This window comes from Pseudochaenichthys georgianus, chromosome 21, assembly GCF_902827115.2.
Source record: "Pseudochaenichthys georgianus chromosome 21, fPseGeo1.2, whole genome shotgun sequence".
Lineage (NCBI taxonomy): Eukaryota > Metazoa > Chordata > Actinopteri > Perciformes > Channichthyidae > Pseudochaenichthys > Pseudochaenichthys georgianus.
In genome coordinates, this window is record NC_047523.1 from 9,425,363 (window position 1) to 9,538,132 (window position 112,770).

General features: G+C 40.7%; 4 protein-coding genes and 1 non-coding gene across 6 annotated transcripts; all 5 read right to left on the reverse strand.

Annotated features, from left to right (window-relative positions):
- Positions 1–1,265: 1,265 nt before the first annotated feature.
- spegb (striated muscle enriched protein kinase b) lies at positions 1,266–46,923 on the reverse strand. The gene is given in 43 exon segments (XM_034109392.1): positions 1,266–4,184; positions 5,409–5,558; positions 5,892–5,967; positions 6,944–7,167; positions 7,241–7,480; positions 9,610–10,411; positions 10,984–11,148; positions 11,392–11,514; positions 11,673–11,840; positions 12,461–12,577; positions 14,423–14,572; positions 14,689–17,368; positions 17,488–17,556; positions 17,691–17,733; positions 22,423–22,594; positions 22,722–22,738; positions 22,812–22,837; positions 22,839–22,935; positions 22,937–22,983; positions 23,087–23,164; positions 23,285–23,342; positions 23,454–23,654; positions 23,967–24,063; positions 24,211–24,379; positions 24,470–24,582; positions 25,642–25,814; positions 26,910–27,033; positions 27,528–27,734; positions 28,305–28,409; positions 28,513–28,632; positions 29,051–29,280; positions 29,388–29,577; positions 29,715–29,873; positions 30,793–31,053; positions 31,174–31,349; positions 32,865–32,953; positions 33,164–33,330; positions 34,077–34,259; positions 34,374–34,517; positions 34,686–36,175; positions 36,343–36,409; positions 36,898–36,981; positions 45,817–46,923. Coding segments are annotated over 43 exon segments (10,725 nt in total). The 5' UTR covers positions 46,235–46,923; the 3' UTR covers positions 1,266–3,928.
- A 15,053-nt stretch (positions 46,924–61,976) lies between these two features.
- Positions 61,977–65,362, reverse strand: LOC117466803 (C-X-C chemokine receptor type 2-like). 2 transcript variants are annotated; one of them, XM_034110262.2, is made up of 2 exons: positions 65,329–65,361; positions 61,977–64,056 (listed from the first exon to the last, which is right to left on the reverse strand). In XM_034110262.2, the coding sequence occupies exons 1-2, from the start codon at positions 65,333–65,335 to the stop codon at positions 62,981–62,983; spliced, it is 1,083 nt and encodes a 360-aa protein (XP_033966153.1). In that variant the 5' UTR covers positions 65,336–65,361; the 3' UTR covers positions 61,977–62,980. The 2 variants fall into 2 exon arrangements, with proteins under 2 accessions (XP_033966153.1, XP_033966154.1); XM_034110263.1 differs by having other exon boundaries at positions 61,978–64,029; positions 65,329–65,362.
- A 5,043-nt stretch (positions 65,363–70,405) lies between these two features.
- On the reverse strand, positions 70,406–75,466 carry nabp1a (nucleic acid binding protein 1a). The gene is made up of 6 exons (XM_034110088.1): positions 74,445–75,466; positions 74,131–74,269; positions 73,875–73,946; positions 73,361–73,445; positions 71,932–71,983; positions 70,406–71,295 (listed from the first exon to the last, which is right to left on the reverse strand). The coding sequence occupies exons 1-6, from the start codon at positions 74,536–74,538 to the stop codon at positions 71,099–71,101; spliced, it is 639 nt and encodes a 212-aa protein (XP_033965979.1). The 5' UTR covers positions 74,539–75,466; the 3' UTR covers positions 70,406–71,098.
- Positions 75,467–76,037: 571 nt separating this feature from the next.
- On the reverse strand, positions 76,038–76,119 carry trnas-cga (transfer RNA serine (anticodon CGA)). Its single transcript has one exon. It is a non-coding gene; the product is annotated as a tRNA-Ser (tRNA).
- Positions 76,120–77,947: 1,828 nt separating this feature from the next.
- Positions 77,948–98,510, reverse strand: cavin2a (caveolae associated protein 2a). Its single transcript, XM_034110139.2, has 2 exons — positions 97,849–98,510; positions 77,948–81,078 (listed from the first exon to the last, which is right to left on the reverse strand). Exons 1-2 carry the CDS (start codon positions 98,389–98,391, stop codon positions 80,224–80,226), a joined length of 1,398 nt encoding a protein of 465 aa, XP_033966030.1. The 5' UTR covers positions 98,392–98,510; the 3' UTR covers positions 77,948–80,223.
- Between the last annotated feature and the right edge of the window lie 14,260 nt (positions 98,511–112,770).

Sequence of the window (112,770 nt, forward strand, 5' to 3'; positions counted from 1 at the left end):
TTTGAAAATATACATTTATTCTACGAAATATAATAAGATAATAATAATGTATTGCATGTATAAAGCAGTTTACTAAAAGACAGTGAGTACATTGACATATTTAAATTATAAAAAGAAAACATTTCTGCAATACAAATTATTTTTATTTGATCCAAAAATGCTCCATATTTTTATTGTTTTTATGTTGGATAGTTGTTGTTTTTAAAAATAAATGTCATAAGTTAACACTTGCTTATAGTTGGACTGCTGCTTACAACCCATTAATATACCCATTCCTTTATAATAAAGGATAATGTAGAGGCAAACTGATCCACTTTGTGATACCTATGTGACTATATCAACTAAAGCTGAAATCTAACCCCTTGATGCAACTTTCTGTCTATATTTACTCTTTCTTAAATTATTTAACAATCAGCACACACACAGCTGAGTCGAAATTGTTTCATACATGTTACAAGTTGTAATTCCTGTGACCACAGCGAGATGGTGCTGTCTGCAAAACATCTCAGGACTATACATAATCAATTCCATTCAGGTTCACACTTTTCTATCAAAATACAAAGTATATCTTTTTTTTATTACATTTTTTTTTTTTTTTTAAATATACAGAAGATAATGTGAATGAACACTTGTTGCCATTGACTATCGGCATGCAATTAATAGAATTTGGTGCAGATAACTTATCATCCAGATAGGTAAAATGTAGTAACCAATCTAGTTTAAACTATCTAGAAAACGTAATAGATGTGAAATGTTTCAGTGGACTTCAATGATCGTTAAAGTCGCATTCTACATGTATTATTATTACATTTCTTACCTTGGAAACCCTCGAAGTTGCACTCCTTCAGATCCACTTTAGTCAGCACCCCAAAACACTTCAAGCTTAATGTGAAAAGGTCCTCAAGGATCAGTTAGAACATGTCATCAAACAGACGTTCTTGTCCCTTCTTTGGATATCAGGAAATACTCAGCTTGATGAAATGTATTCAAGACGTGCACCACGTTTTGGAGATCATTTCCTGTCCCTATAAAGCTTTCATGTCAAATACTCCTGAGCATTTCAAGCGAGTTTGTTTGCTGTTGAACGGTCCTCCCTGGGGAGAATATACACATAATTTGACGTCAGGGTCATCCGAACTAAAAACATTGCATGACAATAACCTAAAATCATTTTATTATTTGGAATGGTTCATATTAAATTCATAGCTCTGCTCCACTTCATCCTTCCATCCACTGTACGAACAAAATGGACCGTTGTATCCATATGTTTTTGTCACATTTCCTTTATTGTTCATAGCCATAAGAGCTGTCATGCCTTTTTTCCATGCCAGATTCAGAAGGATCATAAAATAAAAAGCAGCAGCTTTAACAAACACAGTCACTCAATAAATGAACAAATTGCGAAACACACACGAAGCAGTCACATTCATATAATCCAAATAAAGAACTTGTCATTCATGTAACAAATCGATTTTCTCTGTGGGTCTAATATCCATAAGCAGGCACTGCAACACATTCCACAAAATACGGCATTGTATTACAAAATGTGGAGCATTAAAAAAAAAAATCGAAACCCTGTTGTCTGCTTACAAATAGTTGCAATTTCTATATGATTAAATAACGTTAATACATTGCACATTTGTTATATTGACGTTGAGAATTGAATGCAAAATTGCACTCTCATGCTGATCGTGCATGTTTTCATTTAGCTTTAAAACATTACTTTGCATATAGGAAAATGAAAAAAGAGTTGCAGAGAAGGGCAGTATTTATCTTGCAATAGCATACAGAAGAGGATGTGGCATGTCACATGTGGCACTAATCATCTTCCGTACATTAGAATATATAGAACTAGCTAAATCATTTCATAGAATTACAAACATTCTGTTAGTCAATGCACAGAGTCAAACATATCTTGATTAAGCTGGATGTATGAAGCAGTTTTATGCAGTGTGAAAGTCCTTTTGACCTTCTTTTGTATAATCATATGTCACGGAAATTAAGTCATGTTTAGTGTGCAAATCTGTACCTTATATAAACACAAAGTGATCAGAAATCTGACATTTGTGCAAAAGTTTCACATGCTGGTTTTAAAACAAGGCAAAGCAACATGAAAGAAACAACACAATTTAGCCGTTTAATGACCAGAGAAAATATCACTGATTCATGAAAAAAAAAAAAGTTATAGCAGATGTGCTGGTACCGACGCCAGAGGATAGAACTCCAGAACAAAAGTGGATATTAGGCATTCACACAATTGTTTTTGGAACAGACATTAAACACCAATATGCCGCAGAGTCATATTCTACTTTCAATCCAACCAAAGAGCCAATATCAGTATGTGTTTGATTATAATCTTCAAACTTAGAGGTCAAGTTTTATGCTATAAGGGGCAAAGAGATATATATATATAATATTTAACAATTCTGCAACTGTTAAAAAGTAAACCTCTCATTTCTATCCTCTTGAAGATGACACGTTTTTTTAACAATATTTATTTTAAGGTAAATTCCTCAAAATATCCCATATAAAGAGTGTGGGATAAGAGTAGGTGTCTCTTACAAATAATAATGATATTTCCTAGAGCTGCATGTGTTGATATTTATGTGTGGACCACTGTGTTTGGTCAATTGGATGGCCTCGTAAACAAGACGCTTCATTTAGGGAATAACAATTACATTATATTTTTTAATTGGATTATCACCATTTTCAATCTTACCTAACTTTATTTATACAAGATTTGGTTATTTATAAAATCCAATTAAATCAAACCTTTTTTTAAAAGCGGTAGCTGTTAGCAATTGAATATTACTAGCTAGAAAAATAACTAAACCACTTGCTTATGTCTTTATAAACTGTCTTTCTCAATGAATTGGAGAGGCTATGTTGTATGCTAACTGGTTAAGGGCACTTGGAGGAACCCCAGTATCACCAGTGGGCTTCTAAAGTGATTCACTTTACAACTAACCTTGGATAGCAGGCAAAGTGCTGTATGCACAGTCTACAAATACACTAGCTGACTGACTCAGCAAACTTGTAAACTTCATATTAGTAAACTCAGAGATGGGATAAATATAGCTTATCACTGCATATTCTTTCAACTGGGATAAGTGGAAGAACTTATAGCTAAACTGGAAGCTAATTTGCCAAAATGAAGGTCTCATTACGAATTGCAAAACAAAAATCAGATTTTCAATGATCGAATAAATAACATAAGGGGAAGTGTTTTGTGCTGATAGTAAGAGTCATTTTCTAATAGCCCTTGTAAAAAACTTCTCAAATGTCCTCTGAATTTAAAAAGTAACCGGACATGCTACAATCTTCAAGATGCTACAGCAGTATAAAAACGTAGGTACTGTAACACAGATAACACTGCTTTAGTGATTCATCGTGGGCGTAGAATTAGCCATCATAGAATGAACCCCTCGTCGGGAAACATTTGAATATGAGACTAAGAGATAAAGGGAAACAAGGCATCAATTGTTTTAGCACTCCAGGCTTTGAAATTGTGCTTCATTATTTTTGGAAAGTGGTGAAAAACTTAACTTAAGTAAAACCTCAAACTTCTATAACCACTCTTTCAGGCCTTCCATGGTGGGTCACTATGTACCAATATGCATTCCCTCTAGCAGAGTTGACGGTAAGAAAGGGTTTATCCAAAATGTTACAAACCTTGAGGTACTAACTTGAAGACAACATCCTGCCTTGTGTTAACAAGGTCCACCATATAAAAATACAGTCAGGCTCATGTGACTTTATAAGAGTTCCCTTAAGTGCGTCTCTGCTGCCACTGCTGGTTTCTTGAGTTTTATTTTCAAGTTCAACGACTCCATCCTGAAGGGACCATCCCATCCCACGGCCCAAGGTCTTGTGTCGCTCTGAGGATGCCCCCCACCCCCTCCTGACAATCCGTGTTGGAAGCCTGTGTTCACTGCGTGACAGTTGTGGTGGGTGTGGTTGGCACATTTGGCATGGCAGGGCTGGTGGGGGTCTGTGGCGAGCTTTGGTAGGACCGCAGGAGGACTTTGTGCTTGGTGGCGACCTGCTCTCGCCTGCGCTGCTGGTCGGCCAAGAATTCCTTGAGGCGGGTGGTGGTGAAGGTGAGGGTCTGCCTGCGGAGCCGCATCAGATACGCGTCTTGGAGCCAGGAGTTATTGAAGCAGTCCTTAATGGAGGGACGGGCCCTGTGGAAGAGGAACATATTTAGAGACTTATTACACAGCTTTTCTTTTGTCATTGTCCATGTGTCGTGTCCCCGTCTTTGTTGTTATGTTTGTCTGCCAAAAATGTGCAATAAAATATTACAATAAAAAAGTACTTAAATATATTTATAACACAGATTAGTAGAATATTTTATTCTGATTGGTCAATTTGGTCATTCATTGCTCTGCTCTTTTTCAATAGCACACTGTTGCTAACTGTCTTATTGTTTTATGTCCTATATACTATATACTATGTTGCATTGCCATAACTACACTGTAGCAACTCTGAATATGACAATAAAGACTTTGAATCTTGAATCTGTTGCTATGGATAGCAGACCATTGCTAAGGATAGCAGATAGTTGCTAAAGTTAGCAGACGTTGCTAAGGATAGCAGATTGTTGCTACAGATAACAGGCCGTTGCTATGGATAACAGCCCGTTGCTAAAGGTAGCAGAACGTTGCTAAGGATAGCAGACATTTGCTGAGGATAGCAGATCGTTGCTACAGATAACAGGCCATTGCTATGGATAACAGCCTGTTGCTAAAGATGGCAGAACGTTGCTAAGGATAGCAGACATTTGCTATGGATAGCAGACCGTTGCTAAGGATAGCAGATAGTTGCTAAAGTTAGCAGACGTTGCTAAGGATAGCAGATCGTTGCTACAGATAACAGGCCGTTGCTATGGATAACAGCCCGTTGCTAAAGATAGCAGAACGTTGCTAAGGATAGCAGACATTTGCTGAGGATAGCAGATTGTTGCTACAGATAACAAAATAATACATTTTACAATCAATATAATCATGTTTAAATGAATATGCTGCTTCATATTATTGATGCATTTAGTAACTTGCCATGTATTAAGCAGGATAATGTACAGTAAGCTGGGTATATTGAAAGAACCCTTTAAACCTGTCCACTTTGTGTCGGGGTCATATCACCCTGTTGAAGTTCCTTAAAGAGGACATACTGTGCTCATTTTCAGGTTCATATCTGAATGTTGTGCCTCTACTGTGACATCTTTCCATGCTTTAATGTTCAAAAAGCATAATGGGGCCTCTTTAATCTAATGAGCGACTTGCAGCATATTATCCCTAACATATATGTTTTGTGTAAAAAGGTGATGTATAGCTATGATATAGCAATAGGAGTTGATGGATATTCTTTACAGTATCTGAATAACAAAGCATTCACGTTCAGCTTACCAGGGGTAGCTACAGAGGATCTTTTTAAGAAACAGAGAGGCACTTTGGGACACATTCTGGTAGAGTTTAGACAGGTCAAACTTCGCCGCCTGGATCCTGGCTTCAGTCTCCTGAGGCTCAATTTCAATGAAAGGCGACTTGCCGCTCAACCTGGAAAATCACAGAGGGGGATTTTAGACATTTACAAAACCCCTCAAAACATGTCAACAATGTAAAACAAAATACAGTTCATTAGGCTAGTTGTTAAGGAAATGAATATCACAAGAGTCTGTTAACATGATGTGTAATTAGAGTATCCTGAAAAGATCAAAAAGGCTCATTTCAATCGCATAGGCCTTATATTTAATTATGCTCTGTAAGGTGTCCTTGAGAGTTTTGAAAGGCGCCCATAAATAAAATGCATTATTATTATTATATCACATAAAGAACACATTTCTATGTAAAGACGTATTGCTGGGTGGAAGCTGTGGAAGCAGGGCTCACATGATGAAGGTCAGCACGCCCACGCTCCAGATGTCAGCTGGAGGACCCACCACGTCCCCCTTCAACATCTCCGGAGCTGCACACAGGAGAGAGGAACAACGCACAGCCTTCATTATTTTACACAGAACTATAATTCAATATTCACACAAACACTGCAGTTGGTGACATTTTCCCTATGATTCTGTGTTTATGATTAAAGTGTGTGATTGCAGTTTAAGTTGGTTCAAATACTCTGTGCTTTCATAGCTGCTGCACCTCCAATGACAAAACCATACACATTTACATTAATTATGTATCAATACTCTCAAGAGAATGAACGAAAAGTGAGATCTTTCTATTGTTCTATATTTCACCTGAGATATTTCTGTGTAATAGAATATATTATGAGTGTTTTCTTCCTAATAAATTAGCACAGAAAGATATTTAAAAATGCACTCAAGGTGTAAAAAGTTCCATTTCTTTCTATCACAATGCTACAAATGATGTCTAATATATCTTCAATAAAATGTGTTCTGATGCAAATTCTATTATTTGTTTTATATACATGTTCTTATAGGTCAATTCATGGTTTTAATTGTCATTTGATTTATATATTCTAAATAGTCTTCATTAGATTATTTGACATTCCAAGTAATCGTTTACCGATTTAAATGATTTATGAAGTTATTTCCACATCTGACCGACTCACATGTCTTTTTCTATACGTCTGTTTCTGCATGTTGTGTTTAGCTGAAAGTGCTGAGCCTGCTCACGCTTTCCGCAGCGCATTGTGCTTCCACCTTAATTTAAATATGTTTTAAAAGTTTTTCATACGTTGACATCGTCAGTCATCCATTGAATACATTTGATTCAATCGTTGTGTTTTTAGGATGCCCCTTACTACTGAAATGTAGTGCAGAATAACTTACAATAAACATCACATTCTCAGTTTTCTTGAACCACAAGTGAATAATTGTTCCATTTATCATGTAATCTATTGCTAACATAAAGAAGTATGACTTATATCAGGTGTATCTACACTCTGATAGGTCTGTGTAACCAAGAGCTCTTACACATATACTCCAGTGTTCCAATAGGAGGGCTGAACTGCTTGAGGAAGAGCGGGTTGTAGTTCTGAGAGCTGCCGAAGTCGATGATCTTGATGACATTCATGTAGGTGATGATGATGTTCTCCGGCTTGATGTCCAGGTGGAGGATGCGTCGTGTGTGGAGGTAATCCAGACCCTGGAGGATCTGTACGATGTAGGTGACCACGTCATCCTCCGAGTAACGGAACCTGAAACACACAGCTTGTTAGAGGGAGAATATTTGAAGGCGCATGAATGCATCTGAGCATCCGGTGTCTTCACCTGTCTATGAGGCTGAAGAGCAGCTCCTTCCCGCTGCAGTACTCGGAGATGAGCACCAGGTAGCGCGGTGTGACGTAAGCTTCGTGCAGAGCCATGATCCTGTCGTGGTGAAGGGATTTGAGGATGTCGTATTCCTGCAGCACCGTCTGCTTGTTGTCCGCCTCATATGGAACGATCTTAGCCATGAAGAGGTTTCCTGTGGCGTTCTCCCGGCACTCCCGGATCACACCAAACCGACCCCTGCGTGAAAAAACCCATTATATTACATTTTGAAATGTACTGTACGAGCACACAGAGATATTTGAACAGATATTAATGGCATGTCCGACAAAGACGACAGACTGAATTTGTGTTCCAATCTTTCAAATAAAAGAAGAAAAACACACTTTTGAAAAGTTGTCCTTTTTGCTCCGCTGCATACTAGTTACGCGTGTTATCCAGATGACATGTTTCATTTTAGATCATTTTTGACTCCTTTTTGACTTGTGTTAATTGTATTGCATTTTTTCTGTTTGTGTTTTTCCATTTTTGTGTGACTGAATACAGCAACTATGTGTGGTGATCATTGTATATCATATGACTGTTAACAGCTGTATTTTGCATTGTTAAACATTTACATTTTTTAAAACATCCTCTTTTATTAAAATTAAGTAAAAAATTACGAATTTCAACATGTCATATTAAAGGCTACATTTTTGTATTAGTAAAGCCTGTCTTTGTTTTCTTTACTTCCCAACAGTTGAAGTTTAAGAATGCATATATTTTACTTAAGTATAATTACCTAAAAAACACGATGAATGTACTCCGTAGCCAGGGGCGGCGGATGCTGTAGGCTAGGGAAGGCTAAGCCTTCCCAAATATTTGTGTCACTGCATCCTGGTAAAATAAAAATATAATGTATAATGTTTGTGTCTTTGACATTAGCACTGATATGCAGCCACCTGTGCCCTGTACTACGAAGCCAGTTCAAACCCTGGATACGTTTGAGTTATCTTCACTAACCCTAACAAACGAGATCTCGACGCTGGTTAATATCAACTCGGTAAATCAAGCCAGGGCTTCTCTCACCAGCTGAGAGCGCGTTCACGTGAAAGGGGTGGGGTTAGCAACATTTGACCAATCACAAACAGGGACAAGTGTACTGACAGCGCAGCGTCATACTTCATTAATGAAAAGTAAACTAATATTAGACAAATATGAACTTTAAAGTTCATATTTGTCTAATATTAGTCATCCATGACTTAAACATAATAATCCAGGATACAAGCCACCTGCAAGGTGAATACAGAACAACTGGTTACAAAATAAATAAACTACCGAGTGTTTGAAAGCGTACAACAGTTTTATGATATCACTGCCCCATCTAAGACACGAGTGGATCTGACTTTAATTACATTTGACTCGAGTGTTTCGTCAACCTAATGTGTTGCTTAAAATAATATTTCTGCATACAGTATGTGACACTGAGTGTTGCACGGCCAGATACGGCTCAGCTGACTCAGAGAAGGAGATAATATAGGCTATATTATGATATTATATGATCGATGATCTGATTGAATGTGATATGAATGATAAGTGCGACACGTCGGCATCTTCTCTGCATACAGCAGTTTAAACTGTATTTCCTTTCTCCTGTAATATGACTTGATAGATTTAAACTCCGCACACTGAGCTCTGATTGGTCAGCAGGCAGTGCTTTCACTGAGTTGATCTCTTTTCTATAGACGCCGGAGGCGAGCAGCGTCAGGTAAAAAAAAGTGATTTAGCCTTCCCAAACCTGAGCCTCACACGCCGCCTATGTCCGTAGCATATGATTATAATTGTTGTGTTTGTTGCATTTTACTGCTGTAGAAGTTGTGCTCATTTTTATTCAATTTACTTTGGTCTACAGCAATGCATCACATTCTTTAGTTGATATGTCTATTGGTTTAGCCTTTGTACAATTGTGCAGCTTTACACCATGATGTATTAGAGAACTGGATACAGCTTTGGGGGCGGGACTCCGCTGATTCCTAAAGTAGCTCAGTGGTGCATGAAGCGGTCTCAGCGCAGTGAAAGGAATGGAGAGGGAAAGTAATGTGGCATTAATGCATTCGTCCTGGGAAGTGAATTGACATAAAAAACTATTATCCTCTAAATTGACATACCACTCTTTCCAAGTCATGGCCCGATGATGTCATGTGACTGACACAGAAGTTGTAGTACCAGTGTTTGGCCACTACACACATTTGCTTCAACTTCCTAACGCTTTACGGTCTAAAAGTTGCTGTCTCTTGTTTCTTAGGTAGAGTTTGTTCAGCTAACATTTCAGTACGTTTATTTTATATTGTTTGTGTATATTAAATTCCGGTCCCTACAGTAGTCGTTACCTTGCTTTCTCATCCATGAAGGTGTAAGGCTTCTGTGGGACTCCCTGGCGCAGGGATCCCTCTCCGGGCCGTCCCAACGGCGTCCTGCGGCCCGAAGGTGTTGCCCGTCCTGATGGTGTGACTCGTCCTGATGGTGTGACTCGTCCTGATGGGGTACCTCGGTTGTCCCCTCCCTGCACTAGTGGTGTCAAGCTCTGCACCACCACTACGGGCGGGGAGATGGTCACGGATGGTGAGACGGTCACATGGGGTGAGACGGTCACATGGGGTGAGACGGTCACAGGGGTAACAGTAAGGGTGATGGTTGCCGGAGTGGAACTAGATTGTGAAGGTGGAGTAACACACGCGGTCACAGCCGGCGCATACATTGGAATGGAAGAAATAGGTTTCCCTATGGCAGGTGCAGGTGGTGGTAGAGGAGAAGGTGTGTTCCTGGTTGAGGGGGGCACAGGACTTTGAGGTTTGGGTGGGACAACAGGGGGAGGAGCCAGTTTGGTCTGGGGCTTGCTCATGCTGATACTCAGGGTGCTCTTGGCTTTGACTGGAGCAGCTGTGGTGGTCGGAGCTGTGCTAACGGGCGGAGTAACAGCAGCAACCTTCCCAGTGGTTACTGTAGAGGCAGATTGAGCCACAGATGGAGCGGGAGCTGAAGTCGAGGGAGGGGCAGGTGTTACCGGGGAGGATTTGTTGGAAGCAGGTTTGATGGGAGGCAATTTCATAGATGACATCATCACCACAGGGGCAGGAGTCGTCGTTGATGGGACAGTCTTCACCACAACAGTAGCACTGGACTTAGCTGGTTCTAAGGAAAGACGAAGAGGACAAAACTCAAAGACTTGATATGTGAACAAGACAAATTATCAAATGTAATGATCTATTACTAGAATGCCATCAGGTTTGAATAATGTCTAATGTGCAACAAACAATACTATCAACATACAAACCCAATGATGTCTTGAGCAAAACAAAAACTACAGTCAAAACGGTCATTTTCGGAGTCAGAACACCATAATTATCCCGGTGGAAATTGTTTTTTGTAAATATTTATATAAATGTAAGAAGTCAAAGTAAAAAAAACCATGTGTACTATGTTCTAAAATATAGATCTGTAACACATGTATTACTATATATACATACAGTGTGTATAAGTATTAACAAGATATGAATGCTGAATTGCACAGTTAAAGAGGGTGTGTCTGCTGATGGTGAAGTCAGTCAAGTCTATTGGGAGGAGTTAAAAAGTGTCATGGCCACAGGCAGAAAGGATTCCTGTGGTGCTTCTCGGAAGAACGAGTACATTTGAAAGGACATACATGAATAAGTACATTGGAAGCCAAAACAAAATACAGAGATGTGTTATACTTGAATACATACCTGAAGCATCCAGGCTTACTATCTCTGAGAGGTTGCTGTAAGGGCCCTGTCCAGCTTTGTTTACACATGCCACCCTGAACCTGAAGGCGCCCCCTGCTGGCAGGTCAGACACATTGAAATAACAGTCTGCCACCCCTGTAGCCACGATCAGCCAGTTGGTCTCACCTGGGCAGGGAACATAAGATCAGTCTCATTCATGACACTAGAGATAGAGTTTATTATACACTTTTGCGTGATTACTCTAAATCAAATCCATGCACATCTGGTGTTGCTATTTATAAGCTAGTCCCATTTCTGTGTTGACGTATAGATTTCTTTCATTAGAATACAAACATCCTCCATTCTGTTAAATGGTTGTCCTTGAAAAAGAAGGAATAAAACATGAAGTAACTGTTAGTAGAAACGTACTCTCTGCTTTTCTCTCCAGAGAATATGTGCAGGGGGCCATTGTGTCTGAGGGCCTCCACAGCACCAGAGCTGTGTTGTTGTACTTCTGAGGTATTTCAGGGGTCCCAGGACGGTTGGGCAGACCTGTATAAACAAATATTGTCATTATAAAGTGTCTACATCATTTACCCATTGTTTTTTATTTTCTAGGATCTCTGTTGTCTACCCTGTAGCCTATAACATCACTTGTTACTATACCTTATTATATATAATCTGATAATAAAAGTGATGTCAGTTCTTACGAGCAAGAGATATTGTGCAAGAGCTGGACACTGCGGCCAGGGGGCTCGTAGCAACACATTCATAGACCCCTGCATCCTTTTTGGTGGTCTGCATGATCATCAGTAGCTGTCGGCCATCAGGGCAGGCGATCAGGTTCATCCTGGCATCAATCTCCAGGGGCTTCTTATCTGAGGAAACATTCATTAAAAAGCATTTTATTATGAGTTTCTAATAATGATGATGCAAGGCAAGGCAAGTTTATTTATTTATTTAATTCAAAGTGCTTTACAAAAAAATGAAAGACATTAAGAAAATCGCATTTAAAATCAGTCATTAAAAAGAAAAGATAATAAAATAAACATTAAAAGAAAAAATACATGGATAAAAGTTACAGTGCAGTTTAAGATGTGAATAGTTCAATTAAAAGCAGCGACAAAAAGAAAAGTCTTCAGCCTGGATTTAAAAGTAGTCAGAGTTGCAGCGGACCTGCAGGTTTGTAGGTTTATTAAAACAATTTAAGGGTTGACTCTTTAATCTCTTAAAGTGCTGCTAGGATTAAAAATAACATGTTAAGAACACATAACTGTTTAAATCCATTTCATAAGTAATAAGAAAGTTCATCTTATCTCCTCTACTATTGCAATATTTGCATATGCACGCCACATGTATGCCTCTGTCTGCTGCACTCATGCAATCATGAATAATGATGTATAGTATTGTAATTAGCAAGTGAAGTGATTCTGAGATTCAGCCATCTGTGAGACCATCACTTCGGTAACACTGCCTTACTTACATCACAGACCCTTACCTTTCATCCAGTGGATGTGTGGGGGGGGGCTGCCAGCTGGCAGACAGCTGAGTGTGACTGGATCTCCTTCCAGCAGGACATGGTCTCTCAGCTTAATGTGGAATACTGGAGGGAAATCTGGGAGGAAAGACATATAATCACTTAAATATTATGTCCGTACTGTTGTCTTTATAAGCACAATTGAAAACTATGATTGACTGTACACAGTGAAGGTTAATACAAAAACAAACACTATAAACACTGTGCAACTTCTGGCATAAGATCAGCTGGTAAACTTTGTTTTATTTCATTTCTACAATTTATCCCTATTCATTTTTGCTACTGCAATGAAGAACTCCACTTGTATGACAGACAAAGGCATCACATGTGTTATGGTTTGGCAGGCCATTTAAGATGCAGTGTTTTAGTAGGGGATTATGTGGCCGGCTATTTGTAGACCAAGAGCAGTCACTTCCTGAAGTGCTGGTTGCCTGGACATCTCACGGTGATGACAAGAGCGACTGGGTTTGTGTTCTTTCTGCTAAGCTCCCTATATTCAACAGACAGATACAAGGATGCTCTTTGTTATCTAGTTCTCAATAAGATAGAGAAAATCGCACCTCCCAGAATATCTAACTATTACTTGCTACCAGGCTTGGCATTTTGTCATTTTAGGGGCAAGGCCATTTGGCCTTTGGTGTCACCATTTTGTTTAGGGCAAAAAGGCCACATGCCAGGGCACAAAGGCCACATGCCAGGGCACAAAGGCCACATGCCAGGGCACAAAGGCCACATGCCAGGGCACAAAGGCCATTGAGGGAAACATTAGGATTTGGAGCTTACAAATAAATAACTTAAATGTTCTGAAGAACACACGAATGACATGGAAAACAAATCACTTTTTTAATATCAATAATGTCAAACAGTATCATCATATAGGCCTATGCCTTCTTAGTATTACCGTATATAAAATGAAATACTGGTATGTTTTCCATCTACTACTTCTCCAAATCAAAAATCAAATCAAAAAATCTAAAATTCTATTAATATGTAACAAATATATTCCATTTCAGATCAGAAGAAACAGCCTTCAAGGGTCAAACTCTGCACATAATCATTCAGTAGTGCACAGCGAAGCTCCAACATTCAACTGTATGCACAAGCAATACTTTGAAATGCAAAAGTGTGTGTGTGTGTGTGTGTGTGTGTGTGTGTGTGTGTGTGTGTGTGTGTGTGTGTGTGTGTGTGTGTGTGTGTGTGTGTGTGTGTGTGTGTGTGTGTGTGTGTGTGTGTGTGTGTGTGTGTGTGTGTGTGTGTGTGTGTGTGTGTGTGTGTGTGTGTGTGTGTGTGTACAAGAGTCTCTTTAATCAATTGTTCAACTCGAGCGTCAAATTTGCGTGACGCGTTCTCGTGGTAGCCAATCAGCAGTGAGGATCTCAGCCACTGACGTTGAATCAGAAAACCAAAACATCAGCTGTTAGCTGTTAGCACACAGAGCTCACAGCTCCTCATATCTGTTCAGAAACTGGACACAAGTTAAAAATGAACAAAACACAGACTGTCTGTGTCATGGCGAATACAGTCGCTGCTTTATTTCTGTCTGTATGATGTTATTGTGTGGACGGAGCAGCTACAGGTTAGTTTAGCCTGATGGATCCGATCTCCATTCAGAAAACACGCATTTTAAAAGGTTTTTCGCCTGCCGTCTTGTCTGCACACTCATTTGCATTAATTCATGGTTTTTACTGATCGTTATCAGTATTTTGTTACTTCGGCATCATTTTGAAATGTGTATTACAATTAAATCACGGTAAAATATGTTAATGTTGTTGTAGTTGATTTCTACCACAGTATTTACATGGATATAAGCCCCACCCCCTCTCCATGGCCGTCATGGCCGCCGTGACATTCCTACCCTGCTTGCTACCCTACCCTTGACAAGTGCAATCACAATCTATTCATACACACTCTTGTGAAACTTACCGGAAGCCAGTTTGGAGTACTGGCGTGAACGTAGGGAACTATTTTCTCTGGAAATTGCTGTTGGTATGTCGGGCTGTGATACCGTCTTGTCACGCCTTCCTCTGGTCAGGCCCCAACGATCCCATCGTGATCTGCGCTCACCCTCTGCAGCTGAACGAAAAAGAACACAACATATAGAAATCGTCATGTATTTAAGAACGTGCAATTGATAATACACGAATAAACGAATACATTTCCGAATAAAGATGTATAACTTTGCTTCATACCCTTTGTTTCTGACTTCAGGCTGGCCATAGAGTCTAGAGACTCTGAAGATGCTCCATTACTGGCCTGAGCTGCCAGCTGGTTCTGAGGAACACTGGTAACTTTCGGAGCTCGGCTTTCTGATGTTGCACGACGAAGCATGGAAAAAATGGGCGTCCTCTTGGGCTCCTTGTCCTCTGATGCTCTCCTTTCTTCTGAGAAGCTTCGAATTCTTGTGGAGATCCCAGCCACCGTCGATTCAATCTTTCTGCGCATCGCCAGGACCGGTGATTCATTAGGTTTCTTGAGCTCCTTATCATCTTTTTCCGACAACACATTACCTTCACTATCTTTGTGCGCCATCTCCACTTCCTTCTTTTCCTGTGACCCCCTTCTGCCGATAGTCCAAGAAAGCCTATGTCTTGAAGAATCTTCTTCTTTGGTCGCTTCCTCCTTGCGTTCAGCTGACGGCGCTCTCTTCAGGCGCATAGAGAGCCTTTTCATAAAGCCCTGATCCTTTTGAGCTTCACGAAGGTCCTGGACTGACTTACACTTCTCCTCAAGTCTCCTCGGTGCTAATTCCAAAGGTGCACCAATCGGCCCAGGTCTATATATCTCTTCGCCTGACTCTGCGGAGTCCGATGACATCGCTTGTGATTTGTCCTCCTTTGACCGTGACAGAAACTTTAGACTTCTTGACAGGGAAGACTCACGTTTTTTGAAGCGGGCCTCAAAGACCTCTTCAGAGGATATGTCCTTAAAGTCAACTCCTGCTGGGGTCTCTTGTTGGGATGAAGGATGTGTGGTAGTCCTTGGTGGAGTGGGTTCTTTTGTCATCATTTCTGGTGACGCTACCCTGGAGAATACAGCAGGGTGCTCAGTGGTTGATATGATGGCTAGCTTTGGTTGACCAGGTAAAGCAGAGGACATGCTGGCTGGTGAATATGTGGGTACACTTGATACTGAGGGTGACATAATGGCTGGATCCACAATAGGTGTAGAGGGGCTTAAAGGTTGGTCATTTAAAGGCTGAACTGCAGGGACCATGATGGTCTGCATAATGCTTGCATATGCTGAAGTCCTTCCACCTGGAAGAGTTACTACAGGAACAGAGGATGTAACAGAAGTAGGAAGAACCATTGCTGATGGATGGGAATATTCCTGTGTTGGTCTCACCATAACTGAGCTTGTGGTTATGATCATATCAGAAGATTGAGCAGGCATATGTTTTTCCTCAACATTTCCTTTGACAGTACCGACAATTATTTCTTCTTCTTTCATCATCTCTTCTTTTTCTTCTTGCACATCTTCTCTCACTACTTCTTCTTCCATTTTCTCTTCTAGTGTAGAGCTTTGAACCACAACAGGTGGTGTAGCAATTATCTGGCCCGTGTACTCTGATTCAATCATTGTTTCTTCTGATATGCTCATGTCCTTCTCTGAGAAACCACTAGTGCTCGATCTCTCATCAAAATTACTATCTGTGGTCATCCCTTCCATCTTTTCATTCATGTTGTCATCAGGCTTTATCTCCTTCTCCATGAAAGATTCTTCGTGCTCCGCTTTGATTGGACTTTCCTGCACAACAGACTCTGGTGTTGGCGGTTTTGGCGAAGGATCCCTGGGAGTCACTGGACGGGAGTCTAGCTTGATTTGCTCAGTGAGAGATGACATAGATATAGCCTCCTTAAGCCTTCTCTCTTCCACCTGTGCCAAGGGAATCTCCAAGGGAGCTCCCAACCGGCGGTGTAGAGCTATGGGTTCTGAATCACCCTGACTGAAAGAAGCAGTTTTGCGCAACATTTTTGGTTTTGGATCATCCTCCATTGCAGAATCGCTGGATGAAGCTCTAATTAGCGGGGGTGGGCCCAAACGTGCAGTACGAGAGTAGCGATCTGAAGATCCTAATGTTTCCAACAGAGGTCCTCTTAGTCCACTCATCTTTTTGTCTACAGAGCCTCCACGAAGCAGCCGCTGTCTCATCATCTCCAGTTTAAGAGCGTAGTCTTCTTGACTCATATTGGCAGTTCCTGGACTGGTGCTCCTCCTTGGTAGCTCCATAGAGACGGCTTTCTTGAGAACTCTCCTTCCATCCTCTTGGATTCCTTCTCCAGTTCCTTCCTCGGGTGTAATCTTTAGCAGCAATGCACTGTCGGCAGAGCCTCCACGTCTTAGCTCTCCTCTTCGTCGTCCACCTTCTGGTTTGTCTGATTTGTCAGAGTCCATACTCGAACCCCTGCGTAGGGGTTTTCTATTCACCTGTGACTTTTGTGGCAATTCAGCGGGTGATTCTTCATCTGAGGAACCTTTATCATTGTCTTTTGGCGACCTTTTACGCAGGCGACCTTTACCTGTTATTTCAACCCCTTCTTTATCCATTTCCTTAGTGTTACACTCCATTGCTTCCTGGCCTTGAACAGGAGACCCAGACAACGTACTCGTACCATCCTGCTTCCCTGTTTGTTGCTCATTGGTTTGGATGTCATTCAGCGACATCCTTGATCCAGAAAATTCCATGTTAAGAGGCATTGGAATAAATGGCAGTTCATCAATGTCTTCATTAGAATCTGAAGATGACGATGGCATAGGTGAACTTTCTTTGAGGTTCCTGGGGACTGCAATGGAGATATGGCTGGAGGAATCATTCAGCAGCTCAGGTATGGACCTCATGACCATTTTTGATTTATAGCTGATGAGTGAACGCTGTATGAGAGGAAGTAAGAAAACATTCAAAGATGTGACCATTGAATGATTACTAGGCATTCAAGGTATAATGCAGTATAGAAATATCCTATAAGCAATAGGACATAGGCATCTCTCACCTGCCATTTTCTCCGAGATACAAACTTCCTCAGGGCCTCTGTACTTATGGCCTTCCCCTTGCTAAGTATCTGTAAAAAAAGACAATTCATGTGATTTAAAAAAGTAGAAATGGGGCCTTTCAGTATCGTCAATAAGTATTTACTGGAGAAAGAGTTAAGTATGGTTAACGCTGAAGAGTGAAGTACCACTGGTCTTGTCTTACCTTGAACCAGGGGTGTCTGAGACATCCTTGAGTATCAGGTCTCCTGAAAGAAAATGATGGTAGATTTTAGTCAACTTCAACTTTATGCAAATTCGTTTTTTGCTATCTTGAATGAATATCACCAGTGGATTAATATGTGAAAGTTGCAGATAATAATGGACTATATGAATGCTAAATGTTCTTAATAAGGATCTCATATAGAGATAAATCATTAATATTAGAAACCATTTATTAGGATTCAATCCATAAGAAACAAGATGTGGTGAAAGCTGTGACATCTTCCAGAGCTGGTAAACTGATTAAAAGAAAGTATTAATTCGAGTGAAGATTCATGTCCGACAGAAAGCAAAGCGTAGGAATAGATCAATAAACACGGACAGTCCTCCAGATTTCAATCTGAGAATTGAATCAAAGTGGTCAAGTCTTTGGTTCAAAGCAAACGTCCCTGAGCAACGGCTACCTACATATCGAAACAGATTGGCCTGTCACCATGTAACAATAATGTTACCTGAGGAACAGGTTACACGCCGTCAGCGCTGAGACGTGATCCACCTTTGCTAAGTTCCGGATGAGAGCCACGTTCAACCTCATCCACCACAGCGGACCCGAGTTCCACTAAAGGCACGCCGGGAAGGGTTTCAGGAGCCACTCCACACTGGGCGAATCACTTCTGGGATCCTACTTTTGCCCGCCGAGTGGATTTAGCACGAGAGGGAGCAACTCTTGCAGAGATAAAGAGTCGGAAGTGTGGTCCCGGCTCTCCTCTCGCCGCCCTTCTCGCCGCTCCTCACACCGCGTATCGCCGCTCCTCACACCGCGTATCGCCGCTCCTCACACCGCGTATCGCCGCTCCTCACACCGCGTATCGCCGCTCCTCTTGCTGCTCCTCTTGCCGCTCCTCTTGCCGCTCCTCTTGCTGCTCCTCTCGCCGCTCCTCACACCGCGTATCGCTGCTCCTCTCCGCGCCTGTGCTACCGGCGGAGATGTAAAGTGGATTAAATAGCCGGTGTAACGCGGTGGGATTACCTTCTCTACTCTGCTGTGCTGCTGTAGCTGAGGCCTGGTTCCACCTTGCTCCGGGAACAGCGTGGATACTGTTGTGCTGGACTGGGAGAATGGCGGGTGTCGTGTTTCTGCTGTGCCTTTTCTTGGCTGTGCTGGACAAGGAGAAGATCGCTAGTCGTCCTGAACAATCTACTGGATTCGGGTATGTTCTGCCGCCCGCAGTGGACATCCCCTGTACAGTTTCGGAGGTGTTGCACAAACAATTGCTGGTTGCACTGTCGCGGACATTCATTTCGGAAAATGTTTGTCTTTCTCACATGCCTGCCACGATGGTCCTTCAGAATTGTTTTTTAAACTCTAATCTCACTTTCGCGAAGTTTACTGGTGACTCTAGATCAGCTGACAATGTATGTGTGTTGATTAAGAGGAAAAGGTGCTTGGTATTTTTATTGTTGTTACTATCAGGAAATGTACAGCCAAATCCAGGTCCACCGAGCAGTATTAGTCAAATAGCTACTCCTGCAGATTTTATATCTAGATCTGGGCTAGGTTTAATTCATTTAAATGTGCGTAGTCTGTTACCTAAATTAGATTTTGTCCGTATTTGGGCGAGTTCGACTGATGCTGATGTCATTGTCTTATCAGAAACGTGGCTAGATAAATCCATTTTGGCCTCTGATATTTACATAAATGGTTACAGTGTATATCGTACTGACCGGCCTAAAAAAGGTGGTGGCGTTGCCATTTATGTGAAAAATAAGTTTTGTGTAACTAATATGGTTTCCAAATCTGTTAGTAAACAGCTAGAATTTTTAGCCGTGAATATTGAGGTAACAAAGGGTCAACAGCTCATGGTGGTGGGCTGCTACAGGGCCCCTTCGGCTGTCAAGGACTCTTTATCGTCTTTGGCAAAACTGTTATCGCAACTTTCCTACAAGGAAATAGTGCTGCTTGGTGATTTTAATTGGGACTGGTTAACTTCTGTGTCAGAGGATTTTAAAAACCTGTGTACCTCATTGAATTTAACCCAGATTATAGACAGTCCTACTCGCCCAAATATTAAGTCCCCAAATAAATCCTCCTTAATTGATCTAATTTTAACAAATGTTCCACATAAATACTCATCTGTGGGAGTATTTGCTAATGATGTGAGTGACCACTGTGTTGTAGCCACAATTAGGGACACTAAGGTCCAAAAGGTTAAACCACGTGTCATCACAAAGAGAGACAAAAAACACTTTGTGGAGCAGGGTTTTTTACATGATCTGTTTGATTTTGATTGGGGTAGAATCAATTTGTGTGCTGATGTAGAAACTGCATGGTCTTATTTTTATCTTGGTTTTATGAAAATTATAGATAGACATGCACCTCTGCGTACATTTAGAGTGAAGGGACGAAACAATCCCTGGTTTTCTGCTGAGCTGTCCAGTCTCCTTCATGAGAGAAATAATGCTTGGGCTAAGGCTAGGAAATCAGGCTCAGAGGTAGAATGGCTACGTTTTAGGCAGCTAAGAAATAGCTTCACATCCCAAATAAAAAGTGCTAAATCAAAGTACTATTTGTCGGTTACCACAGAAAACCTGAATAATCCTAGGACATTTTGGAAAGCCATAAAATCGATTTCCACTGGTGATATCCCAAATGAGCTACCTCCGTGCCTTACTACAGCATCTGGCACTATATCAGACAGGGCTACTATGCTAAATTGCTTTAATGAGCATTTTGTGTCTTGTGGCTCTCTGTTTGGCTGTGTGGCTCCTGTGAACGCTCCAATCCTTGACTCTGAACAATGTGGTCTGGAAAACCCTTTCAGTTTTACTCCTTTAACTGTTGGTATTGTTCATGAAGCATTATCCAAGTTAGATCCTAGGAAACCGGCCGGCCCGGACAACGTAGAACCTTTCTTTTTAAAGATAGCTGCAGATTTTATTGCTCCACCTCTTACTTCTCTTTTTAAACCTCTCCCTCAGCACGAACACAATTCCAAAAGTATGGAAGTCTGCTTATGTCTTGCCTTTACTGAAAGGAGGGGAGGCAACTATTTTAAATAACTATAGGTCCATCTCTAAATTGTCAGTTCTGGCTAAGGTGCTCGAACGCTTAGTGAGTGAACAAGTAAAGGAGTTTTTATGTATAAATGATATCCTGTCTAAACATCAGTCAGGATTCAGAAAGCAACACAGCACCATCACTGCGACAATGAAAGTGGTAAATGACATTACTACTATTTTAGATAATAAGCAGAGTTGTGCAGCTCTGTTTGTTGACCTTTCCAAAGCATTTGACACCGTTGATCATCGCATTTTAAAGCAGAGGCTACTCAGTATTGGCATATCCAGCCTTGCAGTGGGTGGTTTGTGAACTACCTCTCTGAAAGGTCCCAATGTGTGTCATTTGATGGACTGTCTTCGGAATGGTTAAACATTTCTATGGTGTACCACAAGGTTCTGTTTTAGGACCACTTTTTATTCTCCATATATATTAACAAGCGTAGGGTGATAATGTGGATGAAGCTACTGTTACATTTTTATGCGGATGATACTGTGATGTACTGTGCAGGTCCCTCCATTAAAGAAGCTGTTGTTAAATTACAAGCTGTTTTTAACACTATTCAGACTCAGCTCTCTGAATTAAAGCTTCTTTTAAATGTGGATAAAACCAAGGTAATGCTCTTTTCAAAAGCTAAAAAGACACCAGAGCCTGTTTTAGATATTGTAACTACGCAAGGAACAAAACTTGAAGTTGTTGCCTGTTACAAATACCTTGGTATCTGGCTTGATGATTGTCTCTCTTTTAAACTTCATGTCAATAACCTGCTTAAAAAGCTGAGGGTTAGGCTAAGGTTCTTCTACAGGAACAAGTCCTGTTTCTCGCTTGAGGCCAGGAAAAGGCTAGTCACTGTGACCTTTGACCTGTGCTGGACTATGGGGATCTGGTCTATATGAATGCACCTGCCCATTGCCTGGTCAAGTTAGATGCTGCGTATCACAGTGCTCTGAGATTTGTCACAAATTGTAAAGCGCTTACACATCACTGTACACTGTATACCAAGGCAGGTTTACCATCACTCTCTGTACGGAGGCTCAGTCATTGGTACACGTTTATCTATAAAGCTTTGTTGGGTAAACTCCCGTATTATATCTGCTCTCTGATAACACAGAGAGTTGCAAGCAGCTATTGTCTGAGGTCACATGATGTAGTCTTGTTAGATGTGCCAAGAGCAAGGACTGTCTTCGGTAAGACAGCTTTTATGTGCGCAGCTCCACTTGCTGGAACAATCTTCAGCAAGAATTGAAACTGAGCAATCTCATTCCTCTGCATGTTTTTAAAGCTAGGCAAAATGAAATGCTTGCTGATACAATGGGCACTTGTAAATGTCTATAACTATGTATCCTGTAAATATAATGTATAATGTCCTTTATTGTTTTATGTTTCATGTGGAACCTATATGCTGCAGGTCTCCCTTGAAAAAGAGATCTATGATCTCAATGGGACCAATCTGGATAAATAAAGGTTAGAAATTAAATGAAATTATTAAAAAAAAAAAAACGTAATACGAGTAAAAGAAGTAAAAATAACTGTATATTAGATTAAACTTAAAAAATATTGTCATTTAAATGGTTTTCTTTATAATGTCCCGAATGACAATTTTGAATGTATAGATATATTTTACACAATCATTTTACAATAACAGATCTTGACATAGAGACCTAGTGATGTGACTCACAGCCTGTCTGCTACCAGCAGCTTTATGATGAAGCCTTTAGCCTCTCGGCAAAGGTCAGCAAACATGCTCTCCTCGAAAGCCACGTTATAGTTCCTGATGTTCAGCACGGAGCTGCGATCATTCTCTCCAGCAAATGGAGAAACTCCCGTCAGACTGAAAGCAGAAACAAATGCTTGCATTTAATAACAAGGCCACGGGGAGTCCTGAACAGGCCGAAAACTGACATTGATAATCATCATTCTGTAATACATTTAATAATGAATGCATAATAAGAACAATTGTACTCACAACAGGTATGCATATTACTCCAATTGACCTAGGAAAATACAAATAAAATTAGAAAAAAGGCATGTGTTAAGACAAAACAACCAAAAGTAAAGCTATCCTACCAGATGTCTGTTGCTTTTGACACAGGGCGTCTGACTGACAATTTCTGGTGCCCCAAATTCTGGTGTGCCATATTTGCAGTATTGAGCCTCGTCGGGTGTGACCTGCAGTGCGTTGCCAAGTCCAAATTCGGATCTGATCGCTTTGGGAGTCTGCCATGAGGAGTTATCAGGGCTGATGAAAGATAAAAAAAAAGGATTTCATAAAATGTTCTCAAATAATAAGGGCTCCAGTGCACTTAACATATAAAGTCAGTCAGGACGACAAAGGACAGTACCTTAATGTCCAGGTGTATAATGTTCTGATGATGAAGGTAATCCATGCCCTCGAGCATTTGTCTTATACATGAGCGTACCTGGTGGTTACAAAATGAAAACTTAGCCATATAGCAGTATATTAGATAATTCAATGATGTACATTTGGTCATGACATTGATATTGAAATATTTAGTATAGGATTGCTATGCAGGACTTACATCAGACTCCATTACAATAGATTTCCTTGTGAATCTGTCAAGAATCTCCTCATGGCATCTTCATATATTTATTAAGGTATTTCTTACTGTGACTTTAGAAGAAGCGCTTTATATATTTTTGTATTTACTCTCCAAGGCTAATCGCGCACAAAGCTTGAAATAAGGATACAGTTCAGTGATGATAATGACTGCATTCTTGTTCTCAAAGGCGTCCTGAAAGTAAAGGACTCTCTCGTGGTCCAGCTTGGAAAGCAGGTTCATCTCTCTCCGAGCAGACTCCTTCTTCTTGGCCCGTGTGGAGATAAACTTTGCAGCATACTCCATCTTGCCAACCTTCTGGGTCACGCGTTTCACGTAGGAAAAGGCACCTCTGGAGAAAAGAAAAATAAACTTAAATGTGTTCAAAATAGCTAGATGAAGGAATTGAAAGGGCCCTATCATGCTAATTTCCAGGTTCGTATTTTTATTTTGTGTCTCTGATGTGACGTGTTTCAATGCTTTTATGTGTGTGGGAGAGGGAACTTTGGGATTTTTCGCATTTGCAGACCATTTAAAGAGGCACAGAGACTTATATAACAGGAAGGGAAAACCCTTTCCGGCATTCTATTAAGATGGTTCCAATACAGACAGTGGTTCTCTTGCATTATATTTAATCAAAAAGACGGGATTTAAAATGCCTTACCTTCCAATTTCCTTGTGAATGTCATAGTTATCTGTCAGTCTGCGCATTTTCCTTCGAATCGTCTCCTCGTCATCCTTTGGCTCCTGTTTACGTGTAGCTGCAATAATAAGCACGTTTCATTAAGCAAAGGGACTTCCAAAGAATCACAAGGTAGAATGGTCATGTTTGTTCCATTTCTACGCTTGTTAGCCATGCAGTCAAGATTGTTCGATTTTTGTATGGCTCCGATAGATTGACCTCTCACCTTCATGTATTGTGAGTTCGGCCTTACAGGACACAGATCCCGTCAAGTTCCTGGCGGTGCAGGTGTAAACCCCGGAGTCTTCAGGGCGAGCGTTCAGGACCACCAGGGAACACTCATTATCATCGTACACAAATGTGTAATGACAACTCTCCGACAGCAGGATATCATTCTGGAAGCAAAAACGGTACATATTGATTTGATCTTGAAAGATTGCTGTAAACACTATTAGACTTATTTTAATGCTAAAAAGGATGAAAACCTTGAGCCAGAGGATGTCAGGAACGGGTTTGCCCTCCACAACCACAGCAAAGCGCGGAGTCTCCCCAGCACACACCTCCAAGTCCTCCATGATTGTTTCAAATGTTGGTGGAGCTGTGGATACATTGCAATACCAAGTTAGATTTAGCTCTATTTAGTTATATAAATAGATAGATCTGTGCCCCTGTATTAAAATCAGTTGGATGTTGCATGGATTCATGTCATGTTTTTGTCATTTTGGGAAACAAAGTCTTGGCTTTCAGAAGTTGTATTGATTGTAGAGAACATTAAGCTCCCAGTCTGATCAAATTCGGATATTAAATCACAAAGGTCTCAAAGGTAGTGGGGGTAGATCGCATGGCATTGGAAAAAAAAGAAGGAAAAAGAAAAAAATATCTTTTTATTTAATTTGTTTTAAAGTTGGCCTATCATCCATCCTTACTAGCATTTGCCACTTGATTGACGTACAGTACGCCAGTCTGAGTTGTATTGTGCCATACGGGTTCATGCAGTTATGAGGGAGCCTCACCTCCTCATCTGAAGCGCAAATGCGGCGCACTATTATGCGCTTATGCGGCGCAATTAGTGTAAGCGCAGTTTATCCGCCGTTTAGTCCACTAGCACCCCCTCCTGCGCTCGCGACACAGATTGGGCAGGGTAGATCTTTTGGGCGTGGTCATTTTAAAAGTAGCTCCCAAGCTGAAAAAGTGTGGGCACCCCTGTTGTGAAGGGACTACAAAAAGCAAACGGAGAAACTTAACAGCAGCGGCGCACGTGGTGTGTGCTGTGTTGAATTGAGTTAGCCTAATGATGTTCGGTCGATGGATGCTTACTGTTGAACATTATGAGAGCACTGCCTGCTTACAAGCTTTGTTACAGACTCACAAAGATTTCAAAATCATAGCTAATCCGGTGGGCAAGGGGTAAAGTCCCCTCATGATATCAAGCCTGGAGCCCTCTTTTAAAATAAAGTTGGCCAAAGAACTGTCAGCAAACAGTCACCATGATACGTGCGATCTTTTTCTCACTATTTGGGAGTCAAAGATATCACTGGAAAGCTTTAAAATCTCATCTTTTCAACAGTGTATGCAACTCAAAATGCTTTTCAGGGTCAGCGTGAGTGATTGTGATTGAGCAGGTCATATGCTGTATATGAATCAGTGTCCCACCCACCTGCCAGCTCCACGTTGAAGGTGCAGCTCTCACTGCCAAAGTCGTTGGAGGCCACGAACATCATCTCTCCGATGTCAGCACTCTTCACTTTAAGCAGCTTCAGCGTTTGCTGGTCATCATCTGGCATGGTCATCTCGTACAGGCCTGGCTTGCTGGAGAGGACCGCTCCCCTCCTGTGGAGAAGGGTTTACAAGTGATATGTAATCATGTCATAGTTAGGAGAGCAGTGAGTGAACAGTGGGCGGGTGGAAGGGGTCTTGATTGAGTGCAAGTCAGGACACAATAATAGACTTCACTGCTCTGGAATCTTTGATATTTAGAATCAAACAGCTGCCTGTATGCACTGTCATACTGTATTTACATTGTCAGTCATACTTTCATACACTCAGCCCACACGTTGGAAGCCTTTCTACCAGATACCACCTGACTTGGTTTAACTCATCATGTGATAACCACATGGATGTAACTATACATACTTTATTTAACAAATGGTTTGAGATTATTACGTTCCCTATTTAATATGTAATAAAAAATACATTTCTTTACTAGTTCTTTAAATTAATTTGTATCTTAATTGCTTTTTTAATAAATGTTTTCAATTGGTAAATAAATAAATAAAAAGTCATGAACACAAAACTGAAATCAGTGCAGCAGGCAGTACTGAACACTGACCATTATTAAAAGTTTAAAATATAACATAATGTTTTATTCTTTAATCTGTTGACTGAAAGGAAATTCTAGGAGTATCAACTTTGTAATCAGTAACGTTTTGTTTACTATTTAAATTACATATTTTTACTCAGTAATGACGATATGTGTTATTTAATATGTGTCCACATTATCAATACTGTCACTTGGATTGTCTATGTTGTAGTTCTATATATTATACTGTCATTCATGTTGATCTGTGAAAACTGTAAAGCTCCCTGAGACAAATGTATTCTTTGTTATATTGGGCTATATAAATAAAGCTTCATCATTTCATTTTGATAGATTACAATAAAATGTATTTCCTAATTGAATGACACAACGCCATAACATGTAACTATGTTAGCCCCAAACTCTGTGGACAACGACAAATACAACAGCACCTGTGGGTATACGGGTTGAAGCCTTTTACAATTTGTATTTGATTTATAATGTTAAAATCAGATTTTAAATATAAATTATTTATGGTGGAAAGAAATATCACAGGAAAATTACATGCATGTAAAATAAATGTAAAATAATATATAATAGTAGAAACTTGACAAAAGAGACACTGATACCTCTTCCAGAGGACGGCAGCGTTGACATGATTGAGGGTCACGGTGATGGCGACCGACTGATTTTCCATCACATACACAATGTCTGGCTTATCAATGATCACTGGAGCCTCCTGGAGGTAGGGGCCTAGAAGAGAACCAAAGTGTACCAACATGTATTTAAAAAACGGTTTGAGCGCACTGATGGATGGATGGGTTCTCATAAAGCAGGGGTGTCAAACTCAATTTCATCGTGGGCCACATTAGCGTTAAGGTTGCACTCAAAGGGCCGGTTGTAACTATATAAATATACATATATAAATATATAAAATAATGTATTATATTACATTATTGCCTCTGAATTGGATTATTATCAGATAGGATAATAACTTAGTAATTAACTACGTCTGAAAGCAGAAGTCTAGGGCAAATAATTGCAAGTCTCTTCAGTGCGCATTTCACAAAAGGAGATGCATTGTGGGACATGTAGTTTATGGGCAACCTGCTTCTGTAAAGTGGCATGTAAACTTATTATATTATTTGCAAGCTCTTGCGGGGCCACATAACATGAAGTCGAGGGCCGGATTTGGCCCCCGGGCCTTGAGTTTGACACCCCTGTCATAAAGAAACGAATGAGTGTACCTCGGTCCAGGAGCTGCACTGAGTCGGTGCTGGGGGAGGGCTTGCTGAAGGCTTTGGAGGTGATGGTCAGGACCCTGAAGGCGTAGCGCACCCCTTTGGAGAGGGTGCTGATGATGTAGGTGGTCTCCTTCAGGCCAGAAGCTATGATGGTCCACTGGATGGAGCCCAGGGCTTGCTGTTGGATGGCATACATCAGGGAGATGGGATCTGCACACAACAACAGGGAGTTAGTCTTCTGAACCTTACCGAATGCTACATCTTTCACAATGTCTATGTTTATATGCTTAACAACAGACTCTGTGACCTTCCAGTGTACTTTCCCTCACATATAGATGTGTGCATGTATGAAGGCTAAGAAAAAGCATCTTATAAAATAACTACACATGTACGGGCTCCAGTGTGGTTTGCAGAGGTCCAAAGTAAACAATGGGATCAATAACACATTAAAACATGTCTTACCTGTGTCTGTTTTTAAAAGAGATGAACTGACCGTCTTCCTAGTGTCTGGGCCCCTATTCTCAAGCTTCAAATAGAATGATCAAGATGTGTCATTTCTTTTAGTTTTGTGAATAAACTGAAACGGAAAAAGAGTTTGCAAAATGCAACAACACAGTGTTCACAACTATCAATCCAACAACAACAAAACAATTGCGTGACCTAAACTCCCAAGGAAGCTTCAAACAAAATCCTTATTTTTTATATTTATCATTTAAAAGAAATTAGAATTGACACATTTGATCTGGTGAACAAATAAATAGGACCATCTTTCTTGCGTACCGATGGAAGGGTCCAGCCTCCTTGGTTTCTTCCAGCTTAAGGTGATGGTTTTCCCGGTGATGGACTCGATCACTGGAGTGCCATCCGGAGGGTCAGGGAGTATATCTGGAGATGATGACAGTGCAATTAGAAGATTAGAAATGTTTCTGATCCGCCTTTGTCCGAAACAAATGTGCTAGTTCAAGTTGTTGGTTTGTATGAGAATCACCTGTGACATAGAGATGAGCGTAGCAGGTGGCCTTGCCGACTTTGTTAGAGATGACACTCTTGTAGACTCCGCCGTGGGCGTGGCACACGGAGCGGATGACCAGGCTGTGGACGTCACGAACTACAGGAGGGAAAGGAATGTATACGAAGTTGGGTATACTGGCCAGTTAGCATCTTTATCATCATTTTTATATATACAGTATTCAAATATATGTCATGCATTATAAATTCAATACAGTACATTTTCTATTTATCCTGATGCCAAGATTATTTGTCTAAATTATGGTTAGTATAAGTCTGAATATTATACAGTTCATACTGACATAAACCTTTACTTTTGTATTTAATTAAATGTATTTGAGCTAAAATTGTTACAGTTAGTGTATTTTCATTCTTGCCGAAAACATTCTTGTAATAATAAGAAAGCTAAATATGAGGCATCTGAAATAAATGACCCTGCAGTGCATTTTCTTTGTGAAGGCTTATGTCCCCATTACAGGCCTGAGCATCGGCTGAATGTTAACCATCAAATCCCTTACACTGTGTCATCTTTCTGTCCTCGGTGCTCTCAATCCGTTTGCCGTTGTGAAACCAGACGATGGTGGGGTACGGCAAACCCGCCACTTTACATTTCAGCACCGCCTCCTTCGCCTCGATCACGTCCAGGTCGTAAAGCGGTTTGATGAAGTCCGGCATGGTGAAACGCTCCACCTCGTTCTCTGGGACCTCGGGCTCCTCCGGGATCGATGGCATCTTCTCCAGTTTAGCCCTAAAGGGAAGAGAGGATGAAATATCCCTGTTTGTCTCTTACGGCATAAAATAACATTTGTGGAATACACAAGAGCTATGGCTCAGTATCCAAAGAATAACTCTTACATCTGTGAGGAGATAGCGGGCCGCGGTTCTTGTATGTAAAGTTCGGCTGAGCTCTCTGCCTCTCCGTGGTTGTTACGGGCTATGACGGTGTAAAAACCCTCATCCTCATTGGTCACATGAGAAATGAACAGAGAGTGGCGACCGCCTTCCCGAATGATTCTAACGTCTTCACTTTCTGTCAGCGGATGGTCTAAGAAGAAGATAAGAGTCTGTATTAATACATCCCTTTAGATAGAAAGTGTTACGAATCACAAAGTCAACAGATCAAAGGCTGGGCTGAGATGATATGTGATACAGCTAGGTGCTAACTGATGAAGTGCACCGTACCAAAGTGGCTCCAGATGACCTGAGGAGGCGGCGTCCCGCTGACTTTGCAGTCAAATCGAGCGTTACGCCCCTCGATCACTTCCAGAACGTCGAGCTTACGGGTGAAGAGAGGCTCAATCGAAGGGATGACTTTGAGTTTGCCACATGAAGTCACTTCCTCTGGAGAGTAGTAATGTCAATTCAGAAGAAGCAAAAGAGACAAACTAAAGTTAGTTAAAGCAGGTGGTAAGAAAGCAAGGCAGTGAGTTACGCAATTACATCATTTTTGTTCATAAAACTTCAATATAATGGAGAAATATCTACACACTTTATAAGTATCATGTATACCTATAACCTTCTTTAATCCTTTTTAATAATGAACCAAAACCATTCAAGTCAGTTTCTATTCTGGAGATACATTGGTTGAATGAGCTAATGGAAGTCAACATAGGTTGGTGCAGGAATGAGTCCTAAAACCTGTAAATCAGTTGACAATTGACACCCTTCGTTTCCCTTAAATAAAGTCAATGGTTTTTTGAACGCAGGTTTGAGATTTGATGTGTAAATAACATCCGTGGTTAACACCAGCTTGAGAGATGTTCACGTTTTGTGCTACGACATAAAATATGTCAATAAACACAAAAGTAAACGTCGTCACGCAGAACATTAGCTTCCGTTAGCTAAGCGGTAGTGATGTGAAGTCAGGCAACCATGATGCGGTTAGTAAATAGCCTAACGTTAGCTTTTTAATGCTGACAATTGCATTAATGCATATAAAACATAAAAGTGGTTTTAATGTGTGGACATTATCCTGCTGAACAAAGCGTGTAAAAATCATAAACGTGTGTTTGCCACAGAGCTAATATTATGCAGCATTCTAAAATCCAATGGAAAAAACCCATTGGCTTTTGCAGAGGGACTCCTTGCGATGCAGAAATCCGGGTCTGCTTACAAAAATGCGTCATTACTGCACTACCTAATTATGAATTTAGTTTGAGTAATCGGTTAGTAAAATCTTACTAAACTTTGATTTGAATTGTTGATGAGAAATCGTCTTTTTCTCATTAGAGATATTGTGACATTTATTCCTGACACCTACCTTTGGCGGTGCTGAGTTTGCACATGTACGTGCCGCAGTCGTCCTCGTGTACAGAGTTGAGCAGCAGCCGGCACTTTCTTCCATCAAAGTGCATCTTACAGTTGAGCAATGCGGGCTGGATCAGTTTCCCGTCGGAGAGCCAGTCCACGTCAGTGTCCTTGGGCCCGATGACATGACACTCGAACAGAACCGTCTCCCCGGCCTTGGCAGTGATGTCTCTGACCGGGCGGATGACAGCCAAGCCTGGCTCAACTGGTGGAGCTGGGAGCAGATACAGGACACTTTCTAAAGGGTGCTGTTTCGTGATACCTGAATTGTGTCACTGGTCATGATTGTTTTGTACGTTCTGAATCATTCCTGGACTTTTGAAAAGAAGCGTACCTTTTACCTCGAGCCTTCCTTCACACTGCTTCGTCCCATACTCATTAATGATCTTACAGGTGTAAATCCCAGAGTCCGATTTCACAGCCGACTTGATGGTCATCTCGAGATTGCCGCCTTCTGTCTCTCGTACAATGTGGCGTGGGCCTGTTTTTACTGTGACTCTGTCCCTCAGCCTACGAAAGAGTAGAAATAGGGGAACAATGGCTGCTTTGTTTTAAAACAAGAGATGAATCACGCATAAACCACTCAGAGCTTTTTTTAAACTTCATTTATATAATGAAAGATGACCAAGCACATGCTTATTTAACAACATGCTCTCTTCTGGCTGGTATGAAGGGGTGGGGGTGGGAAACATTATCCTGCCAACAATATGCTTAGCAGGTTCTTTTTTTGCTATTGTCACTCGTGAGTCATGACTAACTCCAATGACAGAACCTGCCTGTGAGGTCCGGCCTATTCTTGTCTGCTATATTACAGCTTCTTCTCTAGTGATAGAGCAGTGCACTTGTTTGGATCTCACTTCCCAGAAATTGGTGATAGTAATTTGACCTGGGACTGTCGCCACACACACACCTGCTTAGTAATACTGCTAATGCTTTCTTCCTTTGGCCGTAGGCTCTATCAACATTGGGCTTCCTAATCCAGCAACAGACATTTATTCAAATTAACATTGTGTAAGCATCTCCTCATATCACTTGTATGATGTCTGTGAATGACCTCAAATGTGTGAGCCCAGTTTGTCAGCTTGTCTCTCCTACGAATACTGCTACTTTTCATATTTAAATCATTCCATTAGTGAGACCAATTCAATATTAAATACTTATATCATCAATTAAATTCTCAGTGTGGGAAGCACTGTTTGTCAGACCCAGTGTATGCCCTGTTAATGACAAGGCAACAAGGGACAACTTCTCAGCAACATGGAGAAAAGTAGCCAGCTGTGCCCAATAGATAATCAAGACTGATGATCATTTTCATTCAACACTAAAGACTGTCCACTAGTGAATATTTACAGCAGCAGAATGGTGTATGTGGGATTACCTTCAAATCAACAACAACACCTATACGAATGAGAGAGCATGCCACCTGTTTAACAGGGTGGCTTATTGATGTGTTTTGAATTGTTTCTTAACAACTACAGAGCTTTATGGCACAGAGCAATACGATATGTGAGGCTTGGGTCTCTTCATGGGATTTGTTGACAATAATACAGATATAGAAGTAATGCCGGATGCTGCCCTATATAGGGGCAGCATTAAAGTACCACTGGCTGAATGAACACATAAGCAAGCGTCGTACAAACACTAAAGGACAGCCATTGTAAGGAAGTGCAATCCCCCTTGTTTCTGTTTTGGATGCCCGAAGCATTGCATGTGCAGTCTAGATAGTTGTCTAGGAGCGTATTAGTTTAACAAGACATTTGTGTTTCTGTGCACTGTGCAGAATGGAGAAAGTGTGTTGTTATTCTTCCCTTTGTCCTATTAGGACTCTCTCTGTCAGCCTTGAGAGTGTGAGGCAATAAACATGAATCTTCCACTTCCTGTATAACTGATGCATTAAAGCAGCATGCCCGAGAACAAACGATGCACTCCAGCAGGCTCGCTCAGGGTTTATGATACAGAGGAAGTCTGTTCTGTTTCCCGTGCAAGCAATGTGGTGAAGTAGTTGGATGACGGAGGGGCACCTACCAATAGAGCATGGGTTTGGGTTGTCCACTCATTCGGACAGACATGGTGACTTCCTGTCCTTCAATGGCAGCTTGATCACTCATCGTTACCTGTTGGACATGCAATGCAAGTTAGAAGGTGGAAGGTGCTTTCTACCAGAACATTTTATGAAATTTGAGTGCCAAATGTCATCCCTTGATATGTTGCACCATACCATCAAAATGCAGTTGAGTAAATATACTTATATAACATATAAAAGTAATAAGCTAAAAGGTAAGGTCAATTTGAATATTGACTGACTGAGCTCTGTGCAGTCTCACCAGGAATGCAGGGGATTTCCTGAATCGTGTGTCAATAGTTTTCCTGAGCTCCGGCCCTCCAAAATCCATGCCTTCCTCCAGGGGACTGAGGTACTCCTCATCAGATGTGATAGGGCTGCTGATATCCCGAGGCAAGCCCAGGTTGCCCCTTGGCTCCTGTGCAGACTCTGTAAAAGCAACATCATTATTATCATGGTGTAGTGTTTTTCTTATCCATCGGCTTTTTTCAGTTCAACTTTATTGTTGGTGACTGTGAGCACGGCGTGATGGAAAAACAGTTCAATGACTTTATCCATTAAAGAAAACAAAGCGGTCTTTAAAATGTAATTACAGTCTGAGCTGTCAAATGTGATCTCCAAACAATAGTGGATTCACAGTGGGTGGAGCCAGCGAGCTTCAGTGGGCAATTTATAGGTTCAGTTTTGCCTCTGAGTTGCTATGGTAACTATAAGTGAGGTTGTTCAGCTGGAATATATGGCACAGGCATTTTGCTCAGTGAGATAACGACGAGGGAGCAGGAGAGAAATCAGCTGAAACACAATGCATTGTCAGGAAGATACCACCAACATGTTTTGATAAGATCAAGAATTCAAAATGATTATAAGGTTAAGTACACCTTTTTTTAATATGTAGGGTATTTTAAAATGTCCTTATGGGGGGGGGGAAGTGTTTGATTCCATTTTGGCTGTAATACAAATGATCAGTTTATGAACAACTGATTTCATCCAAGTGGCGTGGGCAGACATCAGTGTTGATAATAAAACAATAAAAAACATTATTTTAGTTACATGAAAATGATCATTTTGACAAACCAAGCAAATAATAAACACTTTATTTTATCAAATTAAACCACCTTATAACAGTACTGTGGATAGGGACCTACGTTTCCTCTGATATCGCAGTCGTAACGTACCTGCTTTGATTAGAAGGACGGCGCTGCTGGTCGCTCTGCCCGTCTGATTAACAGCAGTCACACAGTACTTCCCACCATCGCTCATTTGAGCTGATTTGATGAGCAGAGTATGTCTTTCCCCCTCCACTTTCACCATGTAATTTGCAATGCCGGCGATTTCCGTATTCTCTTTCGTCCAGGTAACTTCAGAGAGAACAGAGAACAGAAATAAAGCTATTTGTGTGCTGATTGCCGAAATGAATAAAAAAAAAATCTATGAGGTTATTTTTAATTGTTCAAACAGGAACGCAACAGTACCTTCAGGAATTGGAGTGCCAGCAATGATGCATATTAACAGCACATCTGCACCAGCAGATGCTACAGTGTCCTGCAGGGGAAACTCAAATACGGGGGCCTCCATTGGGTCTTCTTCAGCAGACACGTAAGAATCGTCTGAAGAGTCTGTTAAATAAAGACAAGCCAGGAGTCATTTCATTCCCTGCGATCAAATAAGAGGAAATTCCCCTTTGGTAAGGAATGAGTTATTGGTTGATTAAACATGAAAAGCAAGCACACTGGATCTTCACACTACAACAGACAGCCAAATGAAAGAAGCTCAACAAATCTGACCTAACTCTGGAGACAAGGGTCGAGTGCGACGGTTCTTCCCTTTGGTCTTCGTCTGTCGTCCCTCTTTGCCACCAGCAGTGATCTGCTGAGGCTCACTTGTCTTCACAGGGACATCCACCTCCATCTTTTCATCTTCAACAATAATGGTGGGGATTCGCATCTTTATGGCAGTTTTAGCTGGATCCACTTCCTTTCTGTTCTCCGTTGGAGTAACTGGGGACATCCTTGGGTGTTTCAAAGGAGGTTGAGGAGAGAGCTCTTCCACAATGTCGACTCTTTTTTGCACCAGTGGGCTTTCAGATCTGTTTTCAATTCTTCTCAATGCGACCTCAATTGGCGTCTTTCTCCCTGAAGTCTCATCTTTTTGAGACCCGAGAGATTCTTGGAAGAGCGGGGATTCTTGCAACCGAGATACTCTTTGTACGAGTGGACTAGGTGGCCTTCGTTCAACCTTGCGAAACGGCGACTCTGCCCTTTGTTGATGATATAATGATGGTGACGATGATCTCTGAACTATTTCCGTTAATGGACTGACTCTACTTAATTCTCTGACTGATCGTTGTCCTGGTAAGTCGGATAACTGCATGGACTCTGGGGTGCCTGCAACTTCCCCAAATCTACTGATGGTGACAGAAGTTGAACCTGTTCGTGCTATCTTTTGTTGTTGCTGAATGGGTTGAGAACTGTGTTCCTTCTCTTTCTGTTCCTTTGCCCACTGGGCACGCTCCCTTTCTTGGAGCTTCTGAAGGACTTGTGGTGGAATAGGTTCGATTTTCCTGAACGGCTGGCGCTGTTTGCTCTTTAGGGTGAGCTGTTCAGTTGAAAACGACTTCTTCATATGAGGTCTACCCACTAGTTTCTTAATGCGCTGGAGCTCCTCAGTGAACTTGTTCTCAATGTCTTGAACTTTTTGGGTGATGCGAGGTTTGTCCTCGAGGGAAGCAGCTCTCTGTCTAAACATAGATCTCCGCTCAGCGGCATCCTCTTTCAAAGCCTCCCTCAGATCTTCCCTTGAACTTTCTCTAGAGATACCCAATCGACTTCCCCCATCATCTGAATCTACAGATCCCGCGCGATTGAAGCCTGCCCAGGATCCTCCAGAGATCGAACCCTCTGGAATATCAAGGCTTCTTCTCCGCTCTTCTAAACCACGGACCTTCTCAAAAACCTTTGAGCTCGCCCTCGTAAGCTTTGGGGACGGTCTGAGATTAAACTCTTTCCTGGAGTACTCGCTCAGCGGAGTCTGCGATCGTGACTCATGGGGGTTACTCTGAGACAGAGATCTTGGTTGCTTGACTTTTTCTTCAAACTCCCCGGGAACTGTGTCTTGGTAATCAGTTGGCAAAACAGCTTTCTTCCGCAAGTTGATAGGTGTAGTTGAACCAGAGCGACTTGGCATTGGAGAGGTGGAGGGACGCTTGATGAGTCTTGGCGATGGGGGTGGGAGGGCTTGTGGGGGAGATTCTCTTGAAAAGTTCTCTGATTGGCTCCTGAAATAGAGGATTTGAAGCAAAATCTGTTGGAATCGGTAGTTTGTTACTTGTTCACAATCTATTGTATTTGTATTGTATTTTAGTATGGAATTTTAGTCCAATTATACAATCAGCACATTGACGTCGTTGAGAAAACGCCTATTTTATTTGCATGTCTTTCTTGCCTGGTTGCGTTAGAGTGATCCTCATGTCCATGTGTTCTACTGTCATCTTCTGCACATGTGTCCATCACTGCATTTCATGTAAAGAGGAAACATTAAAGCAATCAGGTTCTTGCATTAAGTACGAAACAAGGCACATTTGTTCAGCCAAAGCACGATTTAACTGACTGTACATTACTAACCCAGCACCAAATGCAGACAGACAAACCTAGTATGGTAACCACATTGGAGTAATTAGCAGCCAAAGAGCCAGTATTTCCATAATAAGGAAAAAAAGGAGAGCGAATTAATGAAATGAAAGAAATACATACGAATACCATTACAGGTAAATGTGAATAATATAACTTCTAACATCTTTATCATAAACACTTAATGGAGTGATAATAGATCACTGTTTGCAGCCCACGGGTGGCCAGGTAACCCTAACCCCCTTACATCTCAGGATTCTCATTAATGTCTATAAATGTTGAACTATTGTAGCATTAATGGTCATCAGTGAAACAGAAAGTAAATCCATAAATCTAAAGTATTAATTGCATCTTAAAACATGGTGGATACCTTTATGCACAGCCTGGTCCTCAACATCCCAACTATCTTCTTTGGTCTCGTATTGGTCACCTTCATCCTCTGTTGTTTCAGAATCTGAAAAATATAGAAAACAATCATAAGACATCTATTCTCCCAAGATTATATTTTGACTGGAGAAAGGTTTGAAGATGACTATTAGTTGGGAATTATAGCACAAGTGCTTGAATACAAGTGTAAAGAGAATCCCTCATTTTATAAAAACATTTACAAAATGAATTCCTTTTTTTTTTTCGTCACTAATGGAAACCCAGGAGTCCATATCTGCAGAAAGGGAGCAAGCATGCTGTTACCATGGGAACTAATGCACTACATTATCCTTCTCACTTTACTCTTTATTAGTGTTTGGAGAAAGGAAATCGAAAAATCCCACAGCATATTAATGTTGAAGGGGATGTTTCAATACAGCAATATCTTTATAACACAATCAGCTATGAAAAAAACCACTTAAGTTTTCTGTTGCATTGGACCTCATCTATACTTGAATATGTTATTGGACTTAAAACGTTGTTTCCCGCAGGGTCTCATTATCACAGCTAAGCTAAATGTACTCAGTGTGTTGCAGCTGAATAGTTGCTGAGTCTTTATTATTCATAATTTTCTCATCAGCATCTGCAAGTTAAATTGAAGGAAGGGAATATAATACTGCACATAGAAGCAACACCATTAAAGAGACAATCCTTATTTACATTTCATCCCCTAAACATTGATACAAATTGAGTGAAAATGCAGTCATTGGTAGAACTTAAAATAGAAAAGCCTTATTGAGTCATTGGCATCCCAGCAGCTCTCCTGAGGTATTTGCTCAGTAGGTGGACTTATTTATAAAACCACCAGCTATGTGTTTTTCCCTTGCAGTAAGAGAACACATACTGTTGGCCATATAAACACGGTATTGTATAACCAAAAACGATACATTCGCAAATAAGTGTTTCCAACACAATTGTTTTCCCAGAATTACCCAAAATATATCCAAGTCTCACATTCGTTTCCAATATCCATTACAGTAACCAGTTCTATATCAGAAAAGTCACAACATGTCTAATGATGAAACAGCGATTCTAATAGCAAGCCATTTGTTAGTTTGATTATAAAAATAGGATGTGAAAACCAAAAATGGTCCTGTCAGTTAGCAAGGAAAAGTGTCTGTCGTCACTCTGCCTTGATTAAATAAGAACGCAGATATTGCTACTTATACTATGTGCACTCATTTTAGCCATGCTGGTGTTGCTTGAGGGATGTCCCACCAATTCAGTCCAAACTGAAAAGAAAAAGAAAATACGTGGAATCATTCGTGATGTGTCTTACTTTGGGGTTCCATGAGGTTTCATTAAAGAGCCAGGTCAATTCTCCACACATCAAATGAGATATCTTAACAACAACAAGGTGGATGGCATTATATTTGATACAGACATTAATTGTTCCCAGACCATGTATTCTAATGACTTAAGTGTAGCAATAAAAGAAACAAAAACATCAATGGACCCGAAACGGCAAAGAAGGTAGCACAAACTGATAATGAACATGTGTCATCGCAAATGATTAAGAAAGAAAATGCATCACACACATAATGTTTTTGTGAGGCACTGAATACAATGCAAAACGTTTCGCAGCGGCAGAAATTCGATTGACTAACAACATGTTTCCTTACACAAACCCTAGTATCTTCCTTTGGGATTCTGGTGTTCACATTGTCTGAGAAGCAGTGCACAATTAACTTCGTTAACATATTAGAGAGACTCTTTTCAATAATAGTGAAATGTGTTTATTAGTTTTTAATTACTGAACAGGAAATGTTTTTGAGTAGTAAGCAAGTTCCAGAAGAAGAGACATCATCACACAGCTCAATTAGTGATCTGCTTGACAGGTGCATGACGGCAGCACGTGGGGTATTAGTGCAGACATCCCACAATGATCCCAGGGAAGTACGGTTCATAAGACGTTCATTGGAATCCCTCCCAAAGCCACATCGCTCACGTGAAATCCCCCAAAAGGAGCGTTATACTTTGTTGAGTACCACGTCAATGTCTTAGTGTTGCTCTTTGTTGTTGTGACATTTTATGAAGAGGAAAAAAATGATGATTCTTGATTCTATTTTCAATTCTGCTTAATTTAAGAAAATGTTTCCAGTTTAGGATAATGGTAATAGTTTTATAACTTGCATTTGTTTGAAGTAAGTTCAAGGCTGTAGCATTGTGCTTAGCTTGGTGATTTCTAATGATATCTTCTTCTGGCCAAGGTGATTATATTCCACTGGAACATTGGTATCTGTTTTGTCTTTTGATTACAGCTGTACAGAGAAGCGTCATCTCCTATTAACATTGTCCTTGTATCTGATATTGTCAGTTGACAAAACATTGAGCGGCCAGTTCAGCAGTAATGCTAATAAAATGGTCCACATTCCACAACATATTTGACTGTATTGTTGTTCTACGTATAGTAAATGGTTGAATCAGTTGATAATAAACAGTAAGACGATCGACAAAGACAACATTAAATAGCACTTGCCTGATATTTTCTTCGGTCTGGATTTTTTTTCATGGTCACTGTTGGTATGTCCTCAAAAGGTATTTTTCGTCTCGGCTTACATTCGGCAGCAGGGTATTCCCCGAAATACGCTGGGGGTTCCGAGCCATTACTACACGCCTAAATCAGGACGTTTTCTATCAAAACGCCAGCTACTAATATCTGACTCGTAGGAAACAGCTCCAACTTGTTATATACTGTAACCTGCAAGTAAAAGCTTCTCAATCAAATGCAAAGGAAAATGGAAAAAGGCACTTTGGTCCATTATATAACAAGTTGCACCTCAGAGTGGCAGCACTTCTTCAAAAAGAATCCGTTTCTGAAAAGCACGGAGCACAGATCTCCATCCGCAGGTGGAAATGTCTGTTGAATGCATATCATCCACTCTGAGGGAGCCCCCCCTGTCCACACAATAGCCAGCGATAGTGTAAGCATCTTCCCCCGCTGTGTTCCACCCCACAGGCAGTGCACACCGATAGGCAGAAAAACCAGTGGGAGTGATCCAGCCCTCTAGAGATCACTGCTCTTCAGCATTGGTTGACATTTTTCATTTCCCCCTTCCTCCCCATGTGTCTGTGTCTTATTCTTCAACCGGTCTAACGAGCCGATGTTGTGTTGTCGGCAAGAGAAAGGGGGGAAATCGCTGCAACAGCTAAAGGGACCTCCTCGCTGCTCTCTGCATCACTCAAACACTGTGAGCTCTCACAGCAAATGTGTGAGCTGGCTGCTGAGACACAAAGCAATCATATGTCCAAAGGACGGGGTGGATTGAATTGCTCTACTCACCGCGCTACACACAAAGATAATAGATACATGACAATCTCAACTGCTGCTTCTGTTTGATACATTTGGTGCAATACATTTTCAATGTTCTAACATGCTACAGTTTGAATGACTCAATATCTAAGGATTCTTTCTCCTGAGAAAAGGAAAAGGCATTACTGCTTACACATATCACCGCACCGAATATAAGCCGGTAAACTATATACATACGCTTGGGAATGGCCTTTCAATTCACTGAGCAGCACACTGTGCTCATGACAACATGTCATGCTGACTGTTTTATCAAACACTGTACCTTGGTACATTCACATGTTTTTAATAAACCTAAAGATCTTTGTCAAACATAATGGTACATTAATAATAACTCACAGTAAATAAGTGAGGGTTACAGCCGCAAAATGTTGTGTTATCACTTTTATAATTCAGGCTTAATTCTATAAGTTCTATCTTATCTTAATGACATGATTTGTGATTATGTTATGAAGGACTATGGAGAGGGCTGTTTCTTTCCTTGGTAGCTGTACTTCACTTATATGTGAATTGACATGATTTGACCCAACTGGAGATGTCATGATCCTCAGTCTTGTTACAAAAATGACATTTGTTTTAGCAGTTTGAGACAGGCTATGTGTTGGAATGTATGCATATCAGTTTGTCTGAGTAATGTGTTATATTTAAGTGATTTTTCACGATATGTGTCAACAAATGGATATAGAGGCTGACAGTCTTATGTCTTATGGTTACTGTTACTTATCCAGTGTTACATACTGATTCTATAATGCTTATAATTGCACCTTTAATGTGAAAATGTGCATAACTGCTGTTTGACTTCAGTGAATCTGTGATAAGAAAAGCCAAGAGGCAGCTGTAGTAGTAAGTGACTTCAATATTCAGAAAAGTAAATATTTTCATTTGTTTTTGTTTTAATGGAGTCTAGTCGGATCAATCACGCCTTTGGTTCCCAGTCAGAAAAGGCTGTCTGACGTCACGGTAACGAAGTGAAAATAAACTAAACTTAGTATACATTTAAATTGATATTGTTTTTTAACGGTGGCAAAATAAGTTTACGTTTCCCCTCTAAACTGGGAGCATGCCGACCGCCATCTACAGTAAGTAATACATTAACTATGGATAAGTACTCCAATAAAGTAAAACTAATTACAGTTGGTTATATTGGTTATTTCATTTTGATAAATGGGCAGTGAATGTATACTACATACAGAAACTGATTATAGGTTCTCAACAAAAAATGATTAGCATTCAAAAAGGTAAAACATATTCCTTAAGCTCTCCTTATATAGCTGATTTGGCAAACCGAACATTCTGCAATTTGCTGCAATGTTTAGCTATTGTTCACCCTTAAATTGTACAATTGTTTTCAAAGTAGTTTCCCTAATCTAGTCATTAATTCAGATTGCTGTGATTATGACAAAAGAGCCTGCTACTAAACTCTAACAGACTCCATAATCACCTTCTTACACAATAAACAACGTTCATTTGTTGATCTTCTATTATCAATTCTAACTTCCTGTTAAAGCAACCAGGGGATTTCCACAGCAGCTCCACCTGCTCAAACACATTAATGGTCCAGGAGGAGGACAACATGGTGAGGTAACTATCAGAACATACTGGAAAGGTGCCATGGTCATGCTTAGTGGTGACATCTCCAGTTCCCGGTATTAGATCTCTCAAAAGAGTATCTTACATACAAGCTTTAAATCTGCATCCCTTCTCGTGAACTCCCATCAAACTGTCAAAATATATATCATAATTACGGTTCAGCAATTACTATTTCTTACGTCCGAAACATATTTTAGTGTACTGTTAAGTTGTTAAATGAGAAATGTTGTGACGCAGTTGCCATGTTCAAAACAGTCGAGCCAAAACAAGCCCCGCCCACTGGGTGGAGCAAATGTATCCAGGTATTTTTTTTTGTTTTAGGGCCTCAAATTTACAGTTTTAGTTCCCTTTCTTTAAAGTGAATTTAAAATGTAGATTGATTATGTTTATTTAATTTTAGCTTTGATTTCATTATTTTCACATTTCCATTATTTATTTTTTTGTCTTCATAATCAACTGAGCGCACATCAAAAGCAGAACTGTAAGCCTATCGAGACATTATTCGGTGAAAACAATACAGATCGTCAAAGATGCACGACCTTCGACATATGGGAGACTTATTTATGCTCCTGCGTTTTTAGTCGATGTTCTGGATTCGGAATCAGCTCTATTGACTGATCAGTGGAGGGAAAAATAGTCATAGAGGGCCGGGGCTAAAATAAGCAGTGATGTCTTCCTGTGTAATAGGAGAGACGTTGGCCTGCTAACATCACAAAAATCTAAGGCCTGGCACATTCCGCTGTATAAATAACTATGGAGAGTTGGTGGACGAGGGGGGGGCGGTACAGAGGGACATTTTCAAAGAGGGAGAGAGAGAGAAAGGGTTCAAGCAGTTTCAGAGAGTGATGGGACAGCTGGAGATACTAACATGGCAAAGCAGCAGAGCTGAATCAAACTGAAGGTTAAAATGGAGAACCAAAGGAAAACTTGTTTTCGAGCCACGTCTAGAGAATATGATATGAAGATTATCACTACTGAATACTAGGAATACTGTGGGGCTACCACTGCTTCTGAATTCCCTATAATATAACCTGTGTGGCTAAAAATTGGTCTAGTTGTAGATAACTTTGCATCTACCACAAGTAGGGCTTCATAGTTAAACAAGTCTTGATCAAAATCACATTATTGACTAGCGCAACATCCAAATCGTAGTGAGCGCAACATTGGGTAAAGGCCAACATTTCAAAAATATTTCAAATAAGCATTGTGTTGCTGCAGAGAAACTGGCCTATGAACGCTATTCTACAGACGAATGAAAAGCCTTGTTTTTGTACGTTCCAAAAAATAATCACAAGATAAGGTGAATGTTTCAAAATGATCAGTCACTCCAATATTGCGAAACATATTGCAATTGCAATATCACTCAAAATAATGTATTACTTACTTTTTCCAAATAATACAGCCCTTACCACAACACAAAAAAGGAGTAAATGGATTGTATAGTATTATTATTATTATATTGTAAGTGCCTGTTAATGCTAACAATGCTATTGTCTAGCAGGAAGTCGTAACACAGAGCCATGGAAATCTCTGTTGCTTCGTTTTTTGGAATGTCTTCTGTGAACTGTGTGAATATGATTACTGCCATCATACAGTATCACACGGTTGTGGTGAAATAGCTCTCTCGTCTTACTTCTCTATTTTATGTATTTCAAAATATAGGGGCTCACCTAATGGGACGCACGCAATAATAGTATATATGAAACAGTGATAGTGTGTAAACAACACATTTCTGCCATCAAATATTTGAAATTGCGGATCAAGGGTGAAAGTAAATGTTGTCAAACTCAAGATTGATACTAACCAATGAATGACTATTCGCTAAAAGAAACTGGTATTATTTCATTATTAAAATGATTGGCTGCTTCATTTTCTAATATGCAATATTCTGAAAAAAAAGTTTTTTAAAAAGTATTTTACAAGAAAATTACTTTCCCAAGACCCACCCTGAAATGGCATCTTTTTTGTGAACTAAGCATGTCGTTCATGTGGCAGTACTGCATTGATGGTGCATTGTTGGTGTGGACTCTATCCAAGCATCCCATTACTGTTAAGAAAATGTAACACACTGTGGTTTCTCGCTGCCCACACTAAAAGGAATCCTTGTCATCACGTTGCCCAGTCTGCAGTCATCACCACTTTTTTATCACCAATTTCTTCTCCTGAGCTTGCACTAAGCAGATATCAATATGTACGCAGCCAGTCCTTTATTCTACGTCAGAGAAAGCAGAAACTTTACTCGTGTGCAACTGCATTCAGCAGTGAAGAGTCTTTACATATCCTCGCTCAGCTGTTTTAAATTGAAGAGTGAGTTTCCTCATTCCGCATTCACACTGCGGAACAATGACAGACTACTTGAGCTGATATATGAGAGGATATTTGTGGAGCTGGTATTGTCATTTATCAAAGCAACCGAGTTGCAAAACGCTCTCAGGTGAGCAGAATTTAGATCAGTGCTGGAGATCACAAGATGCTGTTGATCATAGTGGACGTTTGTTTTAACCGAGCTACATAGGCCTTCGGAGCTCCATTGAGAAATGGGACTGTAATACACTCAAAATCTCCCTTTGGCCGAATTTGCAGTGCGCGTGTTGAAAGAATGATTTATCAGCGTCTCTGCATACATGGTGGAAGTGTAATAAATGTTCTCCTCAAGATGTTATTCGAAACTGAGTTTTATAATTCAAACTTCAAAATATATTCTATATTATCACTTGGATTATCTAATATGTCCCGTATATACTTTGTTTATTATAATGATTTAAATACAAACAATTAATTAGGAATCTTACAGGCCTCCTCTGTGTCACTTGTGTGTTGCAACAACCATCTTTCTATCCTCTGCACGATGGAAATAATAATCATTTACTCATTTTGGATAAATACCTGACCCTATTCAACTATCAATGTGTTCAGTATATGGTTATCCATTCACCAAACGTCACAAGACACCAGTTCTTCAACTATCGTTTCTTGCTGATAGTGATGTCTCTGTATAATACCAGTTTATAACTATGCTTGTAGCTTTTGTCCACATTTTCAGATGTGTAGCCTCTTTATTTGTATATGTGAATTAAATTAAACAGATGTATAAAAGAAAGAAAATAGTAATATACATTTCATATAGAGCAGTTGTATCTAAAAAACAATGTACATTCTTATACTTTGTTTTGAAGCATTCATACAAATACAATTCTGTCTGAATCCAATCAAATGTGTTTTTCCAATTAACTTTGGGTGGAAGGTTTTGCATTAGCTGGCGCAACAATTAAAGAAACAATTTAACAAACTAAATAAAAACTGAAAGTATACTTTTTCATTTGATGTACAAATTGCACCTAGGGGTCTTTTTTTATATGTTTATCAAAATATTGTATCCTATTTGTTTATATTATTATTTGTTTTTGTAAAATTGAGCAACTGTCTGAAACCCAAGAGTAAAAAGTATTCTGATGATTTGTATCCTTAAATATGACTGATAGCATTAACATAGGTCTCAGTAGTAGCTTGTATCCTGGTTGGAATCAGGAGAAAACACGTCATGTCCAGCAAATGGAGCAGGAAGCTACAAATGACTTTGGAATGCTGGGTAATTTTCATGGAAGTTAAAACAAATTATGTTGTAGTTAAAACCTCATTGTTAGCTTAAAATGACATTACTTATATTCTTAAATACATGGAACAATGTAGTAGATCATATCAGTTATATCAAAGGCTATCTACATTATTATGAAGGAGGAACTGTTTTCTAGTCAAATCCATTTACTTGCCACATTTCTGAATACATTAAGTATAATATATTGAATTTCATGATAAAATATAGCAAGTGTCACAAAACCCAATTTTCCCCAGGATAAATAAAGTATTCTGATTAAGCTTCATTAGTTCCTTACACTAATTCATTTAAAACCAAATCACATTTTAAAATAAGTGTGACATGTTGAGTGTGTTCAGCAGTATTACCTTCCCCCAGATCCAGGACAGCCAGCACAGCGCTGCTCCGTGCCTCTCCCACGTGATTACTGGCGATGCAGGTGTAGAGGCCTGCATCACTTGGTTTGCAATCCCTAATCCAGAGGCCTCCGTACTCCTGGTTCTCCATGTTGAGGAGTTCATCATTGTGGTACCAGTACAGGGATGGCTGGGGGTCTCCGGCCACAGTCACCTTCAGACGGATGTCGCAGCCCGTCCCCACAGCGGCGTTCCTCATTTTGCGTGCAAAAACAGGTGGAGTTTGGTTGGGATAGCCGGGTCCTCGAGGGTCCGGGGTAGCTTGCACTGGGCCCGCTTTGGACCGCTTTGGTGGGATGATGGGGCTCGGGGGTGTCACAGCTTTATCTGCCCCCTTTTTCAGGGTCATTTGCACCTCAGCTTTCCTCATGGTTGAACTTATTGGGTAGACCCTACAATGGAATCTTTTACTGTGTATATCGGGCTACTGTCCCTGTTCAGAATTAGTTTTCGAACTCTAAACCAAAATCAATTGAGGACAGTGAGTCTATGAGAAGGCTTCACATATAACTTAGTTAACAAAATGATCACATTTTAAAATGTAAGATAACTTTCTTTTACTTGGAAAACCGAATTACAATATATTGAAACATATCTCTTCAAATCTTTGTTCTCTAACCTCAGTTTTCAAAAGAAGAAAAATAAATAAGTGATTACCAAGTAATTAAGCAGACTGCTGCCACTCTTCTGTCCTGAGGTATTTTTAGGGCAAGACCCACTGGATCATGTTGCATTAACAGCTCCCTTGCCTTGACTCTTCTCTTGGAAGTGACGGCCTTCCTTTCTCCGATGTTCTTTGACTTTTCAGCCTTTTAAAACCATGTCCCATCAGCGTGACATTTCTCCTCAGAACAAGGTGATTCTTCAGCAAGTTTTCTCTTAATTCCCAGCAGCTTTGAACTCTGTTTTTGCTTGTCTTCTGTTTGAATGCAAGCATCAAGTCCCATCCAGCAAGTTGCACAGCACCCCCACCTTGTCCAATGAGCTAAACCACCCCACTCATGATCTCCCCCTACCACTGCCAGTCAGTCCGAAGGGGGAAATGACAGTCACAGCCTAGCAAGCCGTACAATGACAGCTGCATGGTGGTCGGTCTGCCCACTCACTGTGAGGCTCCCGCCCCCTTGTCATTTTTAGCCAACCTGAGGTGAGTAGAACATGTGAGATGGTGCAACACTTGGCACAGAGGAGAGGCTGGTTGGTCTGGGACAGATATTTAATTTGTAGGTCAAATGTAGGGGCTGACCATGGCCTCCCAATTTTGTTGAGGTGATAGCTGGCAGCTATCATAGATATTTAAATGTTCTTCTAAGGTTACCAGCACACATGATGCAGTAGACGTCAGAGTAGTTCTATCCATTGACAATTGGTGCTTAGTAAGTGAAACACCTGAAACACAAGAAACAAATGAAAAAAAGCTTAGCACAAGGTATGCCTTCCCAGTCATTCTAATAAACTGACATATTTCAATCAAATTAAAAACAAATTAGTGAAGATACAGCTCTCGACAATTCAAATCAACACATTTACTGCTAACTCAGTAGTTATGCATATTACTAGAATATTGCTACAAATACAACAACACATTATCAATTACTAGTCAAAAAAAAACTCCTGTGATAGCCGCCATCAGTAAAATGCAACATATCATTGACCGAACTATTTTATCATGTTCCAACTGCAACATCGCCATCTCGACTACGAGTCTGACAAAGGAGGAATTGATTAAAAACTCATCTTTATCTTCAGGCCATATTCCAATTAATCTTGATTTTATAAACTATATTGTCTTTTCATAGCTAGCTGCCTAGCTGAAGTAGCTTGAAATAACTAGCGTACAGTAAGTCCGACGCACAAACCATTGAAAACAAGACTTACCTTGAAAGAAAGGCAGAATATATGAACAATTATATAAATAAAGTCAAAACCCTTTTCATAAATCAAATACAATTTCCAATGCTATGAAACTATGGAAGTGTAGTAATGCTACACGCAATGGTTGCTTGTTACTGACCAAACGTAAAATATGCCTAGCTAAAATAGCTTAAGACAAGTAGCTTAATTCAAACGTGCAAATGTTGTAAAAAAAAACTTACCTTGAAAGAAAAACAGAAATTAAAAAAAAGGATATGAAAAGTCTAAATATTCCTAATAGCTCAAATACAAATGTTACTGGACATTTAGTAGGCCTATTTCTACACACACTGCTTGCATGTTGCCAACACAACTTATTCTAGATGGCTAACTAACGTAGCATAGCACAAACGTCATTAAAAAACAAACACCTTACCTTGAAAGAAAAGCAGAGAACTTGTAATTAGTCCAAGAGATATCAACAATACTGCCACAACAAGTCGATTCAATAAAGTATGGTAAGCAGAAAATAAGTCAGGCATGGCTAGCCCAGTTTAGCTGGACTGATTTTTTTTTATGCTAGACTGAAAATACGTTTTTTCTAGTGATAAATTCATGCAGCAATATGGTTGGTTAAATGGCAAGGTCAACTATGAATATTAAGTAGAATGTATGATGTTAAAAGGCTATGGAACAGGATAAATGTATTCCAAATCACTAATGGTAGTAATAATAAAAGTAGTAATAGTAATAGTTTCATTTTTAATTAAATGTAACATTAATATATAGCACTTATAACTATTACTTCTATATATATATATATCTATAACTATTATTGTATTATGCATATTTGCTTATTTTCAAGGAGGAGTAGAAGGATGAAGCTAGAGAATTTACAATACAACCAGATTATTCAATGAATAAACAATTGATCTCTTTAGCCCTTATTAACCCCAGTGAAATCCAGTGTCCTTCAATTCATTTACCTCACTCAAGTTGAAGAGGAATACACCAAATAAACCAAAATGAAACAAATAAAAAACAATTAGGAGATTTGAAAATAAAACAAAATATTAAGTCAATGTTCTGACATCTACCAGTGTGTTTTTTTGTGTGGGTCTGTAGAGGAGAGGGATTATTGAATGAAGTAGTCCTCTGAAAAAATGATCCTCCTTAGCTCTTTTCCTGTTGAAGTGGATCTCCAAACAAACTTGTATTTTAAAGAGCCTGTGACACCATCCCAACAACTGTTGTGCAATGAAATATTGGGCTACTAGTAATCTCGAACCGTCAGTTTAAAAAAGAAAAAGCGATACCGTTTCGTTAAATATCAATAATTTCGAACATCGCGGGGAAATTCCTTCACTCATTTTGAAGTTTTGGGGGAAGCCGGAAGTGACGTCAATGCGGGAACGCTTCGAGAGCCAAACACGGACAAAGTGTGTTGTCATGCGTAGAAATGGTGAATTACTGAGTTTAGGCACGTTAATAACGTTTTAATGAAGTTGACTACAGTATATTCATATTTGTCAGTGCTTTCATGTCAATTCGGCGACATAAACATAAATGATCGTGGTGAAGATGATGATTACATTAGGATTACAAATCGGGAGTGAGAGCTGCTGAATTTCCTCCCGTCGGATGTGATATAAAAACAAATCGATTATTTTTGTGGTTATAAACTCAAGTGGATGAAACTACATTTATTAGTGCTTTCATGTCAATTCTGCGAACATATGATACATTAAATGATGAGTGAGGATGATGATTAAAAATCGTTTGTTTGAGCCGGTCTGCATTTACTGATGAGAAAACAAACCGATGCTTTTTGTAGTTGTAGTACACCAACGTGGATTAAACGTGTGGTTTTTTACCACAATGTTGGGGAAATTAATGGATAAAATGCACGGATTATTATTATTATTCCCACTCCGATCGGGACACTAGGTCCACCGTTTCCCCGCAGCGAGGCTCCCCCCGTTGACAGTTTACGTGGGCTGGGTGCAGTGGCGGACTGGCCATCGGGACGAATCCCGATGGGCCGGTACCGAAGTGGGCCGGTCGGATAAGTAACTAGCACATCCCCCATAGGCGGCGCGTGAGGCTCAGGTTTGAGAAGGCTACATAACTTATTTTACCTGACGCTGCCCGCCTCCGGCGTCTATAGAAAAGAGATGAACTCAGTGTGCGGAGTTTAAATCTCTCAAGTCATATTACAGGATAAAGAAAATACAGTTTAAACTGCCGTATGCAGAGAAGACGCCGACGTGTCGCACTTATCATTCATATTACATCATCAATCAGATCATCGATCATATAATATCATAATATATCATATATTTCCTTATCTGAGTCAGCTTCTCCAGCCTCATCTGGCCGTGCAACACTCACAGTGTCACAGACTGGATGCAGAAGTATTATTTAACACATTATGTTGACGAAACACTCGAGACAAATGTAATTAAAGTCAGATCCACTCGTGTCTTAGACGTGAACGCGCTCTCAGCTGGAGAGAGAAACCCTGGCTTGATTTACCGAGTTGATAACCAGCGTCGTAGGACCGCTTCGCGAGATCTCGTTTGTTAGTTTGTTGTTAGTTTGTGTGTTACTCAAACATATCCAGGGTCTGTTGAACTGGCTTCGTAGTACAGGGCACAGGTGGCGAGCAGCGCTAAGGTCAAAGACACAGACGTTATACATTATATTTGTATTTTACATCCCCCGCTCCCCCCGTTGACAATTTACTAGCGGTACCGAAGTGGGCCGGTCGAGAGTCCCGGGATGATTTGTAGTCCCATTCCACCACTGGCTACATGACCATATGATCGCCCATATTGACGCACCTCATTCCTAAACTTCTAACAGATACAACATAAACCGATCCTTCAGCCTCATATGAGCTCTCAGACACGTTCAACATTAACCTGTCATCGCTGTCTGAGCTTGCTGCTGTGTGCGCCGTCGTGCGTTTACATCTGACTGTATATATATAAAGGTTTACATGCAGAAGCTGGGATCCTGGACGGTGCAGCTGGAGCGCTATGCCCGCAATGACGTCACCCATCATTTGGCGGGACTTGAAGAATCCGCGAGAAGATCCAGAAAATTGTCAACATTGAAGGCAGATTAATGGTTATCAAATTACAAATATCCAAAATCAGTTCAGTAACGGTTTTCAAGGGGACAATATGTACTCAAATTGATGGGTTTGGATGATGGGGGAAAACCGTGTCACAGGCTCTTTAACTCGTAAAATCAGAGAGACAGCAAGCGCATTTCGTGGCATCTGCAGGCAGTGGCAAGTACTTCCGGCATATGCCACAGATGCCGCTACTCTGTGGTATCTGTGGCAAGTACCTCCGGCATATGCCACAGATGCCACAACTTGCCGAGGCATGTGCCGCTGCTCAACGGGAGTTGCCACAAGATACCAGAGTAGAGAAGGTTTACTGTAGCTGCCAGAGTAGTGGCATCTGTGGCATATGCCGGAGGTACTTGCCACAGAATAGTGGCATCTGTGGCATATACCGGAAGTACTTGCCACAGATGCCACGGAGTAGTGGCCTCTGTGGCAGAAGTATGGGGGTTATTCCCTATCTTTATTCAAGAGCGTGGTATTTAAATTTGAGAGCATACTTTATGTATTTATTTCCCTCAAACCCTGTCCTCGAATAGTGCCTGCTTGCACTTAGATTTGCTCTGTTTCTGCTCAAACTGTATGCTTGCCTTGCACTCAGATATATTTCTGCTCTCAGATTTATTCTGTGCGCGCTCGAAACTTTTGTGCAACAATCCCTGTCAAAATCCCTCAACCAATAGGAGGCCAGGTGTCCTTGCGGGTGCGTTCGCTTTACTTATTACAGCGTCCCGTAAGGGCGGTTACTATTTGGTTTATAAACTCCCGCCCTCCACGGCTTTATAACATAGCATGTACTGCACTTGTTTGATTTACAACTTGTTTTGGGGGGGGGGTTAAGCACAGTTAGTATATGTTTATAAAACGGACAAGTCAAATCAAGCAATCTGATGTTTCTTAGCCGTGATATAATGAGCGTATATCCAGGGAATAGTTGTTGTTACTTTTCACAAATCAGTATCCCTCCGCGTCTGAGAACCGTTACAACTGTTACATTACGTCCGTCACGAAACTAACTAACTAACTAACTAACAAAGCTTAAGATGGAAACATTTAAGGTTAACTTCGACCTCCGGGGTGGCTTTACTATGGAGGAGTGGATTGAGAAGTGCCTATCTCCAGAAGAAAAAAAAAGCACCTAAACGACGACATTCGCTATCTGTTATTGTTGTTGCATAGCAACTATGGGATTAGTTTTGTATCATAAAGATAAAGCAACACTTTCTCAGAATAAAGCAAAACTATGAGTTTAAAAGAAAAAAAAACGAAGTCAAGCAAAATAAAATTCAAAAATAAAACTATAAGTTGCAAACAAATCATTTGTGTAATCATGTAAACTATAAGTATTTTTTCTTTGTTTTAACATAGGTTTTTGTTTGCAGTTCTTGTTTCTTCTTTCTCAATGATCAGACTTTTGCTCTCGCTGCAGCTTTCTCTTTTGCGCTCCCTCGTTTTTTGTTTGAGATTTTGACACAAACATCCCAGGTGGGCGGGACTTTCAGGGGTGTGTCCCCATTGGCTACTCAGTTTTTTAATGACAGCCCACTACACCACAGATCATACAGTGCAACTCATGCAGCAAACTCCGGAGTCCACTCGGCCACGTTAGTGTTGGTGTCTCCTGAGGAGTTTCCATGAACATATCGGACGTATCTTATGGATTGCTGTGCATTATACTTGTGATGTGTAGTTTATACTTTGTTCCAACTTTAAATATTTTAATACCTGAACACACTGCTGATGTTAAATAATTTCCCAATTTGGGATTGACAAAGTGTCCGTCTGTCTATTTATTTATTTTATAGATTAAAAAAACACATCTATGTATGTTCAAGCTAAAGGTGATGCACAATATAAACTGTATACTATTATTTTTCAAAGACATGTTACATTTCAAAAGCATATATTGCTATGTTTAGGACAAACAATTAAAGACTGCTTTAATTTAACAAATTCTACAATATAAAAGTGGCAGATTTGCTTTATGAAACAGACCAGACCGAGGCTGCATACCACATCTTACTATGTTGGTCTGAAGAGCTGAAGCATTCATACACTGGATACAAACGGTGTTGTCTCATTCTATATCCTGTGAGAAAATGATATACATTTAGCATCACAAATTCGACATACTATTCCTGAGGATGATATGAATAATCAACAGATTTGAATGGAATCTCTAACATTTTCATGTAGAATAAAGCCAAAAGAGTGATTATACAAATTACATTTATTGAAATTTGAACCAGAAGATGAAGTCTCAAAGAATGTTTTAAATAAAAGTACATAAAACAAAAAGGTGGATAATAATCAAATCTATTAAATGTATATGTAAAGATATTTGGTCAAATGAAATGACACTGAGCAAGTGATAACAGTAACGCCAGCGTGGATGAAGCTGGTGCAGTTCTTTCTTCATGCCCCCCCTCCGTGCTGTCCCCTCAGAGGAAGTGGGAAAACGGGATAAGACCTATGGACAGCACGCTGTCTTAATGATCCACACTGTTAATATGAGAGGAAAATAAATGTTTTAGGAAATGAAAAATATGAAGTTAACAAATAAAACACAGCTCAGGGGCAGTAATGGACGATAGGTTTTCCTACAAAGTTAAGTCAGCCTCCATTGATTTTCATATCAAATTAGCGTGTTAATAAAATAAGCTATCATGGCTTATACTTGCATATCTAAACAGAATCATGAAAGCCTGTTGGTAGAGTCAGGCACACGAGTCCGTTTGAGTGTGTGCGCCGGTGTCTGAACGCTCACTCACTGCTCGCTATGTAGCTAACTGTTAGGCTACTTAGCTTGCATTGTTATGGATCTAAAGGTAGCAAAAGCTAACTTTCATAGCACAGCTTTACTTCTCACTTACCACAATAAAGAAACAGACCGTATAGTACAACACAAACAACACAAATGATCAATACTTGCATATATTTTCACTTGTAGTATTATAATAATTTAAATGCTGGTTCTTCTGGGGGTGTTCTATCCACGCTCAGCTACCGCACCGCAGCTTCCTGCACTGTACAATCGTTGGAGGACTGGGCTGTCACTCAAAACCTGAGTAGCCAATGGGGACGCACCCTTGAAAGTCCCGCCCACCTGGGAGGTTTGTGTCAGAATCTCAAACAAAAAATCAGGGAGTGCAAAAGAGAAAGCTGCAGCGAGAGCAAAAGTCTGATCATTGAGAAAGAAGAAACAAGAACTGCAAACAAAAACCTATGTTAAAACAAAGAAAAAAGACTTATAGTTTACATGATTACACAAATGATTTGTTTGCAACTTATAGTTTTATTTTTGAAATTTATTTTATTTTGCTTGACTCAGTTTTTTTTCTTTTAAACTCCTAGTGTTGCTTTATCTTTATGATACAAAACTAATCCCATAAGCAACCACCTCACACAATGTGCAGAAGGCAACGGAGGGACGATTTATTTTATTCCCGGGCTGATTTTTAGTCCCAGTCCGCCACTGAACGTAGCTATTATGTAAGGTAGTTGTAAATTAAACAAGTGCAGTACATGCTATGTTATAAAGCCGTGGAGGGCGGGAGTTTATAAACCAAAGAGTAACCGCCCTTACGGGACGCTGTAATAAGTAAAGTGAACGCACCCGCAAGGACACCTGGCCTCCTATTGGTTGAGGGATTTTGACAGGGATTGTTGCACAAAAGTTTCGAGCGCGCACAGAATAAATCTGAGAGCAGAACAAATCTGTAAACAGCAATATATCTGAGTGCAAGCCTACAGTTTGAGCAGAAGCAGAGCAAATCTAAGTGCAAGCAGGCACTATTTGAGTGCGAGGACAGGGTTTGAGGGAAAGAAATCAATAAAGTATGCTCTCAAATTTAAATACCACGCTCTTGAATAAAGATAGGGAATAACCCCCATACAGATGCCGGAAGTACTTGCCACTGCCTACAGATGCCACGAAATGAGCCAGGCCCTACTGTAAGATCAACTGGAGGAAGGAAACATTTTCAGCTCCAATCTTCTCCCCACTTGGTGGTCCTTTGTTGGTAACTTATTGGGAACATCAGCCATGCAGCGAACAAACTAAGGCCCCGTCCACACGGAGACGAAACGGGTGTTATCTGCTATAGTTCTTTATCGTATGGACGGTTCGTCCACACGAGGCCGTAACGGAACCGCGGAAACGGAGCCCTCAAACGATAACGCATCCAAAGTGGGAAGGTCTGGTAACGTAACCAACCTGATCTCACCAGAATGCGTGACTCCACCACGACTCCTTAACACCACAATGAGTGGTGGACTCACGAACTTTGTTACATTTGCGTGTCGGCACCACGCAAACAAGCCCAATGTAAAGTGAATGAGGCTCTTTTGTCGTGGTGCACACACGCATTTCTACAACGTCCTTCAGGGAGCTTTTATTCTATAAAACGTTTTTAAAATATACTTTATAGCTTGTAGTAACTCGCGGGAGGCTTCTTTTATTTTATTTGTATTCATAATAATTTTTATTTTTCGTCAGAATGTATTATGGTGCATTAGTTACGATTTTTTGTTCTCAAAAAACAGTGCATTGTGTGTAATACAACTGTGATTTTTATTAAATTAGTTAGTTTTTAAGGAAGGCCAGAGCTTCAGCCGTGTCCAATAGATTGTTCCCTTTAGTTAACGTTTTTTAAAAGAACATTATATTCCAATTTGATCATGTCCCCTTTATTGTATTACGGAGAGCAATGTGAGCATCCATTCCCATTGGATAACGGAGAATTTTACCCCGGAAGTAAGTATTATCCTTACTGTCGATTGATGTCACAGTGATATCTGCACGACTCATCAACTAAAAAACACCATATTATCCTTGTTGATTACACAACATTGATTGGTTTAAGTTGTGTACAATACTTTTGTAATTTTCCCCTTCGATTCGGAGAAACAAAGATTTGTTCAGTTTAGGATGGCCGAAGACACTACACTACCCAGAATCCTCAGCTATTGTTCCGCGTTGCCTCAAGCTCTGTGATTGGTTGACCTCCAACTGCATTCCATATGAAAAAAAAACGTTTCGTAAAAGATAAATCATACTTTATTCAGCAGTGCTTGCTTTACTCTTTGAAAATCATCACATGAATGCATTGTAAATATTACACATCTGTCGTAGTTCTTTCTTTATCTACAGAGATCTGGCCTCAAAATAGACCGGAAACTATTCTTTTACCGTTCTGTTTTAATTTCACAATAAAGTTAGTAGTAATAATTTGTTTGATATTATTGTTTTTTATTAACTACTCATGTTAAGACTATCTTTTCTGTGTTGCTGTGGGGTTTTTCCATCGCTTTTGTGTTACAAATATCAAAACAATAACTAAATATATCCGTCGTAAACTAAACCAGAAACAGCAGTATATTTTATTTTGTTAACACTGTAAACTTGACAGCTTTTTAACCCAAACCACCTACTGGTTAAAGCACGTTATTACACGTTTAGAGTAATATTGAAATCTTGAAAAGGGATGTCCAAAATAGCAATTATATACAGTTTTTAATTAACTAATTAATTTGTAGAGAATAACGAGTAATGTATATACTTTATAGGGATCTGCAGATAAATATTTAGTCTTCTCAAGCACCAACAATCATTACATTACATTACATTGCATTTAGCTGACGCTTTTATCCAAAGCGACTTACAATAAGTTCGTTCGACCAACAAAATACAACCTTGAAGAAAACAGAATCATAAAATACATCAGGCTTCATAGAGCAAAAACATTTCAAGTGCTACTCAACTGGCTTTAGATAAGCCAGTCCTCCAATCAAATATCTCTCCTGATTGTTGGCACTTGACAATCACCTTCCCTGAATTTTACTCGGGTGTAACTAAAGTCTGCTTTATATAAAATATATGCAAGTATTGATCATTTGGGTTGTTTATATTTCACATCATTAATCAGAATCTGTAAAGTAACTAAAATAAATGTAGTGGAGTAAAAATACCAGGTTAACCTTAAAGAAAGCCCTCATACTGACGCTGTGTACAAGAAGGGGATGAGCAGACTCTATTTTCTGAGGAAGCTGAGATCCTTCCACGTGTGCAGCAAGATGCTGGAGATCTTCTAGTCTGTTGTGGCCAGTGCACTCTTCTTTGCTGCAGTCTGCTGGGGGGGGGGGGGGGGGGGCAGCATCAGAGCCGGTGACACCAGCAGGATCAATAAAGTGATCCGGAAAGCTGGGTCTGTCATCGGCATCAAGCTGGACCCCTTTGAAGCTGTGGTGGAGAGGAGGACACTGAACAGGCTGTTGTCCATCATGGATAACCCCACCCATCCTCTCCACCTGCAGCTGGACAGTCAACGGAGCTCCTTCTCCAACAGACTGCTGCAGCTCCGCTGTCACAAGGACCGATACAGGAACACATTCCTGCCCACTGCAATAACTCTGTACAATAAATCACCTCTGGCTGGAAGAGAACTCTCTGCTCCATAGTTTCTCTAATACAACATCGCTGTACATTGTACACATATATAATCTGTTCAATATTTGATATTCCATATTCCATTGTCATATATTTTTGAATATGTATATTTGCATATATAATATCTACATGTATATTTTTTATTTCAACACGTATGCCTATATTTTCTATTTTCTTTTCTTTCTATTCTTGTTTATTTGTGGTTTTGTTTTATTGTAAAATGCCTTGTCTTTTATGCTGCTGCAACAACAACAATGTCCCAAATTGGGATCAATAAAGTACCATCTTATCTTATCTTATTTTATCTTACATCCGGACCAGAACCACCAGACTCAGGGACAGTTTCATCCCACAGGCCATACAACTATTAAACACCTGAACTTTGAAATAACATCCATAGCATTAATCTGGCTGCTACTTAGAAATGATTTGTTTAATATTGCAATCACTTGTATAGACTCTTATTGCACAATTTCACTTTTTACTATTTTACTAATTTTCTTTTTGTATTGACTTGCACTATTTTTTCTGTGTATCTGTTTTATTGTGTTGCACTGTTGGAGGAGCCTGTGACCTAAGGGGGGGGTGGTAGGAGACGTTCGATTCCTGTTTTGAATAGTGTGGCGTCGATGGGTTTCATTCCATTTCAAAATGCTGTTTGTCGCTCAGCGTACACTTCGCGCACTGCCACTCCAACATCCAATCACAGAGGTTGAGGACAAATCACGGGGTTTGTCAAGCAAAGCACATGGTGGAGTCCCAAACGATAGCTGAGGATTCTGGGTAGTGTAGTGTCTTCGGCCATCCTAAACTGAACACATATTTGTTTCTCCGAATCGAAGGGGAAAAATACAAAAGCATTGCACACAATTTAAACCAATCAATGTTGTGTAATTAACAAGGATAATCTGGTGTTTTAGTCGATGAGTAGTGCAGATAGCACTGTAAAATTAATCGACAGTAAGGGGAATACTTACTTCCGGGTGTAAAATCCTCCGTTATCCAATGGGAATGGATGCTCACATTGCTCTCCGTAATACAATAAAGGGGACATGATCAAATAGGAATATAATGTTCTTTTAAAAAAACGTTAACTAAAGGGAACAATCTATTGGACACAGCTGAAGCTCTGGCCTTCCTTAAAAACTAACTAATTTAATAAAAATCCCAGTTGTATTACACACAATGCACTGTTTTTTGAGAACAAAAAATCGTAAATAATGCACCATAATACATTCTGATGAAAAATAAAAATTATTATGAATACAAATAAAATAAAAGAAGCCTCCCGCGAGTTACTACAAGCTATAGAGTATATTTTAAAAACGTTTTATAGAATAAAAGCTCACTGAAGGACGTTGTAGAAATGCGTGTGTGCACCACGACAAAGGAGCCTCATTCACTTTACATTGGGCTTGTTTGCGTGGTGCCGACACGCAAATGTAACAAAGTTCGTGAGTCCACCACGCATTGTGGTGTTAAGGAGTCGTGGTGGAGTCACGCATTCTGGTGAGATCAGGTTGAACGTAACACTTGCGGCACAAGTGTGGGAAGGTGAGCCTCCCCTCAGAGAACATAAGAACAGCCGAGCCCCCCCTCCCCAATTATTATTGCTATTATTATTATTGTTGTTGTTGTTGCTATAATGCAGGGGTATTATTATCCAGTGGAATGCCCTTACCTACTGGCCTAGTTAAATCAAAGTGGTTACTTTTTTTTGGCTGGGCAGTGTAGTTTTTCACACCGTCTTATTTGACTTTCTCAGGACTTAAAACTGTTTTTTGGAGGGAGACCCCCACAAAGAAAAACCTATATTTACACACGTAAGGTCATCATCTTAACACAGTGGCGAGCCGTGACTTTTATACCTAGGCCCTCTGACCCCCCCTTCCCTCGAAAAAAAAGAAGAGATATTACGTCTCAACGTAGACTTCAGCGGAATATCAAAACAGTGGTCCGGGGTGCAAAACGCATCAATGACAGTGACCCTCTACCACACAAAACAACACCATTTATATAAACACTTATCATGACAGGGCACCCACAGCCAAGTAGCGATTACAAATGAATTAAGTCGGCATGGCGGCCCGCATTGAAAATGACTTATTAGGCCTACCTTTGATGATCAAATCACTTAAACACAAAGTCCATCCTCCTGTCCTTTTGGATGAAGCACTTGCGGGTCATTCAGCTGATCCTTTGCCACTCCAGTTTATCATTGCAACTCAATCTTGAAAATGACTCGGTTAATAATTTCGCAACGATGTCATCACTATCACTGAAGTGAGCCATCATGAACGAACTTATGCTAATCATAAATCTATCGATTAGATTTATGATACAAAAATAATGTAAGTAGGGTAGACATGTGGATATTATCCGGCTGAACAAAACGTGCATTTATCTAACAGGTTCGTTTTCCACAGACCTTATTTCGAGCTATTTTCCAAAATCCTATGGAGAAATCCCATTGCTTTCTGTCGAGGGAATCCGAGCGGAGCTTACTTCCGGGTTTTATGACGCGTCACTGCACCACTTGCATACATAGATATATATGCTTGCATAGACCTCACAGCGGGCGGAACTTGTCATAAAGTCCGCGAAAATAAAGCCCGTCCATTTAGAGGGAAGATATGATTGGTCAATTGTATTGTCATTTGACATTACTCTCTCGTTGAGTTACTATAGCTGGCCCTCTGTGAATGTAGAGAGGAACCAACAAGCTCTCCTGTCTACACATAACTCGCAGAGACAGCATTTAACCCTTCACATTCCAACAGAAACTGAACAGGCAGATTATTTCTTTGGAAATATTATTTTAAATACAATTACATCAAGTGATTTTGGTAAAACTAATGAAAAATGTAACAACAAAAAAATATAAAAAATAATATTTAAAAAAAAATGTGTTTTTTTAATGTTTTGAATAATGTCTTGAATATCTTAGGCCCTCACAGAGGGCCTAGAGGGCCCTGACGGCTCGCCACTGTCTTAACAGTTGTTTATGCTCATCGAGTCATCCGTGAGCAGAGCATCAAGTTGGCATGCCTATTACAGCTGAATGCGGCGATTATCATCTTGTTCAGCAAAAAGCCTCACAAACGTATTAAGATCTAAAGCTTTAGCGCGTTTTGATCATAGACTGTATATGTTTGATCTGTCATTGTAGACCGCAAATACCTCATTCCTTCCGTCTACTTGGGTCCGAATGCTTCTCGTTTTGCGCCGACCCGTTTAAATGAAATCGCCGCCAATCACATTTCCTTGCTCGTGCCAGGGCCGGGGGAGGGGTTACGGCCTCCCCCGGCCGTAAGTGCTGCATTCACTTGCACTCGGACATTAGGGAATTTCTCTCTGCAATGTCTGATGAGCTACAACTTTTATTTCAAAACAAAGCTGCCAACCCGGTAGATCCGCCCCTGCTTGACCGGTACTTGCTTTTGATCAAAGTCAATGCGGAAAACCCGCACTCACACAGGTAGGCGGAGGTGAAGGGAATGAGCACTTTTACAGCCTTTTTGGCGAGGTGGGGGAACTCGGTCTCCGCAGACAGCCAAAAGTGTGCAAGTGACGTTTTCTGCCAGACGCTGTCTCCTCTTTCACTTTAGGTAACTTCACTAGAAATCAATCCATGTTGCCACTCGCATAAAGTTAGCTGAAGTTAACTAGCTAGATTTAACTGTTTCTCGTAATTTTTTTCTCATGCTGCGCCTCCCATGAAGCTCTGGCGCCCCCCAGGGGAGGCGTGCCTCACACTTTGAAAAGCGCTGCCTTAAATGATCATAGCCCCACCTCTCCTGCTTACCCCCGCGTCATTGCTGATGCGTTTCGCCAACAACAACAATGGCGGATCACAGGATTGCGTTCATGCTCCAGACGCTACTGACCATGATACAGATGTTAGTGCAAAATCTACAGCTCCACTACCACAACCATCAGCAACAAGTGGACATGGAGAACTACATGAACTACATGTTTCTAAAATGTAGTAATCCACGGTGGACCACGGAGAATATCCAGAAGGGCAACCAGGCAACCATGGCAACCATGCTCGGGGGGTCATATTCGCTGCTTTTGGTGTATTTTGTGGAGGCCACTTACAGGCCCGGCATATGTACTACAGCGTCTCCAGCAGGACGAGCGGTCTCGTGTGGACGGACACGTTTCTTGAGCTGATTCCGTGTGGACGGAAGACTTTTTTTATATAGACCTCAGTTTGTTTTCGTCTCTGTGTGGATGGGCCAAAACTCTGCTGAATGTTCTCTCTGGCCCCCAGCTGGCACATTCAGCCCAATTAACTAGTTTGCCCCCTGCTCTTTTCCTACACTCTTTTTCTACCAAATAAATTAAGACTATTTCCCCTCTGCAGCCGCTCCACTTGCCCTCAACTGCACCTGCTGCCTATTGCAGAAGGAAAGAGACTGACATTTAGCTCACTCTCATGGTGTGTTTATTTGAGTGGGTAGAATAATTGCCTGTAATATAACATATAATATGTTTATTAATGTCAATATCTTTCATAGAAAAATAGAAGAACATTTGAAATGATTTCTATACAAAATGTAGTTTCCTTAATTAAATGTGTAACAAATGCATTAGACAGGCTACAGCAAAAATATTGCTCTGCTTTTAAATTAGCAGTGGTACCTGTCAGCTGAACTTACCTGGTATCATTTCGTAACCAATCAATGCTTTTTAAAGATTATTTTGTCCCCATATAGAGCAGCAAATCTTGCCTCTCTGACTTAAAATGATTGCTTCAGTGTTGCTTCTGCATTCACCACAACTTCTACTTTTTCTGAACTAGCAGCTTTGGCTGTGGCTATGAATATATATTTTTTTAAAACACATTACTCGTCTTATCAGCTTTGGGACATATAAGCTGACTCAAAAGAGTTATATAATATTCAGAAACAGAGAGCAGTGTATATGTTTAAAATACTTTTATGATGATTGCAACTTTGCAAAGATTACAAATTGTGTGGCATCTCAATAAAAACCTGCTGTCTTCAGCTTACTGAACCAAATAAATGAACAGACTTACTTACAAAAAACGTAAATAACCCTACATTACCATGAACATGTGTATGGATTTATATACACTGCAGTACTGTACAGTATGGTTTAAGGTTTCTGACACAATGGATGCAATACACTTTTAGCTGGAATCATGGATTGAGATATCACATTTATATGTTATTTTAAAAAAAAGTATCTTAACTCAATGTCCAATTCTACCTTTGTCCAGAGATATCAGCTGCATATAAAGGTGTTCATATGTGGATACTAGTTTGTCTTAATGTTGAGACATTGCATTAGTTACACATGAAAATGAAACTTGACAGAATGTCCTTAGAATGTCCTCACAACATACAGAAAATCCCTTTCCTCAGACATGTTTACAGCTTTACCAAATTTCCCTCAAAGATGTCTCATTTAAATATATATAAAAAGAAGTAAAACAGAAAAAATATTTTTAAAATATAGGGTAAAAGTCCAAAATATAACAAAGCATGACAAAATATATGTATATCTCTTTTTTTTTAGTGATTGAGTTTCAAAAGTCCACCAATGTTGAGATTTAATAAAAAATAGAGAGGTATCAAAACTAATTATTTGTTGTCCAGCAGTGACAAGATTATTTCCTGTAAATAGTTTGAAGTGTCTCTTTGGGTTTATCACATAAATGTGGAGGTGAGTTCTGACGACAGTGAAGACCTGCTGCTTCTGGTCACAGATGTTCTTTCCAGGATGCGCATCTTCCTCAAGATCTGCATACAGCTCTTCCTGAACTTCTCCCCAATGAAGGCATAGAGCACTGGGTTGACACAGCTGTGGAGCAGCCCCAGACTCTGGGTGGCGAACATGGCCTGGTCCACTGCCATCCTCGCCGAGCACTGGTACAGCGCTATCTTGGCCCTGGAGAGGGTGCCTGCCATCACTGCGATGTGGTACGGCGTCCAACAGAGAAGGAAAGCGACCACCACAGACACGATCACTCTCATGGCTCGCTGCCGCTGAAACCCTCCACGGATGTGAAGGAGGCGCTTGATGGTTACTCCATAGCAGAACAGCATGATGGCCAAGGGGATCAAAAAACCCAACGTGTGGCGAAGAATTCTAGTGGCCAGACGCCATTCGTCGGCACTAGTGAGATCATACTCTTCAGAACATACCATCTGACCGGATGTATGAGATTTGAAGGAGGAATTAAAAAGCCCCGACAGAGACAGAAGAGCTCCAACAGTCCAGACGGCAGCGCACACTCCCCAGCTGATCAGCTGCCGGTTCGCGCTGCGGGCCTTCATGGCTCGCACGATCACCGTGTAGCGGTCCACGCTAATGCAAGTCAGGAAGAGGATGCTGGAGTAGAAGCTCAGCTCTTGGACGATGGTGACGACTTTGCACATGGCGCCTCCGAACACCCATCCCTGCGTGACGGAAGTAGCCCAGAACGGGAGGGTGAAGGCCAGCAGGAGGTCAGCGACAACCAGGTGGAGGAGGTAGAGGTCAGAGGGAGGCAGCGACTGCTTGCTCAGGCCGATCACCAGCCCCACCACCAGGTTTCCAGGAATGGCCAACAGGAAGATGAGGATGTAAAACACACTGACGACAACCATGGCTGCATTTGGGATGGAGTCGGCTTTGCAGGGCTGGGTGTCGGGGTTAAAGGTGAACTCCGAGTCGTTGTATGTGAAGTTGAGTTCATCGTAAATGGCGCCGAAGTCTAGAACAAAGGGAGATGTGGTTGGATCTGAGGACAGCAATCCGGATAACATTTTAGTTATGTAAAACAACTACTATAAAGCTGTTAAAGGTGCAATGTGTAGTTTTACATTTCACCTGTACTATAGGGTCCATTCATCAAAAATGACTCATCATTTCATTAAAAAAAGACTAACAGGGCAAGAATATGCACAATTACGCTGAAGTGCTTCAATTCTGTATATCTCTCATAATACATTGACATATTTGACTCTATAACCCACTGGTTTCCAAACGTTTTCACTGAGGGCAACATACAGAGAGACATAGGAAGGGCTGGGCCACTCCGTAGAGGTGAGCTATATTGCCTCATAAGTTAAGAGATCAAAATCAATGAAATGTGGGTAAATCATGCTTGATACTTGAATATGCATTAATAAAGAAAACAGCCTACATCACAGCTCTCCATCGGGTTTCATTTATTTTGTTTCAAAAAGTGTTAGCAGCTCATTCCTTAAAACAGAAATATAAAGGGTATATTTCTGGTTTGTTATGCAAATAGGTTATTGGGCTTCTTTTGATCAACTTGTTAGAAAGTGTTTTCAAATGAAATGTCTTACACATTACACCTTTAACATAAACACAAATGTATTATTGAACAGATCTAACAGGCTGCATGCAGTAGGCTGAACACGCAAAGTCACTGTGAGTCAGCAGAGCACAAAGCCAGCGGTGGAAGAAGTACTTTGAGAAACACCACAGTGTACAACTACACTGATAGATGGGAAAGTCCTGTATTTAAATTCCTACTTAAGTAAATGAACTAAAGTAGCATCATTATCATATAAATTATCAGAAGTTAAAGTACTCATTATGCAGAGTAGTATTATTTTATTGGATTATTACTATTTATGCATTTAACAATACAGCCACTATGGGTGACGCTTTTGTTCATGACTTCATATAGGCAGCTTTATCTATACAAATAATGTATGAATTCATTTGATTTCAATGTAACTAAAGAGGAATACAAAGCTGTATACACTGAAAATACTCAAGTAAAGAACACATACCTACATTTTTCACTGAAGTACAGTAAATGTATTTAGTTACATTTCAACATTGGCACAGACGATATTAATGTTTAAACATTAGTTTGTTACAGTGTTGTTAACATATCCTGTAACTAGCATGAAACAATATAACTATAATTATTCTACAGTTTTGAAAGGAATGATAAATCAGTCATTTCTTTATATCTTTTCAGAATTTCAATCAGGATAATAAATTGTACATTTGTATTTTAAGGATGACTACTCACCACTCATTGTGGAGTGTTCTGTGTAGAGGCTCTGAGTATGTCATAAACACACTGGGAACACACACTTTAGCCAGCTTCTCTACACCCCTCCCATCACACACTTATTTTCCTGTTCACACACACACACGCACGCACGCACACACACACACACACACTTAGATTTTGCTCAAGATTTTAAAAAGGAAGATATCATTTCACATTTAAAAATGTAAGTTGAAGGTTGTGTTTAAGGTGTTATATTCTGTAGATTTAGCCCACTCCAAAGACATTTTATATATTAAAATACTATTTGGTTAAATGAATAAATGTTGTCAAGACCTAGCTATTGTTTTGTTAGGTGTTTTTTCTTCTTCTTTTTTTTTGTTCTTCTTGTGTCAGTCATCCACACCAATCAGAAGTGCTGTGCTCCACATGTACCAGCCATTGTTAACCAATCAGAAGTGGCCCATGATAGAAGGTGATAGACAGATTCATCCAATCACCTGCCAAGTATTTTTGAAAGTGCATGTCCTTTCCAAATGGTTTTAAATGGAGCTTTCCTAGATGCTTTGGTGAAACAAACCATCTGAGTCAGGTTAGTAATGCTCCATCACATGTTCTACATCTATTACAGGGTGAATCTTAACTTTAAAGTGGACCGATCATGCTATATTTGAAAAATATATTGTAGGGCCATACCTATATAAAACATTTTTGTGACGTTTTTTTTTCAAAATACCAAACATATCACCCATTGTAGCCATGCCTCTTACTGCTCAAACCCCTCTTTTGAAGCCCTGTTAGAGAAACGCAGATTTTGGGCCCTTAGCTTGAAAAAGAAAGAAAGAAGAGGAGGCGGAGCTATTTCCTGATCAGAATTCTACCTGAGATAAAGTACATTTTGGTTGTGATAAAACGCCATCCTGTTTAAACCACGTCCAGGATTATTTCTGAAATAGTATGGAGCTCAATGCTTTTACGTCCAAAACACGTCAGGCATTGTTTCTGATAGCAATTTTCTGTGGGTCTGCCGCCGATTTGACGTCACAGCGGATGGAAATCTGGATCAGCTTTGTTGTAGTCCCGTTTTTCGAGATTTGGGTACAGAGGACAAGTACGGTGGCCCTGAAGTGCAAGACACCACAGCATTTCAGAAAACACCACAGCATTTCACAAAACACTACAGCATTTCAGAAAACACCACAGCATTTCAGAAAACGCCACAGCATTTCACAAAACACTACAGCATTTCAGAAAACCCCGCAGCATTTCAGAAAACACCACAGCATTTCAGAAAACACCACAGCATTTCACATTGGACGGAAAGGGTATTCCTTTAGGGAGAACACTTCTTGTTTGTGATTGGACAGAGCCAGCCAGAGAAGCACGGCTGTGATTGGTTGTTTTTGCTGCCAGTCAAGAAATGACGCTTCGTGATTAGCCCAACACATCAGCCGTTAGCTGTTAGCACACACTCAGAGCTCACAGCTCCTCATATCTGTTCAGAAACTGGACAAAAGTTAAACATGTACAAACCACAGACTGTCTATGTCATGGTGAATACAGTCGCTGCTTTATTTATGTCTGTATGATGTTGTTGTGAGTGTGGACGGAGCAGCTACAGGTTAGTTTAGCCTGATGGATCCGATTCCGATAGGATTTACATGGAGACACGTTTCAAAGTGATGCCGAAGTAACTACATACTGATAACAGTTAGTAAAAACCATGAATTAACGTGTTTTCTGAATCGGATTCATCGGGCTAAACTAACCTGTAGCTGCTCCGTCCACACTCACAACAACATCATACAGACATAAATAAAGCAGCGACTGTATTCGCCATGACACAGACAGTCTGTGGTTTGTACATGTTTAACTTTTGTCCAGTTTCTGAACAGATATGAGGAGCTGTGAGATCTGAGTGTGTGCTAACGGCTGATGTGTTGGGACCATACGTTGTGGGACCATGGTTGGGACATATTTCGCTGTCGGGTGTTGACCAATCACGAAGCATCATTTATTGACTTGCAGCAAAAACAACCAATCACAGCAGTGCTTCTCTGGCTGGCTCTGTCCAATCACAAACAAGAAGTGTTCTCCCTAAGGAATACCCTTTCCGTCCAATGTGAAATGCTGTGGTGTTTTGTGAAATGCTGTGGTGTTTTCTGAAATGCTGTGGTGTCTTGCACTTCAGGGCCACCGTAGACAAGAGAGAGGGTTTTATTTTCTGACGCTGCGTGAGTTCCCCGACGCACTGGGGACACATATTTATGTATAAAAGACATCACAAAGTGCATTTTGCATGATAGGTCCCCTTTAAAGCAACTCAACGGAAATGTCATGTAAGTTCAGTTCTTTCACTCGTAGCTCGGGCTGCGGGGGTGCTAGAGACGGGAGCATTTTGATGCGGCCTTCCTAGCCGGAGATACAATAAACAATAAATCTCCGTTGGGTCGCTTAAAAACAAATATCGCAAATCGAATTAGATTTTTTCCCAAAATCGTGCAGCCCTAAGTTAAATCTCACAATTTTCAATAATCAGTTTGGTTATTCCGTCACTACGATACTTCCCCGTAAACGAACCGGAGCTCAGTCATCTGATTCATGGCAGTCAGGAGATGTGTTGTCAACTTGTCACTGTGTGTGCCAAATCACAAGAGAAACCATCTGTTCATGACAGCTTCATGAATTCATTACAAGCACTGGGCGTATATATAAAAGATATACAGTATTTTAAAAAGGTATCTTGTTTATTCAAATTGTGCTAGGTTCCCTGCTTTTCCACACCCTGTTTAATCAGTCCAGGTAAACAGGGCTTTATTCTTGTCTAGATATAGTAAATAAATGTATTCAAAAAGACATAAATACTTGCATACATATTGTAAAAAATAAGTTAGTTGTTAGTTAAGATAAAATTACCTTTACTATATTGATCCCAATTTGGGAATTTATTTTGTAACAACAGCATGTAAACAAAGCATTGTACATGAGTTAAAAATAAAGAAAACAGAAAATAATCTTAACAGTAAAAATATAGGTAGGGACAGTTAATATTTTCATGTAAGTTTACTTTTTGTAAAATGTTATTATTTTTATCTGTCATATTCTTAACTCATATTTTTCACAAGTCTTATTCTTGTATTGTTCCCTGCCTAGGAGTTGAATGCAGCAACATTTCAATATACCTACTGAAATGTATATGTGACGGACAAATGATTAAAACTCTTGAAGAAAACCCGTAACAGGTTAAATACTTTTCCTCTGCCTATTATCACTAAGTGAAATATAAAAAATACCACATGTTGCATCTCTGATTGTGACCCCGCTGAGAGGAAGTTCCCGGCTCATGACATGCATCTGTCTACACATGAGACAAGCAGCACATTTCCTGCCACCACTTCGCATGTGTTTCAACTTCCAGTGTCACAAGTACTGCAATTTAGTCATAAGTGGAATTACATAAAAATGTTGAGAACATATGGGCAGGACAAATGATTGGGTTTCCAAACAATAACACTGTTTCTAGTAACTTCTACGAGATAGAAAGTTCCCTACTTCCCTATCCCATGTGATGGTGACACAGCAGCACACAAGCTAACAACTCAATACATGTGATTCAAGTGTTCTTTAGTTTCATGTAGTTTAAGTGTGGGGAGATTAGTTTTGGTGTGAGGTATAGGCATACAATTACCTAGATACCTTAAGTTGTGTGATGAAAAGTGTCCATTTTAACGTACAATACATGTGATAGCCTTAATTAGCAAGTGCTTCCTCCATGCTAAGTGGCTAATAGCTTTATCTGAGAAATATGTAAGGAAACCACTATTTAGAAGGTGTCAGGGATATATCATTCTGTATCTAAATGGAGATAATCATTCATATGGTTAAAGGAAAGCCTTCAAATGTGTCTGAAGCATGACAGGAGGTGGTGAGAGGGAGTGTGTGAGGGATTGATGGCTGGCTATAAACAGGTAGAAAAAGTGACTTTTTGCTCAATGTATGCATGTATTTGTTTTAGATATTTTTGCTCAATATCCTTCCTCACTAGAGTATTACATTAATGTATTGTATTATAGGTAATGTCTTGTGAGACATTTTTGTTGGTCTTCAACATGAAAAAAAAAGACAGTCATAAGAAAAAAGTTAAATGGGGTAACATCGACATCAGGAGGCCTTAACGTTGATGTGCTTGGTGCAACAAAGGATATGAGGAAACGGGGTTTGGTATATGCAATGAGTTGCTTCAAAATGAAACACAAAGGCTTTTGGTTTGCACAAGTACAAATCTTAAACTCAATGTTTGATTAATTGTGTGATTTTTGCCACAATCTGATTAAAAAAAAAGAGGCACACATCAGGTACCACTGAGATAAAGCACATACATGTTCTATACGTCCTTCTCAGAACCCAATTCAAAGTACTGGTCTTCACATATAGAGCTGTCCATGGCCAAGCCCCAGCCTACATTAATGACCTGATCCACCCTCACCCTGAGGTCCTCTGAGCGAGGCCTCCTAAGGGTGCCCCGAAGCAGGCTAAAGACCCAGGGTGACCGTGCCTTTGAGGCAGTAGCCCCAAGGCTCTGGAACAAACTCCCCCAGGAAATAAAAGCCTCAATAGAGGTTTTTAAGGGGCAGTTAAAGACCCACCTCTTCAGACAGGACTTTGGGTCGTCGGAGGAGGTGAGTTAGTAGCTGTCTTTCATTGGTGTGTTATCCTATGTATTACCTGCTGTTGTTTTATGCCTTTTATAGTTGTACTGTGAATTGTGTACTGTACTGTAAAGCACTTTGTACATTCGTGTTGAGAAGGGTGCTACATAAATAAAGTGTTACTTATAAATGCAGTTTATTTTAATAGGCACTAGATGGTGCCATAGTCAAAACATCACATGGAATTGAATGGTAGGCTTACTTTAAAATGTGTTAGCGATAACATGGAGGTCTAAAAGATGGTGAGGTGTGTAGAGCTCACTCAGAGGGCAATATACTGTTCGTGTGTGTGGGGGGGCACAAGTTAATACTTGTGGCTAAATGTACCTGCAGATTAAGTTTGAGAAAAAAAAATCCCCCCCAAAAATGTACTCTTGCAGTCACAATGTGTTTGTTAGCCATGTTTCATTAGGGGCAGTATAGTCAGCTCCACATGCATGTCACAGACTACATGTGGCGGCTGAATTATAATAAAATGTTTTCGGAAACATATTTAAATGGTCCCACCTTGATTACGGTACAATTAAATGGCAAAAAAAAGTTAACTATGAAAAACTGTTTAATATCGGTCTACCTACTTATCATTAAAAATTCTAAACTAACACCTTTCCTTTGAGAGTCACTTCAGATACAGTTCTGTTGAGGGAGGAGACCCTTTTGAAGAAGTTTGCTCGTGCATTCAGTCCATTTTCACCAACCTAAGGCCTTTTCCACCCAAAAGCAGAAATGGGGTTTCCTGATTTAAATGACAGCCAAGTTTGCCCCAACATAAATTAGGAGAAGAAAGTGCACCAAGTGTTCAAGTAGGGTGTGTAGTTTGAAAGAACATAAATGGGTTTTGGACAGTGTATAGGGGGGGGGGGCACTGGCAAAAAACTGGCAATTTGCAGTGAGATGACAAGTAAAGAAGGCTGAGTACCACTCGACCACTACGGTTTCACGACATGTCCATAATTCATAGTTTTGCAAGCCAACATGGGCTGTGATGGGAAGGGGCAGGAATGTTTATATATTAAAAGAAAAAGCAGGGGAAATGAGCATGTCCATATTTTCCCCACATGACCCCCCCGACCACGATCTCATCTCTTGGCACGCCGTGGGTCCCTGCCATTGCTAATGGTAACTGAAGACTTTGTGGGGGGTCCTGCTGCAGTGACTGGAGGTGCTCCGTTGCCAGGTGACCGACCGTTTGGTCGCCCCATGCCCCCGTACGTAGGGTCACGGGGGGGACCGGGTGATGGGTTGTTGTTGTTAAACGACGACAAGGATCCATTACCTGTCGGTAGAGAAACACAGGTAAGCACACAGAAACATCCCCGATGGGTCTTTGGAGATCTCACAGTAAAACACGCACAGGTGTGATCAATGAAAGCTGCATTTCATTGGCTGCTTTGGATTCATGGTCCAGTTACTGTTAAAGCTGACTCACTGTCAAACCAGCATGGCTTACTGGGACACTTAAAATGTTGTAATGTTGTCTATTAAAGCAGATTTTAATTTATTCAGTATTTTTTCAACATTGTTTATACATTTTCTTCCAGGTGCATTGATTGGCATTTTACACTCGTGTACTATCTGTTCCCTTTCTGCTGCTGTGGCCATTTTCCAATTGTGGATGATTTAGTATATCTAACCTAAATAATGCATGTCACAATGTGTGCTGTAAAACACTTTTGTAACCCTATCACTATACTGACAATACTTTATTTGAAGTGGAACCATTTGAGAATTAAAAAAAACACTTTTACAAGCTAAATTTAAGTTAAATGGTGCAATAAAAGTCCTTGTAGATGAACGGATACCGTTGATGTTACCACTCCACAGGACATGCACGACTGCCGTTTCCCATGAATGACCAGGTAGAGCTGTGGTCATTTGCATGAATAGCTATACCGACCTGGGGCAAGTGTACCTGAATTCTGATTGGGTGGAGAGTTTCCCCTCTGATTCTGGTCTGGTTTACCCTGTAAGTGGAAGAGAATGTCAACGTTAACACTGCGTATGGAACAGTATAGGACTTTTAAGTGCAGACTTCCTTTATCAGGACAATTAGGTGTATCTGCAGAAGGTGACTTATTAGCTTTCTTACTCTAATGTCGCATTTCTACTACAGCGCAGAGCACGGTTTAAGCGTGCCGTGCCCGGACCGTTTTTGGTTGCGTTTCCACTAGGCATGGTCCCGGCTAGCGGGTACTTTTTCACAGGTTTCTGGCTCTCCAAAATCGAGGTTCTTTTCGGGCCAACAACCGGGCTGAGTATGCTAAACTAGTGAGAGAATCGCTGGCAACTACAACAAAATGAACATATTTTACCGTGATTTAATTGTAATACACGCTTCCAAATGATGCCGGAACAACATACTGATACCGGTTAGTAAAAACCATGAATTAATGCTTTGACAAGTCTGCAGACAGACGGCAGGCGAGAAACCTTTTAAAATACGTGTTTTCTAAATGAGATCGGCTAAGCTAACGTTGTATAGGCTCCGACGGTCCACACTCACAACAACGGCCTATACAGACATAAATCCTCCAAACTTCAAAGTCCTCCTGATTACTCACAAAGCCCTCAACAATCAGCACCCCCCCCCTACCCAACAGACCTGCTGCACCACCACACCCCTTCCCGCTGCCTCCGCTCATCAGAAGCCAACCCCCTGTCCATGCCCACCCGCACCAATCACTGGACCTGGGGGGACAGAGCCTTCTCCGTCGCTGCCCCCTCCCTCTAGAACTCACTCCCACAACCCATCAGAGACTGCACTGACCTCACCACCTTCAAAACACTCATCTCTTCAATCTGGCTTTTAATGTGAAGAGCGTTGAAGATGACGTTACGGCTCCGCCTACACTCCGTTACTATAGTTACTACCCCAGTTCCTAAACTGTAATGGAAACGCAGCATAAAGGGAGCCTGGCCTACCATGGCCTAACTATACCGTACTAAGCCGTGCGAGGCCCCGCAGTGGAAATGTGCCACACCATAGTGGAGAAAAAGACTCATTTAAAAAAAAAAAAACGAAACAGTAACTATTGTGAAAGAAAGAATATTTATGCGAAAAAGAATGTTCCCCCCCAAAAAATAATGTGCTTTCTGTAATGCAATAAAATCTGTGTCTTGCCATGCAAGATAAGAAGATTCCAGTATACATATTTTAATGACAAGGATCATATGGGGAATAGCACTTATTTGCTGCAATATAATAGACGTGAAACGTTCAGAGTATTAAAGGCTGGATTAGGTGCAATTTGGACTGATTTTCTTTGTATGTATGATCACTATATTTGCTAAATACTCATTATGTACACATTTGTTGATGAAGTGTTTGCATGGCTACTCACAGACTTGTTTTGCTGGTTTGTTTGGTTTAGCAGATCTGGGTTTGGTTCACTGAAGTTAGGCACTTCTGAATACACCATGCAGAACCTGTGGAGACAAAACCAGAGTTATAAGAGCACATTCAGAAATGGTGTGGGTTTACATTTTCATTGTGTGACCGTTTTAAGATTTAGATCATGTGTTTCTTAAATACAACTGTACAGGAGGATGCATCTGTTCTGTAAAAACCAGAGTGCATGTTACAGAGTAATACATATGATTTCCTGAGATTAAAGGTTATATTAACAGAAAAAGCAGATAATGGAATTATTAAACAATGTCTATTGTCTATGTGTACATGATAGAATAAATAGGTGTGTATTGATATTATTTAAACTGTGCTTTAAAACCATCCTATTCCTGATGCAGTTTGCAAATTGCTTCAGTCTTGTATGCTGCTTATGGCATTCTAACAGGCATAACAACTTTACTGGTGTATGAAGGTTAAGAAAAGTGTATTGGTGGCCAGCTACTCACTCTCCAATCTTCTGTAGATCCCCTCCTCTTCCAGTGTATAATGTCAGGCAGCCTTTCCATATGGAAGCATAGCTAAAAATAAAACATCTCAAATTAAACCTCGACAAAATTAATTATTCATGAAATGTGTAACATCTACATAACCACCTGAACATGAAAGTATAGTTATCTGCATTGGTCGGTCAGTTCATAGTACACAGTCAACTGAGCCAGTGCTGTTCATGTCACCAGTGTGAATGCATGAGATCTCTCCTACCCTCTGGTCAACTTGATGATGTCCCCCGGCTGGATGAGGCTGCCCAGCTCGTCCCACACAGAGATAGCAATGCTCCCGCTCTTGTCTGCCACCTTGCAAGAGCGCACCTCATGACCATCTTTCGTTTTGGTTACTCTTCCTAAGGAGAACAAACAAGAAGTTAACATAGTTCAATTAACAGTGATAATACATAATACATGTCCCCATTGGTGTTACAGTTTACCGACAATTCCGCTGGCCCCTTTAATAAAACTACACGCGTTGATGACATGGATAGACTCCTTAAGATAAGAGTCACGGTTCAACTAACTTACCTATTTCCAACACGATGAAAACGATGTTCAAGTTTTTTGACCCGGGCTTCACATCCTTTAGCAAGAACACGGACTCGCCTGTTGCGGTTGCCATTATTTCTCAAGAGGAAAAATAAACACTACTCGTCCCCTTACTTTCACTTCAACTCAGTGATCACTGTTTGCAGCTACAACAGAACAGCGTTAGCTTGAGCGTTGCTAACAAATTAGCCTTTAGCCAAATGCTAACTTCGCCCTACTACAAACACTAACGTTAGCGCAAATGTTTAATCACATGGGCCGGCTTCTACGGTAGTCGTCTAAGTCAAACACAATAAATACCGACACTGGGTGATATAGCTGAAACATACCAGTGACTTTTGACTGCTTTCTTCAAAACAGCTTACACACTAGCAGGGTGGGCGAATTGCGAACCGAGTAGCTTAGCTAATCGTTAGCGCAACAAGCTAGTTTGCTGGCTGCCTTCTTTTGATTTCACTGTACGCGTCTCTGTGCATACATCTTTTTACGATTATCGCCATAATAGCAGCTGTTCACTCGCCGATAGTACGAATAAGATCTTAACGATTTAGTAAGGCAGTTGGACTAAATATCAAATTCTGAAAAAATGGTATTATTGTCTTTCAAATCCGAGATGTTTCTGTTTTAACAGAGATACCTCAACTGTCTGTAAGTAACACCAGAGCTTGAGATATTGTCCGTGTTGCAGGCTGTTTGAAGGTAACAATGATCTTCCTCGATCATTAAGACAACTCAATTGTACGATAGTGTTGTTAAAGCGAGCGCATTTCCTTTGTGTTTCCTCTTATGAACAAACCCGTATTTTAGCTTTGCTAGCGCGCGGTCTGGCCAAGTTATTCACAAAAAGACTAGTGTGTAAATATAAAACTGTGACCCTTATATCCAAGGACCTGGTTATGTATGCCTTGACTCTAAAGCCGAAAACACTGTCTACAATCTGTACACGTTGTTGACTAAACGACTTCCCCTGCTTCAAATAATGCCCCAAAAGCTACGGCAATGTGCGTGCGTTGCCGGCCTTATTTATATGACTCGGTCAGTTCCATTATACTTTCGGAAGGGGTATATGACATAGACCTTTCCTTTTTGTGCACTTATACAATCGAGTCGACAAAATAAGGACAAGTACCAAGCTTATCTTTATAAATACACTGCAGTCACGAATACAAGCAAACAATTCGCTGACCTGTTTGGAGAAAATAAAGAGAGTTGTTGGTTTGTACCAAATTAATCTCATTCACAAACAACGCGAGAATAAGCATGTGTGAGTTCAGTATACATCCACGGTTCAGTAGTATCAAATCTGCGACTAACGACTGTAAATTGTTATTCAAAGCCAAATAGTCACCTTATTGTAATGTTATCACGACTAATTGCTTCTTCTATTATTAAACATCCAATAAAGGCCAGTGTGACCAACCACTTACTCAGATTGATCACATTGAGTGTTAAATGCATCCCCATAGAAGGGTTCATTGTGATATAAATTGCTAATGTTAAGGGTTTAGACTGCGTGTTGTAAACATAGAACAATAAAGTTATTTTGTAGCATTTTTTCTTTAGACGCAAAATCGTCACGAACAGGATTCGAACCTGTGCGGGGAAACCCCATTGGATTTCGAGTCCAACGCCTTAACCTCTCGGCCACCGTGACTGTATAAAAAGATATAAGAGTCAGGCATCGTCATATAGATGCATATATTAGTCTGTATACATATTAATTATGATGACGTTTTACAGACATATACTTACTGTATAATGTATTCCTTTTGACTGGCTAATTCTAGTGGTATGATTAATAGGGACTATAGGTAAACTGATGGCAGAAGCACTAAGTGTTGTCGTAAGTTTGACACAAGAGGGAGCCAAACACCATCAAAACAGCTCGAGTTCCTCACGGAAGTTCAGAGAAAACCCTATGATTAACCTTAACAGTTTCGATTAGTTTGAGAAAGGCAATATGTATTTGTATGTCACCAAAACACACCTATGCAACATGATCACTGTTTAACTATGGTGTAAAAAGCAACATTCCTTTACAGATGTGCCGAGTTCTGCAAAAATCGATCTCTTTATCGTTGTTTCATAGTTCGTCCGCTTCCCGATAAACAGGCGGGGAAAGGATTCGAATGTATGGTGCTCATTGTATTGAAAAACTCAGGTATTTAACCAAATAATTTAGAAAACTTTAACTCAAAAGTTTTGCAAATGGACTTCTCCTGTCGTAACAAGTTCCAAGCTATCGCCACAGTTGTATTTTTTTAAACAACTGGGCATATAACTTATAACTATGCAAGTTATTTTGTAATTTGGGTGAAGCTATCATATATTGTAGCTCTGATCCCAACACCTGTTGCATCATGTTTTATAGAGCTCAAACGTTGCCATGTAAATAAAGGTTGAGCAATTGAACCACTCCCTTTGCTGAAAAATAATCCTACACAACCTTTTACCTACAGCTAGATTAAATACGGTTTATTGTGCACTGTAGGTCAAACATGCAAGTCACTAGGATCACATTTAAGCCACACTAAACAACGATGTCATTTGTACCTCCCTTGACATCGCAGACTGCAATAACAAGACCAAAAACAACATGTGGATGTTACAACATCTTTATTGATGTATACACTATATTACTAAATGAAACAAGTGTCAGAAGGCGATTATTTAAACCCTCTAGGAATTACTGATGTTAAGGAAATGTATTTTTAAGTGGTTAAAGGTGGGGTATGTAATTTATTTCAGAAACACTTTTAGTTATGTTCCATGGAATGCTCTTAACATCCCGATAGCAATGAATATATTAAATGCTTTGACAATAAATACATTAAAAAAATGTCATCTGTGGACGCCGTAGCGCTGTAAAAAGCCGGCCCGACTAAAATAGCTGGATGGCCTACCTGCCTGTCAGCCTTCCATCTGTGCACACATTTATCTCGTGCCCTCATTGGTCATGTGCGCGTTCATGTGTGTTGGAGGAGGGGCTCTGTAAGGAAGTGGCAGATTTTTTCCGGTTGTGTACTTTCAAATTCTAGCGCACTCCAGCTGGTTTCTCCAAAATGACATACCCCACCTTTAACTAGATAAATGGTCTATAAAGAACTCTGTATAAACACAGATGACGTTAAACATGATATCACTACTTGATAAGCAAATATCTGTTGCTTAAAACAGCTCCCCCACACAGTATGATCCAGACATAAGCGGTCTGCTTTCAGGACACATAATAGGACATAGGACTGTTGGACACATTAACAAATCTATATATTCATTTTTAATATTAGCAGACAAAGATATCAAAGATTTGCATGAATAAACAGACAATACCTCGAAGCCAGTCACATATTAACCTCTACAGTTCAAATCATGTTCACATAAACTAGTGTCCAATCCCTTTTCAGCAAGATTATTTATACAAAGAAGAAATAAAAAGAAAGTAAGGATTATCATAATATCATTTAATAAACACAAGTAACGACTTCTTTCAAATCATTTATTTATTTTACTATACAGATCCCATTAGGCAGATTTGCAGGTTAACGGCAGGTAACATTCTGTAGTACATGGATAAAAGGTTTATGTTAAGTCATTTTGAAGATATTTCTGCTATTTCATACTTAAGACCTCAATACAGTTTTTGCATAGTGAAAATACTCCCAACAATTGGTGCACTATTTTTTACTTATAGTTAATCATCTATTTGTAAGGAGGCAGCAATACTCATTACAACTTATTTCAGTTCCCAAGGTCTAATTTTAAAATTGTACACACATATGCCTAACCCTGAGGCAATTTCATCCCCCTTTCCCAGACTTCCCAACACCCAGACTTGTCCTCTTTCCACTACATGCTCAGTAGTTTCCACAGGGGCGGAACACCTGTGGCTCCAGACCGTGTCTTCCTCTCGGCACCGTCTCAACAAGGAGGCCAGAGCATGAAAAATGGGCTGAGCAGGAGTCATCCGTCAAAGCTAGGAATGCTGTCTTCTGCCTTCATCCACTTTGCTGACCTCTCTGGATCCTTGGCACCTGGTACCACTTGCTCAATTATTTCTAGAAAGTCATGGAATTAGACATCTGTAACTATGGCTGGTAGAGCACTAATGGTGCGCAACTAGAACAAGTTCACTTTTTGAAACTTCCAGGCATGACTTACAAACAAAAAGTATATGGGGAATGATTGGAAATAGAATTTACACCTATGAACTTTTCAGCTTTTATGACTATGCCCCGTAAAGTGTTCGCTGCGAGGAATTCCTCAGGAGAAAATAAAAATAAATCAAGTTTTTTTAGTATCACGCGTATCTACTAAAACATAGGAATCCATACCTTCAGGACTGCAATTACTCATACCATACTCATGTTTGCAAGGCAAATACACTGTAGGAGTGTGTGCATGAATCTAGGGGCAAACGATGTAGTGATGGTGGCCTGGCAAATGTATAAGATAGTGTTTATATGTTGAATATTGGTAAACATTTCACCATGCAAGTTATTGATGACTATCATGAAGTAACTCAAAACTAATTCACAGATACAACATTTACTGATAAAGTACACACTCAGGGCAGTTATCGTAAAGTATGCATTTCATGGTTGTGAAACTGTAAATACCCAGATAGTAGTGTGCCTCACAGAAGAAAATAAACCCTATACATTAACAGATAACGTTGCCCTGCAAAAAAGCAAAAGGGCTGTACAAGGCACATTTAGTATGTCAGTATTATACCTGCAGGGTTCTTTGTGTTACTAATGCAATATTCTAGTAGCTTCTATCCTGCAACGATGTCCTTCGTTGCACCAGTGTAATTAAGCACAATTGTGTGAGCGCTTATTAATAAATGCGTTTGTCCTTTAGATTTTTTAGGCTAATGATTGTAATGATTGACGTGATTTGCATAAACATTTAGACCTTTTCAAATGCCATCTATTTTTCTTACACCTGGAGGATACTCAATTGGCAATCACAAATGAATAACATACTTTACAGCCCTACATGCACGTCCTGTGGTATGTTAGGTGGAACATACATGATAAAGGTGAAATTGACCAATTGGATTGCACTATGGAAGTATTTCTACGGGCGCAAGTGAAGGACAGGATACGAGACAGCGCCACTCAACTTAATAAAGTTCAACTGTTAGCTCCAAAGATTTTAGTATCAACCTCTAGTCCACAACAAAACACCCCAGAACCTTCTCACTGAAAACCCTGACACTTCTCATTCCAACGCTTCTACAACCTGGCAACACACCGCCTCAACATTCTGTGGGCATTACCGCTGCTGCCGAGGATTTACTGTTTTCACAAACACAAACACAAAGAATGAAGAGGCTGGTCGTCAGAGGCAGACACACGGAGCAGGAGGGAGATAGTTGGCCCAGTGCCCTGGAGATGTGCTGCTATTGAGGAGGTGGGCACCTGTTAAGGGGAGTGAGTTATGGTACACTGGTGCTTTCTTTGGACAACTCTCCCACAGGGGTTAGGAAGCACTTTCATTCGGACACACTGTAGGTGTGTGTGTTAACCGAGTTGCTTAAACAGTCCGTTTCAAGGTGTTTTAGACTAAGCTTGTAATAAGGGAGTGGTTAGGGTTGATGGTCCAAGTATGGACTACTTTAGGATGCCAAGAGTATATTTCTAGTGTTTACGGGTGTTAACAAGAACATAAGCCTATTTACAGTGGAGGGATGATTTGTGCCTGCTGGGTAATCATAAATGTAGAAACTTGTGCAAGAAAATATATATAATGGCAATCAAGCGACTTGCTCTACAGCAACTGTTGCCGTTTCTTCTGCTTTCTCAACAGGGGTTTTTTGTTTCTCTTCTTCCTCCTCCTCTTCTCCATCCTCGCCAACATCATCATCAACCTCTGCGACTGCCAGGCCAGCGACATGATCACCATTGATGGCGCACTCAAAGCTTGGTGCCTCTCCATTGATTGCCAGCTGTGCCTTGATGCTGGAGGTGGAGCCGAGCATCTCGTGGATCGGCCCCACCACGCCTTCCCGGGTGTGCTCCTCCGACAGGACAAACTCTCCGTCCATGCTTCCCAGAGCGGGAATCTCCACATGGACCTTTTCCTCAGTCGAGCCCAATTCTTGTGCGGAGGCCGCCCCGTCTCGGACCTTCTTGACGTTAAAGGTCATGGGGGACACCTTGAAAGAGGACGCCTTGGCAGTCGGGCTCTTGGGATGGTTAGGGGTGAAGCTCTTTTTTATTTTCTCACGCTGCTCCTGAGGCACGATTCTTGTGGTGATCTGGGTCATCTTTTTCTCGATGCTCTGACGCGAGAACACCTTCTTGAGGCTGTCCACCTTCTTCAGGCTGTTGCGCTTGAACTTGTCAGACCTTCTCTCGTACGGGCCGGAAGGGCCCAGGCCCATCGCGGCGTCGCCCTCAAACATCTCGTCCTCCTCATGGTGTATTGTAAGATCGTCGTCGTCTGAGGAGAGGCTGATGGTCAGAAGACCTTCATCATTGGCACGGCTGCCATCAATAGAGCCGGTAACAGACGGAGCAGGAAGGATGGAGTCTGCGTCATACTGGCTTGGTTGGGGGGTCCTGAAGGAGTCCTTGACGAACACGCTGGTGGGGATCTCATGGTCTTCCTATAGGGAAACAGAAGGACAGAAACAGGGGGTTAAGTGGGTGGTTATTTTACGAAGTCATATATAGGCATTATTGCTTTAAGAAAGCTTTAGTTTGACAAGGAATTACCTTGATGGTATCTTTGTTTGAATTGGTTCTGGTCAGAGTTATAGTATACAACTTTACTAGTTCCAATGATGAGTACTTTCAAACGCATATTGCCATCAAAATGTAAATGTATGTCTTATGTCATGGTTAGCCATTGTAATACACTACACATATTGAGTTGGTCTGCCTGCAGAGGACTGAGGAAACCAGTCTCTGCATGCTTCCCCCTTCTTCTCCTGAAGCCACCTGAAGAGTTCCACCTGTTTCTCAGCAGGAGTCTTACATTTCGCTCAATTCTTTTCCTCTTGCATTGCTCTCTCTCTGCCTTTAACCGGCCATGCTAGAACACATCAATGGCCATACACAGTGACATTGAGAGCAGTTCAGTGTAGGTTCACTATCCAGAGTTTCAAATTTGTTTTTCCTCAGTCTCTTCTTCCTCCCCTTGCTTGCTGCCCATTCATCCATGCACAATCACGCAATCACACACATGCAGGCACACGCATACACAATGTTCCACTCCACTAGGGATGTATGAGTGAGTGTTCCCACCCCCATAGCCCCCATTCTTTTACACCCAGGAGTGAGTGGAGAGTGAAGGCAAGGCACGTTTATTTATATAGCACTTTTCAACACAAGGCAATTCAAAGTGATTTGCAAAAAATGAAAGACATTAAGAAAATGGCATTTAAAATCAGTCATTAAAAAGAAAAGCTAATAAAATAAACATTAAAAGAAAGAATACATGGATAAAAGTTACAGTGCAGTCTAAGATATGAATAGTTCAATTAAAAGCAGCGACAAAAAGAAAAGTCTTCAGTCTGGATTTGAAAGTAGTCAGAGTTGCAGCGGACCTGCAGGTTTCTGGGAGTTTGTTCCAGATATTTGGAGCATAATAACTGAACGCTGCTTCTCCATGTTTAGTTCTGACTCTGGGGACAGAAAGCTGACCAGTCCCTGAAGACCTGAGAGATGAAGTGAAGGTGCAGCTTCAGTGGTTGACATACTCCACTACACATTTGAAAGGCTTGTTGACAAACCCTTCCTGTGACATCAGCTTTAAGTGCCACCAGTGGACACTTGGGTTTGAGTTGACTACATACTACACCGTGTGCTGCACATTGTTGTGTTCAGGTACAAGGTATGTCTAGGTACGAGTCCAGCAAAGGCTTGAATGAATCGATTTGAGTCCTTGTGATCCCCAAAGTGCTAACCAAGCTTTAGTTGTTGTTGTGTTTGGGCTAGGATTACAGAAGCATAATGAAACCGGGTTTTCCAAGGGTGAGATTATTCACCGTTTGATTACAAATATTGTTGCTTCCGAATCAAACTATAAATAGTCACAGGTCAAACTTCTCAAATATAAGATGTTTACCCTCATGCAATATCAATATGAGGCGCTAGTATCGGCCACTGTCACCATCAGTATACTGTATGTTGCAATGACATACTTTTTAAATAATAGTAGTTTCTGTTCACCATGTTTGTAACAATGAGTCTGCATTCAAGTATGAATGCATTTCCAAGAATGCACGAAAGCTCTTAAGACATTACAGCATACTTACTTACAGCAGGAGTGAGCAATGCATCTTTTCCTGGGGTGTCATTAAGACATACTTAAGGACTGGGCCAACCAGATGGAGCCCTGCCTCCAGTCCATTCTTCACTAAACACTCAATGGTGTGTTTCAGCCTTGAAGGATGGGGGTATTTAAACCTGCCATCTCTCTTTCGGCCATTCAAGCCAATTTTGGGCAAATTATGTTTTAGTATATGAGAATGAGATGCAAAAGGAAGTACTCCATCAGAGATTGACAGGTCCTATAGCCTACATATTATTAAGTTACTTTTGCACCATGTTATGAATATATCTTATTTCATACATTGCCTGAGGGAGTGCTCTTTTTAGGCACCTAAACATCATTGTGTATGGAAAGCTCTTGAGACGTGACGACACCATTTAGAAAACCTCTTGTTTTTCAACTTTGCAGACACCCGATACCTCTAGCCTTGATCCAAACATGCAGTCGTGAGGTCAGGTGTGTGCCAAGCATGTGTGGTATCTCCCAGTACATGCTCATAGATCCGTCAGCCTGTTCTTAAAAAGGCACATCATCAACTGCAGAGCCACGTTTACGCGGAAAGAGATAAAAGACAGTTTTAAAAACGTATAAATAAATAAATAGCACAAAATATCGTACAATAGGGGTTCCTAGTAAGGGTGGATACATTGGACATACTGTATGTGCTGACCGTGTGTCAGAATGTATTTACCACCAACAACAATAATATTACTTAGAAGTTATGCTTATCTTTTTTTCTCTGTGTACATTTCAGGTTGAAAGAAACGGGTCCAATATGGCCTTTCCAGACCCTCATTGCAACATTCCCTGATAATGAACACTGATCCCCCTCGGCTGGTGGTGTTAACGTTTCTAAAGATTTCAATCGTGGCTCCTCTGCTCCAGTCTAGGCACGCCGAAGATTTTCTGATTCGGCTCAAACATGTTTGATATAATCACTGTGGGCGCTGGAGTGTGTGGGAGGCAGCAACTGAAACTCAAACACCCTCCAATGAAAACCAAGTTCTCCTAATACATGCCGTCCTAAACCTGCTGCAGTGTTGGGCATGCCTTACTCAAGCTGTGCTTATACTAGTCCTACAGCCCATCAAGTGTTCATCCTTTTGATCACCAGCATTAAACGTATCTGGCTCTTTTTAATACTCTTTTATTTGGTTTGAATGGGAAATATGTTGTTTGGTTGTCCAATCGTGTAATGGAGCGAAATGAGTGTGTCCTCAGTTTAACCCACAACAGTGTTGGCGAACAAGCTAGAATAAACAAAATCTTCCTAACTACCATTTGACCCAGGTCTATTTTCTCTCTGAGTGTGTGTGTGTGTGTGTGTGTGTGTGTGTGTGTGTGTGTGTGTGTGTGTGTGTGTGTGTGTGTGTGTGTGTGTGTGTGTGTGTGTGTGTGTGTGTGTGTGTGTGTGTGTGTGTGTGTGTGTGTGTGTGTGTGTGTGTGTGTGTGTGGACCTCACACTCTGGCCCTTTTCTCTTGGGAACCCTGCTAATGAATGCATCCTCTAAGCAAGCACTCATTAGCCACTGCGATGTGTTCGTATGAGTGTCTGTGTGCCAGTATGTATTTGCGCCACCATGTAGGACATAAGCCATAGTTAAAAAAAAGTGTGTAAAAGAGCAAGATGAGAGTAAATTAACACACATTTGGTGCAAACCAAGGAAACGATGTTAATTTAGCGTGACAGCAAGTTTATTGGTACGTTCGCACTTCAAAGATATTCGGAACGCTTGTAATGGAGTCTCATTTAACAGTTGCATGGTAGAACTGCCATCTCATTGCAAGTCCTGCAAGGTGTGACTGAGCTAGAGCTTATGTAAGGGCGCTCTGCGGAGTCTCAGCTCTATTCAAACTGAGAGGGATCAGGGTGGGGCAGCACAGAGTCTCCACTGATGGGATCATGTTACTCTGTGTGTGTGTGTGTGTGTGTGTGTGTGTCTGTTTATACCAAATGTGTAATGATACCCTATGATGTTACTTTGCCTTTTGTTCTCTTGCCTTTGTTTATGCATGTGTGTGTGTGTGTGTGTGTGTGTAATTAATGACAATCCCATCATTCTTAGCTGTACTAGGTGTTTGGTGCTAATGAACAAACTGTATCACACTGTCACACGAAACTACGGCTGTATATAATGTCATGTACCCCCCTATTTTTCAAATAAAGCATATTTTATGACTTATTACCATGGAAGTAACAATCTTTTTTATTAATCCAACATCATCAATGCAAAGTAAAAACCTTGATATACTGTATATCTTGGTGTTGATGCACAGTGCCGATAGCAAGCAGTGGCGCCGGCCGAATATTCGCTGCTGATTACAACCGAATATCCGGAGGCCGAAAAATGGAATTCGGGACAGCCCTAGAACGCACCAGTGCAATGTCTGTACAGTTTATTATTATTATTGTAGGTGAATGAATTTGACAGGAGTTATTATTTCTTTTAACTACACAAATATTCTCCAAGGGCCCAGTACAAACACATCAATAGAAGGTGGATTTGAGCGAGATGATATAACTATTATGTTATAAAAGCATTAGATATTGTCTGGTATCTATTGCAGGCCCTTCAATGGAATCAGTCTGTGTTTCTAAATTGGGGTTTTCTATTTTCTAGTGTTTTAAAATGTTTTGACATCATGTATGAGGGTTTTCAGTCTGTGGCTCGAAGGACGGCTTTATTGTCTCGTGCTTTTACATTCGTTTATTTTTGTCTAAATATATTTATGCTGCTTTTTAATATATTTATTGATGTACAGCACTGTGGTCAACTCTGTTGTTTTTAAATGTGCTATATAAATAAAGATATAAAAATAATATCGAAAGCATATCCTGGAGAAGGCAAATATCGAATTGCTGTAAAAATATTGTACTGTAATAGTGATGAAAACGGTCATTTAAACCTTCCACAAAATAGTTCTTTTTTCAATAAGCGATTTATTGAATTAAAGGAGATTTTGAAATAAATGTTAAATAAAGCTAATAATAACAACTGTTGGTTGGTATTGCACATTTGTAAGTGGGAGTGTGTGTTGGGAACTTCAAAAAGGAGCGTTTCCCTGGCCCTTCAGATGATGAATGGAAGATGTTCTAAATCCTAACAGGTGAGGCTAGTACAGGTGTGTTAGTACAGGTGTGTTGGCACAGTGCCAATGAGAGGGTACACCACCATCACCACCACACTCACAGAAATGCATGTGTGTGCACATTTGCTACTGCCAAGTCCCTGCAATTATTCTGTTACAGAATGAAAAAGACAGGAGGCTTAGATAAATAAAAAAAGGGAGAACAGAGACTGCACACAAAATGAATCAACACTTTATATAGCTTGATATCAGACCCGTTTGTACTTCGCATTTCAAACCAACTGCTTTGGAATCCTCCCCTTTTTTGTTCTCTAAATTATATCCACCCGCAATTTACTGTCTCAATGCACCTCTTCTCCTGTAATACAACCTCTCTTTTTTCAAGATGCCCAAGCGAAGCTCTTTCCCTGCACCCTCTCACACAGCCTTATCCATTGAGTTAACAAGCAGTACAGGCTCTACATCGCGTGATTGTGCACATTTGCCGGCATATGTTTTGATTACATCCTTCCCATTAACATCGCTGTGAGCTGTTCCACTGTTCAACCCTACCCAGCTTGTTGCATAATAACAACGCCCCCCCCCTGCACCCCAATGTGCACCAAGAACCATCTGTGGACAGAGGAAGGAAGGAGGAAAGGAAGGAAAGGAAATGGAATGCTGCTATTTGTCATGGGACTGGGTTACATGATAAACTCTCAATGTACTGTACACGGTATCAGTCTATACGCTGACTCTCACCAATGATTGTACAGTATGCTGAGAACTTAGACAAACACCATACCAAGTACGCTCTATTTGTCACATAAATCACGGTTTCAAGTAATAAATCTATCGTTAATTCTGAATGTATGCCTCTTGGCTTTATACTTGTGTAGCTCTGCATAACAAGTTTCTTCCTCATTCTGACCCCTCCCATGCTTGCCTCACCAAAAGAAAACATGACATGTTTACTGGCAAACCAGTGTCACACAATAACCAATTCAGACGCGATGTCATGCTGACGTGCCAACAGAAAGGAGATCGTGGCAATCTAGAGAGGCGCCGATTATCGCTGATGACATAAATTATGATGTAGGACGTCTGTTCGCTCAGCCCGTAATTTACAGCACTTTGGGTGATGAAGCGTTTTGTGTCCTGTGCTCTAGAATTCACATAATTAAAATTCATACATGGCATGGTATTCATTATATTAATACAATGGATCGTTGCGCTGCCTGACACTAAATGCACTTCATATACATCAACCAGAGACAATGCTAAACCTGCACTTTGCCTTTCTTGTCTTTCAACATCCACGCTACATGTATGATGAATGAGGTACAACGTCTTCAGGAGTGTCACCTTAACAAATTCCTATACATTAGGCGCATTCACACCGCAGTACTTTTCCCACAAAGGTTCATGAGAACTTAGTTCATGAGAACTCTTTAGTTCTCATGAACTAAGATCCAGATCGCGTTCACACCGGAATAAGTCCTTGGGGGAGGATTAGGCAAATGAAGCCGCTGACGTCACTTCTTCTTCTTCTTCTGCTTTGGGTTTACTGGCAGGCCGCAAACCACTTCACGGCGTATACTGCCGCCCAAAGTCCCCGGCCGGAAGTCCCCGGAGTTGGGGACTGGCTTCAGTAGAAGCTGCTGGGACTCCCAGCAGCTTCTACTGAAGCCTTCCGAGTAAATCGCCAGAACGCGGACACCTCCTCATCTCCACCGCTCCCATGTTTTATTTTGTGTTGCCATAAGTTAGTCTCTCTGCGTTTCTGCGCTGGGCTAATGCTAATGCTAATAATGCTAATGCGAGGATAATAAAATGGCAGCTTCATAATTTTTTTTTGGGAGTTTTACGAGGCGTGGTTTGCAATCCGCCCAGCCAATCAGACATCGGAACCTTTTTCTCCCACGAAAGGTGAAAAGGTTCTCATGAACTCATTTTAGTTCCGGCTCTTTTTGGTGTGAACGCAACATTTCGGAACTAAAGTGGGAAAAGTACTGCGGTGTGAACGTGCCTATTGAGTGTTCTTGTTGGTCCCGTTTTAACGCTGCCCCATGGCTACGCTAATCTCCTTTAGCCTTTTTGTTCAAATCTCTCCTTTACACACATTGTGTTAAGCACAATCCAAAACCGTGCATATCAGAACCATTGTTTGATAAGGTCTGTGTGGATATACCAAGAGCGTTTTTGATAAGGCTACCACCAATTGTCAATATGTTTACCCCACATGTGGAGGCCAAAGGTCAGGGGGATTTGCAGAGAAGCCCGGAAGTCATCATGTTATCTCAAAACAAGTATTTGTGTTTTTATTTAAGAGCAGAGAAATGAGAACACAGAATCAGCATGGCTATTGTTTTCCCTTTTCCTGCCATGGATATTGCAGCCTTGACCAGTGGATTGGATGGAAACCAAGGTTGGAAATGTCAAGAAGCAGCAGACACGTAGATGGAGTCTCATGTGAGAGAAAATAAGGGAGGTGACAGGAGGAGTCTAAACAGGAAAGCTGATTTCTTTCTTTTTTTATTGCGTAATAACACCTTGAGCTTCAGCATAATGAACTCCCATGTTGTTTTTTCTAACAATAATAACTATAATAGTTGAATAAGTCATCACCTGTGTCTAACACGTCATACTGTGTGAGAAAGTCAAAAGAGAACGCTCCAAAGAATAGAGAGTGAAAGACAGCATGTGAGTGCAAGTGAACAAAAGAGCTGGATGACATAACCTTATTTGTACCTGTGGCAAAATAATAACATGCTAAATATGTGCTCTTGGCAGTTCTGAAGACAAATGGGTGAAGTGCATCATGGGAAATGCTGGGAGGCATAAAGTACCTTAAGATCTGCTACTTTCTATTCTTCTTTGTAAACACAGCTTTTGTGTATCATCTGGAAAACGTTGAATATTCTTTTAAAGCATTTACTTTTTGGTTCACAGCTAATAAAATATGACCAACATAATTGACTAGCTAGCATGGCAAGTTATACTTCAGCAGTCGAGTGTGCTCTCAGACTTTTTCATTTCAATGAAGCTGTTACGACTAGTCTTCCGCTGCAGGATTCTGCAGTTGCAAACTTGCCTTTGCCTCACACACTGACTCAGTTCAGCAGACTTGTCAAACCTGAATGAGACACTGGGGTGAAGAGCAGGCACTTAAAGTATTACTTCCCAATCCACATGCATGCCCTGACTTCTCGCCCATACAAGTTGCAAACTTAAGTATTTCTCTCGTCAAAGCTCAATCTTTTGGTGTAATCGTTAGGCGACAAAACAGACAGATTTGTATGTGTCCTTCTGCCCATTGTTTTTTCTTTCATATTAAATCTCAATTTCACACTTCTCCGCTCTTTATTTTCTGTTTACTGCAAACCAAGAGGATTACCAGAGGAATGAACCCCAAAGGAAAGAGTAAGAAAGATGACAACAATATAAACAAACCTCATTGTTCATTTTGAAGGCATGTCTAAAAGGCTTCACAGCCATGTTTGACTATTATTACTAAGACCAGTTTTACTCCAATCCAAAGGAATTCTGCCAAAAACATGTCACACTTACAACTTGTCACTTGTCAAGGACACAATGTATGAATGTCTACATGTAGGTGCACTTTTAGGGCTAAAACATTTGTAAAAATATATCATTGTGATATTTCTAATATTTGAGTTTAAACTATCAATATAAACCCTAGGCTTGTAAAGGAAAACTCACACGATTTAGATTTCTAATGAGACGGTCTGATTGAACATGATCTCATGACTCAAATGATCTGATCAATTGATCCAACACCCAAAGCAGGCCGCGCTAGTCACAAACCACAAATTGAAACCAACAAAAATGCAATATCCATCGTGTTGTGTATGCAATAACAATTACACCAAAAACAGCTATTTTATCATCGTCTAGTCAACATTAATAATCTGAAAAATATGTCAGTAATGTCTGTCAGTATTTTCTAATACCATTCAGCCTTATTTTTACTTGTCAAAAGCAGAAGGGTATTTTATTTTTTTACAATTGTTTATTTCCGTTAAAAGTGTCTCAACAAGCCGTTCCTCTGTGCCATGCACTATGCCCTGAGCCTGGGTGTAGTTGTAGTTAATTATATCAATTACATCTGAGCTTTGTCTACTGTGACTTAAACAATGTCATGCCATGAAGAAAAAGTGAAGAAACCCTCTCTCTTTCAATTTGAACTCGTTTGACTATTTTGCAGCTGTCAATGAAGCTGACTAACAGCTGGGCTCAGCTAAAAATAGCTAGCTAGAATAGCTAGCTGTGCTCTTTTCTCTTCCTGTAGAGTTTACACACTCCCCACCATAAACAAAATGTAGGCCAAGCACTGGCCAACATTAAAGCACAGCACATGTAAATGAGACGACTTTGGAGTTACTGGAATGTGTAATTCTCCTCTTTTTGTGGAAGCTGGTCGCCTCCCTAAACCTACAGCCCCTAATTTAAGCTAATGAATATTGTGCCTGACTCTGCACTTAACACACTGACACAAAATGTACATAAACTGTCCCATCCAACTACTGTCAGACATCAGAAATGAATGCCTAATAACATGTCCAATTTTTTAAAGGTTACTTAGTAAATGTAAAGTAATCCTTGATTCTGAAACTGTTATTGACCACACTACATGCTAATGTATGTGCCGGCACTACTGGTTATAAATTCAATACAAACATCGTATTTTATGTAATGTTACAGTGGGTCCAGGACCACAATATTTTATAATTAATAATTTCTCTATTATTCAAGGTTTACAACTGAACTATTCTGTCACTTTGAGTCAATTACCCTTTCACTTTAAACTTGTCCATGGGTTAAAGCTTGGTAACATAAAGATCCAGAATGTTGGAATGCACTGAAACAGCTAGCCCTGCTTTAGGCTACAAGCTGGTGATATACATCACATGGTCGAGGGACACACACAAGAAATCTCAGCTGTAGCCTACAGCTAGCAGCCTGCTTCAACCTGTCCAAAGGAATAAGATGTTCTAAATGAAAAGACTTCTGCACTGAACACATGCAATAGAGAAATTCAATCGCAAATATTGTATTGCTGCTGAACATACGTTACATTGTTTTGGATGAAGTAGAATAAGTGTTCTCTGAACTATTAAGCTATTTCTCTCTCTTGCTATTGCATCTTTAGGGTTCAGCGTAAAGGGTTTAGTTTGTAGAAAAACTTCACTTGTGTCCCTTTGGATGTATGGATGTATGGACAGGAACAAGCTCCATCATAGTTTAATTTGCATTTAGGGTAATATGCTTTTAGTCATCATCAGTTCGTCCTCCATCTTGGAGTATGAATGGAGTGTGGAAACACAGCTTTTACTTCCTGCTGCTGGAAGGTAAGATTAAGTCACAACCTTTGGTCGAGTGTCGATGTACAAAATAACTATCACGTTTAGTAGCAAAGCAAACAAAATGACAATGCCTGAAGAGAAGCCTATCAATCAAAACCTCTGTCAACATTTGCTGTACGCAATGACGAGTCAGAATGTGGTTTCAAAATCTGAAGAGTCTATTTCTATTCAACTCATCAAGAGCCGACAAAAGAGGATAACTGATATTGGGTCCAATTTACCCCCACCGACAAACATGGGTTTGTTCTCAATTTAAAGCTCGTCTGAACATACAGTATTATATGTCTAAATAAGTGAAAGCGTTAGAGAGTCAAAATCTGAAAGCCAAAATAGCTTACAGAGAAGCTATCACCAACCAGATGTTGCCGCGTTAGCATAACTTGCTAACATTAGCTGGTAAACCATGCTAATGTGACTAACATTATTTAAACTTTAAACAACCTTTGAAATAGTTATTTTTAACTCCATGCTTGTGGTTTTAGCTGACATTTCTGGTGGGTGTTTAAAATTAAAATATAAAAGAGTTAAGCACATTGTTTTGTCTGTAGTCTACCACATTTTTTAATTAGTTAAGAACTAGAGATGCTCCAATCGCCAATTTTGGGGCCGATCGCCGGAATCAGTATCGGCCGATACCGATCACCGATCCGATCGAGTGGGCGGGGCCTATGGTGATCTTCCATTTAAAGTAATGTTTAAAACTCAGTTAATGGGGCTCATTCACTGGCGCTTCCAAACAACAACCAACATCATTATTACATTCAAATGAAGTACATTATTCAAGTTTACATTAACTTTGGATAAGAACACGTGAGAAATGAGCGGAAGCGCTCTCTTTTCCTCTCTCCCTTTCTCCTGACAGCCAGTTAGTATTTCATGCAGCTCACTGATCCAGTAATGAGTGACCCGACAGTGAAGAATAAATATATTTATAACTAGTTTAGCTTGTTCCAGAGGTAAGGCAAGGCAAGGCAAGTTTATTTATATAGCACTTTTCAACACAAGGCAATTCAAAGTGCTTTACAAAAAATGAAAGACATTAAGAAAATGGCATTTAAAATCAGTCATTAAAAAGAAAAGCTAATAAAATAAACATTAAAAGAAAAACTACATGGATAAAAGTTACTGTGCAGTCTAAGATATGAATAGTTCAATTAAAAGCAGCGACAAAAAGTAAAGTCTTCAGCCTGGATTTAAAAGAAGTAAGAGTTGCAGCGGACCTGCAGGTTTCTGGAAGTTTGTTCCAGATATTGGGAGCATAATAACTGAACGCTGCTTTACCATGTTTAGTTCTGACTCTGGGGACAGAAAGCTGACCAGTCCCTGAAGACCTGAGAGATCTGGATGGTTCATAATTTAGCAGGAGGTCAGAAATGTATTTTGGGCCTAAACCATTCAGTGCTTTATAAACCAGCAGCAATATTTTTGAAATATATTCTTTGACACACAGGAAGCCAGTGTAAAGACTTCAGAACAGGAGTGATGTGATCCACTTTCTTAGTGTTAGTGAGGACTCAAACAGCGGCGTTCTGAATCAGCTGCAGCTTTCTAATAGATTTTTTAGTGAGACCTGTGAAGACACCATTGCAGTAGTCGAGTCTACTGAAGATAAAGGCATGGACAAGTTTCTCCAGATCCTGCTGTGACATTAGTCTTTTAATCCTAGATATGTTCTTTAGGTGATAGTAGGCTGATTTAGTAACTGTTTTAATGTGACTGTTGAAACTCAGGTCAGAGTCCATGACTACACCTAGATTTCTGGCTTTATCTGTTGTTTTGAACATTGCAGACTGAAGCTCAGGCATAACTTTTATACGTTCTGCCTTGGCTCCAAAAACCATTACCTCAATTTTATCTTTATTTAATTGGAGAAATTTCTGACACATCCAGTCATGGATTTGTTCAATACACTTAGTCAGTGTTTGAATTGGAGCATAGTCTCCTGGTGAAATTGTTACGTAAATGTGTGTGTCATCTGCATAGCTATGGTAAATTATTTTGTTGTTCTTCATTATCTGAGCCAGTGGTAGCATGTAGACGTTAAAGAGAAGAGGCCCCAAGATGGAGCCTTGAGGTACGCCAGATGTCATATTTGTCAACTCAGATGTGTATTTACCAATAGAAACAAAGTTGTTTCTGTCCCTTAAGTAGGATTCAAACCAATTTAGAACTGTTTCGAGGTAGATAAAATAGCTAAGTGTGTTAGGTCTAACTCTTACGGCCCGTCCACACAGCGGCGTGCGTTGAAGCTTCAACGCTTCTGCCCATTCACTTTGAATGGGGTGATGTCACGTTTCGCCAAACTGCATTGTGGGAGTGAAGCGTAGATTTGCTTGCGTTGCTCGCGACGAAAGTTAAGCAATGTTCAACTTTTGAAGCTTCGGCGGAAGCGTCAGCCAATCGAATCATGCCAGTACAAGCTCTAGCCAATCAAACCGCGTGCTTGTGTGTCCAGGGTGGGAGATTCATGTGATTGGTTGTTGGTGCAGTTTCAGCCTCCCCCGCCGGCAAGCGACAACGCACACCGCTGTGTGGACGGGCCGTTAGTGTGTGTTTCGCTCCGCTCACCGATTAGAGAGTACGATCGATCGGCAGAGAGTGAGTATCGGCCGATATCGATCGGCGGCCGATCGGAGTATCCCTATTAAGAATGAATTTCCACCTACAGCGCATCTTCCATCAACAAAAAGCATGTTGCAGTCATTGAAGGTTTCTCATTTCTCTAATTTCCCCTCCTCGAATACTCGGTACTCCGGTAGTGAGTATCTCAAGGGGGGGGGGGGGGGGGGGGGGTATATCCAGTCTCTGATAGTGTTACGTTATTATGAGAGTGCTCTCATACTTGTTTGATTCTGAAATTGTATATATTTATATAAATATGTGTGTGTATATGTGCGCATCTGTAGCCTGTTATTGTCTCATTATACCGCACTGTGAATGAATTCAAAGTAAATATATAAGTCATCATGAAAACATCTATCCATCAGACAGAGGGCTGCTGTGCCTCCTGTCATCATTAATGGACGTCTCTTTAAAATGACCGCTCAGAGGAGAGGAGTTCTCATTTCTTTAACCGCCTGCTGCTTCCCCTCCTCTCTCCTCCGTTCCCCTCCTCGACTCCTCCGCTCGCATCTCCTGTGGGCGGGACTAAGACAAGAGGATAGGAGTTGAGGAGGGGAGTCGAGCAGGGGAATTAGAGAAATGAGAAACCTTCTCTTTGTTTAGTTTGGCTGGGGAGCTAGTTCCTCTTTCCTTCAGAATGTGATATGAATGTCCCTTGATAGATTGTGTGAGCTCGAACTGTTACTCCCTGCTAGTTTGCGATTAGGGATCCCAAAAACGCACACAAACATCCTCTTCCCACCCCACCACGAGGGCCAACACAACAACTCCCTTTTACCTTGATACAAATCGAGCCTTCCTCTGAACCTGCATGTACAAGGCCGGAGAACAAATGCAATTCTCACGGCGTTCAAATTCAATTTGCCATAGTGGTCGACTTTGTTGTGATGAAATTCCACTGTGAAATAAACACAGATGGGGAGATTATGATCTACTCAGAAATAAATTACTTCTGTCCCAGGAAATTGAATTCCAAATATGGCGTATTTCATGCTGCATGGCACTGATGCAATTTAGATAAGTTCTCCGGGGGGTGACTGTTGATATTTAAACATTCAGGTAATGAGCCTTATAAATTAATCTGTGTGACAAATAATAGATAGACAATACATCTACAATCCAAAACATTCTACCTTTCTAAACGGTAATTACCAAAACAATTTCCATACTGTACACACTGGAATGTCCAGATGCCATGGGAATTGTAAGTGCTCTGCATGTGTGTGTGCAAGAGGGGAGGGCTATGTCGGAACAGGAAAAGCACTGATGCACAACAACAAACAAACAAGGGCCAAGCATCGGTAATGAAGTCCTCATTAGTCCTTGTTATGCACAGGACCGCAGCGGAGCGGCAGACAACGCTGCCGTTCCGGACTGACCAGGGCCAGAGCCTGGAGCGGGCATAGACCCCTGCTCCCTGGCTGCAGGAGTGGGCGTTTACCCCAGAAACCCTCTGTGTTTCCACCTCTGTTGGCAGGTACAGATGAGTGTTCTGGATCAATTTTGTAGAGCGGGAAGAGGAGGAGGAGTGCCTTTTGGCCAATGGCTACAGGCCTGGTATACAGAGTTTGGCTCTTGGGTCTGCAGCAAATGTGCGTTATCAAAGAGTTGCATGAGGCATGCGGCGTGGCCTTTCATGTTGTTTCAGGGAATCAGGACAGGTGGTTGGACCAAAGACAGAAAATATGCTCACACGCAATATGGAGTTTGTATAGAAAGACAGAAACAGTTGGAGATAGTGATGTGAGAAGTGAAAACAACGGTTAAACATAAACCAAAAGATATCAGATAGGAAGATTAGCGCACAGCACCAGATGGAGGCAATCCAGAAAAGGACACACAAGACATTAGGTGAGGCAGAAAATGATGGCCGCTGAAAGGAGTCAAGTAGGAGGCGGAACAAAGGCTGATTGGTTCTTTTATTTCCCACTCCCCTCAGGCACGCCAAGTCTCATTTACCAGCTCTGTAACTGCATACACCTGACCCCATATCAGGATAACCTCCAATGGGAAAGTTGCACGCACACACATACCTGGCCCTACTACACCCATGCGTTGCTCATAGCTGGCTACATGTTGGAGGGAAAAACTCAACTCTTTGGCACGTTTAACTAGAGGCCTAAAGGCAACACTAAAATCCTGATTAACTTTTAAGTGTAGGTTATGCTAAATGTTCTCATATTAGTTCAAATACATTGACATGATGCATAGAAGGGAGACACATTTGAGATATTTGCAAAAGGACAATACAAATCCAGGCGACGCATTGATTCGACAATCCAATGAAAAACAAGCAGTTCGATCAACTCTGATTATCTCCAAAGCAACAGGACACTCCCTTTCAGCACATAAAAACCGACTGGGGATTCAAACAAATCGATCTTTGGGCCCTCACCCACGGAGCCACCTTGTACAGGGTACGTTCTTGGCACCTGTTGCATTTGAACAACAGAGCCTCAGTACCTGGGAAACCAGATAACAACGGCAGTTAAAAGGCCCCAGTCGCTCTGGCTGTGTCAACAATGGCACCCCCCTTTTTGCTGCCTGGGCACACATTAGTACGCACACGCTCAGACGCGCACACACACACACACGTAAGCATGAAAAACCATGCACTTATTCATGCACGAAGCGTACTTGGAGACCATGCGTAGATCGTGTTTTATTCGGTTGAGTGGAAATGCATCCGTCAAACACAATATGGAACTGCTTTCATCTTGCATGGCAACCACATGATAATTATGCAAATCGTGAATCCAGACTGGAGACAGAGTTAAAGGAACACACCCTCTACATGATAATTACTTTGGATTTGTGAAGCAAACTGTCGTAAGTGTAAAAAGAATCCAAAACTGAAGAAAACTCTTGATGAACTTAAGCCACATCAAAAAAACCAATGTTTGAATAATTCATTTCCTGTGCAGGTAAAGGAGAAAGACAGTTTTTTTTGTCAGAATTCAAGGTAACGCAAGGTCAGTAATTGATATGCAATGGGTCATATTAGGTTTCAACAATTGTTATGTCTCAGTATAAGTTAGAGATGGGTTATGCAAGAATACTTTCAGCTGGTTATTTCCTGGGGATATCGGGAAGTTTATCACAGGTGTGATATGGCAGTTGTGATATGGCAGTTAAAGTGGAAAATCCATCCAAAAGCCATATGTCTCTCTGAATTATGACTGTGGGGTGTAAACAGATCTAGTCAAAGTCAGTGTCTGAGCCCTCCTCTATTATCCTCTACACATCTCCATTCCAGACACACCCTTCTACTGGCACACACATAGAGGAAGAGAGGGGGAAGCACATGCACATGTAACTCTTAACTTACATTCACAACCATTATCATATCAGTCTTTTTACACTTTTTGTTGTGTAAAGGTGTGCTTGAAATGTACTAGTCGGGAAAAAAATAAACCTCTCCACATTTGTGAATTGAGCTCTACAGGTTGCCCAAGTCTGGTTCAACAAGTGTTGAAAATGTAAAAAAAGTTATGTTCAGCTACACTGTGTCACATGTTTGTGCCAACTAGGCACACAATAAATGTGCGCACATCCGAACACACCCAATTCTCCAGTCAAATGTGTATGCATATGACATACACACACACACACACACTAAAATGAAACCCCATGATGCAAATATATATCATTGAAAAAACAAGGCATGGATAAACGTGCAACAGGTAGGGGATGTCCAACTACAAAATGCTGACTCATACTTTTCCCATTATGCTTTTCTTTCATTAGAAGCTATCAAGTTGCCTACTAAACTTGCAACAAAAGCTTTTATTATCTACACATGCGTGACAATACAAGTCTAACACCACCCCCCCCCCCCCCCCCATGACATCACTATGACATCACAAGGGTCGTTTTTGGAAGTGTTTCCCCTCCATTGAAAGATTAGACACTCAAAAGTAGGATAACTCAACTTTTATCAGTGGAGTACCCCATACGATTCCACCATTTGAATCATTGAGTGCTACTGCTTAATTTCTCTTCCTTTCACCATGTTTTCTCACCTGGGTGATGAGCACTTTAAAGTGGTTCCTCCTCAGCAGGTGGCTGTGGTTGGCCTCCAACTTCTTCACCTGCACCGCCTGTTTGTCCATGCGCTCCCTCACATCCTTCAGGTGCCCGCTCACTTTGCGCGAGCGCTCGAGCAGTTTGCTGACGCTGTTGGAGGTGTTCAGGTGGGTCTTGGAGAGGCGGGTCACGTCGCCCTGCACGACCCGCACGGCGCCCTCCAGGTCGGCCTGCCGCTGCTCCATGCGCTGCTGGTTCTCCTGCACCGCCTCCAGCATGTTCACAAGCTTGTCGAGCAGCGCCACCACGGTGATAGCACTCACCTGGCCGCCGGCTACGGGGCTGCCCGGCACGGCCGCGGTGGGACTGGTGGGCATTTTGAAGTCCAGCCGGGAGAGAGTCCGGGTCGGGGAGGACGGGGCAGACGATAGGCTATGGCTCGGGATGAGGATCTCCATGTTTTCGGGCTGCTGCTGCGGGATGGTGTGTGTGCTGCCGGTGATGCTGCTGCCCTCGGCGTGGGACCCGTTTTCTGCCATGGTTCACAGGTGGTCAAATGTCCCGCTTTACAGGGGTAATTCACCTAAGAGTTTAGCAGGAGTTTGACTCTCTTAGTGCTGCTGTCACTTGCCCCAGCTGAGAACTGGAGGCTGGGTGTTTTACTTCTTGGAGTTAATTCGACGGCCACGCCCCTTTCTATCTTTCTCGTTACACACATACACACACACACCCACACACACACGCTGTGAACTTTCAAAACACCTCCCCTGCAAACCAAGGGAGGGGCATGGTTTCTATGGGAACCGTGCAGGCCAAGCCCTATTGACAGAAAAGAGGTAGAGTTGGTGTGTGTCCTTCCTTGTATGCTGCTAGCTTGCTTTGTTTTTTCATGTGACTGCCAACAATTCCACTTTGTGCAAGCCTCGCTACATTTGCAAAATATGCGTGAAGGTTACTTTTGTTTACTGCACTTACTGGTGTGCTGTTGTAGCCTACTGTAGCCTACCAAATTGGACAGGATTGCATTGTATCAAGGGGCATTGGCGTGTGTGTGGGACCCACAAAAACAATAACGTGAAGATAAAAGTACAATGCAAATCAGAAAGGCAGTGTTTCTACAGCTGCGTGTTTCCACTCACATGCTGTAGATACATCCTGGAACATATTGTCTTTATTTCAAAGTCTATGTATGTGTCCCTATGCCCATGCATGGTTACAGATTGGGTTTACTGTGCATAGGCTCAGGGGCCCTAAGTGTCAGGATGCTCCTGGCCTTCACTTGCAGTAATGCCATTCAATGTACCAAACAGGAAGAGACTTAAAATAACCACAAATAAATATAACAACTACAAAGACATACAAAAGACTACAACAGTTCCAAAATGACTACAACACTACACTTTTGCATGTCTGTGGCCAGGGGGACATTGTCTCCTTATGCGCCCATGACTTTTCCTATGCTTATAATGTTAGTGTATTGTTGGGTGTGTGTGCCCTATGATCGCCCCTTTCCTCTCCCCTCTTGTTTTCAAGCTCTGTGACATGGAATGGAACACACTGACATGGAAATGTGGAAATCCCTGTTTCAACAATGAGCTCATCCGTGCCCTGGCATGATGCCCTGCATGGCCTCTCTCTCAATCCTTCTCTTTGTTACTATCACTGTAGATATTTAATTCACAGTAATACAGCCGCTCTTTCAATTCAACTTGTTTTGAAATCAAATAAATATGTGGTTTGTGTCAGCGTGTTGCAACAAGTGTTGGTGTCTGTGCGTTTTCATAAAGGGAGGGAAGAGTGTGTGCTTACTAGGGACTGGTCAGCTTTCTGTCCCCAGAGTCAGAACTAAACATGGAGAAGCAGCGTTCAGTTATTATGCTCCAAATATCTGGAACCAACTCCCAGAAACCTGCAGGTCCGCTGCAACTCTTACTACTTTTAAATCCAGGCTGAAGACTTTTCTTTTTGTCGCTGCTTTTTATTGAACTATTCATATCTTAGACTGCACTGTAACTTTTATCCATGTATATTTTCTTTTAATGTTTATTTTACTAGCTTTTCTTTTTAATGACTGATTTTAAATGGCATTTTCTTAATGTCTTTCATTTTTTGTAAAGCACTTTGAATTGCCTAGTGTTGAAAAGTGCTATATAAATAAACTTGCCTTGCCTTGCTTAAGTGTGGAAACCTACTGCATTAGAACTATGACAAGGATCTATTTGATCACTGCAGACTATGGGAGGAATCCAAGCCCACACCTGAGTTTTATTGGATTCTGTCTGATAAAGCAGAGGCTTGGTCAGCTATCATCAAACCTAAGATCAATACAGAGTATTTACACCCTTAGACTGCGATTAGATTTTCTGCTACTGCTTGTATTTACACACTGAAAAGACACACCTAAGAACTGTGTTCAACTATGTTGGCAAAGTCCAAGTCCTCAGATTGAAACCACAATAAAAAAAAGCATTTACTTTTAAAATCCTGCACAATACAGCCCCTCCACCTCTTAGCTCATTGGTTACTCAACGTAACAACACCAGACTGACCACTAGAAGCTCCACACGTGGCGACCTATCAGTCCCATTCAGGAAGAGTACTTTTGGTCAGTCATCATTCTCGATCATAGCAATACAAAACTGGAACTCTCTACCCACTCAAATCAAAGACATACACACACATCCCACCTTCACAGCTCACTGAAAAACATGGTTCACTGAGAACTACACCTGCACACACTAGTCTGTGTTGAGTATGGCGTGAGTGTTACATGTTGTGATCATGGATGTTGCCCCTCGTTTCTGTGATGTGATTGTGATTTGTTATATGTGACATGTACTGTATGTAGTAACGTGTGTTGTTTATTGTTCTCTTTTATCCTCTCACCGGTATCTACTTGTCTTTCCTCCTTTTTATTTTATTTTATATATTTTCTTATAACTAATGCTGTTGATATATTGTAATTTTAAGGGTGTCTATTACCATCTGCACAACAGCTGGAAATTAGCCATGTCGGCTAAAGCTGCACCATTTACTGTTTTTGTGAGAGTTCATCGATGGGGACTGTCCACGACACTATAAATAAATAAACTAAAATTGCCTTATTAAAGAAATATTTGGGAAATGCATTTATTTGATTTCCTGCTGAAAGATTAGCCTAGATTAGCACAAAGGGAAAACAAGGGGCGACCTCTGTGTCCTGAAAATGAAGCCAATGTAGAAGTTCCCTAAACTATAGAAGTCTATGAGAAAGTGACCCTCCTTTTCACTTGACCTATAACCTCAGTAAACATATTCCTGACGAGATTATGATCAAAATAGCTGGTTTCATGTTTTCTTCAATACAGCATTATCAATTCGCAAATTAAGGTCTCATTTAGAGTCAAATGTATGATTGGAAAGTTGCTACAACATACAAAAGACACTCTATAGGAAGTGGCCTGTTATTCTTTTGATAATGTACATCCAAATGAATATCGAATTTGACATGATGAATTACAGATTAACATTGCTAACCAAGCTAGCTAGCGTGGATGTTAGCTAAAAAGGTGGGTTAGTTCGGTTGTTTTTTATGCTAACAGTACCTGGGTTTGCCTGTGCCTTACTTTTCGCATGCACCCTTTAGCCACTTCCGGTTTTGAATATGGCCAAAATGCCAAACTTAGTGCCAATGGCGTGACGTGAATAAGCAAGGCTAGCTGTTTTCAGTTGTTGTGCTAAGCTAATCGACTGTGTCAGTAGCTTTATATTCTACAGACAGATGAGTGATATCAATTTTCTTCCCTAACTCTTCATAAGCTAAAAAAGTTATTTTTCAAACTATTCCTTCAAAAGGAAACTAGTAGGCCTACCTTTATTTAAATATAAGCCATCGTTTTTCTCTTATAACCAAATGTTCTTAAAAGCTACACATAGGCCGATACTCAGAAGTGCTCTTGACAGATTTTCCCATGCCAATATCCAGGACTAACACCTCTTCTGGAGGTTACTCGGTCGACAAGCTTTAAAGCTGTCAGAGTAGATTGGAAGTGCTCGACACACTTGCCTGAACAATTTTCCTTCCTCAAAACTCTAACCCCAGTATCTCTGACCCCGTGTTCTGCCGAGGCTTCTCCTTGGAGGCACACACTTTTGTCAACATAAAAGTGTGACCTTCCATTCCTAGCGCTCGAACTCTTGACTTTTCCCACTTTCACCCCTCGGATAGAACGGAGCGAATGGCGCTCCCACCCTGTAATTCTTCCAGCTGTCCCCCTCCTTTCCTTCCCTCTGCTCCCCCATTTTCTCCATCACTCCCTCTACCTTTTTCCTCTTCTCTCATATCTTCTGCTTTCCTGAATTCCTCCAGTGTCCCAATCGTCTGGTATGTTTCACACGTTCCCAGTGTTGTGTCAAGGAATGCTGTGCCTATTTTACAATAACACTTACTATTTATGTAAGGGTCCTTTTAGCTATCAATCCTCCTTCAGTTACATATAGAATGCAATAATGTCATACACACATGCCGTCAATGGGTTAAATAAGAGATAGTTGATTGAGACAAACAAGTTGGCAAATTTGCCCTCTGGATGAGTAATGTAATTCTAAAAATGAAGTTATTGATAGACCTTTTAAATCAGAGCCATTACAACAGTTTTTTATTGTTCTCAAGGTGTTCATGATTGACTGATTTCTTATTTTGCCAAAGAACGTAGTCATGCTCAAATGTTCACAAAACTACAAAGGAGTTCAGCTCTGCAGGAGGAACAATTTTATAATTTCAGCAAACATGCTGCGGCACGTCACATCATCAAATGAATGAGCTTTGTTTGCTGGGAACCTTCCTAGAGTTGCTCTAACCCTTCAACAGGAGGTGTGGCATCACTGTAACCGTTGGCTGTTGGCATACTACCAGGGTGGATGACTGTTCTGTTTGAACATTCAAATCAATCTTGTCCGGTGGGATTATTGGTAAGCAACTTTCACAAAAGTAAGAAATATGGTCCTTTTTCTTTCCTGAAAGTACTAGTTTTGACCTGAAGCACCAACTCACAATGTGTTTTGCAAACAAAATGGAGGAGATCAAATGGGATTAAACTTTTAATACACATATTTAATCACCTGCACTGAGTAGTTTCCTCAAGTGTTCCCTTTCTTTGTTCACCTTTACATGTTCTAGAGTCCTTTTCATTGCTGACTGCATGCATTGACTTCAGAAGATGATCAGAGTCGCTGTCGCCCTCCGGGTTGCTCCAGGCCACATGCTTATCTAAGAGCCTGCTTAGGATGGATACAAGAATGTAACGGAAACACCTTCGAGGCAAACATCACAAGGACTTTTATTTATGACGGTTCCCACATAGACAGATGGTTTGATAACATATGTCTGTTTTCTGCTTGTGAAATGAACAATGTACTGAGACAATGTAGGTCCTTGAGTACAACCAGAGTATGACTATAGCATAGTGTGTGTTATTCCGGTGTTTCAATGGCCAATATTAACATCAGTCCAATGGACAACAAATGCAAAGTGTAAAAGTATGTGTCACCTCCATTTGCAAGGTCCTGCCAAAAGACCTTAGGTAGCGATGCAGCTCAACACAACGGTTAGACATTTTTGGAATTGTTTTTTAAACTGGTAGCCAAAGAATGCAGGATAACCATTAACAGCCTCGGACTACAGCCCAATGCAGAGCTATTCATCACTTTTCTATGGAACTTGAGGTCCAGTCTTCACAGGAGAAATACAGAAATGGGAAAACAGATTTGATACAAATATTTATTTTAAAGTAATTTAAGGTGAAAATCTCATGGGGATGATTCAATAACTTGTAAAAAACTGACGTTGGAACAGTGATGATGGGACTGGAGGAGTAGACAATATGTTGCTATCTGAAGCATTCAGGTTTTAGTTCAAGTAGTATTGACCAATCATGTTTAAGTAAGGAGTTGCAAGATAAAAGCATGGATAACATTACCAGGTATGCAAAGGTTCACATGCAGACTTCTTAGGTCAAGGCAATGAAATACTTTAGATTTATATATTTGAAGGATAGACTGTCATTTGAAAATCAAGGTTATTTTACCACAATAATGGCCTAAGGATGCACACAGATTTCGCCCCCTACCTTTTTTTCAACAAAGTCTGTTCTACAGAACTGCTCATGCACCTGCTTCCTCACAGTAATACGCTTTGCTCATTCCAGGTAATGTGATATGTGCAACAAAAAGCTTCCCTGATCAGGGTTTAAATGGGACCTGTAATTCTTGTGATTACCAACAACAGTCCCACACAGGTGGTCATACCTATGATGATACGATGGATGCCCAGCAGTGTTTGATTTGTATAACCAGGTCAGACTGGTGTCTGGTCTCACAGTGGGAAAGGGGGGAGCGATGGAACCCTTTTGTCGCTAAATCAAAGGCCCCCACAGAGAGGAAAATGGCGTGCTGGGACCCAAACAGATGGCAATGGATCTTCAAATGACCCTTTTTCACAGACCAGCAGGTGTCTAACACACGCTTACTTAAAGGTGGCTTTGTACACTATTGTAGATGAGTGTGTGTGTGTGTGTGTCTTTTCTGTGGAACTATCAATTCTGAAGTTAATGGACCAATTTCTGAGGTGTTGAGCTTTACACACATGGAATGTGAGAAAATGCCTTGTGTGTGTGTTTGTTTGTGTGAGTGTATGTTTTCAAGTGTCCAACACCATCAATTTTCAAACCAATGGGCCAATCCTTCCCTGCCAAAGGAGTTGAGGTGTGGTTTGTTGATTGTAAAATCAATATTGAAGGCTCTCCTGGCCCAATGGTTCCGAAAGTGTGTATTCCTTGAAGACAGCTACGTGCCTTCCAGCAAAATTGTTTGATTTTGCTTTTATTTCATTCATCACCGGTATTCCCACCATCAAATATACCCCAGGTTGATCCATCAAGTAGTGGCCATTGTATTATTCAGTGTTGTACATTATTTACATTTGAATGCCTAATAAAACAAGCGTGCCTGTTAAGGCATGCAGTTGAAAATCATAAGGAGCAGGTTAAGGAATTATGCATGTCTAAGATAAGAGTCAGATTCCAAAGCTGAGTGCCTGTCTGTTGGCTCAGGAGGTGTTGGGAATGTGCGCATAGGGCATTGTTTCTGTGAACACTCACTAGTGTGTTAACAACAGAATGATAGTTTGGGTGTGAAGAATAGTGTAGAAGCGCTGCTGGGTGTATTGCGATCACAAACCCTTTTTGTTTAATTCAAGTTCTGTGCCAATGTTCATTAGGAGTTGGCTCAACTTGCAAACCTCCTCAAAACCTGTTTGCTGTTCCACAAAGTAGAGCCCAAGAGGAGCCATGCGATGATGTAACCATGCGCATCACTGACAACAACAAAAAGGGGTTGCGTTGAAGTCATGTTTCTCTTACCATCTAACCAGATTGGATTGCAAGCTCAACTTCCCCAACAACTCCAAAAACGTTCTACTCTTCATTGAACACACTATGAACTGTTGTTGAAGTCCCACATTCCGAGCCCCAGCCTCTCATGAAAGCCTACAACATATGGGCTCTTGGTGCTGGCCCACGAAGAGATGGTACACATTCCATTGCAGGTGAAACAAAGTCTCAAACAGATACATGTAGGTCACCCATAAGGCACACTAGGGTTTGTGCGAAATGTATTATGCAGTTATCTGAAATGGCTATATGTATTTAAAATGAACACAGGTGTTTATCATGGAGCTGACCAGTGGATGTATTTTTGTTGTCATTGTCAACTATTGCCAAACTTTTACTCGTGTGTTTTACCCCAACACACACACACACTAGTTTATGTCACCGGTAATGTAATGGCAAAGACAGTGACATTTTGTGAGAAAAAAACATAGTTGTATAGTGACCGTTCGCAAACGTGACTGTGCAGGTAGCTGCCTCATCATACCACCTCGATGACAATGTATGTTTTCAGTAACTAACCTGTGTATTTCACATGATGTGCAAATGTTTGAGTCAGTAAAAGTGCAATCCACTGTGGGACCATCCTTGCTGTCCACTAATGATAGCATTCACCACATTCCTCGACCTTAGATGAGAGCAGATACTCAGACATTCACAGAGAGGTCCTTCCTACTCCTCCCTGGCCTCAGGCCCTATAGATTTGAGCTGAACCCAGCAGGAGAGAAGACAGGAAACTGACAGGATTACACTGACTGGGTCTGCTGGGTGCTACAGACACACACGTGCGTAAGTATGTGGACCCAAGGGTTGAAATGCAGGGTAGCTACAGAAGCCTGGGGGGCCAGAGGAATATAAAAAACAAACTAATACATGCTTCAAAATAACTTTTATTTAACTAACCTTTAATTAAACAGATAATTGAGAAATAATATTAATATATGCACAAACAGTCCAAATACATACAATAAAAAATAAAGAATAAGTCCCAGAGACATCAAAACATTGTGAAAATAGACTATTTTTGTATTACTTTATACATGCCCTCGATTTAATATTGTTTTTTTTGTCAATCCATTCCTTAATTAAAAATATACCGTATAGATTTATGTTGCTACGGCAAACAATAAATAAATAAACAATTAATACAACTCGTGAATGAATGTGGAAATTGCCCATTGGTTGGCTGTTTGGATCAGCACCTTAAAGCAACATTATAATGCTGTTCCACGAGGCAGAAAATATCCAATTTCACCTGTGTTTTCCAAGGTCGAAACCAAACTTGAACCGGGGTTAAACCTGTGCAAATAAAAAAACAAGGTGTGAATGTAAGCATTTCATTAAAATACAAATGTAAACGTGACTGATGAGGGAAGACCAGGTAAGTAGTTGAATGAGCAGAATGCCAGGTGTAAAAGCAGGAGAGCATCTGGTGGAAAGGCAGGGAATGGCAATTGATGGTTTAGAAGAAGTGGGAATGTCATCATGGAAAGACCCTTCTTATTTGTGCCTCCTCGTCTCATCCAGGACACACACCTTAATATATGAATGTGTGTGTACTAGGGCTGTGCATCTTCACTGGTCTCACGATTCGATTACGATTATCCTGTCAACGATTCGATTCAATTCGATATCCCGATGCATCACGATTCATACCAATGCGTTGCATCCTCAATTTTCTATATTACTGCACATGGCTTATTTTTCATCAATGCATACATGCAGTAAATACATATGAACTCTCTTTTTATTATTTAGAAAGTGCTTCAGAAATCAATAACATAAATGTCTTGACATTAATTTATAAACCAAAATAAATGAATTGTATAGGTCTAGCCTCCCTATATCTGTGTGTGAAGTTGTTCCATCCTCAAAAACAAAAAAAATAATGCTTCTGCAGTCTAGCTGCAGCTTCTAGCAACGGTCTGCCGTTAAAAAAAGGACACTGAATGTCCTGAATGTGGCATCGCACACAGGACTTGAGTCTGAACGCAGAAGACAACAGGAGTATTCACAACAGCATATAACAACTAAAATACTGCATGTGGGTGCACACTTACATTCTCTGTCTCACTGTTGCATAAATCCCATGAATGTATGAGATTAAATTAGCTTCATTATATCTCAGTGATTAAGTGAATAATAAAGTTTCTATCGGGTCACTATCAGCCTGTCACTCATTATTTTCAGGGAGGGGGCGGGGCTTGGAGGAACGGAGAGGAGACGGTGATCGCGGAAGCTTTTTTCCTCCTGCCTTCACAAACTTTACACCAAGCGGCGAACTGTGGGGTAGAGCCGTGAAGCCAATACGGAAGTGTCACACACTGCAGTTCATATATTGGCCGATAGGCGATGGCTGCAGAAAGGAGCAATTTCCATAGACCCCCATGTTAAAATGCCCAACTTTACAGCAGAAAAAAACATGTTTCTCTCCCTGGCTCCATACATTTTTATTATCGATATAGTTAGATTCCACCTTCATGATTATGGATCTGAGAGTGAATTGTTTTCTAACGCGACCCTTTTATTTATATTAGGTCTTAAAGTGTGTGCATAAATTAGGGCGTGGTCACATTGAGTGACGGCTCTGTCAAGTGCCTGCCGCTGTTAGCTTCTTGTCTCTCCGCTAGCTGCTTCGTGAAGCTAGCTACAGGGACTCTGCCTACTCAGCTCATCCAGTAAACACAACTTGTAGCCGGCCGTGGTTGTTTGTTCTTCATGCTTATATATCGGACTATTGTGACTCGCTCTGCGGTTAAAACAGACGGTGCATGAATGCGGTAAGTGAAATTCGAGTGCTTTATTTATGTGTTAATGATTTTAATCAGCTACGTATTGAATGGTAAGGCTTGGGTTAGCATGTAAGCTAGTGGTAGCTACATCGGTGCTAACGATTGTAATCGTACCCTCCAAGTTAAAATCATAGACTTTATATATAAAGGTTAAAACGAAATAGACAAGTGTTAAGTGGGATAATACTGTTGAACAAATGGCTTCTGTTTGAGGTTGATAAAATAAGGTTACATCCTTGTAACTTAGAGATATTTTATTATGTAGGAGGAACTGTATGCATTGCTAAGGTTAATTTAAACTGGCTATGCTCAAGTATGTAGACAAGTTAATATCGAAGTAGTTATGTGAAATCAACCTCACAATAAGATGTGTGTATATTACAATTATTAATGTCATATTTCAAGATTATTACTTGGATATTACAATATGGTTGGTTGAGCTGGAGTTCATTATTGAGCTTACACGTTAACGTCACAGTCATCTGAAGAACGAACCCAAACCTTGTTGTTTTTATTAATTGCATTACCAAATGGGTATCAAATAAACAGTAAGCATTGGTAACACAACTTCCAAAGTTACAGTAAAATAAAAAGGACCCTGACTCGGACAATACACAATCCAACATGTCCAACAGAAGAGAATCAGTTATATTGTTTGTACACATGGTACTTTACATATATATATATATATCTGTTTGTTTAAGGTGTCCAGGTGATGCAGACAGGCTGGACCAGAGAGTGAGAGACAGAACTGGACTCCTCACAGCAGTGAACTTCAGCACAGGTACACAGACTCTTTTTTCATACTGTACAAAAAATCAAGAAAGATATTGGTTTAAATGAATGAAGTATTGACTTGAATACACTGCTATACATTCCAATAAACAATACTAAATACTAGATCACCTACACATCAGTTAAGTTGAGGGGTTTTTCCGTGCAAAAAGTTACATTTAGATATTTAGCAATATGACTTTGTCAGCTTTCTAATGTAATGTATTGAAGGCAAAGATTTATCTCTCAATATTGTCTGTAAAAAACGTGGTAAAAGTTATTCTTTCAGTGAGACAACAGAGCAAGCTTCTACAGTTGCACTACGTTTTGATAACAGTTAAATATTATTTTGATAATAACATATATTTCAATGTTGATGAACTTCATACTGTTCATTCATAATCTGATTGTCTTTGTAGCTCACTGTTTAAATAAAAACAAACCATTACAATTACAAAATAATTATATCTACAGCCCCTAAACACACAAACACACCGCTTTCATAAATAACACACTTGTTCTGCAATAATATGTTTTATGTTTCCTGTCATTTTTGTTAGGAAAGGACATGCCTGAAAGACACGACATGTTCTCCTTCTCTGAGGGTCAAGAAGAACATCCAAGAGGATCATTAAAAGCTGATGCTATGAGATGTTAAGACCAGTACAGGACATTCACTATAAACAACTTTTATTGTAAAAACAGTCAGCTGGTCGAATGCAGCTATTTCCACATCTACACTCCATCAGCTGATTATTTCTATTTGCCTCACTTTATGAGCTTCACATCACTTGTGCCTTGTACCGCAGAGTTTGCAACGTCACAAATAAATGGGGCCAATCTTCAGTCAGATGTGAATGTGTAATCTAACATGTTCAGTAAGAATAATGGACAAAAGGAGAGCAAATACAAATAGTTTATTGAAATGTGAACCAAAAGTTAATCAAATGTTTTAAATAAAAAGCAGATATGGACAGAAGGTGTAAACCTATTAAATGTATAGTTGGTATCAGCTTTGCCCAGCATGGGCTCCTTCATCGGCCCTGGTCCTCCTCGCTGAGGAAAGACCCTCAGTCCTCTCCAAACCAACAGACAGGACGTCCATCACACGGAGGTTTCTCCCTGAAGTCTCTGCAGCTCTCTGGACACCACGCTGTCTCAATCCGTCCACACTGAATATGAGAGGGGGGAAATGAAAAATACTTTAGACAAAAAGAAACATAAAGTTGACTGTTGAGTTGCTCAGTTTTTTTAGATTGTCAATACTATTACTGTATAACTAATATCTCAGGTTAAGAGGCACATTAAAATAAAGATTGGTCTTTAAATACATTTTGTCTTTTGAATTGTTTGTCTAAAGTCAAGGATCTAGAACTGGTACTTATTTTTAATTATACAGTCTGGTTATTATGCTGTTTGGAGGAGGCCTCACAGGTAAGAGCACTAACTAGCTACCATCACATGTACCTTAGCTTGACTTAAATGTATTAAACGTATGGTTAAGTGATATCAAAATATAAATAACTAATGTCATGCAAACATATTAATATTTGCTTGATTCCAGAGTTGAATTTAGCACAATTGCATACAAACGTTAAGGGGTTTTAAGATTCTGAAGTATTATGCTAAAAACTCAATAACTTAGATTATTATTTATAGTTTTGCTGAATAGTTTCATGTCCGCTTACCTTAGAAACGTAAAATGCGACGGCAGTGTGCAGATGGGGATCATGTTAGCTTAGCTTGGTAGCTTCAGCTAGCTCTGGAACTTCCATCTGGGTGGCAGCAGGTCCCGCCTCGGCTCCGCCTCTTTGCCCTTATTTGGAGCAGGCTGGAGAAGGCGGGAGTTGAACTCTGACGTCACTGTTGAGCCGTTAGTGGCCGACTCCGCCTACTAAGGGCTTCACGGCAACTCTGCAGAATCCTATGGGTGACGTCACGGACCCTACGTCCATTTATATATACAGTCTATGCTTTACACACGTATATATCGTCTGAAAATTGCTAGAGGGCATTCACGGAGCGTCCACACTACAGCTTCAAAAATAGCTTGGAGCTGGGCGTGTCTGGAGCTTGGGGATTTTATTCAAGCAACACGGCCAACAACCAATCACATGAATCTCCCGCCCCCGATATACAAAGCAAAAAACCCCGTGGATTGTATGGGAGCAATATATATATAAACTCCCCAAACAGGCGAAAACCTACCAGTTTTCCCCACTGTCTCTGCCACCTCCCTCCATGCCTGGTTCCTCCGGTTTGTATCCCGGTAGGTGAAGAGGGTCTGGTCATACAAAACCGGGTGATTCGCTACGGCGATAGTTAGTTTCTCCTCCGACTTTTTTTGAAATATAGAAATGAACGGCGGGATATCTCTCCCAGCTTAGACGCGGTTTGATTGGCTACGGCTTCAGCTGTCAGATTTTGGGAAACGGGATTTGATTGGCTGGCGCTGGCTACTCCGGCTACTCAGGCGACAGAAGTTGAACATTGTTCAACTTCTGTCGCCGGAGACGCCTGAGACGGACCGCTCTGCTACCCACAATTCAGTTCGGCGAAAAAGCGAGGCTACGTGACGTCACCCCATTGAAAGTGAATGGGCAGATTGGAGCTTTCGACGCTGTAGTGTAGACGGGCCGTCATACTCTGCAATCCAAGACTTAATTAAATCCACCAAAAACCTGACATGATTGTAATGCGATTATTTAAAAAAAACATAAATCCCTGTCTGTGTCTCTGAGCCGCAGCGACACGGAGTGATTCAGAGCGGGTCCTTCTGCTGTTGGTTCTGGACTGGTGTTCTTGTGTTGGTGGATAAAGCAGACTGCTCCGTGTTTGGTGTTGCTGTGCCGCTGTCACGTCTGTTCCCTGATCTCTGAGTCACCGACCGATTTGATATTAAAGTGACAGAAAAAAAAACGTTATAGTAAAGCCGCGGCCGGAAAATCAGGAAGCAACGTTACTACGCTATAATCGATTATCTTCCGTCACTGCATCGATACCGAATCGTCCACGTCCGCATCGCAATGCATCGTAGAAACGATTATTTTCAACACCCCTAATGTGTACTGTGTAAAATAATAATAATAATACAAATGTTGGTAATATGTAATTGTCACCTTATGCCGCGTTGCAGTTTGAATACAAAGTAAACAATATACATAAATAAAATACACATATGATGCTGCATCAAATATAATTTTAAATGGTTTAAAAGGATGTCTCTTTTTTCAAATGCCTTTTGCACTGAATCCTCTCTCCTTATGTCTCTCCCTTAGATTTGAGGCAAGGGAAGTGGGGAAAGAAATCAAAGATGTACAATCTTAGACTGGTGGTATTCATATAGAATGAAGTTCCTTATTCTAAACAAGAAGAGTCTTATGGTTACATGTTTGTAAAGGTTTTAATTTTGTGCGTGCAGTAAATAACACAATGATACACAAACAGTCAAACCGCCTAATACCTGTCTCGTTGCAGCAATCTCGGTCAACATATATGACTTCTGGCTCTGGCTCCCCAGCGTCTTGGTAGCGCTTGACGATGCCTTGGCACAAGTCCTCTAGACCAGCTCCCTCACCAGTGGTTAGGACACAGTTCAGAACCTCGCCACATTCATTACTGACGTTTGTCATCCATGTGGCCGTGTCTGCAATGGCCCCGGCAAGTTTCTTAGTGATCTATAAAACATGTAAATCCAATATAAAAACATAATCAAGTGTAACTCATGACAATGAATTAAAACATAGAACATTAACAAATATTTTTCTGCACCTTCTTTGTGGAGTCAAGTTTTAAGATCCTGCCATATGTGGATGTGATTATACCCTTCATCTCCTCCAGATGACCCAGGATCTCATTGGCATGGACCGCCTCAAAGCACTGTGCGAGAGGTAGGGGGCTGAAGCGCGGTGGACACAGCTACATCAGA

Excerpts from the sequence above, each read along its gene's own strand:
- nabp1a (XM_034110088.1), bottom strand. The coding sequence starts at position 74,538 with ATGGCAACCGCAACAGGCGAGTCCGTGTTCTTGCTAAAGGATGTGAAG. Across the intron at positions 73,947-74,130 it reads ATCATCAAGTTGACCAGAGG|CTATGCTTCCATATGGAAAG; the intron begins GTAGGAGAGATC and ends TTTTATTTTTAG. Across the intron at positions 71,984-73,360 it reads CAAACCAGCAAAACAAGTCT|GGTAAACCAGACCAGAATCA; the intron begins GTGAGTAGCCAT and ends TTCCACTTACAG.
- cavin2a (XM_034110139.2), bottom strand. The coding sequence starts at position 98,391 with ATGGCAGAAAACGGGTCCCACGCCGAGGGCAGCAGCATCACCGGCAGC. Across the intron at positions 81,079-97,848 it reads TTAAAGTGCTCATCACCCAG|GAAGACCATGAGATCCCCAC; the intron begins GTGAGAAAACAT and ends GTTTCCCTATAG.